Source organism: Lissotriton helveticus, chromosome 6 (assembly GCF_964261635.1).
Source record: "Lissotriton helveticus chromosome 6, aLisHel1.1, whole genome shotgun sequence".
NCBI classification, from domain to species: domain Eukaryota; kingdom Metazoa; phylum Chordata; class Amphibia; order Caudata; family Salamandridae; genus Lissotriton; species Lissotriton helveticus.
The window spans coordinates 1,963,610,970-1,963,755,148 of record NC_136067.1 but is presented as its reverse complement, the minus strand read 5'-3'; the positions used below and the strand labels follow the sequence as shown (position 1 = coordinate 1,963,755,148).

General features: G+C 46.0%; 1 protein-coding gene and 1 long non-coding RNA gene across 2 annotated transcripts; both read left to right on the top strand.

Annotated features, from left to right (window-relative positions):
* The first annotated feature begins 41,650 nt into the window (after positions 1–41,650).
* On the top strand, positions 41,651–137,340 carry LOC144763938 (fucolectin-1-like). The gene is made up of 4 exons (XM_078649983.1): positions 41,651–41,758; positions 51,801–51,868; positions 125,212–125,515; positions 136,914–137,340. The coding sequence occupies exons 1-4, from the start codon at positions 41,688–41,690 to the stop codon at positions 137,059–137,061; spliced, it is 591 nt and encodes a 196-aa protein (XP_078506109.1). The 5' UTR covers positions 41,651–41,687; the 3' UTR covers positions 137,062–137,340.
* On the top strand, positions 97,152–97,868 carry LOC144761989 (uncharacterized). Its single transcript, XR_013595994.1, has 4 exons — positions 97,152–97,216; positions 97,300–97,349; positions 97,462–97,494; positions 97,585–97,868. It is a non-coding gene; the product is annotated as an uncharacterized LOC144761989 (long non-coding RNA).
* Positions 137,341–144,179: the final 6,839 nt, after the last annotated feature.

Sequence of the window (144,179 nt, the reverse complement as noted above, 5' to 3'; positions counted from 1 at the left end):
TCAACATTTCATCGCTGCAGGATTCAGCATATCATTAAATGGGGGTAAAACATTTCCTAGCTGCAAAGATAAGCAGTTCAACAGCAGAAGTAGAACATTTCATAGGGCTGGAATAAAGCAATTCATTAATTAGAAGTAAACCCTTCAGTAGGTAAGGACAACCCTTTCAGCAGCTACCTGTCGGAGTTCATAACCATTTCATGGCTCAGCAGTAACCATCTCATTAGGTAGAAAATACATCAGTTCATTAGATAGGCATCAGGCACTAGTAAACCATGCCTCCCAGTAAAATGAGCATTTCCTTAGGCCAGGATAACCACCATTCATGGGGCATAAATAACTAACTGTTCCTTAATCAGGGCCCTTCCCCTAACGAGGGGTTAACTGTTATCAGCTGAGGCCCCCACGGTGTCTCTTGGGGGCCCTGTCCCGGTTCCAGTGCTTGAAAGGGGCCAATTGGGGCCAACGGGGCCCAGCAACAATCTTTCCCAGGGGAGGGGCGAACTCAGGCCTTCGGCCCTCCTCCCCGGGGGTTACCATGACTCTTCGGCTCCTCCTGAGCCCTTGCAGAGATCTCCGGCTGGTCGGGTGGCTCGTGCTCGTTCCAGAGCCCTCCGGCAGGGCTGGCGCTGTGGGGGCAGGTTGCGGGGCTCAGCCGGGCTTCCCGGGCCCCAGCACCAATGAAATAGCCAGCCTCAGGGGTGCAGCACGACGGAGGGGACTCTTGCTCCTCTGAGCCCCCTCCGTGTGGATTCTCGGGCCGACAGAGCTTCTCCCGACATCCGGCCAATCAGCGGCCTCACCTGACGCGGCTCAGCAGTGCGGACCAATTGGTGCGCGGTGGGGGCGGGGCTTGGAGCGCGTCCCCGTCACGTGGGGTGAGTGTCTCAGCCTCTCGGGCCTAACGCGGCCTGACTAGAATTCCGCGGCGGCCTTCTCACAGCCTCAGGGGCCGCCGCAGGTGCTCCTCATGGTCGGGCTGGGCTGCGACGGTGACAGGGCCCCACCGGGCGCACCGGAGGGCAGCGCCTTTCCCCCTAATTCCTCCTGGGCCGGGCGCAGCCCACAGCAGTGGGGCGGCGGCCCTCTCCTGGCGTCGGGGGCCGCCGGGGCAGATGACAGCCTGAGGGGGGCGCTCCACAAGGCACCCAGCCCCCGCTCCTCGCAGCGTCTCGCGGGGAATAGGAACGCTTGGAAGTCCCTCTCAGGGTCGCCAATACCAGCGCTTCACAGGACCCAGCAGGTGGGCGCTTGAGGCAGAACTACAGCACTTCACAGGTGGCACAGCGCTCAGGGGGAATGCAGCGCTTACAGGTTTCTCACTAGCGCTTCAGAGCACAGCAGGGGAGCGCTGGGCAGGTAGGGCAGGCAGCACCACAGTGGAGATGATGTAGGACAGCAAAGGGAGTTAGGCAGGACAGCGCAGGCCCAGTACCTGATTGATCCCCAGTAGTCCTGGCAGTTAGGTGTGTCCTTGGCGCTTGGTGGTTCCTGCGCCCTTGATAGGTTACAGTCTCTTGGTTTCTTGAGGTGGGGGGGTTGAGTTGAAGGCTTTCCTCAGCAGGTCACTTCAGATGGTCCCTGGGTTCCCCTCCCGCCGGGCCAGATCAGTGGGCTAGTTCAGTGTTCCTCACTCAGCTTGGTGGGCAGCGCCTAAACCCTGTCACCCCCAGTGATATAGGTTCCTGACTAGGCCCTACCGCCTAAGTCTCCTGTGTAGGTTCCCCCAGGTCAGTGATGCCCCACTTGACTGGAAAGTTTCCCTCCCTTTTCTTTTATTGTGGCAGTTGGCAGTTGGTGACCACTCCCCTATTCCTTAAGGTTCCAGGAGCTTTCTCATTCTAGCTATGGGCAGGGCAGGCAGGCTGGAGTCGCAACATTGTTTAGGGGTTCCAGCCAGCTCCTGGCTACTAGAGTGTGTCTAAAAAGACCACGCTGCAGTATCAGGGGTCAGTGGCAGCCATGTTGGGGTAAGAAGCACCTGCATTTTAGCATTGATTAGCAATGGGAAGGTGCCCAGAGACCTAAGGCCAACAAAAAGAAGGTGGGAAAAATGAGGCAAAGGCGAAAAAAAATAGGGAAAGACCACCTTAAGGCTGACAGGTCTAACACCCCCCAATATAAGACTACCCACGGGGTCACACCGGTCGATTGCAAGACAAGGTATGTGTAAGGTTTATAACCCCCACTGCAACAAACGGAATGACGATGCTTTTAAATATTTTCTGTTAATACATGGCACTTTTCCCCTATTTATGTCCTATATACAGTGTCCAACATATCTGTAGGGTAGCACACCATTAGTTTACACAATTTATTCTGTTTACTTAAGTCATGGCTCGCTTTGTATGTTGCGTGCTCACTGGAAACGTGCAAAAACAACAAGTGATGGACTGAATGTGGATCAATGTCACACACTCCCCCAGTCAAAAGATCTGGGCCCAAATCCATCGTTTTTTTGCACTCCACACCACCCTGGGTTAGACAATGGCGATATGCAAATCAGCTCTGACCCTGTTGCCCCATGGGAACAGTCCAGTCCGAACTACAAAAGCCATGTCCTTCCCAGAACGGAATCAAGCATCCGAGGACCGGACCGGTTTCGAGGTAACACCTCTCTTCAGCCCGGCTAGCTTGACTCCAAGTGGTGTGGAGTGCCTGGGACCCACGTCTGGGCATCCCCAGCGCACTTAGGGCGGCAATTGCAAAAACAACAAGTGATGGACTGAATGTGGATCAATGTCACACACTCCCCCAGTCAAAAGATCTGGGCCCAAATCCATCGTTTTTTTGCACTCCACACCACCCTGGGTTAGACAATGGCGATATGCAAATCAGCTCTGACCCTGTTGCCCCATGGGAACAGTCCAGTCCGAACTACAAAAGCCATGTCCTTCCCAGAACGGAATCAAGCATCCGAGGACCGGACCGGTTTCGAGGTAACACCTCTCTTCAGCCCGGCTAGCTTGACTCCAAGTGGTGTGGAGTGCCTGGGACCCACGTCTGGGCATCCCCAGCGCACTTAGGGCGGCAATTGCAAAAACAACAAGTGATGGACTGAATGTGGATCAATGTCACACACTCCCCCAGTCAAAAGATCTGGGCCCAAATCCATCGTTTTTTTGCACTCCACACCACCCTGGGTTAGACAATGGCGATATGCAAATCAGCTCTGACCCTGTTGCCCCATGGGAACAGTCCAGTCCGAACTACAAAAGCCATGTCCTTCCCAGAACGGAATCAAGCATCCGAGGACCGGACCGGTTTCGAGGTAACACCTCTCTTCAACCCGGCTAGCTTGACTCCAAGTGGTGTGGAGTGCCTGGGACCCACGTCTGGGCATCCCCAGCGCACTTAGGGCGGCAATTGCAAAAACAACAAGTGATGGACTGAATGTGGATCAATGTCACACACTCCCCCAGTCAAAAGATCTGGGCCCAAATCCATCGTTTTTTTTGCACTCCACACCACCCTGGGTTAGACAATGGCGATATGCAAATCAGCTCTGACCCTGTTGCCCCATGGGAACAGTCCAGTCCGAACTACAAAAGCCATGTTCTTCCCAGAACGGAATCAAGCATCCGAGGACCGGACCGGTTATGAGGTAACACCTCTCTTCAGCCCGGCTAGCTTGACTCCAAGTGGTGTGGAGTGCCTGGGACCCACGTCTGGGCATCCCCAGCGCACTTAGGGCGGCAATTGCAAAAACAACAAGTGATGGACTGAATGTGGATCAATGTCACACACTCCCCCAGTCAAAAGATCTGGGCCCAAATCCATCGTTTTTTTGCACTCCACACCACCCTGGGTTAGACAATGGCGATATGCAAATCAGCTCTGACCCTGTTGCCCCATGGGAACAGTCCAGTCCGAACTACAAAAGCCATGTCCTTCCCAGAACGGAATCAAGAATCCGAGGACCGGACCGGTTTCGAGGTAACACCTCTCTTCAGCCCGGCTAGCTTGACTCCAAGTGGTGTGGAGTGCCTGGGACCCACGTCTGGGCATCCCCAGCGCACTTAGGGCGGCAATTGCAAAAACAACAAGTGATGGACTGAATGTGGATCAATGTCACACACTCCCCCAGTCAAAAGATCTGGGCCCAAATCCATCGTTGGAAACGTGCGCAGCCCATAAAGCACGAAATCAAGTATACAACATCTGAAAATGGGGCACATTTTGGCCCCAACCTGTGGCACAGCGTTTTCAAATGCATTTGCATCCGAATTGCATTCTTTGTCATTTCAATCTTTTTTTCATCCTATTTTCATACGTTTCATCAATCCACTTTTTCATTAGTCCCATTTCTATATCCTCATGCTAGGAAAAAGCCATTTTCAAGATTTCTTATGTTCCTGCGGGGCCATCCGAACCTTTCCCAAGAACACGACAAATGCTGAATCCATTTAAAAGCAGTTTATTAAATCCCAATGCATTTCAGACCTCCAAGGGTCTTTCGTCAGGGGAAACTGAAAGCAAACAATTAAATATGCATTACTTTAACGCACTAAGTATTACAACAAAATCTTGTTCATTACACTGGTGTTTTTATCAACCCCAATTGCATTATTCAAGTTTCATCTAACCACGTTTTTCCCATAAAAAGGTCAAACATCCTCCGCCCTCTTCCTCCCAAAGGTTCTCAAAGCTCTCTTCGTGCATACATTGCTCGACATTCATTGTCATAATAAGGCTACCTAGTTTGACATTTCCTTACCCGCTGGTATCTTCCTCTCTCAAACTCAATGCCGAAAAAGAATCACCTTCCCTTTACGACAACTTGATTTTATACTTGACCTTCGCCCCTCTTCCCCTCCTTGATTAGTACAATGTATTCACAGCTGGTCCGTGATTCACTTCCAAATTTTGCCTCAGAAAACTCACACTCCCATAATGCAACCGTTCGTTACATCGTGTAATACAGTTACTCTCATTGCCAAACATGATACTGAGTTGAGCTCTTATGTGCGCATACTTATTTCATAAAAATCCAATCTTAAAATTTCAGTTTAGTTGTGACTTCCTAAAATATACTTGCTTCAAGGACCGTGATGTTACGCCGAGCATGAGGGTGACGATGCATTTTCTTCAAAAGTTCTTTTAACTACAATTCTTTGAGGGTGCTTACCCGGGGGGGCTACACTTTAATAACAACATATCTGTAGGGTAGCACACCATTAGTTTACACAATTTATTCTGTTTACTTAAGTCATGGCTCGCTTTGTATGTTGCGTGCTCACTGGAAACGTGCGCAGCCCATAAAGCACGAAATCAAGTATACAACATCCGAAAATGGGGCACATTTTGGCCCCAACCTGTGGCACAGCGTTTTCAAATGCATTTGCATCCGAATTGCATTCTTTGTCATTTCAATCTTTTTTTCATCCTATTTTCATACGTTTCATCAATCCACTTTTTCATTAGTCCCATTTCTATATCCTCATGCTAGGAAAAAGCCATTTTCAAGATTTCTTATGTTCCTGCGGGGCCATCCGAACCTCTCCCAAGAACACGACAAATGCTGAATCCATTTAAAAGCAGTTTATTAAATCCCAATGCATTTCAGACTGAAATTTTAAGATTGGATTTTTATGAAATAAGTATGCGCACATAAGAGCTCAACTCAGTATCATGTTTGGCAATGAGAGTAACTGTATTACACGATGTAACGAACGGTTGCATTATGGGAGTGTGAGTTTTCTGAGGCAAAATTTGGAAGTGAATCACGGACCAGCTGTGAATACATTGTACTAATCAAGGAGGCTAATGGGAAGAGGGGCGAAGGTCAAGTATAAAATCAAGTTGTCGTAAAGGGAAGGTGATTCTTTTTCGGCATTGAGTTTGAGAGAGGAAGATACCAGCGGGTAAGGAAATGTTAAACTAGGTAGCCTTATTATGACAATGAATGTCGAGCAATGTATGCACAAAGAGAGCTTTGAGAACCTTTGGGTGGAAGAGGGCGGAGGATGTTTGACCTTTTTATGGGAAAAACGTGGTTAGATGAAACTTGAATAATGCAATTGGGGTTGATAAAAAAACACCAGTGTAATGAACAAGATTTTGTTGTAATACTTAGTGCGGTAAAGTAATGCATATTTAATTGTTTGCTTTCAGTTTCCCCTGACGAAAGACCCTTGGAGGTCTGAAATGCATTGGGATTTAATAAACTGCTTTTAAATGGATTCAGCATTTGTCGTGTTCTTGGGAGAGGTTCGGATGGCCCCGCAGGAACATAAGAAATCTTGAAAATGGCTTTTTCCTAGCATGAGGATATAGAAATGGGACTAATGAAAAAGTGGATTGATGAAACGTATGAAAATAGGATGAAAAAAAGATTGAAATGACAAAGAATGCAATTCGGATGCAAATGCATTTGAAAACGCTGTGCCACAGGTTGGGGCCAAAATGTGCCCCATTTTCGGATGTTGTATACTTGATTTCGTGCTTTATGGGCTGCGCACGTTTCCAGTGAGCACGCAACATACAAAGCGAGCCATGAATTAAGTAAACAGAATAAATTGTGTAAACTAATGGTGTGCTACCCTACAGATATGTTGTTATTAAAGTGTAGCCCCCCCGGGTAAGCACCCTCAAAGAATTGTAGTTAAAAGAACTTTTGAAGAAAATGCATCGTCACCCTCATGCTCGGCGTAACATCACGGTCCTTGAAGCAAGTATATTTTAGGAAGTCACAACTAAACTGAAATTTTAAGATTGGATTTTTATGAAATAAGTATGCGCACATAAGAGCTCAACTCAGTATCATGTTTGGCAATGAGAGTAACTGTATTACACGATGTAACGAACGGTTGCATTATGGGAGTGTGAGTTTTCTGAGGCAAAATTTGGAAGTGAATCACGGACCAGCTGTGAATACATTGTACTAATCAAGGAGGCTAATGGGAAGAGGGGCGAAGGTCAAGTATAAAATCAAGTTGTCGTAAAGGGAAGGTGATTCTTTTTCGGCATTGAGTTTGAGAGAGGAAGATACCAGCGGGTAAGGAAATGTTAAACTAGGTAGCCTTATTATGACAATGAATGTCGAGCAATGTATGCACGAAGAGAGCTTTGAGAACCTTTGGGAGGAAGAGGGCGGAGGATGTTTGACCTTTTTATGGGAAAAACGTGGTTAGATGAAACTTGAATAATGCAATTGGGGTTGATAAAAACACCAGTGTAATGAACAAGATTTTGTTGTAATACTTAGTGCGTTAAAGTAATGCATATTTAATTGTTTGCTTTCAGTTTCCCCTGACGAAAGACCCTTGGAGGTCTGAAATGCATTGGGATTTAATAAACTGCTTTTAAATGGATTCAGCATTTGTCGTGTTCTTGGGAGAGGTTCGGATGGCCCCGCAGGAACATAAGAAATCTTGAAAATGGCTTTTTCCTAGCATGAGGATATAGAAATGGGACTAATGAAAAAGTGGATTGATGAAACGTATGAAAATAGGATGAAAAAAAGATTGAAATGACAAAGAATGCAATTCGGATGCAAATGCATTTGAAAACGCTGTGCCACAGGTTGGGGCCAAAATGTGCCCCATTTTCGGATGTTGTATACTTGATTTCGTGCTTTATGGGCTGCGCACATTTCCAGTGAGCACGCAACATACAAAGCGAGCCATGACTTAAGTAAACAGAATAAATTGTGTAAACTAATGGTGTGCTACCCTACAGATATGTTGTTATTAAAGTGTAGCCCCCCCCCGGGTAAGCACCCTCAAAGAATTGTAGTTAAAAGAACTTTTGAAGAAAATGCATCGTCACCCTCATGCTCGGCGTAACATCACGGTCCTTGAAGCAAGTATATTTTAGGAAGTCACAACTAAACTGAAATTTTAAGATTGGATTTTTATGAAATAAGTATGCGCACATAAGAGCTCAACTCAGTATCATGTTTGGCAATGAGAGTAACTGTATTACACGATGTAACGAACGGTTGCATTATGGGAGTGTGAGTTTTCTGAGGCAAAATTTGGAAGTGAATCACGGACCAGCTGTGAATACATTGTACTAATCAAGGAGGCTAATGGGAAGAGGGGCGAAGGTCAAGTATAAAATCAAGTTGTCGTAAAGGGAAGGTGATTCTTTTTCGGCATTGAGTTTGAGAGAGGAAGATACCAGCGGGTAAGGAAATGTTAAACTAGGTAGCCTTATTATGACAATGAATGTCGAGCAATGTATGCACGAAGAGAGCTTTGAGAACCTTTGGGAGGAAGAGGGCGGAGGATGTTTGACCTTTTTATGGGAAAAACGTGGTTAGATGAAACTTGAATAATGCAATTGGGGTTGATAAAAACACCAGTGTAATGAACAAGATTTTGTTGTAATACTTAGTGCGTTAAAGTAATGCATATTTAATTGTTTGCTTTCAGTTTCCCCTGACGAAAGACCCTTGGAGGTCTGAAATGCATTGGGATTTAATAAACTGCTTTTAAATGGATTCAGCATTTGTCGTGTTCTTGGGAGAGGTTCGGATGGCCCCGCAGGAACATAAGAAATCTTGAAAATGGCTTTTTCCTAGCATGAGGATATAGAAATGGGACTAATGAAAAAGTGGATTGATGAAACGTATGAAAATAGGATGAAAAAAAGATTGAAATGACAAAGAATGCAATTCGGATGCAAATGCATTTGAAAACGCTGTGCCACAGGTTGGGGCCAAAATGTGCCCCATTTTCGGATGTTGTATACTTGATTTCGTGCTTTATGGGCTGCGCATGTTTCCAGTGAGCACGCAACATACAAAGCGAGCCATGACTTAAGTAAACAGAATAAATTGTGTAAACTAATGGTGTGCTACCCTACAGATATGTTGTTATTAAAGTGTAGCCCCCCCGGGTAAGCACCCTCAAAGAATTGTAGTTAAAAGAACTTTTGAAGAAAATGCATCGTCACCCTCATGCTCGGCGTAACATCACGGTCCTTGAAGCAAGTATATTTTAGGAAGTCACAACTAAACTGAAATTTTAAGATTGGATTTTTATGAAATAAGTATGCGCACATAAGAGCTCAACTCAGTATCATGTTTGGCAATGAGAGTAACTGTATTACACGATGTAACAAACGGTTGCATTATGGGAGTGTGAGTTTTCTGAGGCAAAATTTGGAAGTGAATCACGGACCAGCTGTGAATACATTGTACTAATCAAGGAGGCTAATGGGAAGAGGGGCGAAGGTCAAGTATAAAATCAAGTTGTCGTAAAGGGAAGGTGATTCTTTTTCGGCATTGAGTTTGAGAGAGGAAGATACCAGCGGGTAAGGAAATGTTAAACTAGGTAGCCTTATTATGACAATGAATGTCGAGCAATGTATGCACGAAGAGAGCTTTGAGAACCTTTGGGAGGAAGAGGGCGGAGGATGTTTGACCTTTTTATGGGAAAAACGTGGTTAGATGAAACTTGAATAATGCAATTGGGGTTTCTAAAAACACCAGTGTAATGAACAAGATTTTGTTGTAATACTTAGTGCGTTAAAGTAATGCATATTTAATTGTTTGCTTTCAGTTTCCCCTGACGAAAGACCCTTGGAGGTCTGAAATGCATTGGGATTTAATAAACTGCTTTTAAATGGATTCAGCATTTGTCGTGTTCTTGGGAGAGGTTCGGATGGCCCCGCAGGAACATAAGAAATCTTGAAAATGGCTTTTTCCTAGCATGAGGATATAGAAATGGGACTAATGAAAAAGTGGATTGATGAAACGTATGAAAATAGGATGAAAAAAAGATTGAAATGACAAAGAATGCAATTCGGATGCAAATGCATTTGAAAATGCTGTGCCACAGGTTGGGGCCAAAATGTGCCCCATTTTCGGATGCTATATACAGTGTCCAACACCTGAAAAAATATAGAGCCCTGAGGAAGAACTTCATTAAATCAGTAGGCCCACAGAGAAGGTCGAAACGCGTCAGCCTAGTCAAGCGTGGTCTGAGGGCAAACATGCCTACACACGGAGAAAGCCAGTCTTGAAGAGCATTCACACCTCCCAAATCCCCGAATAAACTGAAAAGTCAAAGTTCCCTGCCACATAGGGGCTCATGGTATCTATAGGACCACACACGTAGAAGAAAACTTTTTACCTCCAATGAGACATCTTTCTTGTAACCGTATTATGTGATTCATGTATTGTAAAGTAATGTCAATTGGTTGAATGTTCAATCTTCATTTTGGCTTAAAGTGTAATTTATGTGATTTTTATGTATATTGTCTGATGAATACACAGTGTGGACTGAATAAAAAAGATCCACAATAATGAGACTCAGTCTTGTAGAACATTTATTATTAATTCATACTGTTTTGTGTCTGTCACATGTATGCCAGTATGTCTTGATATACATGTACGCAGATGCAGAACATCCATTGGGCTGAATGGGTTTTATCCCCCCGTCATGTGTCTCAGCCGGGGCTGCTGCAGCTGTGGGCACGGCTGGGGACTGGGCAGTGTCTGGTTGTTTATCTCCGGCTTGCCCGTGTCGAAAGGTCTTTAAAGACCATTTACTTGTTAACAAGGCTTTGTCATTTTTTCACCCCTTCTTAGAGACCCTGCATCTCCTCTCTGCCTATTGCTAAAAGAATTAGCCCCTCCCCTGAAATTTTTGTAACCCCCTGAAATTTTGATCTAGTTGCACCATTGCATGCATGTCATGTAAGCATCAAAAGTATAGAAGTGTGAAGAGTTAAACAAGCAAAACTCCACCCCATCCAGTAGGCCATTAATCATTATGTAGTGAATTTCCATGTCTGCTGCAGATTGTTTATGCTCGAAGGGAACCCCAGGCGCTACCCATATAGCTCTGGAATAGGAAGAATTTGTGGAGGAGAACACAATCTTTTCCCTAGTTTCTGCACCACTTCCTCTGATAGCTGTGTCTCCTGCCAATGGCTGTCCCTACCTTATGATGTCAGTGGTAAGCATGTGTCCGATATCGTTTCTGATATCATTAAGGCTGCGCACATTCCATGTGGCTATATATAGTGAGGCTCTATGTGTGACAGCCATGTTGCTGGTCTGATCTTAGAGAAAGTCTGTGGTGTACCCTTCCCCATCAGTCCATTCCCACCTAGGTCTGTGGCGTAGTACTAACGTACTACAAAATGATATTCACAAACCCAAGTGTGGAGGTTTTAGCCTTTTTAGTTGCAAAGCTGTCCTAACTGAGGAGCCTCCCCACATGTAAGTATACCTTTTAGTAGTTAATGTGGGAGAGACATAAGGGAGTGGCTGAAATATGGGGAATACTTACTCCAAAATGGCAGGGGGTTTGGATAGGTATGAAGAAAGTATGAGTTAGAGTAAATCGAGGGCCACATATGGTCAGCTACGGGGCATGTAACACCATCCCATTGAAAATAATGGAAGGGCAAGATGGCTCAACTTTAGTGCTGCTCTGCCGACCGGATCTCGCAATCCGCCATGGATCCGTGTTATGGGCAAACATCAGAGGCCATAGGGCACAGAGTGGAAAAGAGGCGCAGAGTGACAAAGAACGCAGCACTAACAGCGGCAAGTGACAGAGAACTGCTGAGTCGCATGATGCAGTGCGTCCATGAACAGAGAAGCAAGATGACGGCTAGGAACAGCAACAGTAAAACAGGAGGCACCACTGCTTAACTATCTGATAGTTGGGTGTCAGCCTCCTTGATGTAAAAACCTACAGCATGCTGGTGAGTCTGTGCTGCAAAGGGCCTGACCTCTAAATAATCTGGGATAATCGAGACAGCCTTCCGCAGCGATCTGGTGGGTAGCGGCCTCCACTCGGGCTGTTCAGGATGATCGGAGGAGATCGGATGAGTGGCTGCACGGATACCCGTGAATGCCCCGATACCTGGTGACACAACTGCAAGGTACGAAACAAGCGGAGAAGCGTGGGCGGCTGCCTCTCTCCTCCTCCCAGGCCTCCTAGCGCAACAAACGTACGATCGGCTGGGCAAGATGGGCTCCCTTAATCTGAACCTGGAAGAGGCTGGGCTGGAACACTCCCCTTTGGACTCACCACGGACTGGCAGGTCCTTTCTCAGTTATATTATTATCATGGAGAAGAGGAAGGCCCTAGTGGCAAAAAAGAAGGGGTCAAATGAATAGCTTCAGTGACCTCAATACCCTCATATCTAACTACTGCAATGTGTACTGCAATGGGTATTTTACTCTCTGATATCGAAAGGGTTGAAGATCAGCTTTCTTTAGTGCATAGAGGGCTAAATGAGAGTTTAGCAAACGGCATTGAGCAAGGAACTAGGGGCCCGATGTACAACCATGTCATTTAGCGACTTGCAAATTGCGCTCAATTGCGAGTCGCAATTTGTGAGTCTCTAAATGACATGTACAATTGTGTCTGAGACACTCTTAGCGATTCCTAATTGGATCGCAACTTGCATGCCACATGCATATTAATGAGGCACTCGCAATTTGCGACCCCATTAGGAATTACTGCCCCCCCCCCAGGTGTAGTGGCCTGTTGGGCTCAGCAGACCTCCATGTCTGGAACTGCTTTTAAATAAAGCATTTTTTTAATGAGGCCTGTTTTCCTTAAAGGAAAGTGGGGTGCATTTAAAAAAAGAAAAATTAAACTATTTTGTTTCATTTTTTAAGGGCAAGTAGGGGTCTCCGGGACCAATGCCTGCCCCTAAAAAATATTTTCCCCTGCATTCGTAAAGGGGAAGGGGTTCCCTGGGGACTCCTTCCTATTTGCAAGTGCTTTACCACCCTTTTGAAGGGGGCGGTAAATTAGGCAATTACGCAATTACGGTCGCAAAACATTCTTACATAGGCCTCTGACTCGCTATTAGAACGTCCATTCCTAATAGTGACTCGCAATTCCTATTTAACGAGTTGCAAAAATATTGCGACTCGTTAAATAGGAATTTGTACATGGCCCTATTAGAATTTGCATGCGCAGACAGGTCGCAATCTTGTTTATGCATGCAAAATAGGGTCGTACACCTGGCCCTAACTCTGTAAAGAAACGCTTTCTAAATGATTCACTCCCATTGCTAGTTCCAATAGATGCGGATCACGACAGGAGAAAAGACGAAAATCCATGTGTTGTGAGAGAGTCACAAATATGTGTTGAAGAGATCAAGACCTCAATGTCCATGGCTCTAAAATCCACTCCACTAAAGAGGAAAAGGAAAGAGGGAGCGAATTTTCAGCAGAAAAGTACTTACAAACATCTGGAGGTAGTGGGAAATCCAGATATTTAACCCATTTACCGCGGCGGTTATTTCGCCGCAGTGCGGGCGTTCCATGGAGTGGGCGGGGCTGCGTCGGACATTGGCCATTCGCAGCACCAGCGAGGTAGTGCTTGCGACGGATGACGGGAGCACGGAAGGGGTTAAAGAATCTCCCTGGTGCTTGCGTCGGCCTCACTTGTGTGGGTGGGCTAAGGGCCTGGGACCGGAAAGGGCCAAAAACGTAGGGTTAAATGGCAGACTCACTGGCAGCGTATTTTTCTGCTCCACATTTACAAGGACAGGAAAAGCCACCCTGCCTGGCTTTTCCTGTCCTTGTAAACATGGCTCCTTTACATGCAGCACTTTTCGTGAAAGGGGCGTTCCAAGGGTGTTGCTGTGGGTGTTCCCATGCAACACCCATGCATTTCCAGATTTATGAGGAATCTTAAATCTTAAAATGCATCTGAATGCTACACCACCCTAGGGGTGGCGTAGCAAGGCGCAATGCGGAGAAATGTTTTAATTTATCCTTGTTTTTCCCTCTTTCAATGCGGGCTGCACGCATTGAAAAGGAAAATGCCTGTAGTGATTGTTTTTGAGCAGGAAGGTGCCCCTTCCAGCACAAAACAATCTCCTCATGACGCAGGCATCCTTGCACCATGGTGCAAAGGTGCCTGCTCCGGTGCATGGCAGCTGTTTGTACGCCAGCGCAGGGGAGAGCACAGGAATGTGATATATCATTGTAGATATGTCGCATTCCAGTGATCTGAAAGTGCTTCAGCGTGGCGCAGTCAATGGGCTTGCGGTGCCGCGCTGCTGCACTTTCTTGAAGATCTACCCCTAAGGTCATAGTGCTACATTTAAAAATAAATACGTTTCTAGCCGATTCTGCATTAGACAGCTACAAAAGTGAGGTATCATTTTACTCGGGAGACAAAGGGGAACGCTGGGTGGTAGGACTTTTGTGCTGGCACGGTGACCACACACTAAAATGTGTGGAAAAAGTGATTTCTTCAGCTAAATTTGAGGTTTGCCGGGAATTCTGGGTAAGAAAACGTTGGACGATCCGCACAAGCCAAACCTCCCTGGAATCCCCAGGCTGTCTAGTTTTTAGAAATGTGTGGGTTTGGTAGATTTCCCCTAATGGCCACCAAGCATGGGGCCAAAAACCCAGGTGACCTCCTTTGCAAAACCAGGCCGCTTTGTGATAGGCAATTTTGATGTCTCCTCAATATGTTTTGGGATCTTGCCTGTTGCGGGTAATTGGGCCACCCACACGAGTGAGGTACCATTTTTATCTGGAGACCTGGGGGAACACTGGGTGGTAGAAAATTTGTGTCAGCCCGGTGAGCCCACTGAAAAAAGTAATTTTTACAGCTAAATTTGAGGTTTGTAGGGGATTCGGGGTAAGAAAACCATGGGGTGATCACCACAAGCCATACCTCCCTGGAATTCCCTGGGTGTCTTGTTTTCAGAAATGTGTGGATTTGGTAGGTTTCCTGTTAGACCTGGCATCATTGGCATGAGTCTCCCTTCCATTTTTACTGATTGCCGCCTCTGTTATTGATGTTTTTGCTGGTTATATGCTTTTGGGCACGTGCCCCTGCTATTCAGTGCCACAGTGCAAGTGTTCCCTATGTTAAATTGATGTACTGATTAGTGACTCCATGATTGGGTTATTTGATTTACTTGTCAGACCCTAGTACAGTGCACCATGTGTGCCCAGGGCTTGTAAATCAAAAGCTGCTGGTGGGCTTGCAGCACTGGTTAGGCCACCCACAAAAGCAGCTTGTAAAGTGTGTCTCAGGCCTGCCATTGCAAGGCCAGTGTGCAGTCTGGGACTGCCATGTCGACTTGGCAAGTGCACCCACTTGCCAGTTCCTAAACCTTCCCTGTGCTTCATATCAGACAACCCTATGGTAGGCCCAATGGCAGGGTGCATTGTAAGTATATGGTAGGACATGCCCTGGTGTGTGTAGCATGTCCTTATAGTGAATTACAGCCATTTTCGTTTTTCACTATTGCAAGGCTACCTATTCTCCATAGGCCAGAAAGGGCAGTTAGATTATTACATTTTATAATCCTAACTGACTCAGGGAACATGGTAGAAATTCAAAATTAATATGCCTGAACTCAGAATGATAAAATACATCGTTTAGTAAAGTTGGTTTTAACATTCTGTGTTTGAAAATACCACTTTTAGAAAGTAGGTACTTTCTTGTCTAACTGTCCAGGCCTGCCTCTGCTCGGTTGGGTATTCCTTGTCTGGATTTTTGAGTGACAGGGCTGGGGGATTCCAGGAGACAGGCTGGGGCAGCCCAGTGGTGAATAGAGAGATCTGCATCTAGATGGGCGGGAGGAGTTGCACCTAGGACCTGAATAGGGCTGGGCCTTCCATCCACAATGCTGGCTCCACCTCCAGTGGTGTGTCTGATGTCTCCGCCCTGCACTGTGAAAGAAGAGAAGGAATCATGTCAACAAACTGCTCCAGGGCTGTGCTTTCCCTCCACAATACTGGCTCCACCTCCTGTGGGGCGTCTAATGTTTCTGCCCTGCACTGTGAAAGGAAAGAAGGAGTCCTGTAAACAGAGGGGCAGATTTACAATTACTGGCGCATCCCTGCAAATTAGCAGGGATGCACCAATAATTGTGCGCCGCAGCTCCGCCACCCATGATGCGCCGCATTTACAATGCGATACAAAAGGGGAGGATGGACGGAGCGTTTGAGCAAATCAAACATTCACCCCCAGTCAACTGATCTGGGTTTAATCCATCACCATTCTTTAGCCCACTCAGCCAACCCAGTTCAGACATGGCCATATGCAAAGCAGTCTGACCCTGTGCCTCATGGGAACAGTCCAGCCCGAACTGCCAAGCCACGTCTTCCCTGGATGGAAACAAGCATCCTGGGACCGGTTTCAGATTCATAATCCTCATCAGCCAGGCTATCTTGAATCCAGTGGCCAAGTGAGCAAGGGACTCACATCTGAGCATACCCTGCCACTCTTAGGGCGAACAAAGCAATACAAAAGGGGATGATGGACGGAGCGTTTGAGCAAATCAAACACTCACCCCCAGTCAACTGATCTGGGTTTAATCCATCACCATTCTTTAGCCCACTCAGCCACCCCAGTTCAGACATGGCCATATGCAAAGCAGTCTGACCCTGTGCCTCATGGGAACAGTCCAGCCCGAACTGCCAAGCCATGTCTTCCCTGGACCGGAAACAAGCATCCTGGGACCGCTTTCGGATTCATAATCCTCATCAGCCAGGCTATCTTGAATCCAATGGCCAAGTGAGCAAGGGACTCACGTCTGAGCATACCCCGCCACACTTAGGGCAAACAAAGCGATACAAAAGGGGGTGATGGACGGAGCGTTTGAGCAAATCAAACACTCACCCCCAGTAAACTGATCTGGGTTTAATCCATCACCATTCTTTAGCCCACTCAGCCACCCCACCGCTTTGTTCGGCCTAAGTGTGGCAGGGTATGCTCAGACGTGAGTCCCTTGCTCACTTGGCCACTGGATTCAAGATAGCCTGGCTGATGAGGATTATGAATCCGAAACCGGTCCCAGGATGCTTGTTTCCGGTCCAGGGAAGACATGGCTTGGCAGTTCGGGCTGGACTGTTCCCAAGAGGCACAGGGTCAGATTGATTTGCATATGGCCATGTCTGAACTGGGGTGGCTGAGTGGGCTAAAGAATGGTGATGGATTAAACCCAGATCAGTTGACTGGGGTTGAGTGTTTGATTTGCTCAAACGCTCCGTCCATCATCCCCTTTTGTATCGCATTTACAATGCGGCACACCATGGGGCAGAAACGGCACAGATGAATCACGCATCTGTGCCGTAATGGTGGCGCATTGCTGGAGTTGCGTCGCAAGCGCGACGCAGCTCCAGCAATGCTCTGGGTGGGCCTATTCTTCCAATGCTGCTTCAAGCCTTACTCCTGCTTCAAGCAGGCACAGGGTTTTGACACAGCATTGGCCTAAAAGTGACTGAGTGAAATCTTGTAGATTTCACTCAGCCACTTTTAGGAGGCGTTCCTGCGCCGGAACGCCCTCCCCTGTGCAGGAACGCCTATACGTGGTGCAGGGCTTTACAACGTGACGCATCTCCCAGATGCATCACATTGTAAGTACCCGCACCATGGCGCAGGATTTGCGCCGCCACTGCATCACAAACGTGACGCAACAGCGGCGTAAAATCGGCGCAAGGGGCTTGTAAATCTGCCCCAGAGTGCTCAGGAACAGGTTTGGACTGGGCAAAGGCCCCTCTGCTTTCAGAGACCAAGGAGAAAAGTAGTATAAATATTGGGACTCAGACCCAAGAACTTTAGATCACTTCTGGGAACAAGAAACCTTTTGCCAAGGAGAAGAACCAAGGGAGCTGCAGGAGTTTGGACTGCCCCTCTGCCAGTGTGCTCTTTGCTGGGTTGGCCTGCAGTGGTTTCTTCATTGCCAAGGAAAGGAGAAGGAACTTTTTAAGGACTGTCATCATCTTACAGAATATTCTCCAAGGGCTTGAACTTGTGCTTGCCTACTGCTGAAGTCTCAGGGACAAAAGATTTCATCTCCAGCTCCCCTCAGAGTTTCCTTGCAGGGAATTCTGTTTTCCAAATCCTGCGTGATGCTGGGAGATAGAAGCGCGACGCATCGAGAAGAAGCGTGAGCCCGCCGCAGCTGAGATCGTGGCATCGCCGGAGAAGCTTGCCGCCGCCGCATCTCCCAGGTAGCGTGTCTTCATCGAAGCTGCCTGCTATCGCATCACCGGAGAAGCGTGATGCCATCGAAAGAGTCACCATCGCATCACCAGAGAAGCATGTCGCAGGGCCTGTAGCGGCTCCAAAGTACAGAACCGTCGCAAGGCTGCCAGGGCATCTACGCATCGTCATCGCATCGCCGCATCAAGGGTGTCATCTTCTCGCACCGCACCAGGATTATCGTATCGCATCAAGGTGCCATCTTGCGCATCGCAACTGGACCGCAAGCCGAGAACCCAGGCATCCTCCCCGCACCGGTAAGGATCACGACGCATCCCCTACTCTGCGCAAGCGTTGAGGCGCAACGCATCATCTCCCCCGGATCACGGAACCGACGAATCTCCCCTTTTGCGAGCCTTTTGTTCATTTTGCGTTACACATCCAGGTATTTTGTTGAGAACTTTGTCGCATTTATCATCAACTTGAACTAAGCTACTTTTATCATCTTTAAGTCAATCTTAAGTACAGTATTGTGGACTTTTGTCGTTTGTGGTCTTGTGTTAAGTCTATATAAAGAATACTTATTTATATAAAACCTGGGTTGTGACCATCTGTAGTGTTTTCACTGTATTACTGTGTATATTAACAAATGCTTAACACACTGCCTCTGAGATAAGCCTGTCTGCTTGTGCCAAGCTACCAAGGCGGTGAGCAGGGGTTATTTAGGAGTTTAATCCCCTTATTCTGACTTAGAAGTAAGTGTCCCTATTTGGACAAAGGTGAATACCATTGCCAACTAGAGCCCCCCAGATCTAACATTTCCCTAGATGGCCGCTGAGCACCGGGCCAAAAACCCAGCTGACCCCCCTTGAAAAACCAGGTTGTTTTCTGATCAGCAATTTTGATGTATCATCAATATGTTTTGGACCCTTGCCTGTCACCGGTACTTGGGCCACACACATGAGTGAGGTACCATTTTTATTGGGAGACCTGGGGGAACGCTGGATGGTAGGAAATTTGTGTCAGCCCGATGATCCCACAACTTTCCAACACAAAAATGTGTGGAAAAGGGATTTTTTCAGCTAAATCTGCGGTTTGCAGTGGATTCTGGGTAAGAAAAAGTTGGGGGATCCAGGCAAGCCATACCTCTCTGGAATTCCTTGGGTGTCTAGTTTTCAAAAACGTACAGGCTTGCTAGGTCTCCATAGGTGCCAGCAGAGCTAGGGTTCAAAATCTACAGCTAAGCACTTTGCCAAAAAAGGGCCAGTTTTCACTGAGGAAATGTGGTGTGTCCACGTTACGTTTTGGGCCGTTTCCTGTCGCGGGCACTAGGCCTACCCACACAAGTGAGGTACCATTTTTATCGGAAGACTTTGTGGAATGCGGGGTGGGTAGAATTCTATGGATCCACGCAGATTCCAGAACTTTCCACCACAGAAATGTGTGAAAAATGTGTTTTTTTTTTACACATTTTGAGGTTTGCAAGGGATTCTGGGTAACAGAACCTGGTGAGAGCCAGACAAGTCACCCCATCCTGGATTACCCTTGGTGTCTAGTTTTGAAAAATGTATAGGTGTGCTAGGTTTCCCTAGGTGCCGGCAGAGCTAGAGTTCAAAATCTACAGCTAAGCACTTTGTAAAGAAATGGTCAGTTTTTACTGTGAAAATGTGGTGTTTCCACGTTGTGTTTTGGGCCATTTCCTGTCGCAGGCACAAGACCTACCCACACAAGTGAGGTACCATTTTTCTCTGAAGACATTGGGGAATTCCAGGTGGTTGGAATTTTGTGGATCCCCGCAGATTCCAGAACTTTCCACCACAGAAATGTGTGAAAATGTGGTCTTTTTTTTACAAATGTTGAGGTTTGCAAGAGATTCTGGGTATCAGAACCTGGTGAGAGCCAGAAATGTCACCCCATCCTGGTTTCCCCTGGGTGTCTAGTTTTTAAAAATGGATAGTTTTGCTAGGTTTCGCTAGGTCTAGGTTTCCCACTATGCCTCATGACGAGCTGAGTTCGTCATGAGCGTCGAATGCGAGGGGGTACATGCATTTTGGCAACAGGTTTTTACTGCTTTATCACAAATGATTGACACTGTAATCGAACCCTCCCCACTGCTGGCACTCTTGGGATATGTAGAGCCACTGCGGGCAACACGCCGCCTATTTGTCGCGATATAACTTCTCATGGCCAAAAGGAGAGTAGCATGTCGATGGGGCAGAGGGAGAGCACCCAAATTCAAGGACTGGTTGAATGATCTCATATACTGTCAGGAACAACTAGCGATATATGCTGAGCTATTGCCAGTGGTCTCTAGACCTAATGATATATGGGCCCCACTGAAATGCTATTTACTGACGCAGTCTCACACTGACCCTTCAGACGAGACATGATCCCAATCCATGAGCTAACAATGAATAGTCTAAATCTGCACTCATATATAGAATTGGAAGGCTATATTGGATGCAAGAGAAGAGCATAGAGGGGGAATTCTGATGGCTTATTGACGAAACCAAGGCAGGCCTTACTGGAAATGTGCGGGACAACTGGGGGGGTTCTCTTGATGTCTGGTGATTATACAATTGATCCAACCAAGTGCTAATCATGTATCAAGGTGTGCAATGTGTAAATGTCACAATTTTGGGTGTATTTAAAATATAATTGAAGTGTGATAGATGAGTCCTGATGAGCCTGACAGCAAACCCAATGATAGGTATCAATATACAGTGTATCCACCAACTGCTACCACAAATTGTAAAAAGTATTGAACATTATGTTATTGTTGTAATGTAGGAGTACAGGTGTGCCATCTAAATTTGTACCAACTGGAAACCTTTACAAATAAAATTTATAATAATAAAAAAAAAAGGTCTTAGGAGCCTTTCTGAATGGGAGCAGATGAGGAATAGACCTAAGGGCAAGGGGAAGGGAGTTACAAAGTTTGCTCGCTGCCATCGAGAATGCTCTGTCCCCGCACTTCCTCTTTTTGGTTATTGGTACCACCAGTTGCACTTGGAGCGAAGAACGTAGGGGTCTACTGGAGGAGTGCCAAGTGAACATTGTCTTTCGTCTTGATGGTTAGGGTAGATGCAGTGACTTGTGAACCATAAAGAGTGATTTAAAACGAATGTGTTTTTTCGATAGGGAGCCAGTGCAGGAAATCTAGTCCCTTCCTGGTGGATTGTTTCCTGGGAATGTCCAGAACTAGTCTTGCCAGTGCATTCTGTAGCACCTGGAGTTTATACTGCGTAGTCTTATTGCGACCAGGTATAATGAGTTGCAGTTGTCGACTCTGGACATTACCAAGGCAGGTGCTACCTGTATTCAAGCTGGTCTTTGGATAAGCGGGAAGATTTTTTATAACATCCTTATGAGCCAGGAGCACGTTGAGATAGTACGGTTCATTTGGATATTAAAGTTTAGTTCAATACCCATCAGGACTCCAAGGTTCACCAATGACCACTAGAAAGGGGATGATGGGCAAAGACAAGTCCTATGTGGTAATGACTCCAAGAAGGATTGATCACTACACCAAACCCGCTAAGACACTGGACGCAGGAGAGACATTCGACCATATGGCCTCCCCTGCAGACTCAGGGGAAGTTGATAAGTCTGCCCTGATATTGAGGGCCATCCAAGATTTAAAAATGGCATTAGAGGACAGGTTCGGAGGGCTGGGGATTGAGGTGTTGCTCCTCTGCCAGGACTTCTGAAATCCATCGGAACGTATAATGAAGGTAGAAGCACATGCCTGCACTGAGGAAGACAAAGTAACCACCTTCCAGAAAGAGATGAGACAGCTCCAACATATGGTGGCAGGATTAGAAAAGAGGGATGAGGATGCAGACGGCCGATCCCTAAGAAACAACCTTCACCTAGTCGGAATCCAGGACAGCACTGAGGGCACAAAACCAGAACAATTCTTTACTGCCTGGCTGAGAGCTCTATCACCATGCTTTGTGCTGGAGGGGGCCCGCCACTCCCTGGTGCGCCGCGGTGCCCTATCATTATGGGGTTCCTTAATGATGCTGATAGAGGCTGAAATAGAGCTGACTTGTGACTCGGCAAAGGTGTTGCCTTCCCAAAAGTATAGAAATAGCGCAGGTGCTTTGTTGAGGTCAAGCCGAAATTGAAGGCCATGCAAATCCCCTACATGCTACTGTGCCCTGCCAAATTGAAGGTGATCTTGGAAGGGAAATCCCCTTTTTAGATACCCTGGATGAGGCTTTGGAGTGGGTGGAAGAGCGGAGACCTCTCCAGCACCGGACAGACTCCTTGGATCAACATAAAGGCAAAAATCAGGGGGGCTCCCCCATTCATCAAGACTGAGCCTGAGGAGGAGACTCAGGTGGCTCAGAGAGAAATCCCGCCGGCTGTGTGTGGTGAGAGAGGCCTCTTCGGAGGCAAGCAATGGGGCTAGCCCCACCGGACTGACAACTTGATTTTGAGCTTGGCGACATACTGAATGCACTCCTAGTACTGTCACTGATGCCGCCGACTAACTTTCAAAATTACAGCATGACAACAGAAATCACAAAAGCTCCTCCTCAGTTAATTCACTTTTAATTTTTTTTCAAAGGACAACAGAGCTTCCTTTTGAGAGGTATGGGGTGGGGGTTGTTGGAGTACTTCAGGGTATTGTTTTTGGGTATGGCTTTAATCTTTTTTTCAAGCAGCTCAATGGGGTTGATACGGAGATGTATGGCTCCGCCGCTCTTGTTTCAATATCATCATGGCAAACAACACAAATTGAGTCCTTTATAGGGTGACTTGCTGAAATGTGCACAGGATCAATAACAAGATTAAGAGCAGGCGGTTCTCCTCCTGTTCCAGGAAACACACCTACTGAGTACAACTTGCACCTTACTCGGCAGGTATGGTTACTCCAGAGTCTTTCATTCTGGATACATCAGGTACTCCACGGGGACAGTGATTCTTCTCTACCACACCTTCCCCTTTGAACTGATAGACTTCTTTCATGAGCCCCTGAGGTGATGGGTACAAATCACAGGAAAGCTGCAGGGTAGACCATGGTCCATTGCCAGTGTATACCGACACCACCCACCCTGGTCGATGGGCCGCTTCAGGACCTGCTCGTGCTTCTAAATAAACTACTGGCAGGCACTGTGATGATAGATGGGGACTTTAACTCAGTTGTGGACAGTGAACTGGACTATGCCACCCCCTTGCACGCCTCCAGCAGGGCACCCCTAAAAACTTAAATGCAGGCAGATATGCTTTGTGATTTCTGGTGCCTTATGAAACCACAGTCTCACCTATCTAGATACTACTGCTATAGACACCACACACAGTCCTGATTTTCACAAGATGTCTATAGGCTCACTCGTCATTCTAGCTGCTCATTCTACTTTTGTAAGGAAGGGGGTGTTGAGCGGGATGGTGCATACCCGCTTGGCTCCTATTGGAGGCCACATTTAAAGATGCAATTAGGGAGGCCATTGAATGCTTCCTGGCCCTTAATAAAGGGCTCAGTTATATCTAATGTCACAATATGGGAAGCTCTTTGGTTGTGGGCAGAGAGTACATTATCTCCTACACCTCAAATCACAAAAAAAAACAGAAAGTACTGAAATTGCTATACTTAACCGGGCAATTGAATCTTTAGAGGGAGAAGCTGCTCGCCTTCACCCCGTAGGCTGGACGTGGCCACGGAGCAACTGAAAACCATACAATGAACTTAGGGACAAAGCCAGTAAATTGATATATTAGTTAGCCAACAGAGTGTCAGAAAGACGATTTATGCAACGCATGGAGGATCCGGAATATGGCATGGTCACCGACCTCCAGGATGTAGTGGAAGCTTCTGCTGACTACTATAGGGAACTATATGTGGAAAGGAGGCAGAGGCAACCCAGACATGGAGAAACTCTATTATCAAAGATTTGCCCCTTCCCAAGCTCCTACCAGAGAAATGAGAGGAATTGAACCTCCCGATCTCAGAGGACGAAATTATGAAAGCAATTGGTGATGCGCCCACGGGCAAAACCCCAAGCTCCAATGGTTTCCCAGTAGAATTTTTTTAAAGATATACAGCATGTCTGATCCACCGCAGCACTTCCAAACTAAAGCATCCCTGAGACAGAGAATCCTGCCATATGATCTTAGGAGGGCTAACATGAAGCCAATTCACAAACAGGGCAAATCTCCGACAGATTGCACCTCTTATAAACAAATCTCCCTGATCAATACTGAAGCCATAATCCTAGCTAAGGTGCTGGAGATCATCTTGAGGAGGTGATCGGAACCCTGGACCATTGGGATCAAAATGGATTCATGCCTCACTGGGGAACCAAAATAAAAGACAAGTAGTTCTGTGGGACACAATCAGAACGTCTAATGAAGTTAGACTACTTGTCAATCTTGATTATATACTAAACCCACAAATGTTCTATTCTTTCACAAGGTGCTTGAGAATAAAAAAATGACGTGCAGATGGCGCATTGCTCATGAGTGATATAGTAAAACAATTAAGCTGTGATACATTTATGGGTCTCATGATGTTAATATTGCAACTTTACAGAAACAAAGCAAGTGTGGACCTTCTGTGGTAACCTGGAATATGATTAACTGCTGCCACTGCGCACTGAGAGACATTATGCAGCATGGGAGACTGACAAGGCAATCACCTCTCTGGCACAGAACAAGGCTACCAGAGGTCTCCAATGGAGTGTCATTACAGGATGGGACATCATCTGGATATCTAAGATAGGCAACCTATGTGATTTGGCCTATGGCTAGGGCAGTTGGCCTCGAATCTGCGAAACTGGGTTCGAGTCTCGGAAATGACGCTGAACATCCTGTGATTCTAGGTAAATTACTTAATCTCTCCCATGCCTGGCAACAATTAAGGTGTGTCCTCATGTAATGTAACTGGTGCTATGTAAAGCGCTCTGATACCCGATTCGGGTCAAGTTTGCGTTATATAAAACTCTGCAAATAAAATAAAAAGTTAAGTCCTTTGATAAGCTGCAAAAGGACTTTGAGCTCCATAAACCACAATTTTTCCATTAAGTCCAAATCCAGCACGAAATCATCCGAGCATCTCCATGAGGTCCCAGAATTTAGCCCCTTGGAAACCTGCCTATCTATGGAATGAGAGAGGAAAAAAGAGATTTCATACGTGTATAGAACACTAATGGTGAACATGCTATTACAATAAGAAGATCCTGGGCCACTTGAGGCAGACTGGGTGGAAGCCGAAGTGGCGGCCGGGGAACTGATGATAACGGTGACTCTTCATCTCATTCAATTCAACTACTTTCATTGGGTCCACCTTACACCGGCATGGCTACACAAAATGGGGAGGAGTCCTGTGCCAGACTGCAGGAGATGCACAGGGGCACTGTTATGTGCATGGTCTGGGACTGCCCTGTCATGGATCACTGGCATAATATCGACTACAAAAATATAGGCTTTTAAAATATCGACTACGAAATATCGACTACAAAAATATCGACGTCCTACCTACAAACAGGTAAGTACAAAAATTATCGAATCAAAAATATTGTATAAAAATATGTACTTTGAAAAAATATCGAATTTATTAAAATTAATGTAAAATTAAAAACAATATTAAAAATAAATAACTAAAATATACTTAAAATGCTTAAATAACCTTAAAATTATTAAATAATTAATTTAAGTTATAAAAAAAGAATACAATTTTATTTGTTAAAACATATATATATTAACATAATATTATTAAAAAATATACAATATTATTACCGTAGCATAGCAAGAGTGTTAAATTACTATTCCCACTCCAATGAGTGCAACAGTAGGGAAAGCGTTGGATAGCGTAGCGGAAAAAATTACTATTCCTACTCCAAAGAGTGCAACAGTAGGGAAAGCGTTGGATAGCGTAGGGGTAAAAATTACTATTCCCACTCCAGTGAGTGCAACAGTAGGGAAAGCGTTGGATAGCGTAGGGGTAAAAATTACTATTCCCACTCCAGTGAGTGCAACAGTAGGGAAAGCGTTGGATAGCGTAGGGGTAAAAATTACTATTCCCACTCCAAAGAGTGCAACAGTAGGGAAAGCGTTGGATAGCGTAGGGGTAAAAATTACTATTCACACTCCAGTGAGTGCAACAGTAGGGAAAGTGTTGGATAGCGTAGGGGTAAAAATTACTATTCCCAGTCCAAAGAGTGCAACAGTAGGGAAAGCGTTGGATAGCGTAGGGGTAACAATTCCTATTCCCACTCCAGTGAGTGCAACAGTAGGGAAAGCGTTGGATAGCGTAGGGGTAAAAATTACTATTCCCACTCCAGTGGGTGCAACAGTAGGGAAAGCGTTGGATAGCATAGGGGTAGAAATTACTATTCCAACTCCAAAGAGTGCAACAGTAGGGAAAGCGTTGGATAGCGTAGGGGTAAAAATTACTATTCCCACTCCAAAGAGTGCAACCGTAGGAAAAGCGTTGGATAGCGTATGGGTTAAAATTACTATTCCCACTCCAAAGAGGGCAACAGTAGGGTAAGCGTTGGATAGCGTAGGTGTAAAAATTACTATTCCCACTCCAGTGGGTGCAACAGTAGGGAAAGCGTTGGATAGCGTAGGGGTAAAAATTACTATTCCCACTCCAGTGAGTGCAACAGTAGGGAAATTGTGGATAGCGTAGAGGTAAAAATTACTATTCCCACTCCAATGGGTGCAACAGTAGGGAAAGCGTTGGATAGCGTAGGGGTAAAAATTACTATTCCCACTCCAGTGAGTGCAACAGTAGGGAAAGCATTGGATAGCGTAGGGGTAAAAATTACTATTCCCACTCCAAAGAGTGCAACAGTAGGGAAAGCGTTGGATAGCGTAGGGGTTAAAATTACTATTCCCACTCCAAAGAGTGCAACAGTAGGGAAAGCATTGGATAGCGTAGGGGTTAAAATTACTATTCCCACTCCAAAGAGTGCAACAGTAGGGAAAGCGTTGGATAGCGTAGGGGTAAAAATTACTATTCCAACTCCAAAGAGTGCAACAGTAGGGAAAGCGTTGGATAGCGTAGGGGTAAGCACATCAGTGAACACCCTCAAGATTCAAGACTCGGGTAGAAGCGCACCCGCTGATATCTACTATATCGACCATCATGCTCCAGGGTCACACGCTGATGGGACGAGCAGTGTGCGCCCTCATTTGGAAATACTATTTATACAGGCTCCCTTGAGCCGGTGGAGGTGAAGACATCGAGATTCCGCACCTGCGCGCCATGAGAGGTATCTGGACCTACGAATATTTTCGGCAGCCCATGCAGCAACCCCGTGCACACGCCTAATCCATGCTGACGAGCGGTAATGACCGTGAAACACGTGTCCAGGGATGGCAAGCACATCAATGAACACCCTCAAGATTCAAGACTCGGGTAGAAGCGCACCCGCTGATACCTACTACATCGACCATCATGCTCCGGGGTCACACGCTGATGGGACGAGCAGTGTGCTACCTCATTTGGAAATACTATTTATACAGGCTCCCTTGAGCCGGTGGAGGTGACGACCTCGAGATTCCGCACCTGCGCGCCATAAGAGGTATCCTGACCTACGACTATTTTCGGCAGCCCATGCAGCACCCCGTGCACACGCCTAATCCCTGCTGACGAGCGGTAATGACCGCGAAACACGTGTCCAGGGATGGCAAGCACATCAGTGAACACCCTCAAGATTCAAGACTCGGGTAGAAGCGCACCCGCTGATACCTACTACATCGACCATCATGCTCCGGGTCACAAGCTGATGGGACGAGCAGTGTGCGACCACATTTGAAAATACTATTTATATAGGTTCCCTTGAGCCGGTGGAGGTGACGACCTCGAGATTCCGCACCTGCGCGCCATAAGAGGTATCTGGACCTACGACTATTTTCGGCAGCCCATGCAGCAACCCTGTGCACACGCCTAATCCCTGCTGACGAACAGTAATGACTGCGAAACACGTGTCCAGGGATGGCAAGCACATCAGTGAACACCCTCAAGATTCAAGACTCGGGTCGAAGCGCACCCGCTGATACCTACTACATCGACCATCATGATCTGGGGTCACACGCTGATGGGACGAGCAGTGTGCGACCTCATTTGGAAATACTATTTATACAGGCTCCCTTGAGCCGGTGGAGGTGATGACCTCGAGATTCCGCACCTGCGCATCATAAGAGGTATATGGACCTACGACTATTTTCGGCAGCCCATGCAGCAACCCTGTGCACACGCCTAATCCCTGCTGATGAGCGGTAATGACTGCGAAACACTTGTCCAGGGATGGCAAGCATATCAGTGAACACCCTCAAGATTCAAGACTCGGGTAGAAGTGCACCCGCTGATACCTACTACATCGACCATCATGCTCCGGGGTCACACGCTGATGAGACGAGCAGTGTGCGACCTCATTTGGAAATACTATTTATACAGGCTCCCTTGAGCCGGTGGAGGTGACGACCTCGAGATTCCGCACCTGCGCGCCATAAGAGGTATCTGGACCTACGACTATTTTCGGCAGCCCATACAGCAACCCCGTGCACACGCCTAATACCTTCTGACGAGCGGTAATGACCGCGAAACACATGTCCAGGGATGGCAAGCACATCAGTGTACACCCTCAAGATTTAAGACTCGGGTAGAAGCGCACCCGCTGATACCTACTACATCGACCATCATATGCTCCGGGGTCACACGCTGATGGGACGAGCAGTGTACGACCTCATTTGGAAATACTATTTATACAGGCTCCCTTGAGCCGGTGGAGGTGACGACCTCGAGATTCCGCACCTGCGCGCCATAAGAGGTATCTGGACCTACGACTATTTTCGGCAGCCCATGCAGCAACCCCGTGCACACGCCTGATCCCTGCTGACGAGCGGTAATGACCGCGAAACACGTGTCCAGGGATGGCAAGCACATCAGTGAACACCCTCAAGATTCAAGGCTCGGGCAGAAGCGCACCCGCTGATACCTACTACATCGACCATCATGCTCCGGGGTCACACGCTGATGGGACGAGCAGTGTGCGACCTCATTTGGAAATACTATTTATACAGGCTCCCTTGAGCCGGTGGAGGTAACGACCTCGAGATTCCGCACCTGCGCGCCATTAAAGGTATCTGGACCTACGACTATTTTCGGCAGCCCATGCATCAACCCCGTGCACACGCCTAATCCCTGCTGACGAGTGGTAATGACCGCGAAACACGTGTCCAGGGATGGCAAGCACATCAGTGAACGCCCTCAAGATTCAAGACTCGGGTAGAAGCGCACCCGCTGATACCTACTACATCGACCATCATGCTCCGGGGTCACACGCTGATGGGACGAGCAGTGTGTGACCTCATTTGGAAATAGCGTAGGGGTAAAAATTACTATTTCCACACCAGAGAGTGCAACAGTAGGGAAAGTAAATACTTCATATATTATTGAAACAAATATAAATTAATATCTATCAAAAATTAATTAAAAGTAATTACCAATTTAATATAATATAATTATTAATCAACTAAAATTACAAATTAAAATTAATTACTACAATTAGAGACCTATTAATATAAATTAATTACAAATTAACAATTATTTAATTAACTATTAAAAATTAATTAACAATTAATTCAAATTAAATACAACTAAATACATTGAATTATTTAATTAATTATAAATAATTACTTCCCACCCTATTCCCCTATAAACCCACAACCCGCTACAGAAAATAAATTAGTAAAATTAACATAATTAGCAATTAATTAATTAAATAAAATTAATTAGCAATTAAAATGTAATTAATTACCCATAAACAATTAATGAACAATTAATTCTAAAAAAATACCAATAAATAATTTTACTTATTTAATTAATTATAAATAAATTACTTCCCACCCAATTCCCCTATAAACCCACAACCCGCTACAGAAAATAAATTAGTAACATTTTCATAATTAGCAATTAATCAAATAAATAAAATTATTGGCAATTAAAATGTAATTAATTACCCATAAAAAAATAATTAACATTTAATTCTAAAAAAATACCAATAAATAATTTTACATATTTAATTAATTATAAATAAATTACTTCCCACCCAATTCCCCTATAAACCCACAACCCGCTACAGAAAATAAATTAGTAAAATTTTCATAATTAGCAATTAATCAATTAAATAAAATTAATTGGCAATTAAAATGTAATTAATTACCCATAAAAAAATAATTAACAATTAATTCTAAAAAAATACCAATAAATAATTTTACATATTTAATTAATTATAAATAAATTACTCCCCACCCAATTCCCCTATCAACCCACAACCCGCTACAGAAAATAAATTAGTAAAATTAACATAATTAGCAATTAATCAATTATTTCAAATTAATTGCCAATTAAAATTTAATTAATTACCAAATATAAATTAATTAACAATTAATTAAAAATGAATAACAATAAGTAAATTTACATATTTAATTAATTATAATTAAATTACTTTCCACCCTACTCCCCTATAAACCCACAACAAGCTACAGAATTAAATTACGCAAAAATGAAAAAAACAACATTCATTATTTAAAATAAATTATAACATAAATACACACTTTTCACACATATAATAACATAAAAAAACACTATAAAAAATTCGATATTATTACAAATTCGATAATTTTAATAACCTATATTATATACTTCGATATTTTAACTTTATATATTTTTAACATTCGATATTACATTACTTACCTTAAAAACGATATTTTTGATGTCTATATTCTGTCCATTCGATATTTTGTCCATTCTATATTTTAAACTCAATATTATGTCCATTCGATATTTTTTACTCGATATTTTGACTGTTTACCCCCAGTCATATCCAAATAGTGGAGCAGAGTGCAGGGTGGGATGGAAACTAGGCCGGGAAATGATTGGTGGCACTGTGCATGATCATTGCCAAAAGGGAGATCACCCTGGAGATGTTCAACTACCCCAACGATGGCTCCATGGACTGGAGCGATGGGCGTCTCTGCTGCAGCTGAGGAACAGGTTTGCCTCTGTAGGGGGGGTTCCAGCAAATTGCAAAAAAGATCTTGTCCACGTGGTGGGAGTTGATGTAAAATGGGAGGAGAGGGCCGGGGAGGACCAGGAGCTGCAGTCAATCTATTCATGTGTAAAGAAGATCAGGTATGAAGAAGTACAATCTCTAAAACTGAGCCACAATGTTTATATTTTGCATTATGTTTCTTGATGAAAAGTCAATAAAAAGAGTTTAAAAACAAGTATTGGTCATATAGAGACAGCTGCTCCTTCTGAGAAAAGTTTGCAAATCTCATTATCAAAATGCACCTTTGCTCCATGCAGAATTTATTCCTATTACATTTTAATATGAATGTAATATCTAATGTTATGGCGCGAATTAGGGTTTGGGAGTCAAGGCGGGGAAAGATTATATGTTTTCCACCCTGAGAAATGAATGCCGGCCATCTCGAGTTAACCACTGCCCATGGGGTGATCTCTGTGTTCCTCTGAAAATAGCAGAAGTTTGGTAAACCACCGTTGTCTGTTTTGTTGGCTGTTCAGTGGATGTCGTGGGTCATTATTTAATTCTTTTTGTTTGTCACTGCAAGGCTTTCCCTGGCAGGGACAGAGAGAAAAAAGGACATCTGTTTTAAATAAGGCAGATGGTATCATGCCCTTACTCCAATGCCAAAAAAGCAGCGGTGAAAGGGACAGCCGTGTCTTGTTCCACTGTACACCATTCAGGAACCCAATATAGTTTTGCCAGTGTACCCATGTGCTGTAGGGGTCACCATACAGCAGTTGGATTGAAACCATCAGAGTGCCCATCATCTCTTTAGAACTGATGTTAAATAGTTTTGATAAGGAGAATATAATGCATTCCCTATATGTACATAGATTATTAATTGAAGGACATAGAATAAGCATCTAAAGTTGGCTGAGCAGTTCCTTCCTGGGATAAACCCTTTCTAGTCTGGGTGCACCATATGTAGAGTGCTGGTAGTAGTCTCTTGGCAGTAATCTAGTTAAGTATCTTATAACGTGATTTAGAGAATGGATAAAGGTATACAAGATTTCTAGTCGGTAAGTATTTGCCTTGTAATAAAGAGCGACAAAACTATCAGTTCCTTAGTCATCTCCAGCAGTTTTCAAATCAGAAATATGTCCTCAGACAGTGCAGCCATCTGTGGAGATAGTGAAAACTCTGTTGGACGTCCATCTATAAATAAATAAATAAATACAATCTGAACCTGAGCTCTAGAGTTACTTTGTTTGTTAATCCAACGACTTTTCATCCCGATGGCCTCTTATTAAGGAATTTCGGAGGTATCTATAGGTTTTGAATTTTGCAGCATGTTTTCTTCTTTGTTTCTTCATATATATCCCTAGGTGTACCGTCATTTCCAGTATTGGTGGCGGTGAGACTAAGACATACCAGTGCCATGGAATGCTCGGCCGATACCTGAACATTGTAACACCAGGAAAAAAGACATCTGTCATGCTCTGTGAAGTTCAGGTTTTTGGAGACCCTGTATATGACCATGCTGGCTGAGGAACACAACTAATGCTATCGAATTTTGAACGTTCGGGTTGTTAATGTCAAATTAAAAGATGCATCATTGCTCTCCAGTGAGGCATTGTAATTCTAACTCAGATAATCAATGTGTGATCCAGAAGTACGTTAAGTGTCTCTCATTTAATTACAATTTGCTAACATGTTATTCTTCAATGAATGTGCTAAACATATTCATAAACGTAATTTTTGTAAAAAATAAGTATATGTTTGTAATCCATTTGCATGTAACGCAGGTATATGGCGAGAAGAGAAATTGATTGTGAGGAGACTGGCTGAAAAAAGTAGAACATGCTTGTCAATTGCACACATAATCGGGTTTTTAAGCACTGTAACGTCACTATTTGTTTTCTTGGCTCATCGTAGAATCACAAAAAACACAGATGCTGGACAGAATGTAGAACAATGTCATACATTCACCCCAGTACAAGGATCTGGGCCTAAATCCATCGGTTTTTTGCACTCCACACCACCCTGGGTTAGACCCTGGCTATATGCAAATCAGCTCTGACCCTGTGCCTCATGGGAACAGTCCAGTCCGAACTACCAAGCGATGTCTTTCCCAGACCGGAATCAAGCATCCAAGGACCGGTTTCTGGCTATCAGCCTTCATCAGCCTGGATAGCTTGACTCCAGTGGTGTGGAGAGCCTGGTACTCACGTCTGAGCATCCCCAGCCCACTCGGGGTGAAATTGCAAAAAACACAGATGATGGACAGAATGTAGAACAATGTCATACATTCACCCCAGTACAAGGATCTGGGCCTAAATCCATCGTTTTTTTGCACTCCACACCACCCTGGGTTAGACACTGGCTATATGCAAATCAGCTCTGACCCTGTGCCTCCTGGGAACAGTCCAGTCCGAACTACCAAGCCATGTCTTTCCCAGACCGGAATCAAGCATCCAAGGACCGGTTTCTGGCTATCAGCCTTCATCAGCCTGGATAGCTTGACTCCAGTGGTGTGGAGAGCCTGGGACTCACGTCTGAGCATCCCCAGCCCACTCGGGGTGAATTTGCAAAAAACACAGATGATGGACAGAATGTAGAACAATGTCATACATTCACCCCAGTACAAGGATCTGGGCCTAAATCCATCGTCTTTTTGCACTCCACACCACCCTGGGTTAGACACTGGCTATATGCAAATCAGCTCTGACCCTGTGCCTCATGGGAACAGTCCAGTCCGAACTACCAAGCCATGTCTTTCCCAGACCGGAATCAAGCATCCAAGGACCGGTTTCTGGCTATCAGCCTTCATCAGCCTGGATAGCTTGACTTCAGTGGTGTGGAGAGCCTGGGACTCACATCTGAGCATCCCCAGCCCACTCGGGGTGAAATTGCAAAAAACACAGATGATGACAGAATGTAGAACAATGTCATACATTCACCCCAGTACAAGGATCTGGGCCTAAATCTATCGTTTTTTTGCACTCCACACCACCCTGGGTTAGACACTGGCTATATGCAAATCAGCTCTGACCCTGTGCCTCATGGGAACAGTCCAGTCCGAACTACCAAGTCATGTCTTTCCCAGACCGGAATCAAGCATCCAAGGACCGGTTTCTGGCTATCAGCCTTCATCAGCCTGGATAGCTTGACTCCAGTGGTGTGGAGAGCCTGGGACTCACGTCTGAGCATCCCCAGCCCACTCGGGGTGAAATTGCAAAAAACACAGATGATGGACAGAATGTAAAACAATGTCATACATTCACCCCAGTACAAGGATCTGGGCCTAAATCCATCGTTTTTTTGCACTCCACACCACCCTGGGTTAGACACTGGCTATATGCATATCAGCTCTGACCCTGTGCCTCATGGGAACAGTCCAGTCCGAACTACCAAGCCATGTCTTAACCAGACTGGAATCAAGCATCCAAGGACAGGTTTCTGGCTATCAGCCTTCATCAGCCTGGATAGCTTGACTCCAGTGGTGTGGAGGGCCTGGGACTCACGTCTGAGCATCCCCAGCCCACTCAGGGTGAAATTGCAAAAAACACAGATGATGGACAGAATGTAGAACCATGTCATACATTCACCCCAGTACAAGGATCTGGGCCTAAATCCATCGTTTTTTTGCACTCCACACCACCCTGGGTTAGACACTGGCTATATGCAAATCAGCTCTGACCCTGTGCCTCATGGGAACAGTCCAGTCCGAACTACCAAGCCATGTCTTTCCCAGACCAAAATCAAGCATCCAAGGAACGGTTTCTGGCTATCAGCCTTCATCAGCCTGGATAGCTTGACTCCAGTGGTGTGGAGAGCCTGGGACTCACGTCTGAGCATCCCCAGCCCACTCGGGGTGAAATTGCAAAAAAAACAGATGATGGACAGAATGTAGAACAATGTCATACATTCACCCCAGTACAAGGATCTGGGCCTAAATCCATCGTTTTTTTGCACTCCACACCACCCAGGGTTAGACACTGGCTATATGCATATCAGCTCTGACCCTGTGCCTCATGGGAACAGTCCAGTCCGAACTACCAAGCCATGTCTTTCCCAGACCGGAATCAAGCATCCAAGGACCGGTTTCTGGCTATCAGCCTTCATCAGCCTGGATAGCTTGACTCCAGTGGTGTGGAGAGCCTGGTACTCACGTCTGAGCATCCCCAGCCCACTCGGGGTGAAATTGCAAAAAACACAGATGATGGACAGAATGTAGAACAATGTCATACATTCACCCCAGTACAAGGATCTGGGCCTAAATCCATCGTTTTTTTGCACTCCACACCACCCTGGGTTAGACACTGGCTATATGCAAATCAGCTTTGACCCTGTGCCTCATGGGAACAGTCCAGTCCGAACTACCAAGCCATGTCTTTCCCAGACTGGAATCAAGCATCCAAGGACCGGTTTCTGGCTATCAGCCTTCATCAGCCTGGATAGCTTGACTCCAGTGGTGTGGAGAGCCTGGGACTCACGTCTGAGCATTCCCAGCACACTCGGGGTGAAATTGCAAAAAACACAGATGATGGACAGAATGTAGAACAATGTCATACATTCACCCCAGTGCAAGGATCTGGGCCTAAAACCATCGTTTTTTTGCACTCCACACCACCCTGGGTTAGACACTGGCTATATGCAAATCAGCTCTGACCCTGTGCCTCATGGGAACAGTCCAGTCCGAACTACCAAGCCATGTCTTAACCAGACTGGAATCAAGCATCCAAGGACAGGTTTCTGGCTATCAGCCTTCATCAGCCTGGATAGCTTGACTCCAGTGGTGTGGAGAGCCTGGGACTCACGTCTGAGCATCCCCAGCCCACTCGGGGTGAAATTGCAAAAAACACAGATGATGGACAGAATGTAGAACCATGTCATACATTCACCCCAGTACAAGGATCTGGGCCTAAATCCATCGTTTTTTCGAACTCCACACCACCCTGGGTTAGACACTGGCTATATGCAAATCAGCTCTGACCCTGTGCCTCATGGGAACAGTCCAGTCCGAACTACCAAGCCATGTCTTTCCCAGACCAAAATCAAGCATCCAAGGAACGGTTTCTGGCTATCAGCCTTCATCAGCCTGGATAGCTTGACTCCAGTGGTGTGGAGAGCCTGGGACTCACGTCTGAGCATCCCCAGCCCACTCGGGGTGAAATTGCAAAAAACACAGATGATGGACAGAATGTCGAACAATGTCATACATTCACCCCAGTACAAGGATCTGTGCCTAAATCCATCGTTTTTTTGCACTCCACACCACCCTGGGTTAGACACTGGCTATATGCAAATCAGCTCTGACCCTGTTCCTCATGGGAACAGTCCAGTCCGAACTACCAAGCCATGTCTTTCCCAGACCGGAATCAAGCATCCAAGGACCGGTTTCTGGCTATCAGCCTTCATCAGCCTGGATAGCTTGACTCCAGTGGTGTGGAGAGCCTGGTACTCATGTCTGAGCATCCCCAGCCCACTCGGGGTGAAATTGCAAAAAACACAGATGATGGACAGAATGTAGAACAATGTCATACATTCACCCCAGTACAAGGATCTGGGCCTAAATCCATCGTTTTTTTGCACTCCACACCACCCTGGGTTAGACACTGGCTATATGCAAATCAGCTTTGACCCTGTGCCTCATGGGAACAGTCCAGTCCGAACTACCAAGCCATGTCTTTCCCAGACCGGAATCAAGCATCCAAGGACCGGTTTCTGGCTATCAGCCTTCATCAGCCTGGATAGCTTGACTCCAGTGGTGTGGAGAGCCTGGGACTCACGTCTGAGCATCCCCAGCCCACTCGGGGTGAAATTGCAAAAAACACAGATGATGGACAGAATGTAGAACAATGTCATACATTCACCCCAGTACAAGGATCTGGGCCTAAATCCATCGTTTTTGTTGCACTCCACACCACCACTCTGGGTTAGACACAGGCTATATGCAAATCAGCTCTGACCCTGTGCCTCATGGGAACAGTCCAGTCCGAACTACCAAGCCATGTCTTTCCCAGACCGGAATCAAGCATCCAAGGACCGGTTTCTGGCTATCAGCCTTCATCAGCCTGGATAGCTTGACTCCAGTGGTGTGGAGAGCCTGGGACTCACGTCTGAGCATCCCCAGCCCACTCGGGGTGTAATTGCAAAAAACACAGATGATGGACAGAATGTAGAACAATGTCATACATTCACCCCAGTACAAGGATCTGGGCCTAAATCCATCGTTTTTTTGCACTCCACACCACCCTGGGTTAGACACTGGCTATATGCAAATCAGCTCTGACCCTGTGCCAGGATGCTTGTTTCCGGTCCAGGGAAGACATGGCTTGGCAGTTCGGGCTGGACTGTTCCCACAAGGCACAGGGTCAGACTGATTTGCATATGGCCATGTCTGAACTGGGGTGGCTGAGTGAACTAAAGAATGGTGATGGATTAAACCCAGATCAGTTGACTGGGGGTGAGTGTTTGATTTGTTCAAACGCTCCGTCCATCATCCCCTTTTGTATCGCTTTGTTCACCCTAAGTGTGGCAGGGTATGCTCAAACGTGAGTCCCTTGTTCACTTGGCCACTGGATTCAAGATAGCCTGGCTGATGAGGATTATGAATCCGAAACCGGTCCCAGGATGCTTGTTTCCGGTCCAGGGAAGACATGGCTTGGCAGTTCGGGCTGGACTGTTCCCACAAGGCACAGGGTCAGACTGATTTGCATATAGCCATGTCTGAACTGGGGTGGCTGAGTGAACTAAAGAATGGTGATGGATTAAACCCAGATCAGTTGACTGGGGGTGAGTGTTTGATTTATTCAAACGCTCCGTCCATCATCCCCTTTTGTATCAGCAAGTAGTGGGCAGCTGCAATGTTTAGGCCACAGTTCTTTGGGGGGCATTATGAGAGAGAGGAGTGAGATGCACTCCTTGGCCCTAGCGCAATGGCGCACTTTGGATCCCGCTGCCCAGGCAGCAGCCCTGACATTGAGATGGCCAGTTGGCCAGGGGGGTCCGTGATTTATGAAATAGTAGGAAATATGATGTTCGACAATGATTCATGCCTCTAAATGCGTTTGAGGATGAGATTATGTGCGTAATATGTTTATGTTTATGCTAGTGAGATTATTTCCTACTGGGAGTATACCCCTAATGTGAGTGATGCTTAGGAGGTTAGGGTCTAATCTGTTAGACTGATGAGGTTAGCGCACAAGGGATTTGGCGCATAATGTGATAATGTGCATAATGTGGTTTATGTGCCAGGATGATGCTGAGTACAGTGGTTACCAGTGATTACTGGTTGCTGTATCTGTAGGGGAGTCCCAGTCGGGCTCCCTCCGCCAGGCACAGTGGTGCCAGTCCCCATTATGCCCCACAGCGGTGCCGCCGTTGTGGGCCGCTGACACATTCGGGCAGGAGTTATTCGTAGGGCCCCAGGGGGGTCCAGCAGCACAGTAGTGCCTGTGTTCCCTGGGCTGATCCCAGCTGTTCTGCGAGAGCTCAACCAGCTGCAACGTTTTGGGCAATTTGGTGAGAGAAGCCCAGTGGGGCTGAAGAGGCAGAGATGTGCCATGGTCCCTTCATCGTGTTTATTCTCAGCTGCATGGAAAGTAGCGTCAGCTTCATTGTTTAGGCTGACATTTCCTTTGGGGGCATCTTCATGAGAAATAGGAGTGAGATGCCCTACCCTGCCTCAGTCCTTTCACAGCTGCGCAGCACTTGGTACCAGCTGCAAAATTTAGGTCTGCGCAATTGCGCACATCGATTCTGCTGCCTTGGCAGCCACCCTGACTTTTGGGACATAGGGCATTTGATCCCCTTTGGAAGGCCAGTTGGCAAGGGGGACTGTTAGGTTTATAGGGCGCCAGACCCTAACGTGATTTAAGTGGTGCTAGGAAATGTGATGAATGTGTTATGATTTACGCACCCTGTTTTATGCCTCTCTGTGTTTAGGCTTATGTACTTTACGCCTAGTGTAATGATGACTGCATAATATGATTTAGGATGGCCTAATGTGTTTTATACTTGCAAGGCCTATTGCCTCAGGTGATGATTGGATAAGCTAATATGCTTGCGATGCCCATTGCATCTTGTGATTTATTCCCTATTGTGGTTTATGTTGTTTATCATGCTGCTGAAACTTAACAGCTAATGTGAGTTATGCTTAGGAGGGTGTCTAACGCTAATGTAGGTTTTGCCTTATCCCATTTTATGACCTTTTAGGTTGGGGTCTCCTGCTAAGGTGTTTTCTGCTTGCAAGGCCTATGGCCTCATGCAAGGATTACATAATGAAGTTATGCTGGCAATGCCAATCACATCTTGTGGTTGATCCCTTATGGTGGTTCATGGTGGTGATTATGCAGTTGATATTTATCCGCTAATGGAATATATGCCTAAGGTGGTATGCCAACAAGATTCATGCCTGATTGGATTTAGGTGCCCTATGTTTTATGTTACAAGATCTAATTCTCTGTACAGTATTATGCCAGCAGTTATTGGTGGTGTATTATGTATGTGTTACTTGTACATTTCTGAAGGTTCTGACCGTGGCCCGATTGGCCTGGCCACTTGTAAATATTGCCTAGTTCCAAGGGGCACAGTGTATATTGTGTGATGACTACTCTAATGGGTTTATGATGTCAAGCTTAATATGAAGGTCAACGTGAAAATTATTGCAGGATCATGTTATCATAATCTGCGTTTACTACGCAAAATCCTCCCTTACCTACCGTTGGAACACTGCAGAACCATAGTACAGGCAAAGGTAGTGAGCAGGTTAGATTATGGAAACGCCTTGTTGGCTGAAGTAGGGGTTACCACTCTGGCAAAATAGCAGGTGATACAGAATACCGCTGCCAGAATGGTCTTAAACTGTCCCCCTGGAACCCCATCCCTTCCCTTGCTCAGACACCTACACTGGCTGCCGATGCAAAAACGTTCCCTGTTTAAGATATGTTGCCTTTCCATTAAAGCTCTTAGAGGGGAGGGACCATCTTACCTTCAAAACAAACTCTTCAAACATTTAAACGAACGCAATTTAAGATCAAATGCCTTAGCCCTCCTGAAGATCCCCTGCGTTCGGCTAACCCGCACAGGAGGCAGAGCGTTTTCGTTTATAGCCCCCAAATACTGGAATTCCCTACCAATGGCTCTGCGAAAATCCAGCACCTATTTGTCCTTTAGAAAACAATTAAAAACATGGCTGTTTTGAAGCCGCTGTAAATAGGGCCCCCCCGTTATCTTTTTGGTTTGTAATTCCCTTTGGTAAGCGATGAGATGCCCCCGGGTGAGTCACGCGCTATATAAAAATCCGTAACATAACATAATTCCAAGGCTATTTTTGATATACCCTTGTGTGGAGTTTCTTTTGTAGAGTGCCTAGTGGGTTGCTGCTGTGTGTGTATTGCGCAAACGCTTTACACATGGCCACCGGGATAAGCCTGACTGCTCGTGCCAAGCTACCAGGGGGGTGAGCAGGGGTTATCTTTGGCGTGTAACTCCCTTGCCCTGACTAGAGTGGTGGTCTCTGCCTGGCTTTGGCGCAAGCCTTCGCCACCGAGACCCCATTTCTAACATGCCCTCACCTTCGGGCCTATTCGGGCCTATTGCATTAGATCCAAGATTGCCACTAAAGCATTGGTGAGAGGTATTCCAGTGTGGACATCTGTCTGGCTGACAGGTTGCTACATGAGCATCTGGTTGAATTAGTTTGCAGGCTTTACCAGAGCGCAGAGCTCTACCCGGGATGTACTTCCTCAAGCGCTCTTTGATATAATCAGGAGCCTTTCCAAAAATGGTCTTCATGGGCCATACAAAGACATTTGAACTGCACTCGTAAGTTTAATGGGCAGCCAGTGCAGCTTCAGAAGAAGGGGGGTCGCATGAGAGCTCCTTGGCAGAGAAAAGATCAACCTGGCTGCATCGTTCTGCGCAACATGCAGTTTCCTCAGGAGTTTCTGCGGGAGGCCCAGGTACAGAGCGTTATCATAGTCCAGCCGAGAGATGACAGTGGCGGACACTATGGATTGCAGTGTAGAGGTGGACAAAATGGGTACCAGCTTCCGGAGTTGCCTGTGCACTCCCACACAGGAACCTACCACCGCGAGACTTGGGGGGGCCATAGATAGATTAGCGTCAATCTTCAGGCCTAGACTTTTTACCACTGTTCCGGGAGTTGGCATAGTTGCTAATTCTGGAGGCCAGAACAGCTCACACCAAGGATTTTCTTGATTGGTAATAACCAGCACCTCCGTTTTCTCTTTATACTTATACTTTATACTTATGATCTGTATTCTTTGCTGCTAGTCATACTGATATTATATTTCATGTATTTTGCCCAAATAATTCGTTCTCATATGAAGCCTTAAACCCCCGGCCCGTGTCTATCATTCCTATTGAGACTTTTACAGTCGCCTTTCTCTACTGGGTCTTACAAGAGATAGAGGCAGGTCCAATCAAGTGGAGCAGCTTTGGCGCTGACACAAGCAAACGGAAAACTTGACAGCTGTGAAACCCTTGTTTAATCTTCTGCCTCGGCATCCTCTATGCGTGCAGGACACATTTTCGGCTCATCAGCGTTTAAAGGATGCCTCTTTCACCGGCAACAATAAATGTGCCAAGAGTCCAACTGATGACGTTAGAAAGCCGAAGAAGGTTGGGGTCATATCACAGGGTTTCCTGGATTAGAGGTTTTTGGACATTTACTGCAAGGAAGTGATTTTCATTATTTACTTGTGAAGCAACTCTTTATAATGCCAGGTCAGCATAGGATTTGATCGCTCATTGGCTGACTGGGGGTACTTATATCCCCGCTCTCGGTCGGATGAGAGCTCAGTGCGAACCAAGACATCTCCTCATCTGGATACCGCAAGAGACAGACGCTTCAAAGAACAGGTAAGAATTGTGACATAACAACAATGGTTGAAATGAGGAGAAAAGGGGTGCATTCAACGGAACATCAGTCGTACCGCAATAAAGGTTTGCACCCCCAAGTGCACATTTGGTGGGTCTTAAATGACATGCTTGTTCTGTATTGTTGTACATTTACTTTTTAACACTAACTTAGCACTTTATTTTGAAGCACTTTCAAAAAACGTCGTAAGAGAGTTCAATAAATATGGGTAAGGACTAGAAACGTACATGACAAGAATGAAAACAAGCACTTGCAATGCCAATAGATGTCGCTCACAAAATGTATAATTACCAGCATTTTGCCAGTGCGGGCAGTACAGCAATGGTGGATTTCTTTGGTTTTCTTATTAATACTACAGTGCTTGTTTGCTTTATTAGATTGTTTTCGTTAATATATGAATTTATTCTGCGCTACTACCTCAAAGGTTTATTTATCACCCTAAAACCTGCCTACTCACTCATGCAAAATATATAAAATACGTTGTAATGTATAAGCACATCTCTCGTTTCTGTTAAGGGCACAGTTTCTGAGTGTGTGCCTGATCCCCACATGCTTTGGTATGACAGTTCAGCTGTCCCCAAAACACTGTATTCGCTCCAAAGCAGCGCATACCACAACCGCAGCACGTGCCCCCGCTCACAGGTCCCCGTAGCAGCCTGAGCTAGAAAGAAGGGACACCCTATGTATGCATCTGCCGGGTGCTCCCCATCCCTCCAACATCACTCTGATTTTAATTACATCATTTAAAACCTTTTCTGCAATAAGAGCTACTTATGTTCAATGAACATCATAGCGAGCTACTAATAACTGTAGTGTGGTAATAGTGATCAAATCAGCCAAGATTACATTAGTGGCGACCCAGGCAAGATTACCAGCAGTGATCACCTCAGTGCACCAGGCAGGGTTACCAGCAGGAATGGGAAAAAGGCTTTTAGGATTTACAATGAGTCTATATAGTTAATAAATGACAGCCATAGCTGTAATTCCCCTGGCACCAAGGTAATAATATTAGTAATAAGTATCCCAATGTATCCCTGTGATATCAGCTTTTAATATATTAAATATCGTTTGTAAATCCAACAATTGTTTTCCTAACATCAGGTTATGTGTTGTGAAAATACACACATGTTTGTCTCGGGTACACGTTTTTCAATTTTGGGAAAGGAATTAATTCAACCTAGCAAAAACGTTTAATTTAGTAGACTGGACTGCAAACAAGAGAGCTACCTAGAAGCAGCTGGAAGCTACTCATTGGAGATGCCTGGTTCGCAGCGTCAAAGGGCTGCTGGTATGCAACCAGTTTGTCTCAGCAGAACAGTGTCCCCCTCACTGCCATTAATTCGGTGTTCCCTGCCAACCCCTGGCTGCGCCTCACCGAACTCTCCATCATGCAACCATTCTAGCTGCAAAATGTACCTCTCTCAGTAGCACATTGGTAAACTATGGCTCCCTCCCTGTGGTAGTATCTCTCCTATGAGATCAGGTTGTACATGATAACCAGCGTCCACAGGATGTCCTGAAGGTTCACACTACAGGCGCAGGAAGTAGAGGTGCAATGCCCAAAAGAAGCATGCTGGAGGGCAGAAGGTGAATGAGCAATAAAGAAACCTTTAAATGTTGTGTATGTCTTTGAGCACAGCAAATTTGACAAGATAAAGGTAAAATCTTAGGGGATGTCTCCTGACAAACGAAGCTGATGTTTACTTTTCTTTCTCTGACTGCAAAAAGAGAAGATGTAAAAGTGAAATATGTGCATTTTTGCTTTGGTGCAGGGAGTGAAAGGAAAGGCTGTAGGATGTCAATTTGGTTTCCAACACATAACAACATTTACACACATGTAAATGAACTATGCAATTTAAAAAATATATCTGCAATTAGGAAAGCACACATGAAGAAAAATGTTTGCAGTTCTGAAGTAGAATGTAAATAAAGATTCTATTAGGATCAAAAGAAATCAAGAAACTTTGGTTGGTGATGCACATATGATAAATATTCACTGAAATCCAATTTCCACACATTATCCTTTGTGCATTTTACTGTTTGATTATTAACACCGTATGACTGTTACATGTTCAGTAGGCATTTCAACGTAAAATGTGCTGTCTGTCCGTGACAGTGTATACCTCACCAGTGATACAAAATGCACCACTGGCTACATACCATGGGGCAGATTTACAAGAAACTGACCCATCTGTAGATGAGTCGGTTTCCCTGCGCCAGCCTGCAAAACCCTTGCGCCACCATGGATGCGCTATATTTACAATACGGCGCACCATGGTGCCAGGATTGACAGATGCATCAGAAATTTTGACACATCTGTTGGCGCAAAAGTCACGCATTGCTGTAGTCGTGTCACAAGCATGATGCAACTCCAGGAATCATGGGACGGCCTATTCCTCATACACTGCGTCACTCCTTACGCCTGCTCCAAGCAGGCGTAGGGTTTTGACATAGCGGCGTACTAGAAGTGGCGCAATGCAATCTTGTAGATTTCACTGTGTCACTTCTACGAGGCTTTCCTTCCTGGGAACGCCCACCCTGCACACATTATACCTGACGCAGGAATAATGTGACGCAGGGCTTTACAACGTGATGCATCTCCTTAGATGCATCACGTTGTAAATGGGGCGCATTGTTTACGTCGCCGCTGCTTCACAAAAAGTGACATAATGGCGGTGCAAATGTGTTGCCAGAGGCTTGTAAATCTGCCTCCACATCTTTACCAAGATCCTGCTCAATAGCGTTTGTTCATTTGCTACACTTGTTCTTTGTGTGACGCTTGGATTTTTAAAATCCCTATGACTTGAGTGGTGTAACATTGATGGCAGCACCCCCACTGAAAAGTGTTTTAGTACCATTGGTTCACACACAGACATGCACGATCCAAGCTTTTCTGTGTCTCTGGGACTGCTACTTGAGCCTCCGAGTCATGTGCTAAACAGGGACGTCGCTACCAATGGTGCAGACGGTGCAATGAACCGGGGCCCAGAGGTGTAAGGGGACCAACTACAGCAGCCCCTGAGCCCTCGGAGAGCAGCTAAATAACCATGCTGGAGTGCCAAAGGTGCAACTGCATTAAAGGAGACTTTAAACTTTGCTTTTACCCTGTCACATCTGCTACACTTTCAAAGACAAAGGTGAAATGTCTGTTTAGTCTTCTGACAAATTGCTGCTTATTCCTTTAACACGGAGACTGGTGTTACTTTTCTTTCACTCATGACAAAGTTTGCTGATTTTGTAAAGCGAACTATGTAATGATCTTGCTGGTATGAAAGGGAAGGGAAGGTAATACAAATGTTTCAAAATAAATAAACATTTAGGAAAGCACAAATGAAGCACTCTTTTTAATTTCTGAAGTGCAATGGAAACAAAGATTGTATTTGAATCAAAACAAATCAAGACATTTGACTTGGCGATGCACAGATGGTGATGCACAAATGACAAATATTTGCTGAAACCAAATTTATGCACATTATTCTTTGTGCGCATATAGTTTTATCAGTAAAACTGTATGTTTGTAAAAATGTAGTGGTCATATCAAAGGAAAATGGGTGTCTGTTAACAACAGTGGCTACAACACCAAACCTTAGTAATATATATGTGACAGTGTGCTCCTAAATGTAACACCAGCTACATACTACACAGTTACCACTCCCCTACTAAATGGACATGGGACATTAGTGACACCTGCCCTTTGTGTGATGCTTGGATTTTTCAGACTCCATTTAAGTTCACAGCCTACTAAGGCCACATGATTTCTTACAGCACAGGGAACTTGCTGTTAGCTCAGTCTGATTACCTCAGCAGCAGGATTCAGACTCCAAGTACAAAATCTACTGAAGCACCTGTCGAGGCACTACAAAGGCTTCATTCTGCGTGCACTCAATGGCCGAGCAGTGCTCATGCTCACTTTTGTAAATGCAGAGAGCGCCATTGGGCCATGGCTACCTGATGCCAGCAGAGGTCAGAGACGTTATGTCCATGCTGCTGGGTTTCTTCTAAAGACGAGACAGTCACAGTAATCACTGCTTTCGGCCTGACAGGTGGAGGACAAACTATGGCAGTTAGTAAAAGAGACTGGGCCGATGAATGATTGGGGCGTTGTTTGTTTCAAGTTATGCTAAAAATGCACAGGGAACTTTAAAACAGCTTCCTGGTGCCAGCAGTGAACAATCCTGCCTTATTAAAAACAAAAGTAGGAATAGTTATCCATTTGACACCCATTGAAACCATCCACAGTCACAGAAAACAGGATGTTGCTCCCGAGAGCGAGACACTAAGAGAAGGGGAACTAGAGTAACTGTTATGCAGTGCACTGTGGTAGAAATCGGTGAGCCAACAAATTAACAGGGAGAGGAAAGGGTCTGTCTTGGTACTAAAAGCCCAGGAACGAGCTGTACGAAGGGAACATGGAAATCAAGCAAAGGATATTATACAGAAATATGATAGAGTGTCTTAAAAATTCAAAAAAGTATATTTCTTTGACAAAACTTTGATCAGATTATATCACTGTATTGAGAGGCTTTTACTAAAAACGATAGTTTGTAAACATGAACATAGAAACATTCATGCCCCCACTCCAACAACAATACCATTATTATCTGAGTGGCAAGTTAGTTGTCTTGTGCACCCTTCCTTTGAGCTATATTCTTATTTTACATGGAGCAACAATATAGTCCATTAAGTCAAACGCAAGAGAGATTATTGTGCACCACATATCCTTAGGAATGTCATGGTTTTATCAAAAGCAGAAAGGAAAACAATAGGAGGCATAATAAACTAAAATAGTTGCCTAGAATGACACAATTTGATACAGGATTGATCCCAGTTTTTCTGGTTTTACACTGTGTAATTCAGTCACTAGATGGGGATCCCTCCCTCACTCCTGTTTGACATCAAAGTTTAATGGTTTGTTTTGAATTCTTGGTGCATAAGGGTAGAGTTTAGCAGCAGCAGAAGCACAATAAAGCAATGGTGTAATGAAACTTGAGGGGGCCCGCCCTAAGAGATATGCTGATGGGAGTCTAACCACATGCCTCCACACTCCTAAAAATCCAGTAAATATATCTATATATATATTTGTGGGATGAAATATAGTTAAGATATAGGATTGTCAACAGTGAAACCAGCAGACCTAACTTCTATTTATTATGCATGTATTTTGTTCTTGGGTACACAAACAGGAAAATAAATATTTTACTGAAAAACAATTTTAAAAAGTCCAATTTAAAATCCATTACATCTTTAACAGCAACATACCATTTGAATATAAATGAATTCTTTATCTAACTTAGAACCATTAAATGTTGGATTTCCGTCCCTGCGATACACAAAGTCATAGGGTTTGCAACCACAACAGCCAAATGGCTTTATAATAGGCACTAAACCCATTTTGCAATTCAGTAAAACCTTATAGACTCACCTTTGAGCAATAATACTCTTAAAGCCGCCTAGCATTATCACATCTGCCCAATAAAATCATGAATTTGGTCCTGTTCCTCACAGGCCCATAGACAATGCTTTGGTGTCACAAACTCTCTTTTTATACATTCGAGAAGGATTTTATTTAGGAAACTAAAATTGCAATGCTGCTGAACATTCCTGTTATTCCAGTATGAACACACAACGTACTTTGTGGAAAAATGAAGGAAAAGACTTTCATGCTGTACAAGAAATCATCCATTAGACCCAATACAGTGACGTCACATTTTTCTATTTCAGGTGTGAGCAGATAATGCATTGTATTCTGGTACTTTTAGTCCTGTCTATAATGGGAACATCAAAACAACAAGAACCAGGTTGCAAAAAAAGATACATCTAACAAAAGAGAGGTTGTGATCTCTGCTTTACAGTACTGCAACGTAAAATGGTTATTTAAATATTGAATTCACTGAATCTTTTTACGTAACGCAAAGGCAATCTGCTTTGTAGACTACTTTGGTCTAAAAATAAAATACACAAAGCGCTTGGAAATTTTTAAGTTAAGCTTGTTGCTTTCGTTTTTCAATGTTGTGCCTTTATTGGTATATATTTGTCAATTATTTTTAAAATATATGTATTGAATGTTGCTTTTAACTTTTGCCTGACTCCATATTCGAAGCATGCCCAACTGAAACAAGAACTCTTGGGTTGCATCTAGATCCTTTAATTGAAGCATTCAGAAATAACATGCATTGACTGGCATTTAATATCCTGGCTAGTATTTTATCCCTTATCAATTCATGCCTTTAACAGTTAATGTAGGATGAAAACACTTTAAAATATGTTTTAGCTGCCCTAATGGCCCCTGACTCTTAACTTAAGTAAACAAAGATGGAAAGACAATGTTAAATGAATACATATTATTTCATATGAAGTTCTATTTAAAAATCATCGCAGGCCTTGAAACATGAAGAGAGAGCTGGCATTTTCATATGGAAAAGGTAGCAACCCTACCTCTGTTACAGTCATTTCTGTGGTGCCTCCTCCCCTCTAAGAGGGGCATTGCTCTGTCGAGAATACTCTCCTTCAATGGGCCACACCCACTCATGTAAGGTGCCTGGCAGGCTAGGACTGAAGAGAAACGAATCAGTTATTCTGTTTCTTTTCAGTCCTGGGTCTGCGTGGTGTCAGCTCAGCGTATGCTAGACACTGCTGCTGCTTTAAAGCGACACGCTGCACAGACATGCTGAGGGGGCCCCAACCGCATCCCAGGGGATGTGTGGGTGTCTGTTACGCCCCTGCAAGAAAGTGCAGTGTATTTTGGGCTGGAGGACTCAATAGGAACTTGAGCTGAACCAGAGGTTAGCATCTGGCTCGAACCTTCATTGGGCCACCCACCTCTGTTCTTTATTATGAGTAGTCTGTGTCTGAAACAAGCTTAGATGCTGCTGCCAGTATGATACCTGTTTTGAATGTGTGGCTGTCTTAGCCTGTTGACCATCTTGTTCCTGTGCTGCATGTGAGGGGAGCTTGCACTGTTCCCAAATGCTTCATGCTCAACATTGTGTGTGTGTGTGTGTGTGTGTCTTGGATAGCTGCTGCAGATGCTGTCCATATTCTGTGTACCTAAGGGAAGCTTACATTGTTTCTGACCAGATAGAGATGTGTTCTATGGGTGTGAGGGAAGCGTGCATTCCTGCCCGGCACCGTACCTGTTTTGCTTGTTGGAAATCTTGCAATACGTGCAGGTCAAGTTTGCACTCATACACCCAGTGCTGTTCCTTACACTTGTACCAAATCTGAAATCCTGTTTGTTCAATGTATTAAGGGAGGTATTAAATGGTGCTTCATAGTGCCACACTTGTGCCATGCCTTCAAAGGACACTTACAGTGGCCTTCCAATCCCACATTTGTTCCATGTCTTTGATTGAAGCTTCTACTGTCCTTGAGTACCATACTGTTCCATGCCCTTGAAGGAAGCTTGCAATGGCCCTGCAGTTCCACATTTGTTCCATGTCTTTAAATGAAGCTTGCACTGGCTAGCCATGCGGTACCACACTTGTTCCATGTCTTAGAAGCAAGGTTGCACTGGCCTTGAGTACCACACGTGTTCCATGCCTTTAAAGAACGCTTGTACTGACCCTGCAGTACTACATGTGTTCCATGTTTTTGAATGAACCTTGCACTTGTCCTGCAATACCACACTTTCTCAGTGTCTTCCAGAGAACATTGTGATTCTCTTGACCAGTGCTGTGTGTCTTATGCATGTGAACCAAGCAGCCCGTGTACTCCTGCTCCCTGTGCTCTATTTTTCTGTGTTTTGCTCTAACAAAAAGACTGTTTTAGCTGTCTCATCAGCCTCATATTTTTGTACAAATAATGCATAATCTTGCTTCGAGAAAATGGGCTTTGGGCATGCCCCCTTTCAGTTGTCCATTAGAAAGAATGTCATTAACATATTAGCTCAGCTCTTCAGAACAGCATACATACAATTTGGTAGGGGATCAACTCTCTTCTGCCATTTGCTTGGTTGTCAATGTTTGGCTCTGCCTCGTAGACAATCGCTGATTTGTAGGATGACAGGTAGTCTGAGTATACGTTATTTGCTTACTTATTCAGTGTTACTCTGCATCCAGAGGAGTCTGTCGTCCGGAGGAATTTCCTTCAGCTCATCCCCTAGCAGCCCATGCAAATGCAGATTAGTGCTAATTGAGTAATGAGAGCACCAGCAGGGGTTCTGCTATTGCTACTGGACCACTGCTTTCTTATGCAGGGCAACAGGCATCACTGCTGTAAGCTTCACAACCATGCCACCATTTTGAAGCGGTATTCTGTATATTCTGAAGACATTTTCCCTGTTCAAAGAAGACAGACCAGAGTGAAGCTTGACGTTTAAATGTTATATTGAAGCACATGCTCGCCACCTTTAGTTGCCAGTTTTTTGTATTTCTTCATTTATTTTAGTAGGTGGTTGTACTGCAAAAACAACAACCACCTTGCTTATTAGAAGGTAAGTGGGAACATTTTTGAGCCAAGTCTCTTCCCCTCTAAAAATAGGTGATTAGATAACCTCAGTGGACATGCAGGCTTCAATGTAGCTTACCTCAACAGCTTTTAATTGTACCAGTTGCCCGATGTAGCAGATACTCAACCTGTGCCTCCTATGTCACCATCTATCCAAATGCTGCTCCTTCTTAGTGAGCAGTGTACCTATGTGTGAGCAGTGTGCTTGTGTGCATGCAGTATAGCCACCATGTTTAGTGAGTGCATTATGAAAGGTGAGCCAGTGAGGCTTCGGGATTAACATTGTCTTTTGTGAGTGTAGGGTAAGTGGCCTACAGTTGAAAGTTGTGCCTTTGTAAGTGCTGAGTGAGGAATATGCCAGTGTGAGTGCATCATGAGGGATCTGCCTATGTGAGGGCAGCAGTGAATTTGGGGTCCCTGCATGGTGTGTCTTTGTGCTCATGCACTTTACAAGGCTTAAACCTATTGGCTTTGTTAATGTGTTTTAGGGATATGGTGTTGACTTGCAGAAATACAGTGAAGAGTACAATAATATGAGAATGGTAGTGAGTTTTGATACAGCAGATGCTGTCAAAGGAGGTGTTAGGGGCAGCTGACAAACTGAGATGGCACCCTAGTAAGGGGCCCTAGTTACTTTTCTTGCACTATGACTGGGCTGCCTGGATTGTACATTGCCACCCATATCTGTGCGGTCTGGTGTGCATTACTGCCAGTAGCGTAGCTACGCAGCCAGGAACATGTGAGGCACTGCATTGTGGGCAACCCATAAAAACTAAGACACCACTTACAGATGTGTGCTATACAAATACTGGTTAAAAGGCATTGCATAACCATTGGCCTATAACTAGCCTACGCCAGCATTTCAAGATCCTGGACAGGACATGAAAAACTTTGTGGAGGAACTAGACCATTGTCAAATATAGCTTGCCCCAGTCATCCCGGCTGGACTGGCTACCTAGATCAGCTTTTACAAAAATGTTTACACAAGTCCACTGTGGAAAAGGACGCAGCAAGAAAGGATACAAGTGGCCATGGTTCTGTTATTGTAGCCCATAGTGCTCTGAAAGCAGCCCATTGGGAAAACCCAGAGCGGCAGAACCGCCACTCTGCCTGCCGGCCATGCCATAGGCACCTCTATGATCAGGAAAGGTGGAAGGGCTGTCAGCACCCCAGGGACAAATGGTCCATGCTGAAATACTGTGCTCTTTACTGCCCCCTGCTGGTGGTGCATTACCTTGCCATATGGATGCACCAGCGCTGGCGGGGTTGAAAGATGAACTGATGACCCCAGATGAAGGACGGTTGCCTCTGCTAATCCTCCTAGAATTGTCTGTGTCCTTTAACACAGTGTTTTAAAATAATGTGTATAACGGAACTGAACTTTAATAGACTAGTGATATTTTCTTCTATGGGCATTGTTCAACCAAGACAAACATGCTATATTTTTATTTTATTTTGGGGGTACGGGTGGTTTGTGTCTTATCAGTATGTCACAGATTCCCCGAACAGAGGATGCTGTTCTGTTTCTGACTTTTTCATGTTTTAGAGGTTATCAGCATTTTGTATTTCTGTTGACAGGATGAAAGCTTTACTCCAGGTCATCTTCGCCTGCTTGATGCTGGTTGTCAGTGCCTCTGACTGCAAAGGTAATATGAAAATCATTTAGTAGATCATACGTGTGTTTTCAAGATAAAGATTTTTTTTTCTTTTCCCAGTTCTATCTGGAATTCAACTTTTACTTTACCATTTCGCGAAGCAGCTGAGTCAGACTTTCTTAACCTCTAGCCAATTCAGTACAAACATGTTCTTCCGGGTTAGAATCCCAGGCAAGGAAAGAGATGTGTATGGACTTTCTCAATTGGGGACATTCTGTAGAGACACAAAGAGGCCTGACCTGAAGATGCGTCCTCACTTACTGTCGCAGAACAGACCCAAACAATTCACAGACAGTAAAATGAGGTGAATCTTAGAGGTTGAAAATATAAAGTGTAATTCCAGATAGTGGCATCTACTCCTCCCACATGCAGGAAACCCCCGCGTAAATAGGGAGTGGGTCACGCAGCTCCCCTCTCTGGGCTGATTTCTGGCCCCTGGGAGCCCTTCTCCTGGGATCCTGCCACATTAAGAAGGGGGAAAGGTGCACACAGTCCCCTCCCTGGGATAATATTAGCCCCAGGACCTCAGCCTCAGGCGCCTATTTACTTCCTGGGCCGATTTTGTCTCCAGGGATCCCATCTCCTGGGACCTTATTCTGAAAGTTTAGGGAAACATGCAGCCTCCCTCCATGGGCCAATATTGACCCTGGTGCCCCATTCCCCGGACTGTATCCACTCAATAATTGGGACGGGGGCCACGCAGCTCCCCTCCCAATGGCAATTTCGGCTCCAGGGACCCTGCCCGGGGCCCATGCAAAAGCGGGTGTGTGCCTTGGAGCCTACCAAGGGTACAAATGCCATCATTGTTGGAGGCTGCGGGGGTGCTTCATTGCTTCCACATGTCCAGTCGGCTACCCACCTCCAGGGGAAGCCAGCATTGCTCCCTCCCACAGGGAGCAGCTAAAGATGCTGCTCCCTGCCAGCGGGAATCATTTTTTCATCTGATCCCCTGCCCGCCTCACAACAGATAGGGATACCAATGAAAAGTCTGCTTCCACACACAGAAAGAGCAAAAACAAGGAAAAGTAAAGGTATTTCTCCTTGTTGCGCCACTCTTACCTCTCCCCAGGGGAGGCGTTAGTTTTCGGGGCTGCCTCAGATTTACAGATCTTTGTAAATCTGGAGCAGTGTTAAAAATCCATGGGTGTTGCGTGGGAACAGCCACTGCAACACCCATTGCACACCCCTTTAATGCAGAAAACTGCTTTGGGGAGGACCATATTTACAAGCTGGCATTAGGCCACGCAAAGTGGCTAGCGCCACCTTGTTAATATGGAGCACGGCATAGCGCTACCAGAGCGTTGCAAAACGTGATGATTAGTGTCCTTGTAAATCTGCCGCTTAGTGTTTGCTTTTGCTTGGAAGGATGTTTGAAATTGCTCCCGCCAAGTAACAGTGACCACAGGTGGGCACCACAGGCATAGCTGTAGCCGGCCTGGGAGGATGGGGCTCCAAGGGCCATTATTGGCTCTGTGAAGGGTCCAGGTGGCCCCCACACCATTTAATGCATGGCCTGGCGTTGAGGAAGGGGAGTTGCATCACACTGCAGCCACCCCTGGGGCTGGTTAAATTTTTGTTTTGGGGGGGGCTCTAACGCCGCCCCAAGCCCCGAGGACCGCAACCCCACAGAGCTCAAATTAATTTTGATTGCGTGGGTGGCACACTCCCCCCCCCGCAGCCCCGGGGACCACCACCCCGGGGCTTTTAAAAAAAAAAATACCCTGTGAGGGGGGGGCTAAAGTCCCCCCACATGCCCGGGGACCGCCACCTCCACGGGGCTCTAAATATTTAGTTTTGGGGTTCGTGATGGACCTCCCCAGCCCTGGGGACCACAACCCCCCGGAGCTTTGAAAATGTGGAAGGGGGGCCGCGCGGCCCCCCTCCTGGATCCAATGATGGCCCTGGGGACCGCCACCCCCCAGGGCCGGCTCCTGCAGTGTCCCGGGGTGCCTACCCCCCGGGACACTGTAATTTGCAGAGTGTTGTAAAAATGGGCATGGCCTCTCAGCACCTCTCTGCAACGCAGCACCCTGGCGCATACTGGAGTTACCTGGTGGGCTAGTTGGCCCCCAGGGACCCACGGGATTGAGGAGGAATTGATTCTGTAATTTAAAATGCGCCACAGGGCGTGTTTGCAGACATGTCACCCCAGGCCACGCCCCCTTATTTCACCACTGTGCAAACGCGCCCCGGTGCATGTTTTAAGTTGGGGAATTCATTCTCTTTCAATACTGAGGGTCCCTGAGGGCCAACTAGCCCAACAGGTATCTCCAGTATGCGCCAAGGAGCTGTGTTGCAGACAGGTGTTCAGAGGCCACGCCCCTTTTTACACCTCTCTGGAACGCAGCTCTGTGGCACTTACTGGAGGTACCTAGTGGGCTAGTTTGGCCCAAGGGACCTAATCTCCCAACCTAAAATAGCCACAGGGCGTGTTTGCACGCGTCAGCTCAGCCACCCCCTCCCTTCACCAGTGTGCAAACGGGCCCTGTGGTGCGTTTTAAGAGGTAGTTTTAATCCCCCGCCCTATTATATACTAGGGGCTTACAGAGGAGGTCATGCTAATTAACCCCTTCCATGCTCATGACGGAACGGTTCCGTCATCAGCGTCGGTGCTCCGGTGCTGATGACGGAACATTTCCGTCATGAGTCAATGTGATTTATGACCCTTCAGCACTGCAGCGAAATTCGCGCAGCACCGAAGGGGTTAATAGGGGTACCCCAACGCATAGTGTTCCCTAGTGTATATAGGTGTTTAAACTGTATTCTAAGTGTGTTTTAGCATAGAACTGGCTCTAGGACTAGTAAGTCAGAGTCAGTTACCACCAGTACCCATCTGAAAATGTTGAGGGTACAGGATGATTTTACAACAAGGCCTCTTTCTGCTCCTCTGTTTGTTATTTCTGCATGTCTTCCTTCTTCCTGCACTTTTCTTCGTCTTTGAGGACTTCTGTTGCTTCTTTCTGCATTTCTTTTTCTTCTTTCTGTGTGTTTTTTCTTCTTTCTTCACATGTCCTACCTCTGTAGGCATGGTTAGAAACTAGCATTTACAAAAGATTTGAAATTCACCTAAAAAAACATAGGTTTCAATTACGTTAAAGTTAGAAATTAGCATTTAAAAAAACTTCGAAATTCACTGAAATAATCATAGGTTTCAAGCACGTTATAGTTAGGAATTAGCATTTAAAAAACCTTAGAAATTCACAGAAAAAACCATATGTTTCAGGGGCGCTATAGTTATCTGGACTTTTCACTCGTTCAGCTGACTATAACTTGCGCGCCCGCAATGCACTGCTGATGATGTCACATATTACATCACTCATGACATGGTCAGTGACATCACTCATGGCATCACTCATGACATCTCAAATGACATCACGATGACAGCACTGATGACATCATCCTTGTGATAGAGTGGCAGACTTCCTCTCACCCTGATATAACCTTTGATACACACATTCAAAAATAGAAACTACAATTTTCAAAAAAATTGACATACCAATACCAGTTACAACGACCTATTCAGTAATTCCAAGATCTACATACACATCCACTCATTCACCAACAGTCCTATATAGTCACTCATACATGTACTCACTCATCATATGTACTCATACACCTATACATCCTGTTACACACCACCACTCATTCATAGAGTTACTTACACACATGGTCACTCATGCTAATAAAGAATATAAAATCCATTTACTTGCATATACAGTTATACACACACCACTACACTTACTTCTACAGAAACGTACACATATTTACTCTCTTAAACAATCACTTATAGAAACACATGCTTATTTATACAGGAAGTCTTCCAATCTCTCACTCTCACATATACTTACTTATATACACCAATACTCACATATACTAGTTTTAAACATATGTAGTTACTCATAAAGACACTATTGAGACAGTCATTCACTCACTAACACAACCATACACACACTCATCCACCCATGGAGTCCTGCACACATGCTGTCTTCAAAAGACATGAAAACAGTGAGTCACTCATTCATGCATCTATGCTCTAAGTAATACCCCCCACCGAACAATACAGACACTCATACTGATACTGAAAAAAACAACTAATAACCTATATAGACACTCATGTAGCTACTCAACAACCCATGCAGCCACTTATACACAAAGTAAGAGACTGATACAGATATTTATATATTTAAACATTACTCGCTAACCCATGTATTCACTAAGATACACTCAGTCAGTTATATAATCAATTTTTCACAAAAAAAATCATCCATTTTGGCACTTCATACCCATTTATTCTTCCATCGACCTTGAGATATACATATATAAAACATATTTAATTTTTAGAAAAACACACATTCACTGGATGATGTCATCAGTGATGTCATGAGTGATGTCACTGACCATGTCATGAATGATGTCATGAGTGAAGTAATATGTGACGTCATCAGCAGTGCATTGCGAGCGCTCAAGTTATAGTTAGCTGAACTAACTATAACGGGGGAATTTCAATGGTTTTGTAGAACTGAAATGTCCACTCTGAAACCTATGGTTTTTTCTGTGAATATATCTATACTACTATTATAAAGAGAGAGCTGAAACCTTTGAGGCGGGTAAACCCAAGAAGTACAGCACCAATCACAACACCCAATACACCATTGTAAAGGGTAGTTGCAGCAGATGGACATAGTCTATACAGCTGGCCACCATATACTATAGAAAGGTCAAAGAACTTAAGGGGTAAAGTAGTCCCTTGTGGGCGTTGGCGTGGGCGTGTCAATCTACACTTGGGCGTTGGCGTGGGCGTGTTGTGGGTGTGTCAAACTACACTTCACATAGTTGGTGGGTGTGCACTGTTCTCAGAGGGGCGTGGCAGAACAGCGTTGTCAGAGGGGCGTGCCACAAATAAAAAAAAATGGCCGCGTACTTCACTAGCGTGCATTTCAGAAGCAATGTGCAAGCCCATTCACGCTCCAACTTCAAAAGCCGCATCAGGCGCCGTTAATCATATATAGTGCGAACCAACCTTTGTGGGCATAAGCGTTAGCGTTGTCACACGGGGAAAAAACAAAATTATAATAAAATGGGGCGTGGCTTGTGCCAGCAATGTGCGCGCACATTCACGCTCTACCTTGCCGTTCTCATGACGCGACATTACTGATATATAGTGCGCCGCTAACTTTTTAGGCGTCAGCGTTGTCATAGGGGGTTGCACTACAATTAAGTTAAAAAAAGGGGCGTGGCTTGCGGAAACATTCACGCTCCGCCTTGCCGTTCTGATCACTTCTCACACGTACCTCTCCAAACAACAAGCTGCGACGCATTCACGGATCCTTAACATACTGCCTACAATTTACACTAACAAAATAAACCGTCACTCTTTTTGTTACGTTACATTTCTCACAAGTGGGTGCAGGAAGAAAAATAATAAAGGCCCGCACAAGCGCAACATTCACTGACCGCGACTTTCATGCTCCAACGGCTCTAGCGGACACTGAAGGCAGGCAGCGTACAATACGATCAAAGACACTTCACAATTTACTTGGACTCCGGGGCTCAGACGGGGCCCCAAAACAGACCTCACAAGCACAGGATCATGCAGGGCACTCTCAGCGTACACACGTTAACGTGATAGACAACGCGCGGGGCCTCAAACCAGCTCTCGCAAGCACGGAATTACGCCAGACACTGCTTAAAGCTCAAGACGCACACACAACGAAGGAGCTGCAAATACGGGCCACCTAACAAGCCACATATAAACAATGCACTTACTAACACTGCATGCAGAACCAGACAAACACCTTCCAAAAACATTACAAAGTGAAGGGGCACGGTCACATTAACATCAAACACAACGCACTACAAACATTACACACATAACATTTCATCCCCGGACAACGTCGGGATGGTCTGCTAGTATATATATATATATATATACACACTAAAAAAAACAAAGGTTACAGGGAATTTATAGTTAAGTTCAGATTTTACATTCAACTGTTGGAGTTATTTCAAGTAATGATAACTCGTGCCCTAAGGAAACTGTAACTCATGCTCTCGCCATGCACAGTTTTGTCATCAATGTTAATGCAAATGTGGCAGTGATATTTTCAATGATGTCATAGAAGGTGTCATGAGTGATGTAATATCTGGGATAATTAGCAGGCGAGGGCAAAAGTTATAGTTACCATAGGACAGAAGTTATAGTTACTAGGAACAACTTTAACTGCTGAATTTATATGGTTTGTGCATGTAAAATCTGAACAATAATGTCCATATAACTTTTGTTTTTTAAGTGAATTTCAAAGGTTTTTAATTATGTTTTTATTCTATTTCCTAACTACAATATCCTTGTAGCCATTGGTTTTACCAGTGAATTTATAGTTTTTTTTAACATTAAGTAACATGCCCATTGCATTGCACAGTGGGGTTGGGGGGGCTGGATGCAGAGCTTGGCCTGGCATTGTGTTGTCCTTACCCAAGCTTGCTGCTACTGCCCCCCTCCTCCTTGCCATCCATTGTCTAAGTCCATGCCCCTACTCCCTTCTTACTGCCCTTGTGTGGCTGTTGCTTAGCCATTGCTCTTCCAGCCTGCCCTGAACAGTTAGCTTGCAGCCCCATCCACCTCCTCCCTACCCTCTGTTGTCCGAGTCCATACAGAAGCCCCCACCCTCCTGCCCTTCGCGGTTCGATGTGCTGTGACAGCCCTCCAATTATCTTGATGTCCCTGCCATCAGTGATGTCATTTGAGATGTCGTCAGTGATCTTATCAGTGATGTCACTGACCATGTCATGAATGATGTAATGGGTGACTTCATCAGCAGTACATTGCGGGCGCGAGTTATAGTTAGCTGAACTAACTATAATGGCCACATTTCTCTGGTTTTGTACAAGGGAAATGTCCAACTAACTATAACGTCCTTGAAACCTGTGTTTTTATCAATGAATTTCTAAGGTTTTTTAAATGCTAATTTCAGACTATAACATCCCTGAAACCTATGGTTTTTCCAGTGAATTTCAAAGGTTTTTTAAATGCTAATTTCTAACAATAACGTCCCTGAAACCTATTGTTGTTTCAGTGAATGTCAAAGGTTTTTTAAATGCTAATTTCTAACTATGCCTACAAAGGTAGGGCATGTGAAGAAAGAGAAAGAAAAGCGTAGAAAGAAGCAAGAAAAATGCAGAAAGAGGCAACAGAAGTCCAGAAAGATGAAGAAAAGTGCAGGAAGAAGCAAGAGATGTGCAGAAAGAACCAACAGAGGAGCAGAAACTCCTCCTGTGCCCCCAATGTTTTGCTGACAGGTACTGGTGGTAACTGACTCTGGCTAACCAGGCCTACAGCAAGTGCTATGCTAAAAGACACTTAAAATACAGTGAAACATCTACATACACTAGGTAACACTATGAGTTGGGTTACCCCTGTAATTATCATGACTTCCTCTGTATTTGCCATGAGTTAATGCCTGGGCCATTGCATGAGTACATGCATAGTGATTGGATGATTAGAGTGCTGCAAGGAGACTGCTTGCTGAATTAATAAGTGCTTGGGTATTGGCACAGTGATTGGATAAGTATACGGTGCTGACAGGGTGATTAGAAGAGTGCTCACGGAGTGACAAGGGGAATGCTGGACTGCATAGGTACTGCTCTGGGGATTGTAGCAATGAATGTATTAGTGCCTAGGCCATTGCATGAAGAGTGCACAGGGAGTGAAGGGGATTGCTGGACTGCATGGGTAGTGTTCTTGGGATTGTAGCACTGCATGAGTTAGTGCCTGGGCCAGTGCATGAGTACATGGGTAGTAACTGGATGATTACAGTGCTGCAAGGAGAGTTCATGGGGAATTTGTAAGTACACATGTACTCATGTAATGTCCCAGGCACTAATACATTCACTGCTACAAACGCCAGAGCAGTACCTATGTACTCCAGCATTTCCCCTATCACTCCGTGAGCACTCTTCCAATCACCTTGTCAGCACCGTGTACTTATCCAATCACTGCTCCAATACCCTAACACTTATAAATTCACCATGTACCCTCTTTGCAGTACTCTAGTCATCCAGTCACTAACCATGTACTTCTGGAATTACCCAGGCACTAACAGATGTAGTGCTACAATCCCCTGAAGACTACCTAAACCCTCCAGCAATCCCCATGTCAGTCTTTGACCACTATAGGTGTTATAGTGGTTTGGATTAGTGCATGGTAGTGGCTGGGTGACTGGAGGAGTGCACGGGAGTGACAGTTGCGGGACTGCATGGGTACTACCTGGGGAATTGAAGGGGGAAATAAGAAGTATGTAAGTGGTTAGAAGACTGTATGGGTAGTACATAGGGGATTGTAGCAGTGATCAGTTAGTGCCTGGATCATTGCATGAGTACATAGCTACTAGTGTTTGGATTAGTACATAGTAGTGGCTGAGTGACTGGAGGCATGCACAGGGAGCGGCAGGGTGATTGCCGGACTGCATTGGTACTACCAGGGGAATTTAAGGAGCGAATGAGAAGTGTGAGGAAGTTAGAGGACTGCTTGGGAAGTACACAGGGATTGTAGCAGTGCATGAGTTAGTGACTGGATGATTGCATGACTACATAGGTAGTGCCTAGATGATTAGAGTACTGTGAGAAGAGTGCATGATGAATTTATAAGTGTTTGGGTTTTGGCTGTGTGATTGAATAAGGGTGTAGGACTGGCTGGGTGATTGGAGGACTGCATAGGTAGTACCAGGGAGATTACTGGACTCCATAGGTAGTCCTCAAAGGATTGCAGCAGTGCATGTGTCCCGCAACTTAAAATGAGCCACGGGGTGCGTTTGCACAGTGGTGCAGGGAGGGGACGGGGTCTGATGTGACATATGTGCAAACGCACCCCATATCGCATTTTACGTTGGGGGATTAAGTCCCCTTGAACCCTGAGGGTCCCAGGGGTCCAACTAGCCCATCAGGTACCTCCAGTAAGCGCCACAGAGCTGCGTTGCAGAGTGATGTAAAAAGGAGAGTGGCCTCGGACCACCTCCCTGCAACGCAGCCCTGTGGTGCTTACTGGAAGTACCTGGTGGGCTAGTTGGCCCCAAGGGACCCTCCCTTTTTTTTAGAAGGGGGCTGTGTGGCCCCTCTTCCTTTCCTACTTTTTGGGCCCTGGGGACCCCATGCTCCAGGGCCTGACCCCTATTTAATAATTTATTTGTTTTAAACGGAAGGGGGCCGCGTGGCCCCCTTCCCGTGGCCATTTCCGGCCCCAGGGGCCCCAGGGACCCCATCCCCCTGGGCATGGCCAACATTCTTTTTTTTATATGTATTTGGAGTGGGGCCTATTTTGATCCCAGGGCCGGCCTTCTTATTTTCTTTATTTTTTAAATATAGGGAAGGGAGGCCACGTGGCTCCCCTTCCCTGGGCCACTATTGGCCCCGGGGACCCCATCCCTCGTGGCTTGGCCATCCTTTTTTTGGGGGGAGTGGAGCCATGTTGCCCCCCTCCTCAGGCCAATTATGGCCCCAGGGACCGCATCCCCCGGGATTATATTTACTTCTTATTTTTTTGTATTTTTCGGGGTGGGGGCCGCGTGGCCCCCCTCCCAGGCCATCCCCCAGTCCCTGGCCTTTCTGTTGAGGACCCCAATTCCCCCACAGTCCCGCCCGCTCCCCGCCTCCTGCAGGAGCCGGCATTGCTTTTCCACACAAGGAGCTGCTGACATGCAGCTCCCCGTGTGGAAAAGCAATCTGCTTTGGATTTTGGAAGCGAGAGCAGGAAACCTGCTCTCGCTTCCAAAGTCCAAAGCAAGTTTGCTATGACAGTGCAGCGCCCGCCCTGCTATAGCAAATAGCAGTGACCCGGGATTGGGCACCCCAGGATACTGCAGGAGTGGGCCATGGGGTGTGGCGGTCCCGAGGGCCATCAAGGGCTCCAGGCCACCCCCCTCCCTTTGTGAAAATGTCCCCGGAGAAGTGGTGGTCCCCGGGGTTCGGGGTCCGAAACTGACCCCCAACCAACATTTTTAGTGCCCCGGGGAGGTGGCGGTCCCTGGGGTGTGTATGGGGGCTCAAGCCCCCCACACAGGTTAAAGTCTTTAAAAAAATACAAGCCCCTGGGGCTGGCTGTACCCTGGGCTGGGGGGGCCATGTGCCCCCGTGATTTTTTCTAGAATTTTAGAAAAGTCCCTGGGGGCAGTCCCCAGGGCTTGCCCCCCTCACATTAAAAAGGAAGGCCCCAGGGCTTGAGGGGGCTTTGGTGGCCCCTTCACACATTTAAAAGGAAGCCCCGGGGGTGGAGGGTCTGTGGGAGGGCCCAGGGCTGCGGGGGCTCTAGCGGGCCCCCGCTACATAAATAAATACCCCTGAGACTTGGTCCACCTGGGGGCTTTGAAAACGAAGCGCGGGAGACAGTGCTTCATTTTTTTAAATTTTTGGGCGGATTTACGCACTGGCACCATCCTGCCCAAAAATAAAAATATGCTTTTTTTGGGCCTTGCGGTCCCTACGGGACCCTATGAGCAGGCCTGGGGGGTCAGAGTGTTTCTACCCTGCCCCCTTTTCTTGTATTTTTTATCTTTTTCGTCACCTTTTCTTTCTCCCTCGGTCCGAGCACAAGATGGCTGCCAACTCTTCCTAGTTTGAAGTGTTGGCAGCCAATTAGAGCCAAGCTCGTGCTGGGAAGGTTAGGCTCCGCCCAGATATCAAAACGTTTTATTTTTTTAATATCTTAGAAACTACTGAACGGATTTACACCATTTAACAAAAAGGTCTCTTTCCGAACCAAGGGCTACCTTTTTGCCAAATATGGTGTAATTCCGTTCATCAGTTTGTGTTGTAGCAGCAGGTCTTCTGCCCAGAGCTGCCAGCGCTCTCGTATGTTTTGGGGCTCTACTGTTGTATTTAATTAAAAAGTTTTTTGTTTATTTCATCACTGAGATTTTTTTTCTTGGACTCCAACCAAAAGCACACCAATTTCTGACTGTTTTAATGATTAACTCTTTCAGTATTCCCGAAGTTCGTATATACCTTGTTTTTATTAAGTTCCGTTACATCATCAAGTCTGGCATTTCATTTAGAGGTGGGCGAGCTTAAAAAGGAACGAGGAGAGCCCAGTCTGGGGTCTGGCTCGGATCTTAGAGAACATGCACAAGCCGAGCCCTGAAAATATTTGTTATTTAAATCATACAACAAACATCACGTAAAATAAGTCTCTTCAATTTTTTTTAAAAAGCATGTTCCTTTCACATGTAGAAACGTTGACATTAATACAGCGCATTATAGCACTGCACTAAGAAGTACTTATTAAAATTGATTGTTTTGTATAACTGGCAGTTCGAACTCACCTCTTTGGAAGTGCTTTCATGCTAGACAATAAAAAAAATGGGTGAAATGAAATATTTGCCCAAGATCACACACTTTAAGCAGGGAAGACATGATTTATCCTTTGTATAAATTAGCCAGTCAGGGGTTATCTATTAGTCTTCCCTTATGTTAAGGCTTTATTTGTACCTTTCAGTGCATTTTCTGCAGTTCTACAAATATATGGTGTCCTCGATCCCAAGGTAGTGGAGCCCTATACGGGAGTGCCAGTTACATTACACAGCGTCACATGCATTGTTTATAGGCCTGGGGAGGTTGAGTGAGTTGCCCAGAATTACAGGATGTTGAGCCGACACCGAGACTCGAACCTGTTTTCCCAATTCTAAAGTCAACTGGCTGTCCGTAATGCCACATGTAGGTAGAGGGAGGCACGCAGAAGCCTCATGAAAGCTTGTCTAGTTTTGGGCTCGAAGTTCCTTAGAACCTTGGGCTGAGCTAGGGTCAGGCTTCAGGGTCAAGCGTTTAGTGCCTCGCCCACCTCTAATTTCATTTAAATAATGTTGCATTGCTGAAAGCATGTTTGTATATGTACATGAATCTTAGCCATGTCTAAAATGGGGTGGCTGAGTGGGCTAAAGAATGGTGATGGATTAAACCCAGATCGGCTGACTGGGGGTGAGTGTTTGATTTGCTCAAACGCTCCGTCCATCATCCCCTTTTGTATCGCTTTGTTCGCCCTAAGTGTGGCAGGGTATGCTCAGATGTGAGTCCCTTGCTCACTTGGCCACTGGATTCAAGATAGCCTGGCTGATGAGGATTATGAATCCGAAACCGGTCCCAGGATGCTTGTTTCCGGTCCATGGAAGACATGGCTTGGCAGTTCGGGCTGTACTGTTCCCATGAGGCACAGGGTCAGACTGGTTTGCATATAGCCATGTCTGAAATGGGGTGGCTGAGTGGGCTAAAGAATGGTGATGGATTAAACCCAGATCGGCTGACTGGGGGTGAGTGTTTGATTTGCTCAAACGCTCCGTCCATCACCCCTTTTGTATCGCTTTGTTCGCCCAAAGTGTGGCAGGGTATGCTCAGACGTGAGTCCCTTGCTCACTTGGCCACTGGATTCAAGATAGCCTGGCTGATGAGGATTATGAATCCGAAACCGGTCCCAGGATGCTTGTTTCCGGTCCATGGAAGACATGGCTTGGCAGTTCGGGCTGTACTGTTCCCATGAGGCACAGGGTCAGACTGATTTGCATATAGCCATGTCTGAAATGGGGTGGCTGAGTGGGCTAAAGAATGGTGATGGATTAAACCCAGATCGGCTGACTGGGGGTGAGTGTTTGATTTGCTCAAACGCTCCGTCCATCATCCCCTTTTGTATCGCTTTGTTCGCCCTAAGTGTGGCAGGGTATGCTCAGACATGAGTCCCTTGCTCACTTGGCCACTGGATTCAAGATAGCCTGGCTGATGAGGATTATGAATCCGAAACCGGTCCCAGGATGCTTGTTTCCGGTCCATGGAAGACATGTTATGTTATGTTATGTTATGTTATTTATGCTTTTGTATAGCGCAACGGATACTCAAAAAGAGTGTCCCGGCGCTTTGGGTAAGGGGAACTAATTCAGAATAACATAACACAGTTAAAAAGAAAACACAACACACACAGAGACAAAGAGGGACTGCTAGGGAGGCCTACTGAGTAAACAACCAAGTTTTAAGACCTCTCCTAAAATCCAGAAGAGTGGTAGCTCCCCGAAGTAGAAGTGGAAGCGAATTCCACATCTGTGGGGCCAGCAGACTGAAAGAGCGGCCGCCCAAGCGAGCTCTCTTGATACGAGGGACAGCCGCCAGAAGCAAAGATTCAGACCGCAGAGAGCGGCCTGGCTGGTAAAAGACCAACCTCTTTTGGAGATGCTTTGCTCCCACTGCGTGGAGTGCCTTATAGGCCAATATCATGGCCTTAAAAGCGATCCGTTTACGGATCGGTAACCAGTGCAAAGTCGGCATTAGCCCGGAGGCGCTGGTGCGTCTGTTCAGACCAAAAATGGCCCTGGCCGCCGCGTTCTGCGCCACTTGAAGCCGCTGCAGCAGGTACTCTGGTAGGCCCAGGTAGAGAATGTTGGCGTAATCCAACCTGGAGCCTATCAGGGCCTGCACTGTCAGCCTCCTATGCTCCTCCGACAAAAGAGGCAGGAACCTCCGCAGCATTTTTAGAAGACCGAAGCAGGTGCCGGTCACCCCAAAGATCTGGGCTTTCATCGACAGTCCCCTGTCCATCTTAACCCCCAAGTTCTTAGCCATAGGGGAAGAGCCGGACGGAGGGAACATATCGATGGGCCACCAGGCCTGCCAGCTAGGCTCCGTATCGCACCCGAAGAAGAGTACCTCGGACTTATCGGAATTGCACTTGAGGCTGTTCAGTTGGAACCATGAGAACACCGCCCCAAGGCAATTCCGGATACTCTCCCCGTCAAAGTCAGCCCCTCTCTCGCAAGAGAAGAGGAGCTGGGTGTCGTCGGCATACGACACGATCCGGACACCGAAAGACTCCGCGACCGCCGCCAAGGGGGTCATAAAGATGTTAAAGAGGGTCGGGCTCAAAATCGAGCCCTGAGGGACCCCGACTCCCAATGGCGGCATCACAGCGGTGTCAGGCGGAGTCCAGATCGTTTGCCGGCGGCCGGCAAGAAAAGATGAAAACCATTTGAGCACCGTCCCCCGCAGGCCAATCTCATAGAGTCTTGCGAGGAGGCCATCATGGGGGACGGTGTCAAAAGCCGCCGACAAGTCCAACAACACCAGCATGACTTTACCCCCGGTATCCAACACTCCTTTGATGGTTTCAGAAACCTCAAGGAGCGCTGTTTCGGTGCTACGATTTGTACGGAAGCCAGACTGGGAGTCGTGTAAGATCTCATGAGACTCCAGGAAATTGGAGAGCACCGACTGAACGTGCTTCTCCAGGATTTTAACGAGGGCCGGCAACAGCGAAATCGGTCTATGATTGGCTGGGACCTTCGGGTCAAGCCCCGGTTTTTTAAGCAGCGGGATAACCATTGCCTGCTTCCACACTGGCGGAACCACTCCCTGACTCAACGAAAGATTGAGAAGAGGGTTCGCCAGTGGGTTGACCACCTCCGCCAACATGGCTTGGCAGTTCCGGCTGTACTGTTCCCATGAGGCACAGGTTCAGACTGATTTGCATATAGCCATGTCTGAAATGGGGTGGCTGAGTGGGCTAAAGAATGGAGATGGATTAAACCCAGATCGGCTGACTGGGGGTGAGTGTTTGATTTGCTCAAACGCTCCGTCCATCATCCCCTTTTGTATCGCTTTGTTCGCCCTAAGTGTGGCAGGGTATGCTCAGACGTGAGTCCCTTGCTCACTTGGCCACTGGATTCAAGATAGCCTGGCTGATGAGGATTATGAATCCGAAACCGGTCCCAGGATGCTTGTTTCCGGTCCATGGAAGACATGGCTTGGTAGTTCGGGCTGTACTGTTCCCATGAGGCACATGGTCAGACTGATTTGCATATAGCCATGTCTGAAATGGGGTGGCTGAGTGGGCTAAAGAATGGTGATGAATTAAACCCAGATCGGCTGACTGGGGGTGAGTGTTTGATTTGCTCAAACGCTCCGTCCATCATCCCCTTTTGTATCGCTTTGTTCGCCCTAAGTGTGGCAAGGTATGCTCAGACGTGAGTCCCTTGCTCACTTGGCCACTGGATTCAAGATAGCCTGGCTGATGAGGATTATGAATCCGAAACCGGTCCCAGGATGCTTGTTTCCGGTCCATGGAAGACATGGCTTGGCAGTTCGGGCTGTACTGTTCCCATGAGGCACAGGGTCAGACTGATTTGCATATAGCCATGTCTGAAATGGGGTGGCTGAGTGGGCTAAAGAATGGTGATGGATTAAACCCAGATCAGCTGACTGGGGGTGAGTGTTTGATTTGCTCAAACGCTCCGTCCATCATCCCCTTTTGTATCGCTTTGTTCGCCCTAAGTGTGGCAGGGTATGCTCAGACGTGAGTCCCTTGCTCACTTGGCCACTGGATTCAAGATAGCCTGGCTGATGAGGATTATGAATCCGAAACCGGTCCCAGGATGCTTGTTTCCGGTCCTTGGAAGACATGGCTTGGCAGTTCGGGCTGTACTGTTCCCATGAGGCACAGGGTCAGACTGATTTGCATATAGCCATGTCTGAAATGGGGTGGCTGAGTGGGCTAAAGAATGGTGATGGATTAAACCCAGATCGGCTGACTGGGGGTGAGTGTTTGATTTGCTAAAACGCTCCGTCCATCATCCCCTTTTGTATCGCTTTGTTCGCCCTAAGTGTGGCAGGGTATGCTCAGACGTGAGTCCCTTGCTCACTTGGCCACTGGATTCAAGATAGCCTGGCTGATGAGGATTATGAATCCGAAACCGGTCCCAGGATGCTTGTTTCCGGTCCATGGAAGACATGGCTTGGCAGTTCGGGCTGTACTGTTCCCATGAGGCACAGGGTCAGACTGATTTGCATATAGCCATGTCTGAAATGGGGTGGCTGAGTGGGCTAAAAAATGGTGATGGATTAAATCCAGATCGGCTGACTGGGGGTGAGTGTTTGATTTGCTCAAACGCTCCGTCCATCATCCCCTTTTGTATCGCTTTGTTCGCCCTAAGTGTGGCAGGGTATGCTCAGACGTGAGTCCCTTGCTCACTTGGCCACTGGATTCAAGATAGCCTGGCTGATGAGGATTATGAATCCAAAACCGGTCCCAGGATGCTTGTTTCCGGTCCATGGAAGACATGGCTTGGCAGTTCGGGCTGTACTGTTCCCATGAGGCACAGGGTCAGACTGATTTGCATATAGCCATGTCTGAAATGGGGTGGCTGAGTGGGATAAAGAATGGTGATGGATTAAACCCAGATCGGCTGACTGGGGGTGATTGTTTAATTTGCTCAAACGCTCCGTCCATCATCCCCTTTTGTATCGCTTTGTTCGCCCTAAGTGTGGCAGGGTATGCTCAGACGTGAGTCCCTTGCTCACTTGGCCACTGGATTCAAGATAGCCTGGCTGATGAGGATTATGAATCCGAAACCGGTCCCAGGATGCTTGTTTCCGGTCCATGGAAGACATGGCTTGGCAGTTCGGGCTGTACTGTTCCCATGAGGCACAGGGTCAGACTGATTTGCATATAGCCATGTCTGAAATGGGGTGGCTGAGTGGGCTAAAGAATGGTGATGGATTAAACCCAGATCGGTTGACTGGGGGTGAGTGTTTGATTTGCTCAAACGCTCCGTCCATCATCCCCTTTTGTATCGCTTTGTTCGCTCTAAGTGTGGCAGGGTATGCTCAGACGTGAGTCCCTTGCTCACTTGGCCACTGGATTCAAGATAGCCTGGCTGATGAGGATTATGAATCCGAAACCGGTCCCAGGATGCTTGTTTCCTGTCCATGGAAGACATGGCTTGGCAGTTCGGGCTGTACTGTTCCCATGAGGCACAGGGTCAGACTGATTTGCATATAGCCATGTCTGAAATGGGGTGGCTGAGTGGGCTAAAGAATGGTGATGGATTAAACCCAGATCGGCTGACTGGGGGTGAGTGTTTGATTTGCTCAAACGCTCCGTCCATCATCCCCTTTTGTATCGCTTTGTTCGCCCTAAGTGTGGCAGGGTATGCTCAGACGTGAGTCCCTTGCTCACTTGGCCACTGGATTCAAGATAGCCTGGCTGATGAGGATTATGAATCCGAAACCGGTCCCAGGATGCTTGTTTCCGGTCCATGGAAGACATGGCTTGGCAGTTCGGGCTGTACTGTTCCCATGAGGCACAGGGTCAGACTGATTTGCATATAGCCATGTCTGAAATGGGGTGGCTGAGTGGGCTAAAGAATGGTGATGGATTAAACCCAGATCGGCTGACTGGGGGTGAGTGTTTGATTTGCTCAAACGCTCCGTCCATCATCCCCTTTTGTATCGCTTTGTTCGCCCTAAGTGTGGCAGGGTATGCTCAGACGTGAGTCCCTTGCTCACTTGGCCACTGGATTCAAGATAGCCTGGCTGATGAGGATTATGAATCCGAAACCGGTCCCAGGATGCTTGTTTCCGGTCCATGGAAGACATGGCTTGGCAGTTCGGGCTGTACTGTTACCCTGAGGCACAGGGTCAGACTGATTTGCACATAGCCATGTCTGAAATGGGGTGGCTGAGTGGGCTAAAGAATGGTGATGGATTAAACCCAGATCGGCTGACTGGGGGTGAGTGTTTGATTTGCTCAAACGCTCCGTCCATCATCCCCTTTTGTATCGCTTTGTTCGCCCTAAGTGTGGCAGGGTATGCTCAGACGTGAGTCCCTTGCTCACTTGGCCACTGGATTCAAGATAGCCTGGCTGATGAGGATTATGAATCCGAAACCGGTCCCAGGATGCTTGTTTCCGGTCCATGGAAGACATGGCTTGGCAGTTCGGGCTGTACTGTTCCCATGAGGCACATGGTCAGACTGATTTGCATATAGCCATGTCTGAAATGGGGTGGCTGAGTGGGCTAAAGAATGGTGATGAATTAAACCCAGATCGGCTGACTGGGGGTGAGTGTTTGATTTGCTCAAACGCTCCGTCCATCATCCCCTTTTGTATCGCTTTGTTCGCCCTAAGTGTGGCAAGGTATGCTCAGACGTGAGTCCCTTGCTCACTTGGCCACTGGATTCAAGATAGCCTGGCTGATGAGGATTATGAATCCGAAACCGGTCCCAGGATGCTTGTTTCCGGTCCATGGAAGACATGGCTTGGCAGTTCGGGCTGTACTGTTCCCATGAGGCACAGGGTCAGACTGATTTGCATATAGCCATGTCTGAAATGGGGTGGCTGAGTGGGCTAAAGAATGGTGATGGATTAAACCCAGATCGGCTGACTGGGGGTGAGTGTTTGATTTGCTCAAACGCTCCGTCCATCATCCCCTTTTGTATCGCTTTGTTCGCCCTAAGTGTGGCAGGGTATGCTCAGACGTGAGTCCCTTGCTCACTTGGCCACTGGATTCAAGATAGCCTGGCTGATGAGGATTATGAATCCGAAACCGGTCCCAGGATGCTTGTTTCCGGTCCTTGGAAGACATGGCTTGGCAGTTCGGGCTGTACTGTTCCCATGAGGCACAGGGTCAGACTGATTTGCATATAGCCATGTCTGAAATGGGGTGGCTGAGTGGGCTAAAGAATGGTGATGGATTAAACCCAGATCGGCTGACTGGGGGTGAGTGTTTGATTTGCTAAAACGCTCCGTCCATCATCCCCTTTTGTATCGCTTTGTTCGCCCTAAGTGTGGCAGGGTATGCTCAGACGTGAGTCCCTTGCTCACTTGGCCACTGGATTCAAGATAGCCTGGCTGATGAGGATTATGAATCCGAAACCGGTCCCAGGATGCTTGTTTCCGGTCCATGGAAGACATGGCTTGGCAGTTCGGGCTGTACTGTTCCCATGAGGCACAGGGTCAGACTGATTTGCATATAGCCATGTCTGAAATGGGGTGGCTGAGTGGGCTAAAAAATGGTGATGGATTAAATCCAGATCGGCTGACTGGGGGTGAGTGTTTGATTTGCTCAAACGCTCCGTCCATCATCCCCTTTTGTATCGCTTTGTTCGCCCTAAGTGTGGCAGGGTATGCTCAGACGTGAGTCCCTTGCTCACTTGGCCACTGGATTCAAGATAGCCTGGCTGATGAGGATTATGAATCCGAAACCGGTCCCAGGATGCTTGTTTCCGGTCCATGGAAGACATGGCTTGGCAGTTGGGGCTGTACTGTTCCCATGAGGCACAGGGTCAGACTGATTTGCATATAGCCATGTCTGAAATGGGGTGGCTGAGTGGGCTAAAGAATGGTGATGGATTAAACCCAGATCGGTTGACTGGGGGTGAGTGTTTGATTTGCTCAAACGCTCCGTCCATCATCCCCTTTTGTATCGCTTTGTTCGCTCTAAGTGTGGCAGGGTATGCTCAGACGTGAGTCCCTTGCTCACTTGGCCACTGGATTCAAGATAGCCTGGCTGATGAGGATTATGAATCCGAAACCGGTCCCAGGATGCTTGTTTCCGGTCCATGGAAGACATGGCTTGGCAGTTCGGGCTGTACTGTTCCCATGAGGCACAGGGTCAGACTGATTTGCATATAGCCATGTCTGAAATGGGGTGGCTGAGTGGGCTAAAGAATGGTGATGGATTAAACCCAGATCGGCTGACTGGGGGTGAGTGTTTGATTTGCTCAAACGCTCCGTCCATCATCCCCTTTTGTATCGCTTTGTTCGCCCTAAGTGTGGCAGGGTATGCTCAGACGTGAGTCCCTAGCTCACTTGGCAACTGGATTCAAGATAGCCTGGCTGATGAGGATTATGAATCCGAAACCGGTCCCAGGATGCTTGTTTCCGGTCCATGGAAGACATGGCTTGGCAGTTCGGGCTGTACTGTTACCCTGAGGCACAGGGTCAGACTGATTTGCACATAGCCATGTCTGAAATGGGGTGGCTGAGTGGGCTAAAGAATGGTGATGAATTAAACCCAGATCGGCTGACTGGGGGTGAGTGTTTGATTTGCTCAAACGCTCCGTCCATCATCCCCTTTTGTATCGCTTTGTTCGCCCTAAGTGTGGCAAGGTATGCTCAGACGTGAGTCCCTTGCTCACTTGGCCACTGGATTCAAGATAGCCTGGCTGATGAGGATTATGAATCCGAAACCGGTCCCAGGATGCTTGTTTCCGGTCCATGGAAGACATGGCTTGGCAGTTCGGGCTGTACTGTTCCCATGAGGCACAGGGTCAGACTGATTTGCATATAGCCATGTCTGAAATGGGGTGGCTGAGTGGGCTAAAGAATGGTGATGGATTAAACCCAGATCGGCTGACTGGGGGTGAGTGTTTGATTTGCTCAAACGCTCCGTCCATCATCCCCTTTTGTATCGCTTTGTTCGCCCTAAGTGTGGCAGGGTATGCTCAGACGTGAGTCCCTTGCTCACTTGGCCACTGGATTCAAGATAGCCTGGCTGATGAGGATTATGAATCCGAAACCGGTCCCAGGATGCTTGTTTCCGGTCCTTGGAAGACATGGCTTGGCAGTTCGGGCTGTACTGTTCCCATGAGGCACAGGGTCAGACTGATTTGCATATAGCCATGTCTGAAATGGGGTGGCTGAGTGGGCTAAAGAATGGTGATGGATTAAACCCAGATCGGCTGACTGGGGGTGAGTGTTTGATTTGCTAAAACGCTCCGTCCATCATCCCCTTTTGTATCGCTTTGTTCGCCCTAAGTGTGGCAGGGTATGCTCAGACGTGAGTCCCTTGCTCACTTGGCCACTGGATTCAAGATAGCCTGGCTGATGAGGATTATGAATCCGAAACCGGTCCCAGGATGCTTGTTTCCGGTCCATGGAAGACATGGCTTGGCAGTTCGGGCTGTACTGTTCCCATGAGGCACAGGGTCAGACTGATTTGCATATAGCCATGTCTGAAATGGGGTGGCTGAGTGGGCTAAAAAATGGTGATGGATTAAATCCAGATCGGCTGACTGGGGGTGAGTGTTTGATTTGCTCAAACGCTCCGTCCATCATCCCCTTTTGTATCGCTTTGTTCGCCCTAAGTGTGGCAGGGTATGCTCAGACGTGAGTCCCTTGCTCACTTGGCCACTGGATTCAAGATAGCCTGGCTGATGAGGATTATGAATCCGAAACCGGTCCCAGGATGCTTGTTTCCGGTCCATGGAAGACATGGCTTGGCAGTTCGGGCTGTACTGTTCCCATGAGGCACAGGGTCAGACTGATTTGCATATAGCCATGTCTGAAATGGGGTGGCTGAGTGGGATAAAGAATGGTGATGGATTAAACCCAGATCGGCTGACTGGGGGTGATTGTTTAATTTGCTCAAACGCTCCGTCCATCATCCCCTTTTGTATCGCTTTGTTCGCCCTAAGTGTGGCAGGGTATGCTCAGACGTGAGTCCCTTGCTCACTTGGCCACTGGATTCAAGATAGCCTGGCTGATGAGGATTATGAATCCGAAACCGGTCCCAGGATGCTTGTTTCCGGTCCATGGAAGACATGGCTTGGCAGTTGGGGCTGTACTGTTCCCATGAGGCACAGGGTCAGACTGATTTGCATATAGCCATGTCTGAAATGGGGTGGCTGAGTGGGCTAAAGAATGGTGATGGATTAAACCCAGATCGGTTGACTGGGGGTGAGTGTTTGATTTGCTCAAACGCTCCGTCCATCATCCCCTTTTGTATCGCTTTGTTCGCTCTAAGTGTGGCAGGGTATGCTCAGACGTGAGTCCCTTGCTCACTTGGCCACTGGATTCAAGATAGCCTGGCTGATGAGGATTATGAATCCGAAACCGGTCCCAGGATGCTTGTTTCCGGTCCATGGAAGACATGGCTTGGCAGTTCGGGCTGTACTGTTCCCATGAGGCACAGGGTCAGACTGATTTGCATATAGCCATGTCTGAAATGGGGTGGCTGAGTGGGCTAAAGAATGGTGATGGATTAAACCCAGATCGGCTGACTGGGGGTGAGTGTTTGATTTGCTCAAACGCTCCGTCCATCATCCCCTTTTGTATCGCTTTGTTCGCCCTAAGTGTGGCAGGGTATGCTCAGACGTGAGTCCCTTGCTCACTTGGCCACTGGATTCAAGATAGCCTGGCTGATGAGGATTATGAATCCGAAACCGGTCCCAGGATGCTTGTTTCCGGTCCATGGAAGACATGGCTTGGCAGTTCGGGCTGTACTGTTCCCATGAGGCACAGGGTCAGACTGATTTGCATATAGCCATGTCTGAAATGGGGTGGCTGAGTGGGCTAAAGAATGGTGATGGATTAAACCCAGATCGGCTGACTGGGGGTGAGTGTTTGATTTGCTCAAACGCTCCGTCCATCATCCCCTTTTGTATCGCTTTGTTCGCCCTAAGTGTGGCAGGGTATGCTCAGACGTGAGTCCCTTGCTCACTTGGCAACTGGATTCAAGATAGCCTGGCTGATGAGGATTATGAATCCGAAACCGGTCCCAGGATGCTTGTTTCCGGTCCATGGAAGACATGGCTTGGCAGTTCGGGCTGTACTGTTACCCTGAGGCACAGGGTCAGACTGATTTGCACATAGCCATGTCTGAAATGGGGTGGCTGAGTGGGCTAAAGAATGGTGATGGATTAAACCCAGATCGGCTGACTGGGGGTGAGTGTTTGATTTGCTCAAACGCTCCGTCCATCATCCCCTTTTGTATCGCTTTGTTCGCCCTAAGTGTGGCAGGGTATGCTCAGATGTGAGTCCCTTGCTCACTTGGCCACTGGATTCAAGATAGCCTGGCTGATGAGGATTATGAATCCGAAACCGGTCCCAGGATGCTTGTTTCTGGTCCATGGAAGACATGGCTTGGCAGTTCGGGCTGTACTGTTCCCATGAGGCACAGGGTCAGACTGATTTGCATATAGCCATGTCTGAAATGGGGTGGCTGAGTGGGCTAAAGAATGGTGATGGATTAAACCCAGATCGGCTGACTGGGGGTGAGTGTTTGATTTGCTCAAACGCTCCGTCCATCATCCCCTTTGTATCGCTTTGTTCGCCCTAAGTGTGGCAGGGTATGCTCAGACGTGAGTCCCTTGCTCACTTGGCTACTGGATTCAAAATAGCCAGGCTGATGAGGATTATGAATCCGAAACCGGTCCCAGGATGCTTGTTTCCGGTCCATGGAAGACATGGCTTGGCAGTTCGGGCTGTACTGTTCCCATGAGGCACAGGGTCAGACTGATTTGCATATAGCCATGTCTGAAATGGGGTGGCTGAGTGGGCTAAAGAATGGTGATGGATTAAACCCAGATCGGCTGACTGGGGGTGAGTGTTTGATTTGCTCAAACGCTCCGTCCATCATCCCCTTTTGTATTGCTTTGTTCGCTCTAAGTGTGGCAGGGTATGCTCAGACGTGAGTCCCTTGCTCACTTGGCCACTGGATTCAAGATAGCCTGGCTAATGAGGATTATGAATCCGAAACCGGTCCCAGGATGCTTGTTTCCGGTCCATGGAAGACATGGCTTGGTAGTCCGGGCTGTACTGTTCCCATGAGGCACAGGGTCAGACTGATTTGCATATAGCCATGTCTGAAATGGGGTGGCTGAGTGGGCTAAAGAATGGTGATGGATTAAACCCAGATCGGCTGACTGGGGGTGAGTGTTTGATTTGCTCAAACGCTCCGTCCATCATCCCCTTTTGTATCGCTTTGTTCGCCCTAAGTGTGGCAGGGTATGCTCAGACGTGAGTCCCTTGCTCACTTGGCCACTGGATTCAAGATAGCCTGGCTGATGAGGATTATGAATCCGAAACCGGTCCCAGGATGCTTGTTTCCGGTCCATGGAAGACATGGCTTGGCAGTTCGGGCTGTACTGTTCCCATGAGGCACAGGGTCAGACTGATTTGCATATAGCCATGTCTGAAATGGGGTGGCTGAGTGGGCTAAAGAATGGTGATGGATTAAACCCAGATCGGCTGACTGGGGGTGAGTGTTTGATTTGCTCAAACGCTCCGTCCATCATCCCCTTTTGTATCGCTTTGTTCGCCCTAAGTGTGGCAGGGTATGCTCAGACGTGAGTCCCTTGCTCACTTGGCCACTGGATTCAAGATAGCCTGGCTGATGAGGATTATGAATCCAAAACCGGTCCCAGGATGCTTGTTTCCGGTCCATGGAAGACATGGCTTGGCAGTTCGGGCTGTACTGTTCCCATGAGGCACAGGGTCAGACTGATTTGCATATAGTTATGTCTGAAATGGGGTGGCTGAGTGGTCTAAAGAATGGTGATGGATTAAACCCAGATCGGCTGACTGGGGGTGAGTGTTTGATTTGCTCAAACGCTCCGTCCATCATCCCCTTTTGTATCGCTTTGTTCGCCCTAAGTGTGGCAGGGTATGCTCAGACGTGAGTCCCTTGCTCACTTGGCCACTGGATTCAAGATAGCCTGGCTGATGAGGAATATGAATCCGAAACCGGTCCCAGGATGCTTGTTTCCGGTCCATGGAAGACATGGCTTGGCAGTTCGGGCTGTACTGTTCCCATGAGGCACAGGGTCAGACTGATTTGCATATAGCCATGTCTGAAATGGGGTGGCTGAGTGGGCTAAAGAATGGTGATGGATTAAACCCAGATCGGCTGACTGGGGGTGAGTGTTTGATTTGCTAAAACGCTCCGTCCATCATCCCCTTTGTATCGCTTTGTTCGCCCTAAGTGTGGCAGGGTATGCTCAGATGTAAGTCCCTTGCTCACTTGGCCACTGGATTCAAGATAGCCTGGCTGATGAGGATTATGAATCCGAAACCGGTCCCAGGATGCTTGTTTCCGGTCCATGGAAGACATGGCTTGGCAGTTCGGGCTGTACTGTTCCCATGAGGCACAGGGTCAGACTGATTTGCATATAGCCATGTCTGAAATGGGGTGGCTGAGTGGGCTAAAGAATGGTGATGGATTAAACCCAGATCGGCTGACTGGGGGTGAGTGTTTGATTTGCTCAAACGCTTCGTCCATCATCCCCTTTGTATCGCTTTGTTCGCCCTAAGTGTGGCAGGGTATGCTCAGACGTGAGTCCCTTGCTCACTTGGCCACTGGATTCAAAATAGGCAGGCTGATGAGGATTATGAATCCGAAACCGGTCCCAGGATGCTTGTTTCCGGTCCATGGAAGACATGGCTTGGCAGTTCGGGCTGTACTGTTCCCATGAGGCACAGGGTCAGACTGATTTGCATATAGCCATGTCTGAAATGGGGTGGCTGAGTGGGCTAAAGAATGGTGATGGATTAAACCCAGATCGGCTGACTGGGGGTGAGTGTTTGATTTGCTCAAACGCTCCGTCCATCATCCCCTTTTGTATCGCTTTGTTCGCCCTAAGTGTGGCAGGGTATGCTCAGACGTGAGTCCCTTGCTCACTTGGCCACTGGATTCAAGATAGCCTGGCTGATGAGGATTATGAATCCGAAACCGGTCCCAGGATGCTTGTTTCCGGTCCATGGAAGACATGGCTTGGCAGTTCGGGCTGTACTGTTCCCATGAGGCACAGGGTCAGACTGATTTGCATATAGCCATGTCTGAAATGGGGTGGCTGAGTGGGCTAAAGAATGGTGATGGATTAAACCCAGATCGGCTGACTGGGGGTGTGTGTTTGATTTGCTCAAACGCTCCGTCCATCGTCCCCTTTTGTATCGCTTTGTTCGCCCTAAGTGTGGCAGGGTATGCTCAGACGTGAGTCCCTTGCTCACTTGGCCACTGGATTCAAGATAGCCTGGCTGATGAGGATTATGAATCCAAAACCGGTCCCAGGATGCTTGTTTCCGGTCCATGGAAGACATGGCTTGGCAGTTCGGGCTGTACTGTTCCCATGAGGCACAGGGTCAGACTGATTTGCATATAGTCATGTCTGAAATGGGGTGGCTGAGTGGTCTAAAGAATGGTGATGGATTAAACCCAGATCGGCTGACTGGGGGTGAGTGTTTGATTTGCTCAAACGCTCCGTCCATCATCCCCTTTTGTATCGCTTTGTTCGCCCTAATTGTGGCAGGGTATGCTCAGACGTGAGTCCCTTGCTCACTTGGCCACTGGATTCAAGATAGCCTGGCTGATGAGGATTATGAATCCGAAACCGGTCCCAGGATGCTTGTTTCCGGTCCATGGAAGACATGGCTTGGCAGTTCGGGCTGTACTGTTCCCATGAGGCACAGGGTCAGACTGATTTGCATATAGCCATGTCTGAAATGGGGTGGCTGAGTGGGCTAAAGAATGGTGATGGATTAAACCCAGATCGGCTGACTGGGGGTGAGTGTTTGATTTGCTAAAACGCTCCGTCCATCATCCCCTTTGTATCGCTTTGTTCGCCCTAAGTGTGGCAGGGTATGCTCAGACGTGAGTCCCTTGCTCACTTGGCCACTGGATTTAAAATAGCCTGGCTGATGAGGATTATGAATCTGAAACCGGTCCCTGGATGCTTGTTTCCGGTCCATGGAAGACAAGGCTTGGCAGTTCGGGCTGTACTGTTCCCATGAGGCACAGGGTCAGACTAATTTGCATATAGCCATGTCTGAAATGGGGTGGCTGAGTGGGCTAAAGAATGGTGATGGATTAAACCCAGATCGGCTGACTGGGGGTGAGTGTTTGATTTGCTCAAACGCTCCGTCCATCATCCCCTTTTGTATCGCTTTGTTCGCCCTAAGTGTGGCAGGGTATGCTCAGACGTGAGTCCCTTGCTCACTTGGCCACTGGATTCAAGATAGCCTGGCTGATGAGGATTATGAATACGAAACCGGTCCCAGGATGCTTGTTTCCGGTCCATGGAAGACATGGCTTGGCAGTTCGGGCTGTACTGTTCCCATGAGGCACAGGGTCAGACTGATTTGCATATAGCCATGTCTGAAATGGGGTGGCTGAGTGGGCTAAAGAATGGTGATGGATTAAACCCAGATCGGCTGACTGGGGGTGAGTGTTTGATTTGCTAAAACGCTCCGTCCATCATCCCCTTTTGTATCGCTTTGTTCGCCCTAAGTGTGGCAGGGTATGCTCAGACGTGAGTCCCTTGCTCACTTGGCCACTGGATTCAAGATAGCCTGGCTGATGAGGATTATGAATCTGAAACCGGTCCCAGGATGCTTGTTTCCGGTCCATGGAAGACATGGCTTGGCAGTTCGGGCTGTACTGTTCCCATGAGGCACAGGGTCAGACTGATTTGCATATAGCCATGTCTGAAATGGGGTGGCTGAGTGGGCTAAAGAATGGTGATGGATTAAACCCAGATCGGCTGACTGGGGGTGAGTGTTTGATTTGCTCAAACGCTCCGTCCATCATCCCCTTTTGTATCGCTTTGTTCGCCCTAAGTGTGGCAGGGTATGCTCAGACGTGAGTCCCTTGCTCACTTAGCCACTGGATTCAAGATAGCCTGGCTGATGAGGATTATGAATCCGAAACAGGTCCCAGGATGCTTGTTTCCGGTCCATGGAAGACATGGCTTGGCAGTTCGGGCTGTACTGTTCCCATGAGGCACAGGGTCAGACTGATTTGCATATAGCCATGTCTGAAATGGGGTGGCTGAGTGGGCTAAAGAATGGTGATGGATTAAACCCAGATCGGCTGACTGGGGGTGAGTGTTTGATTTGCTCAAACGCTCCGTCCATCATCCCCTTTTGTATCGCATGAATCTTATCCCCCAAACGTGTGTGAAGCTAGTCTACTGTATTCATTTTACAGTGAAAAACAAAACCCGCTTCTTTTGCAAGTGTCAACACTTTGAGCAGCGTTAGTAGCCTAGCAGAGTGCAATGTAAACAAGCATTTGCAATGCAATCGGTCTTGCATTTTTGAAAGTTAGAGCTATTGGTTTTGTAAATGGCAATGTTTTTTACTTATTATGTTTTTTTGCAGTGGAGTATTTATTTAGAAAATAAGTGCACACTATACCAAACAAGCATTTGCAATGCAATACTTCTCTGACTGGGAACTGGGGTTTCAGGAAGGGAAGCCCTGACTAGAACATTCCTCAAGTTTTTATTACGCCTGAAGGCGAAAATAGGTTTGTTTAATTTTTCAACTGTCTCATCCATATTGAGGATATGCCAATGGGAATTAATGATGAATCTTAATTTATCATTAAAATTGGAATGTGTGGTAACAACAACAAGTTTGTGGTCATCATTCTTTTCTTTAGGGCTCAAAAGGGCCTCACGATTAAAATATTTGGCCCTTTTAAAGGAGTCCCTGATCAGTCTATGTGGATAACCCCTCTCGAGGAACTTGGTTTTCAATTGTGAGGCATGAAATTCAAAATTGCCCTTATCCGTACAGTTTCGGCGGAGCCTCAGAAACTGGCTGAATGGTAACCTGTTCCTCTGACTACGAGGATGGAAACTGTCATAGAGAAGCAAAGTATTGCGAGCAGGGGGTTTCGTATAAAGCGAAACCTCAATAGACTGATTATTGACTTGAATCCACACATCCAGAAATTCGAATCTGGAAGAGCTGGTGTTCACACTGAATTTCAAGTGTGGGTCACATAAATTGATCCACATAATGAATTTGTTAAGTTGTTCCTGGGAGCCCCTCCAGATAAAAAAGATATCATCAATAAAGCGGTTGTAATTCGTCATGTTTTCGAAGAAAGGAGCAATTTCGTTATAAATAAACCTCTCTTCAAAGACGCCCATGTATGCATTTGCCACATTCGGGGCACAGGCCGCACCCATGCTAATGCCTAGCACTTTCTGATAAATCACCTTGTCAAACTCAAAGTAATTTTCTTTGAGTACAATAGCAAGGCATTCGAAGATAAATAACTTCTCTGACGGACAGTCAGAACCATCAAGCATCTTTTTAACTGCCTCAAGTGCACCTTCCTGGGGAATGTTCATATACAATGCCTCAATATCCATTGAGACAAGGATATCAGTATCGATGTTAAAATTAAGACCCTTGATTTTGGTAATGAGGTGACCGGTGTCACGAACATAAGCAGGGAGGCGACAGATGATGGGCAGGAGACATACGTCCACAAACTTGGACAGAGGTTCCGTAAGTGACCCAATAGTTGAAACAATGGGTCTATATGGGGGAGTTAGAAGACTCTTATGCATTTTAGGTAACCCATATAAAACCGGAATTTTGAAAAAAGGTTTGTTAAAAAAATTCAAATTCTTGGTCACAAATGGATCCTCGTTGTAGAGCGGCATGTGTAACATCGAGGATCTCGGTCTTAATTCTTCTCGAGGGGTAAGACATCACCCTTCGATAGTGTTCAGGGCAATTAAGCATAGAGCAAATTTGTTCCTTAAAGTCCGAACTGTCGAGAACCACAATACCACCCCCCTTGTCACATGGTTTAACAGTGAGCGTGTGGTCAGAGGACAGCTTTTTCAGTGCTTGGTATTCATCATAGTTCAAATTGTAAGCTGGTTTCGGAACAAATGTAATCATATTTTGAATCTTAGCATAGACACTCTTTTCGAAAATCCCTACTTCGGGACCAACATGATCCAATGTGGGTGTAAAGACCGAAGTGGGTCGAAAACCAGATATATTGTTATTCGGTGCCATTTCTTGGCCGGAGAAAAATTTCCTCAACCTAATTTTCCGAAAGAAGGCTTGAACATCTTTGTTCAATTCAAAGGCATTAAAAGAAGTACTAGGGACAAATGAAAGTCCGCGAGATAATAGGTCAATGGTGATGTTATCTAGAGGTTTTTTAGACAAGTTGAAAATGGGAATAAGGGTGGAGTCATTAGATGCTCTTACTCCCTCCAATATTGGTTCTTCCTTGTTTCCAGAAAACGAGGCTGATTCTCTGTATGTTGATATCGAGGCTGGTTCTCTGTATGTTGATATCGCCCCCTTTCCAGGGGTCTGAATCTGACATGAGTCGTGCCCCGACGATTCCCTAAAAACCGATTCGATCGTTGAGGACCGTCATATTGACACATAACTTCCAGAGGCACCACCACTGGCCCAAGCACTCTATGAAGGACAGAACTCTCTCAGCAGAGTTCAGGGAAGCTGGGGGTGAAGTCCTTTTGTTCCTGGGACTTCAAAAACAGGGAGCCAGTTCTTCTCAGGCCCTTTGAGATTCCTTCAAGACAGGGGACACAGCACAACAGCAAAGTCCTTCCCCTCTCCTTGGCAGCAAAGCAACAGCAGGTCAGTCCAGCAGAGCAACAGCAGGACAGTCTTCCTTCTTCAGATTCAGCTTTCTCCTTGGCAGAGGTTCCTACTTGATTCCAGGATGATCTAATTTTCTGTTGTCAGGGGTCCTGTACTTATACCCCTAAAAGTCTTTGTTCCCTTTGTGCAGGAGGGCTTTGAGCCCGATCTGAACCAGTTCTGGGTGTTCCTTGAGCACTTTATTTTCCTGGCTTCTCCTTTCCTTTCAGAGTGAGGGGCAGGGTCGTCAGTCGCCCAGCAGGAAGTGGAGCCAGCATTGTGGAAGGCAGGCACAGCCCTATTCAGGCCCGGGTGCTATCTCCTCCCACCACTCAAGTTGCAAATGTAGTCATTCAGTCTAGGACTGACTCAACCAGCCTCCTGGGGAATCCCCAAACTGGCCAAGGCACACAGAAAGGTCAGACAAGAGAACAGCAACTTTCTAAAAGTGCTACTCTCAAACACAGGAGTTAAAAACCACATTTCCTAAAAGATGTGTTATTAAATTCTGAGTTCAGGGATACCAGACATTTTCATGTCCTATCTTGCTCCTATGTGAAGATATGCTGGTAGCCACTGTAGCCAGCATCCCCTATGATAGCCTATGGAGCAAGATAGCCTTACAGCAGTGAAAAACGAAAATGGCTGTAATTCACTACCAGAGCATGTCACCTGCACAAGTACATGCCCTACCTTTCACATACACTGCACCCTGCCCAAGGGGGTACCTTGGGCCTTCCATAGGGGTGACCAATGTGCACAGAAAGGGAAGGGTTAGGCCTGGTCAGTGGGGACACTGACCAGGAGGACATGGCAGTTCACAGACTGCACGCAGGCACTGCGGTGGCAGGCCTGAGACACCATTTTAGGGCTACTCATGTGGGCGGCACAATCAGTGCTGCAGGCCCACTAGTAGCACTTGTTATCACCAGCCCTGGCACACTCAGTTCACTTTACTAGGGACTTATTGGTAATACAAATATGCCAATCATGGATAACCAATTACAATAAAAATTTACACAGGGAGCACTTACACTCTGACACTGATCAACAGTGGCAGACTGTCCAAAGCATCTAAACCAGCAAAAACAAAATCCAGCACAGCATCAAAAATACAGGAGGTAGAGGCAAAAAGATAGGGGGAAACCACGCCAAGGATGCCAGGTCTAACAATACTAAACTCTATACAAGAGGTCTTAAATGATCGCCCTCCAAAGTCCTCTCGCAACAGGTCTATCACAACAACACCAAACCCCACATCCAGAATATCTGCCAGTAAGAAGACCTCCCTCCCCCTTATGGCTTCCTTGCAGCCAATACTCACCACTGGCGGCACAGGGAATCAGATCACGATCACAAAAGTGTGCATGACCCGCGATATCCAGAGTTAAGGTTTAAGCATAGAGACTACTTAGACTGTCTCTTGGGCTGCTTCTGGCCTGCGTTACCCTTGCATTGCCCGCTGGGTGACCCCTTACCTCAGGTGATATCTTGTGGCACGTTCTCCTCGCCGCTGTCATTTCGCCCTGGCATCCCAATGTATAAGATGTCATAAAGTCTATGTATCATTTATTAACACATAACCTATACTGTTAGGGCTAGTGTAGAACTCTTAGTAAATACTGTGAGCTGTACGCCCAGCTTGCTTTACAGACAGTAGTTCCAATATAAAAGCAGTTACACAGGTTTCCAAATATCGAACTATTTCTGGTATATTCCACTGAAAAAATATAAAGTGGGCTCCCAGAATCTATTTATTCGTGCAATCACTTTTCACCTTCAGCGCTTTGTTTTTTTTCAACCAGGTGGGCCTATAAACATAGCAATTCCTTCAACAGCATCATTGGAAAATTTCTCATACAAAAATCAGTCAAATAAAAAAAACTCTAGCGTGGACAATGGAGGCAGACAGAGTTAGTTTAATTGAACCTGGAAAAGAAACAGGTAAAATAAGTTTAGCTGGTGGATAAAGCTAAAGACCATGAACTAGTTGTGTGCACGGAACAGTTCCACGATGAGACGTACCCATCTTTCGTCACTTCGATGCAGGCCCTGAGTGAGCTAATACAGTAGCACAAGCCTCGGAGACAGTCCTGGTGTCACCTTTCTTTTACTCATAGTAGAGCAGTAGCTGCAATGCGGGAGGCCCTGCGTGCCATCAACAACAGCCTGCCCTGCTCCTGCCCCGTTATTCAACTTTCGGAGTATTTGAGCCTGGGTGGGTCACATATCTGTGGTCAGTCTGTGGAGATGAGCAACGGTCTATGGGACCCTCTCTGGGCACTAATTCAGAGAAAGTGCTACCATTGCCGGCTCCTGGGGACCTGCCCCCATGTGCTAGGATAGGAAGAGCGTTTTGAAAAAATTTGAGCTTTTGGCGTTCTAAATGGCACTACATATTTGTTAAAGGCAAATGGATTAGCCTGTCTAAATGAGAACCAAAGTCCTTGGAATCGTTTAAGCTCTACTAATTACAGCAATGGTGAAAGACAGCACGTGCAGTGAGGAGAGAGGAGGGGACATCACACTCTCTAACAGAAAGATGCCTTTGAATCGGTGGATGGGCAACAAAATCTTTGGCGTAGTGAAATAACCTGGGGATCAACCAAGCACCAAAGGGTTGGACTTTGGAAAGCAGTCCACCAATAGGGGGTCTGCAATTCACAAAGGCACAGCAGAGAGCAAATGGCGGTGGATACATAAAGTCTCTCAGAGCAGCGCAGGCGCGCTGACTCTAGGCTCGACCTAATAAGAAACTATCTGCAAAAAGCGGTTGCCTAGGTTTCTAACTTATGGTAGTATTGGGTTGGGAGAGGCAATTAAAAGCTGCAATTTGTAACTGGTTTAAATCTGCTTCACAGAAAGGATACAATATTCCTGGAATGAAAGGCGGTAAGCACGGGGATTGGGGCAGGTTACCTACGCTAGATGGGTTTCCCAAATTTTGAACGGGTGGCGCGCTTATGTGCAGCACCCTAGAGAGGAGCACATGCATATACAAAAATAATTGAACATGTGTAATTAACAAGCAACGTCCTTCCCTATAAGAATGCCAGCATGGCTGACACCAACGTCGCTGATACTGTCAGCTGGACTAATGCAATTTTTTTTGAATATGCGAGTGCAGAGTATGAAATTACACCGAAGTGGGCCACCTCACCCAACAAAAAAAACACTTTATCTCCCTGTGCGTTCAAAATAAATGGATGGATGGATGGATGGATGGGTTTTTATATAGCGCAATATCACCGCCAGGTCTCAAAGCGCTTTGCATTGGGAACCCATCCTGGTTTTTCCCTGTGAGATAGCCCCTACTGGGTATCCCCAAGGTGAAAGCCAGGCATCCCGCCGCAGGGGGCCGTTGTGGAGATTAAGCAAGCTATTGCCCAGAGTTGCAGAGTGTGAACCTGTGATTCGAGTAGGCACCGACGCGAGAATTACCGAGTCCGTGGACATTTTGGGCTCAAGACCCTGCCGCGTCGGGAATTGAACCCTGGTCCTGGGCCTGATTTCAGCGTCCGGGTCTGCCTCCTCTAACCAGTGAGCCACACTTCTCCTGACCTTGTGTAATGCAACTGATGTTCATGCAAAGCGCTACGATAACTACTTCGCGCTTTACACATGTACTTTAAAACAAGTAGTGACCTCAGAGAGATAGAGGCGAGCAAGCAGTGTTGTTGGAGAGAATGGGGGATGGTCGGCAAGACGGTTGACGTTGAAGTCGATCGGAAACATGTCAACAGCACTATACCATTCTGCTTGTGGCCATCTTGAAGCTATTGTAAGCACCTTGTCTGCTTTTGTTTTTTGAACAACAACATAGAGGCAGCGAGGGGGCTTTGTTATTTGAAATTCCAGATAGGCCCATAACAAAGGGCGAAGTTAAGGTGCCATCAGGCCTCCTTTTGTTTGAGTATCCTGGCTGGGAGCTGCCTGGAGACTCACACTTACATGCAAATGCAAGGCACACAGCATGTTTTCACTTCACACGTACAAGACATGGTTTAGACTTTGATCAGTCCCTCTATGTAAGAGATATATGTGCACTGTAAGAATGTCAGATGTGTTGGCCTGTCCCAGTATTTACACAAATAATTAAAATTGTATTTTGTTTTATTTCTTCTATACAACTACTAGTCCCACATTGTACATTGACAATAACTTATATGCGTGTGTAAATCAATGTTTAGAATGCGTTACATATGACAGTGAGTATTACAAAGTGTATGAGTCACATCTCCTCCACAGCTCACAGTGCTATATTAGAAGCATGACATTTTATGAACTGCATGTAACAAAAGGATTTCAGGGTCAAAACAGTAACCCACTTACCTTTGCAGGTGACAGGAGACACATTAACAATCTATACTACTTTGACTCAGAACAGGATCTAGACAAAATATATATCCAACTAGCACATGTTTTACCCTCCAGAGTTACCTTACCATTATTTTTCTTAACTGCAGTTTACTTGGCACAAAGATCTCTGCAGCAGATGTCTTAGTCCCAGAGATATTTTAAAATGCAGACTTTGTAACAAATGAAGCAGAACAGATTTCTGCCAGGCTTCTCCTTGTTGCCAATTTCTTTGTGGCAGAGGTTTTTTTTTTCTTTTTGAATAAATGTATAAGTTGAGGCCCAAATTTTGTGTCAGGTTGCATTGTTTGGCATAACCCTGATGCAAAATCGCATTTGTTAAATTTCTTAATGTGGTTAAATATACTAATGAGAGACCTGCTAAACATATGTCTGAGGTGTTGAGATCTGATGTCACTTTTGTGACGTCACTGTGTGTGAGGTCATGGGTTGTGATATCACTTCCTGTGCTGCCGAGTGCAATGTCACGTGGCATGATGTCACTTGCATACTGCGCAACTTAGTTAGTTCTCCCACTTCTTTTTTTTACAACTTGTTCACTGATCAGTATCAGTCCTTCTTTGCTTCCACTGTACCAATTAGACTAAAGGATCTGATAACAATAGCTTTAAGAGAACAGTACAGGACTGAAGACCTGGCAAAATAGGGCTAGAAATGAGCTCTAAATCTGGGCCAGACCATCCGTCCTGTGCTTTAAGCCTCACAAAAGTCAAATAGCACCTTCAATGATCTCTAAATTGCCACTTCCCCTGGGGTCAGGATAAGGAGTATTAATGAAATGGCCAAGCAGGAGCAACCACGGCGATGCAAGGGCTTTCGCCCATTTAAACATCCAAGAGCTGGTACTACCAAACATGCGCACAGGCTTCTAGCTCAAACACCCATACCTTTCCTTCAAGTTCGCTGCCCCCTTCTCCTTTTCCTAGCATCTCTGCATCAGAATCCCTCCTCCCACATACTCACAGGAAGAAGCACAGCACCAGAGGGCTGAGAGGATTCCAGTACTTGTTGTCTAGACTAGGCTCAGTGGTAGGGTGACCAACCGTCAGTACATTTCACGGACAGTCCGTCATTTCGGCTGTGCGCCCGTTGTCCGTGAAGGATTCTTTAACGGACGCCATTTGTCTGTAATTTTAACCGGGCACTGTCGCATTACCATAAAGCTAGCACAGCTTCCACCCACCTCCCTTCTTGACTCCGATGCTGAGGTCGTGTGTAACAGACTCTGATGCAGTTCCAAAGCTCACATACCCAGCAGCATTGGAGAGGCACAGCAGGAGGGCAACCCTCACACCTCCAGCCCTTGATGAGCTGTTAAGAGGTGCTTGAATGTGACTGAGAGGGGGAGCTGCAGCTTCAGGAGCATCTATTCAGATGCAATCAGCCCTGAATGCGCTATGTCTCCGCAATTTAGAGGGGCTTTACACATTCCCTTTTCCGCCCAGGGCCCCCAACATCCTAGCACCAACCCTGATTACACCGAGGCAGCACGTGGTTCTCTTCACAGAGCTAAATTGCGGTCACTAAATTATAAACAAACCTCGGTTCTTCAAATATGCAGTCTATTATGTAATAAAATAACGAAATGACACAATCGCACCCACACGGATTAACAAAGTATGGAGGACAATCAGTTCTCTTGGAGTATCTCCTTTAAGTACTGTACATCACAGTGGGAGATGGCAAAACTAACATTTTGGAAAGAGAGACTGTCTTCGTGTTGTCTTGTCCAGGAGGGGGCCTACCCCACCCTGGAAGAGACCAAGAGGATACTAGAATACTGCATGCCCACCCCTATGCCCACCCAGGTGGATCCTGTTCCCCCTCCTGTGATGGCTCCTGCCCCCCCCCACCCCCAGTGATGGCTCCTGTCCCCCCGCCTCCTGTGATGGTTCCTGTCCCCCCCTGTGGTGGATCCTGTCCCCCTGCCTGTGATGGCTCCTGTCCCCCCCTGTGGTGGATCCTGTCCCCCCGCCTGTGATGGCCCCTGTCCCCCTCCTGTGGTGGATCCTGATTGAGTAAGTGAAGGGATGAATGAAAGATTGAATAGATGGATAATGAGAGAGGATGGATGGATTGATGAGTGAGTGAGTGGAAGGATGGAAGATAGAAAAGTTAAATAGCTGGATGTATGGGTGGAAAGGTAGCTGGATGGGTAAAATGGTGGATGGATGAGTGAAAGGATGGATGAGTGAAAAGGTAGATGATGAGTGAGTGGGTGGATGGATGAGTGAAATGATGGATGGATTGATGAATTGATAAGTGCAAGGGTGAATGGATGGATGGATGAGTGAGTGAAAGGGAGGGTAGATGGACAAAGGGATGAATAGATGAGTGAAGGAGTGAAAGGATAAATGGATGAGAGAAAGGATGGATGAGTGATAGGGTCAATGGATGGATTCATGAGTGGATGAGTAGATGGAAGGGTGTGTGGATGGATGGAAAGAAGGATTGCTAAGGAAAGGGTCGATGGAGAGAGAAAGAGAGGATGATGGATGACTGAAAGGGTGGGTGGGTGGAAGGATGAGTGACTGGGTGGATGGATGAGTAAGGGAAAGGATGGCTGGATGGGCGAAAGGGTAAATGGCTGGATGGATGAGTGAATGGGTAGAAGAGTGGATGGATGAGTGTACAGATGGATAGGGTGAAAGGGTGGATAATGGATGGATGAGTGAAAGGATGGATAAAGGGAAGAATGAGTGAAATGATAGATGGAAGGATACATGATGGATAGGTTTGCAAATGGTTGAATAGGTTTGGCTACGGCTGGGCTTACTTATATACTATTGGGCGACCTCTGATGTGTCTGTAAAACTTATCCAATTGTCCTGAAGTTTTGCCCTGAATTTTGACCTCCTGTCCTGAATTTGTGTCCTGAATTTTGACCCTTAGTCCTGAATTTTTACTCTCACCGTCCTGAATTTGCAACAATGCCAGTTGGTCACCCTACTCAGTGGAGGTGTTGGGGGTCGCAGTACCGCAGTACCAGGGAAAGATGCGGTCCATGCGGCTGTGCTGCTGTTGCTAGAGGAAATGCGAGAGACATAGTGCAAAAGTAACACGGAGAGCAGCAGAAGCGGTTGCCAACCCAGTAGCAAGTACCTGAATGCCCAGAGCCGTTCTGCAGGGGGCACCTGACACCAACAAATAGGGCCACTTCTTTGCATAGCTTGAAATGTAGCCTTCATGGAGCACTACGAAGGGAAGCATTGTTTTTTTTTAATTGAAATTGTATATAACACGTTAGATTACAGCTCGGTGTACATCGCAGTGTTCATATATTATCTGTATTGTACACATGTATCTGTTGCGCAATACAATCTATCATGTTCACATTTAACTGGAACATCAACAAAGAACTAGTCACCTTCTATTCCGAGTACATAGTTAGACTGTCTTCCTTCCACCTAGACCTTAGCATGCATCTTGCACACCTTCCCGTCAGTATTGAGCTCCTCCCCATAACTGGGAGTTTGCATTACGGTTGATCGTTTGTTTCCCTGTTTGCGCTTAATAAATATGATACATAGGGGGCCAAGAAGTCTTTCGGTCTTGATGCTTTGGGCAATTCTTCTGCGTATTTAGCGAGCTGTACCTTACAGTAAGCCAAATCTTGCAAGCATTCTGATTGGTTTGGTACCCTTTTCCCACCCCAACATGTAGATATTCTACGTTTGACCAACAGCAGAGTTACGGCAATGCATTTGTGTTGGCGCTAGGTGTGGATTTAAGGAGGCCCAGCAAACAGATCTCTGGGGACCATTGAATTCTGATACCCACCATCTCGGACATTGCATCGCGTTTTCTGTTTCCAATATGCCGCGATTTGGCACAGATCCATGCGAGGTGGAGAAAATCTGCCTCATCTGCCCCGCATCTTTTACATTTCGAGTCTTGGCCTATCCCATATTTATATGACTGCTGGGGGGTATATTATGCCAGCTGAGGGTATTCAAAGCGAATAATTTTTAGATTGCAGTTGGAAGTGAGTTTATCTAGCAGCCTACAACATGGCTCCCAGACCTCTGGCGTGATGAGTGTATCTATAGGCTGTGTTTCATTTCTCTCTGGCAGTATCAGTTGGAGCTTTGTTTTCCTTCTGGGCTGTTTTATGTAACTTAGTTATAAGGTTTTTCGTGTCGATGCTCACTAACATAGCTCGCAGTGACATCAGTTCGGGCGGCATCCACCGGAAACAGGGGTATAGTGCTTTCAGCGCTGACCTCAATCTGTGATACAAACGTTTCTGCATCAAGGTGCCGCTTCGGCTACTGATAAACTCGTCCAGCAAGATGAACTTGCCTGCTGGGAAAGCATCTCCCAAGGTACGGACCCCAGCTTCTTGTAGTACTGTCAGCACCCCTGTTTCACCGGAGACAGAGATTGAGGGGTGATAAAGCAAGGGTAATTTATCTACATAGTCTGGGATCTTGTTTGCACATGATTCAAGTGTGTGCCATGCTCTAATTGTGCTCTCTAGCGGGCTTGCAGTTTTGAGGTTTCTTATTTTACGCTCATGCACTAGAATTGCATTAAGGGGTGTCAGGTACGCATCATGCTGTAGTAAGTGGAAAGGTTCAGTAATGAAGCAAATACATCCACAATTCTTCTTTTAGTTTCTGGAAGGATATTTATTCCAGTAGGCAGACCCACGACTGTTCAATCCAACAGCAAGGCTTCATCTGACAACACATATACATTCTAGAATCTAACTATGTCAAACCAATTGAAAGAAAAACAATCTTTCCTTAAAGGTTCGGTTCATAAACTTTTATTCGGTTACAAATCATGTAGCCATAAAAGTACACAAATATAATATAACAATACATATAAAAAGTCAATGTATGTTACATTGAAAACAGTAAACATAAGAACCATAATTATAAACAATTCATTTAGATAGTGCAAAATACTTCAAAGATTACAACGAATTTTAAGACATGACTTTAAGAAGCAAGCTATGCATTTAGCAGTATGTTGGGAATCCAGAAACTGCAAAGCTAAATAAGCAGGCCGACAAGTTCTTAATCCCAATTTCCGAAGCAAAGGAATGATCCAGCGCTTGCGAGGTGTATCTTAGTATCTGCAAAACCGAATTACATGGATTGTTGATTGTGATGATATACCATCGCAAGGGCATTTCATAAGGGTATGCGACCAGTCCTTTGCTGTTGGAAAAGTAACTAGGCGAAAAAAGGAGTCAAAACAAACCTAGTCAAAACATACTTTTCATGGTTAGTTAGATAATAAGACAAATATGGCTGAATTCCCAAAACAGTCTGGACAGACAGAATCTGTACATTTCCTTAAAGAGACATTAATAAATAAAATATTAATAAGTGAATCATTACTCACTACACACATCCCCCTTCTAATAAGAGAGAAAAGCATCTAACATATATAAACTTATATATTTTATATAACAGAAAAGACTAAAAACAAAGTACATTAGTGCATAACAAAATCACGGAAACGCAAAGGTACTCATCTAACTCTTCCACTTGAACCTCTATTAATTCCAGAGGTATTATCACCACCCCCTGAACTGGAACAAACCGCTTGTGAACCAACATGATGATTCACAAACTTAGAATCCCCCCCCCTGTTTGTACAGAAGAGTGAGAAGAAACAGTAGCATGAATGGCAGAAGTACTGTTGGACCCATTGATATTATCACAAACTCCAAACCAATCTGAACCAGAATGATCATTTGCCATGACATTACTTTTTTTCTTTATAATGATATCAGCTTGTTCTGCAGTTATTTTAACCACAGCATTAATATTCCACCATCCCCTCTCTTGTAATAAAACAGCCATACGAGAAACGTTGACAACCTGGACAGGAGCAGAACATTTAGATTGACCTTTGGATACTTTAATTGGCTTCCTAATTATAACCCAATCACCAGGAGACAATATTTTTTCTGAAAAATGCATACGTTTGTCATAATTATCCTTGTTCAACTCCTGTTTATGTTTCACATGATCCCTAATTTTCAATAAATTAACAGGAGCTTGACTGAACTTTTCAAGCAACCAATTAGGACTAAGCTTTGAAGAGGGCATGCGACCTCTCAACAAAATAAAAGGAGCAACTCCAGTAGTGCTGTGTGGAGTTATATTGTAATTCCAAACTTTCTGGACTATAAAAGAAAAAACTTTCAAGCCACTAGCAACTGCAGTTTGTACCCCATCTTTAAGTAAACGATTAGCTCTTTCAATCAAACCATTTGAGGCAGGACTATACAGAGGAACCAACAGATGCTTCACATCCAAACTATTCAAAAATACTTCCAACTCATCTGCAACAAAATGTGAACCATTATCTGTTACAATCTCTTCAGGAGTACCTTCAGAACAAAACAAACGTTGTAAAAACAATATAACAGTGCTAGCATCAGCATTCCTAACAAATGCACAGTAAATCCATTTGGAAAAATAGTCCACCGCCACAATTAAATATCTTTTATCAACATCCAGAGTAGAAAATGGTCCAGAAAAATCTAAACCAATCTTTTTCCAAGCACCACTAGGCCACTGAACAGGACATATGTTTTCACTTGGTTATCAATCCCAGGCCACCAATACATTTGTTTAATTTTGTTAACAGTAGCAGTAGTCCCAGGATGCCCCTCATAAGCTAAAGCAATAATAGTGTCTCTTAAACCTCTTGGAGGAACAAATTTGTCTTGTCTCAAAAGTATGTCATAAGAGAAAGACAATTCCGAAGCATTTTGAGCAAAAGTCTTTTCCTCAAAAGAAAGATTTCTGTCATTAGGCCAACCTTTGACCAAATTTTTTTTTACATTCTGCAAACAATCATCCTTCTCAAAGTAGTCAGCCCAATCTTCCTGAGTGATTTTATAATTTTGAACCACATCTTCAAGAGCATAAACACACTCAACCTCATCACTCAAACTACCAGAATCTTGAACATTAGGAAGAGGAATACGGGACAAACAGTCAGCCCTGACATTACTACCCCCAGGAATATATTTGATGTCAAAATTAAACTCCTGAAGTCTGGCCAAAAGTCTGATCAAACAAGAAGATGCCCTATTTGAACAACTGTCCCCAAGCATGTACATTAGAGGTTTATGATCTGTATACAACAAGATTTTAGTACCACAAATATATGTTCTAAATTTCTCTACCGACCAGGTGCAAGCCAACGCTTCACGTTCAATAGTACTATAATTTAATTCAGCTGAACTCAGAGTGCGAGAAGCAAACGCAATGTTGCATTCTTTACCACCAACTAATTGACTCAAAACAGCACCCAGGCCTTTTGCGCTAGCATCCACTGTAATAATGCTCTGGATTCCATAAGTGAAAGGCCTGATGGCAGGAGCATTGACTATTACATTTTTAACAGAAGCAAAAGCATTTTGTACATCAATAGACCACTCAAACTTTGCATGTTTCTTTAACAAAGACCTTAAAGGTTGCACAACTAAAGCATACCCCTGAACAAATCGAGTGTAGTATTCGCTCAAACCAAGAAAAGCCCTTAAAGAATCCTTGTCAGTGGGAGGAGGAGTGTATTTTATAGCATCAAGTAGTGCATTCTTAGGTTTGATGCCCAACTCAGATAAATTGTGTCCCAAACAGTCCACATTTTGAGCAAGAAATTTACACTTTTTTAGATTAACAGTCATACCCTGATCTTGTAGAATATTCAAGATTTTTTGAAGCAAAAGATAATGTTATTCTTAAGTTTCAGAGTGGACAAGAATATCGTCCTGAAAAGCTTGAATACCCGGACAGTTATCAAACATTTTATCCATCAGCCTCTGAAATATACTGGCTGCCGAAGCTAAACCAAAAGGAAGCCTCTTGTACATATAAACTCCAAACGGAGTAACAAATGTGGTAAGAGGTTGAGAAATAGGTGACAAAGGAATCTGATGATATGCTGAGCGCAAATCAATAGTGGAATTTTTTTTACTACAACCGATCTTTGCCAACATATCATGAATTTTCGGAAGGGGATGAGCATCGACAATAATGTTGCGATTAAGAACTCTTAAATTAGCGCATAGACGAATATCTCCTGAATGTTTTCGTGCTACAACGGCAGCCGAAACCCACTCAGAAGATTCGACAGGACAAATAATGTCCTGAGCACAAAGCATATCAAGATGCTTTTTCAAATCATCCCTGACTGAAAGAGGTACCGCCGTACTTTTTGAACCACAGGAGAAACATTGTCCTTAAGTCTAATAGTGTGTTGAAAATTTTTAACTAAACCTATTTCATCACATAGAACATTTTTGTAATTGCTAAGCAGTTTGTTCAAAATAGGATCATCTAAAATAGGATCCATGACAGCACCTACAGGAAAATCACAGAGAACCACAGGTTCAGGATGACCAGGCTTGAGTAAAATACCTAAACTGGCTTGGTCTCGTCAACCTAGAATGTCTCTGCCATTAACAGCAACATAAACTTCAGTGTGAATGATTCTCCCTTTAAAGTTAATAGTGTCATTAAAATAACCACGCATAATGATGTCATAACCACCAAATGCTTTAGGATTAACTTCAGTTGAAAGCAGTTTGGTGTTAGGCCAAAGCTTATAGAATGTTATTTCATCTAAAATGGTAATCCGTGAGCCAGAATCTGCCATGGCAATAAGAGAAATTGGACCAATTAAAACACTACAATTGGGTCCTTCGACAGAGTTACCATCTAAGGAATTAATCTCAATAGATAAAGCAGAAACATTCAAAGCCTGACATAGCTCATCTTCAGAGTACACTAAATTCACTTTACTCTTATTTTTGGGTGCTTTGCAAACATTAAAGAAATGGCCAATTTTCCTACAATTGTTACATCTTTTTCCCATAGCTGGGCAATTTGGGTTATTACCCATGTGGAATCTTGAACCGCACCTGTAACAAGAGATATTAGGTTTCCTTTCAACACACTTTTTATCTTTAACACGAGTATTCACAACATTAACATTGTAGTCATTATTATCATCGGAGGTTAACAACATAACACTAGTTGAAGGAGTGGCAGAAGTACTCTCCGCCAAAATTTTAGAAGAGGTAACAGAACATTCAATGCTCTTAGCAATAACCATTACTTCATCCATTGTTGGGTTCTTGCATGTTAAAATCCTTTCCTGAATCTTTTTATTGAAGCAGTTGAAAACAAGTTGATCCCATAAAGCAGTCTCAAGATATGTGCCATATTCACACTTAGAAGCAAGAACTCTTAAGGTAGCCAAATAATCCTCAATACATTCATCCGAAGATTGTTTACGTTTGACAAAAACGTGACGCTCAACCATAATAGATGGTTCATCCTTATATTGTTTGCCAAAACGAGCCAGAGCCTCAGTAAACACATTCCACGACTCATCAGAGCTTGGATTTTGAACTACAGGTAAACTGTCAAACAGTTGTTGTCCAGCATCCCCCAGGTGATTAAATAAAATAGCCCTCTTTCTTGAAGGTGAGTACTCAAAACCATCAATAGCTTCTAAATAGTTCGTAAAAACCCTCAGCCATTTATGCCAAGGTGTAGGAGGCTTACCTGGAACCTTGAGAAAACAAGGAGGAGCTACAATACTGCTGTTGTTAGATTCAGCCATGTTAATTAAACGTAAATAAACAACAAAGAAAAGTAGAATACAGAGCCAAATAATGAAAATCTATAAATCGCGATAAAACGCGATGCGTCTGGAAATTGTACTTGAAGCGAATGAAAGCGAGTGATTCTGATCCCAATCACTCAAAATGGTCTCTACGTGCTGACGTCATTACGTGAAGCGTAAGCGTCACACGTCATACAGACGCGAAGAGCAACCAAGCAGAGTGAGGATTGACGGGCAAATGAGCATGCGCTGGAAACTGCATGCGCTGGAAGCTGAAACGACGAGCGTTGGAGGGCAATTCAAAGAACAACAACTCAACCAGACTCGATGAGGTGAGATCACTGCTCGGCAAACCACAAAATGTCTGAAAAATACACAAAAATTAGGTGCAGTGTAGAAGAAATACAAAAAACGAGGAAGGCTTTCCAAAAATATATATCCGATTTCTTTTAAAATCCAACAGGTCCGTAATCAGTAAAATTGGTCGGTGGGTCCACAGTCCAAAAATTATTCCCAAGAAAACGTCGCCAAATGTAGTAAGTGGAAAGGTTCAGTAATGAAGCAAATACATCCACAATTCTTCTTTTAGTTTCTGGAAGGATATTTATTCCAGTAGGCAGACCCGCAACTGTTCAATCCAACAGCAAGGCTTCATCTGACAACACATATACATTCTAGAATCTAACTATGTCAAACCAACAATCTTTCCTTAAAGAGACATTAATAAATAAAATAATAATAAGTGAATCATTACTCAGTACACATGCAACTTGTGCAATAAAATTAATATACACCATATCATCTGTATATAGTGGGATCGCAAGAGGTCGCAGCCCAAAACCTAAGGCTGCGAAGAAGTGTTTTTGTCGTATAATGCAGGCCAGGGTTCTAGCGCGAGAGCAAATAGGATCGAGGATAATGGGCAGCCCTGTTGCGTGCCTCTTTATAAGTTCACTGGTTCTGATGTGACGCCATTAACTCAGACCGGGGCAACCGGATTCGTGTATAATAATTGGATTCAGTTCTAGAATGCCTGCAGCATTCCCATCCTGGCAAAGGCCTTGAACATGTACGGCCATTGAATGGAATCAAAGGCCTTTGCGGCGTCTAAGAAAATAGCCGCAGGAGATATTGAGGGGTCTATCTGATGCATAACCACGAATAATGTGCGTAGGTTATGTGTAGTGTACAGTGAGGCTATGAAGCTTGCCTGGTCTGGCAGTACTAGAGCTTGTAGCAGCAGCTGGAGTCTAGAAGCTAAGATCTTTGCCAGGATCTATATGTCTGTATTAATTAGAGACAGCGGGCGGTATGACTACCTGCGAGCTAACACCATTGCTCTTGGTCCCAATAGGCACAAATTTCTTCGCCTGCCTTTCCATACCTGTGGTTGGATCAAGCAACACGCCATTGTCAAGTAAGGCATTTTTCCTTTCTTTTCTCCTAACTTTGCCGCAACCATAGTTCGCTTCTACTGACACACGACTTTTTATCACACAGACTTCATATTCCACACTCCATGAGACATAAGCTGGTTGAAAGCGGCGATTGTGAGTATATCTGACTTATGTTTTCTGAGAGTTCGCTTGTAAATAGATCTGTACATAGAAGAGTTGGTTGATATCTGACAATAAGTTGGGCTGTTCTTGTGTGTTTTTTCAGAGCCCACACTTAAAGAAAACGAGCACCTTTGAGGTAGGACTAGGTTCCCCTTTCTTTTACTTATAAGTGATACAAGAGTGGTCTTCTAACTAGACTGACTCATGCCTGTCTTGTCATTCACAGCTACGTGGTCCTGAAGAGAATTCCCTTGAATTAAGGGTTTTCGAAACGCGTAGACCGTTCTCATACAGCATTAGGAATGTCGTTCTAAAAACAAAACTGTTTGAAAAACTGACATTTATTTCCTATGCTGTTTTTGTGTAATTATGGTTGTAAATTTTTTTTTGTAATAATTGATGTAAATTGATTCTATGTATGTATGATGTGTCTGTATGGTCGAATGATTGAATTGAATGTAAGAATTGTTGTTGTGAGTAAATGTGGAGAGAAGTAAGCAATGTTTTCAATTTTGTGAATTTGTCCTAAATATGTTTTGACAAAATATGAGATTAAAATAATTGATTCATTCTGGACTAATATATTTGTCTCGAGACTTAGTGTTTACATCAGTAGGTTGCGTGGTCAACTCTTGGCCCCTGTAGAAATTAGGTGGCAATATTGGTGCTCGTTTTGTTTTTTGTTCTCAAACGTCCGGAGCAGCTTTTCTAGTTGGGTCATTGGAGCTCTTAGTGACAAAAAGACGCCAGCTCTGAGACCGATGCTTGCACCACTTATGGTGGCTTTAAAGGCTTCCTATAGGACTTTTACTGAGCCCACTGATCCTGCGTTTTCCCCAAAGTATCTTATAATAGCTGTCCTTATCCAACCTCTAAAAACCGCATCGGTGAGGGCTGAGGCCTGCAATCTCCACTGAAATGGTCCTGGGGTGTCAGTGGGTAGTGTTAATGACAATAGTACAGGGGAGTGGTCGGATAATGTTTTGGGTAACCCCAGGCGGAGACCTCCGCTCTGCCCGTGGAGTGTGCAGAGATTTGCCTATTCTGCGTTCTACGGAGAATGCAGAGTAGGCAAACCTCCACACACTCTGCGGCAGAGCGGAGTTGGTCAGCCCCTGCCGCCACCCCCCATGAACAATTGATTAAAACTTACATAAACATACCTTAAAGTAAAGAAAAACCACTTTCTCTGGCTGCGGCATCCCCAGGCAGCTCCTCTTCTCTTCATTGCAGTCTCTGGGTAAACTGTACATGCCGGGGCGCATGTGCATGTTGCTAACTCGACTTTGCCATTCAAACCAATGACAACATCCATACCTCCCTTTCTAATATACATAAGTCACCCCTAAAGTAGGGCTACTGAGTCCTATGGCAGGGTGCTGTATATTATTAGGTAGGACATGTATCTTTGTATGCCCTAACTGTAAAAAACCTAGTTTGTTTTTTCACTGTGGAATGGCTAGTAGCCCCATTGGCAAGTACAGATTTACGCATGGACAACTCAACTGTGCTAACTTCTGAATGGGACTACTAACGTTGGTACTACAAGGTATCAGAAGAATTACTACATCAAATCTGACTTGATGCCCAAGTCATAATTAATATAACATTTCAGCAAACACAACTGTGAAAGAAAGAAAGTTGCCTCTCAGTAGCCCTAGTATTCCAGTGGCCATTTGCAGATGCTGGCCAGCAGACACCCTTCTTCCCTCCTAGGGAAATGAGTGAAAAACTTCCACTAAAAGAAACAATAGATGCCTGCAGTGGAAAGAGGTGTTACCTCTCACTGGCACAAAGCCACACAGACTGTGAGCCCAGAAGGCAAGCTTCAATAGGGAAGCCACCTTTGAAGGGCAAATGGGGAACACCCAAGAGGGGCTACACTTTTGGTCATGTACAAAGGGCTGTCGTCGGGATAGAGAAGGGAAACCAGTTGCTAAATTGGACATGAAGCCCTTGGGTATTCACACCTCTAAGGTGGGCTCCCACGCTCCAGGCACTGAGAGGAGAGAATGATTCAGCCATGTTGGATGTGAGCAGAACAGCACACAATCTGGGATAGCTGGTGGCCACACATTGCAGGAAGTCATGATTAGTGGGAAGGGACCTAGTATCCCATTAGCTAGTAATTATTGCATCCCCAAGGGCACTTTCTGGGCATAAATTAGGCACCCTCACCTGAGATCACATCTGAACTGGATGGATGACCGAAGAAGGACTGCCCTGCTATTCTTATGATCTGCACCAAAGAATGGACTGCAACTGCTGCTCCTTAAACAAGCAAAGAGAAGACTGCCTGGGATGCACGACTTGTGAAAAAGCTCTCCTGAGCCCTAGACAGAAGGAGTGAACTCCAAGAGTCAATTAGCTGGTTTCCTGTTACAGCTCCAGGGCCTCAAAAGCAGAAGATGCTGCCTTGGTCATGTTGGTGGGCACAAGGGCTTGTTCGCCACTGACCCCCAAAGTGCCTCCCCAGGAGACTGAACTCTGACATCCAAAAGTTGTACCTGAGTCTGCTAGACACGGGAGAGGTATTGGAGTGCACTTTGATCACTCACGACGGACACTAGCCTTCACCAAAGAGAACTGCTGGTTTTGCTGTGACCGGAGTCTAGTAGTCAATTGGCAAATGCACTTTTGCGGGACTCAAGAGGACTTCGGGGGACATTGACCCCTGTGATCAAAGTTTCCCCACCACACAGTGTCCTCAACATCCAGTATCCCTTGATTCAAGACCACTCCATTGAAGTCTATGGTGGGTCTCCCACAGAGCTTGGAAATGAAATTGAGACTACTGGTTTAGTGACAACTTAACTGTCCCAGAAATCCTTACTGCACCTGACCTCCTTCATGCTGGAGTCAGTCACTCAAAGAAGACTGCAGTCTGCAGTACCAGAACTCAACTTTATAAAAGTTTTACAAAGTTTCTCAATGAATCAGGATTTTGAAAAGCGTAGCTAATCACCCAACAGGATATCCAGGTTCTTGCAGGTCTCAGAGGCTCATTCAAGCAGCCAGATCCTGAGGGCCCCTCGGAATTCCAGAAAAGAGGTGATGCTCTGGAGTTGTGTGGGGCGACTGCACAAAAAACAAAGAAAGCAGTGAAAAGAAGGTGAAAGCAAAACGAAGCCACACAACAAATCGGGGGGATAATACAAGAAGAAAGCAATTAAAATGATGGAGAAGCAAGGAGAAAGCACACAAAAAAATGGGGAAGAAAGCAAGGAGGAAGCAGGAAAAATGAGGAAAAAGCAAGAAAAAGGCACACAAAAAACGGGGAAAAAAGCAAGCAGAAGGCACATAAAAAAACTGGGGAAAAAGCAAGCAGAACGCACGCAAAAACAGTGGGTAAACCCAAGAGTAAGTAGTGAGAACAAAGGAAAAGCAAGAAGTACTAAAAAACAGGGAAAATGCAAGGAGAAAGCAGTGAGAATGAGGTAAAGGAAAGAAGAAGGCATTCAAAAAATAGAGTCAAAAACAAGAAGTCAGGAGCAAGAGCGATGCAGCAGCACAGGAAATGCTAGGCCTGGGAATTTCCGGTTACAAATGCTTTTATTAAAAACAATGAATTATGGTTTACCTAATAATCTATATCGCCTGAACCCTCTAGTGGATTTTGTTCATTTGGTGTTGGATTTCTTTCATGCTGTGTGACTTTCATATTTTGTTGTTTTGGTACTGAATGCTTTACACTTGTTCCTTTGTTTAAGCCTGACTGCTCGAAGCAACAGCTACCTAGGGTTGGGCTAAAGGTTTTAAAAATGAGCCTGACTGGACCCAAGATGGTATTCTGAGTGTATTACATGGTGAGGTCTCACAACCACACCATTTGATACACCACTTTCCTCACATTAGTGTGTAGAAGTGAAAGGCAGTGTCGAGCTGTACCAGACAACTAATAAGTTGGTAACCGACAATCTGCATGTAGATACCTAAGAAAGAGTTTTCAAAAGTTCTGATTCTCCAAGGCACTTTTTTTCCTGAATTTACCAACTTTTAGAAGAAGTTTTCAAAAGTTTGGTAAACATTTTTGGAAGTCACAAACAAGTTTGGAAAACATGAGGATCGAAATCATGAGAAGCGCCCTGCCCGCCCTAAAATTCAATGAGATGAAGGTACTCTGCAAGGGGAGAAAGATCAAAGTGGAAGCCTCAGCAAAAAGAAAAACCTTCAGAACACTCTTCGGCCTTGAGGGGAAGCTTGCCAAGCACTATAGGACAACACAATCACGCCTTACAGTGCTAAAGAAAAAGAGGATGACCAGGAAGTCATCAAGGAGGGGAAAGAGAGGGACGACAACAGCCTGGCCCCTACAATCTGAAGCAGGCACAACTCCCCAGTTAGTAGGGACGACAACAGCCTGGCCCCTACAATCTGTAGCAGGCACAACTCCCCCGTTGGTAGTGAGAGAGCACTACTTCACAGAGGAGGCCAAGGAACATTTAAGCCAACATTAGCCTTCCGTGGGTAGAGGAGAAGAGGATGCCCTTGGAGGATAGAAGACTAGCCCTTGTGGAGAAAAGCATCAAGATGGGCTTGGTTGCTGCAACAGAAACCCAGAGATAATTGAAGGAGGTACCCATGCTCCCAGTATGCTCAAGGCTTTTGTTTCTAGATATGGTGAGGGGTACAGCATTGACAATTGGCTAGCATCCTATGAGAGGACTGCGGCCACTTCAGACCACTGCCAGTCTCATGCAATCTGCACTATAGCGTCATTTTATTACAAACAAGCAGTCATGGACTGAAAAGTACTCAATCTTTCAGACAAATTGGTCACCTATACATTACCCTGCTACCCTCCATTTTAAGGTTTTTATGTACCACTTAGTGCTAAAGTTTTAATTAACTGTACACTTAATAAAATAAACTTGAAACTTGACTCTTAGGATGAGAAAGGAGGGTGCCCACACTGGGTATCCTTGTTGTGGTAACTGATCCCAACAGTGGGAGGAGTAAATTGTTGAGTCTTATCCATATATGAGGGAGGCACTCATTGACCTCTTTGGTCTTACCCCTGTGTTGTATAGGCAAAAGTTCAGGAACACTCACAAGGGAGAAAGAAAAACATGGATGGACTTTGTAGATGCTTCTGTAAAGGTCCTAGAGGACTGGGGTAAGGGTAACAAGATGAACACATATGAGGGGCTCTACAATTAAATTGTCAAGGAGAACATACTCACTAATTGTTCTTCAGAGGACTTACACCAGGACCTAGTAGATTCCAAGCAAATTAGCTCATAGAGAGCTGGGTAAGATGGCTGATGAATCGGTACGCACTAGGGGGCTTAGGACGTCCCATGGAGGTGATCTTAAGAAAGGTGAACATGCCCCTCTTCAGGGGAAAGACCTGGGCAAAGATAAAAAGAAAGAATCTCCAAAAGACCCCCAAAGAATTACCAAGGGTGGGAGACCACAGCCATATCCCATTCAAAGGGGATTGAGTACCTGGGAAAGAATTATGACCCTTCAAAGCCTGGAGTGTGGTCTGACTTTCAGCAGCCAGGGCACAAGAAGGGAGATGCCATGTGCACCAAAACATCACCCAATAGTGACCATCTCAAAGGCACTGTTAGTGTAGGGATAGGGATGGAAGTTGTCCCTGGGAACTGCAATGGGTACACAGAAGCCACCTTAGTTTCTCTGGGTGGGAAGGACGTTGAAACATTGGTACACTGGCTTCCAAGTATAGAAATGTACATGCAGGGGCCAAAAATCCATGAAGTTGAATTACAGGCTCTGATGGATACAGGTGCCAGCATAACCACGGTCATGGCTAAGCTGGTTCCCCAGACCAAATAATCCCTGATTAGATGCCCCTGATTCTGTGTAATGTTACGAAGCTCCATTCCCTTGCTCTGGTGGACTTTGAGTGGGAAGGGGTTGCCGGCCCAAAGAAGGTAGCTGTGTCCCAGGTGTCACAGTAGAGCATCTGCTAGGAAATAACCTTGAATCTTCTTCCTGGGTAGAGGTAGAGAGAAGAACTATACAGAAATGCTGGGTCTCCCTGAGTGGGTGTGTGTCTCCAGTAGAGCACAAAAGGCCCTGATAGAAAGTCAAGGGAAACTGAGGCCTGGAAGAATGGCCCAGGGCTCTAGAATCAAAAGAAAGAACAGGAAGGCTGAAGAGCCAACTTCCAAATGTCCTAAAGCCCTAACGATGCCAAAACCTAAGGAGGATGTTCTGGTGACGGAATAGGAGGCTGTATCCTTGGTAAACCTGCCAGAGCTGGCTGAGCATCAAAGAGCAGGAGGTCTCTCCAGAGAAGATTTGAGCCAGGGGTAGAAGACATGTCCCATTCTTCAAGGTCTGAGGCAGCCTGGGGAGACAAGAGAGACCAGGTTAGAGGGTTCTCGCACCTCCCACGGCCTGTTCCCACAATCCACTCAAATACAGAAGACCACACCCCTAGACCATTCACCAAGGCAAATGAACACAGAAGGACTCCTAATCAAGAAGGCAACATAACATGAGCGCTCCTGCGCAGAACAGAGTTAATGTAACAGGTGGTTGTTAGGCTTGCACAACCACTCCCTAGTCGTTGCGTGCATAAATCCTAGAACAAACGGTATGCACCCATAGGTAGCGCACCAGCGCTATAGCTGTAGCCACATTCAGGTGTCTTTGCATGAGCCAGCAAAAGTAAAGATAAGAATCGCCCCAGCACTGAGAGCACAGGAAAGTAACCGCGCTCCTGCGCGTTAGTGACAGAGCATAAGGACCTAAAGGCGCTCCTGCGCGGAGAAAAGCTATAACAAAAAAAAAGCGCTCCTGCGCTGAAACGAAAGGTACCTGGTAACGCTGTGGCGCTATGAGAAGCTCCGGCCAGAGCAGAATGGAGGTCGGAAGGCAGCTGCACGTCGGCGCTCGTCAGCGCTTGCAGGTCAAGTGGCGCGATGAGGAGAATGTAGGCTCCAGCAGACGGAACACCAGGGAAAGCCGTCGAAGAAGCGTCCCCTACTCGGCTGCCCCAAGCTTGGAGTGTTCGCAAGACGCGAACCAGGAATGGAAAGAATCCAAAGCGCGGACCCGGCGGGAATCGCTGGACTTAAGTGATTCCCCCGGAAGCGCAGCAGGGCAAGTGGCTAGCGAGCAACTAGACCGGGACTCTGCTTCTTCCCGGAAGTGAGGGTCTCGGTCTCCTGTATTGAGCGGCGGAACCCTCCCGGGATCGGCAATCGCCAAACATGACAGTACCCCCCACTAAAATAGATCCCCCCACCCACAACCCGGAGATCAGAGAGGAGAGGCAGGTCGGGGGCAAAGAGGGTGACTCCGATGGAAAGCACGGACCAGTCTGGGAGCATGGCGCACATGAGACAGGGGTTCCCAGGATCGCTCATAAGGACCATACCCCTTCCAGTCCACCAGGTAGTAGAGCCTCCCCCTGGAACGACAAGCACCCAGGATGGCCCGGACCTCATACTCCAAAATGCCCTCAAACTGCACTGGAGCGGGGGGAACAGCAGAGGTGCAGTCTGGATGGACAGAAAGCAGAAGGGAAATGTGAAAGACCGGATGGATCTTCATGTGAGGAGGCAGAGAGAGTCTCATGGCCACTTGATTGACCACCTTTTCAATGACGAACGGACCCACATAGCGAGGCCGCAGTTTCTTGGAGCCGAAAACGTTAAGGTGTTTCATGGAGAGCCATACCCTGTCGCCTGCGTTATAGTCCGGTTCCTTCTGCCTATGAGCGTCGGCATGCACCTTATAGGCCTCTTTAGCCTTGGCCAACTCGAACCTGGCTTGTTGCCAGAGGGCACAAAGCATTCTATGGTAGGCCCGCACAGTGGGCAAGGGGCTGGGCAGTAGTTCCTCCCAAGCAGTGGTGCGGGGATGTCGTCCCTGGAGGCAGAAGAAAGGAGACATGCCGATGGCGGAATGCCTATTGTTGTTGTATGGATACTCTGCCAACCATAGCACGCCCGCCCATTCCCGTTCAACAGTGAGCAACAAACAGCGGAGGTATTGCTCCATGGTGTAGTTGGTCCTCTCTTCCTGTCCATCCGTTTGGGGGTGGTATGCGGAGGATAGACGCGCATCCATATCCAGAGCCCTGCACACTTCCTTCCAGAAGCGGGACACGAATTGCGACCCTCGGTCCATTATCACTGCCGATGGGATACCGTGGAGGCGGACTACTTCCTGCATGAAGACCAGAGCCAGTTCGGTTGCCGTGGGTAGTTTCTTTAGTGGTACGAAATGAGCCATTTTCGTGAGATGATCCACAATGGTGAGAACAGTGGTGTATCTGTTTTTAGTGACAGGAAGTTCCACTACGAAATCCATAGATATGGTGTGCCACCAGAATGGAGGGACAGGAATGGGACGTAACAGTCCAGTAGGCGGTTCGGATCTGTTTTTGCCTTGGAGGCAGATGGCACAAGAAGCCACATGCTTCTTAGCGTCCATGTCCACCATTGGCCACCAGAAGTGTCTTTGTAGCAGGTCGAGTGTCTTGTGATATCCAGGGTGGACTGAGAGAACGTGATCATGGCACATGTGCAGTGCTTGTTGTCTGGCCACCGTTGGCAAGTAGTATTTGTCGTCTTTATACAGGAAGCCATCGGTATACGTTACCCCTTGCAGTCCCTCGGCTAGAACGGTTGGATAGGTTTGGTGTACGTCCTTTTGTAATTGAGACAGGAACCTGGATGATACAATAGCCCCTTGGAAATGATGTCCGGTAATAACAGGAACGGGTTCAGAGGAAGGGGTTGCATTAACAGTTTCTTCCAATCGTGAAAGGGCATCTGCCTTGGCGTTCTCCTTTCCGGGTCGGAACATAATCGTAAAGTTGTACTCGTTGAAGAACAGGGTCCAACGAAGCTGTCTGGCTGTCAAGGCACGTGCTGAGCGTAAGAACTGCAGGTTCCTATGGTCGGTGTAGAGTGTTTTGCGTCCTTCAAATATTTACGCCATTCCTCGAAGGCCATCTTGATAGCCAAGAGTTCCTTATCGGACATGGTGTAGTTCCGTTCCGCTAGTTGGAGCTTCTTGGAGTAGAAGGCCACGGGATGAAGAAGACCTGTGTTAGTGTCCCTTTGTGATAGCACACCCCCTAAAGCATCCTGGGAGGCATCCGCCTCGACTATGAAGAGCAACTCGGTGTCAGGATATATCAGAACGGGGGGGTGGTGAACCGTCTTTTCAGTTCTCGGAAGGCCTCTTCTGCTTTGGGATCCCAGCAAAAGGGCACTCCTTTTCATAGGAGGCGAGTGATAGGCGTTACCATTCTGGAGAATCCCGTAATAAGACATCCTTCACTGATGTCGGAGTGGGCCATAGTAGAACCACCTCCACCTTTTTGTTGTCCATCTGTATCCCTGCAGGGGTGATGATATGACCCAGGAATTCGACTTCGGTCATGTGAAAGACGCTTTTCTCCACCTTCACGTATATACAATGTTTTCTCAGCTGCTGGAGGACAGCATGTATGTGATGGACGTGCTGTGTGATGCTTCTGGAGTAGATCAGTATGTCATCTATGTAGACGATACAGACATTGATGTACTCCCTTAATACCTCATCTATGAAGTACTGGAATGCTGCGGGGGCATTGCAGAGTCCAAAAGGCATGACTTGGTATTCGAAAAGACTGAATTTAGTCCGAAAGGCGGTCTTCCACTCGTCACCCTTCCGGACTCTGACTAGATGGTAAGCACCCGTAGGTCCAGCTTCGTGTAGAGGGTGGCATTCTTCACCTGGTCTAAGAGGCCGGAGATCAACAGTAACGGGTACCGGTTCTTCACCGGGATGGTGTTCATAGCCCTGAAATCGATGCAGGTCCTCAGATCTCCTTCCTTCTAAGACACAAAGAAAACGGGAGATGACACTGGGGATCCTGAAAGGCGTATGAACCTGTTGTGCAGATATTCATCCAGGTAAGAGCGTAGATGGTCGTTTTCCTTGTTCGTAAGGGAGTAGATGTGGCTGCAAGGGAGCGTTGAACCGGGTATCAAGTCTATCCGGCAGTCAAAGGACCGATGAAGCGGCAGTGTATTGGCTCCCTTTTTATCGAATACATCCGCCAAGTCCAAGTACTCCTCTGGGACATCTGCTTGCGTAACCAATCCCATGCCCAGCAAGGGCAATGAGTGTGCCTGTACAGCACGAACCCCAAAAGAGCCACCATCTCTGTAACAGGTAGCACTCCAACGTCTGAATCCTGGGTGATGACTCGAGTCCTCCAATTGATCAGTGGATTGTGGTCAACCAACCAAGGCAGACCCAGTATGATTTTAAATTGTGGAGCGTCAATCACATCGAACCCTATGGTCTAAGTATGGTGATTCTCGAAGGACATGACCATGTCTTCCGTTAGGTATCGGATGAGACCAGAAGTCAAGTCTGTTCCGTCCACTGCCTTGACTGTTTCGGCTTTCGCTTTGGGCACCGTAGTCATTCCTAGGGCTTGTAGATAATGGGTGTCTATGAAGTTGCCTGTTGCTCCGGAATCCAGCAGAGCTGTTACCAGCCATGTTTCCCTGTCCTGTTTCGCAGGGTTACCTCCACACCCACATGGTGACTGCCATTAAGGACCGCAGGGATCGCTGTATTGCAAGATGACAAACCCAGAGGACGGACCCCTATGTCTACTGGGTTGTTTCGTTTCCCATTTGGTTCCCCTTGGCAACAGGCAATGCAAATGGCCTTCGGGTTCCTGTATGTGTGGGTTTGACGGGGCATTCCCTAACGAAGTGTCCGCTTTTGCCACAATACAGACACTGGTTCTGTTTCCTCCTTTTTTTTCTTTCCTTGTTGGATTGAGGGCCTCGTATCCCACCTATCTGCATTGGTTCCAGGGAGTCGCTAGGAATGGCTGCTTCTTCTCTGCCTTTCTCCGTGGTTTTCTCACCAAACGACAGGAAGCGGGCGTCACTGCCTTTCCCTTTTTCGGTCCGTCTTTCTTGTATCCGGTAATTCAGTTTCACCACCAGATCGATGAAGGGACCTATTTTGTCAGGAGGGTTAGGCATTTGGGATATCAGGTCCTTGAGGTCATCCTGCAAACCCCTATAGAAAACAAAAACTTTCTTTGTCACAGGCCAGTGCGCTTCCATGACAAGCCTGCTGAAAGTAGTAATGTAATGAAGCAGGTTGTTGTTGCCCTGCTTGAGGCTGAGTAGTTCGTTGTCAGCAGCCTGTATGAACGTGTGTCGGGCAAACATCCGCCGCATCATTTCTTTGAACACCGGCAGGTTGTAGAGCATCGGATCGTCATTCTCCACAAGGGCAATGGACCACTGGGCGGCATCGCCACCCATGTACAACAGTATGAACGCAATTTTTGACGCGTCATCAGGAAACGCTGGGGCCCTGGCTATGAAATGCAGATGGCACTGGTGGAAGAAGACGCTGTACTTGGTGCTATCCCCATAGAAGCGTTCAGGAGGTGCCAGTTGCACCGGATGGGACGTGATGACCTGAATAGCAGTGTCTTGGGTAGAGGTGGAGGAGGCACCACCAAAGGTGAAGGTAGGGGGCCGTAACAATCCTTCTTGTCGGACTCTGGGACTCGGGGTGGGTCCCCAAGGGCTGGTAGTCCCTGTCGCTACCTGACCCTGTAAGGCCGTTATGTCATGGCGAAGGCTAAGGTTCTCTGCCTGCATGTTAGCCAACAGGGCTGCTATATCCTGTAGGGAAACCTCTGGGTCACCCATTTCGTCTGGGCGGAATGAGTAACGTGGGCTTTAGATTCTATCAGGTACCCCACAAGACTTACCTTTGCTTGTGAAGCGGTTCCGCAGAGACGACAAGAGCCACCGCCCCTGTTCCCACCTAACCCTGTGAAGAAGTGAAAACCCGGCAGGGAGTAGATGGACCCAGGGAAGGGAGCCAAACAATAAGGGGAAGGATGACTGGAAAGCTTGTGGCTGTAGGCACTTGATGAGGCAGTGGTCAACAGCTGGGGAGACAAGAGAGACCAGGTTAGAGGGTTCCCGCACCTCCCACATCCTGTTCCCACAATCCACTCAAATACAGAAGACCACACCCCTAGATCACTCACCAAGGCAAATGAACACAGAAGGACTCCTAATCAAGAAGGCAACATAACATGAGCGCTCCTGCGCAGAACAGAGTTAATGCAACAGGTGGTTGTTAGGCTTGCACAACCACTCCCTAGTCGTTGCGTGCATAAATCGTAGAACAAACGGTATGCACCCATAGGTAGCGCACCAGCGCTATTGCTGTAGCCACATTCAGGTGTCTTTGCATGAGCCAGCAAAAGTAAAGATAAGAATCGCCCCAGCACTGAGAGCACAGGAAAGTGACCGCGCTCCTGCGCATTAGGGACAGAGCATAAGGACCTAAAGGCGCTCCTGCGCGGAGAAAAGCTATAACAAAAGAAAAGCGCTCCTGCGCTGAAACGAAAGGTACCTGGTAACGCTGTGGCGCTATGAGAAGCGCCGGCTCTGGCCGGAGCAGAATGGAGGTCGGAAGGCAGCTGCACGTCGGCGCTCGTCAGCGCTTGCAGGTCAAGTGGCGCGATGAGGAGAATGTAGGCTCCAGCAGACGGAACACCAGGGAAAGCCGTCGAAGAAGCGTCCCCTACTCGGCTGCCCCCAGCTTGGAGTGTTCGCAAGACGCGAACCAGGAATGGAAAGAATCCAAAGCGCGGACCCGGCGGGAATCGCTGGAATTAAGCGATTCCCCCGGAAGCGCTGCAGGGCAAGTGGCTAGCGAGCAACTAGACCGGGACTCTGCTTCTGCCCGGAAGTGAGGGTCTCGGTCTCCTGTATTGAGCGGCGGAACCCTCCCGGGATCGGCAATCGCCAAACATGACAGTACCCCCCACTAAAATAGATCCCCCCACCCACAACCCGGAGATCAGAGAGGAGAGGCAGGTCGGGGGCAAAGAGGGTGACTCCGATGGAAAGCACGGACCAGTCTGGGAGCATGGCTCACATGAGACCGGGGTTCCCAGGATCGCTCATAAGGACCATACCCCTTCCAGTCCACCAGGTAGTAGAGCCTCCCCCTGGAACAACAAGCACCCAGGATGGCCCGGACCTCATACTGCACATTGCCCTCAAACTGCACTGGAGCAGGGGGAACAGCAGAGGTGCAGTCTGGATGGACAGAAAGCAGAAGGGAAACGTGAAAGACCGGATGGATCTTCATGTGAGGAGGCAGAGAGAGTCTCATGGCCACTTGATTGACCACCTTTTCAATGACGAACGGACCCACATAGCGAGGCCGCAGTTTCTTGGAGCCGAAAACGTTAAGGTGTTTCATGGAGAGCCATACCCTGTCACCTGCGTTATAGTCCGGTTCCTTCTGCTTATGAGCGTCGGCATGCACCTTATAGGCCTCTTTAGCCTTGGCCAACTCGAACCTGGCTTGTTGCCAGAGGGCGCAAAGCATTCTATGGTAGGCCCGCACAGTGGACAAGGGGCTGGGCAGTAGTTCCTCCCAAGCAGTGGTGCGGGGATGTCGTCCCTGGAGGCAGAAGAAAGGAGACATGGCGATGGCGGAATGCCTATTGTTGTTGTATGCATACTCTGCCAACCATAGCATGCCCGCCCATTCCCGTTCGACAGCGAGCAACAAACAGCGGAGGTATTGCTCCATGGTGTAGTTGGTCCTCTCTTCCTGTCCATCCGTTTGGGGGTGGTATGCGGAGGATAGACGCGCATCCATATCCAGAGCCCTGCACACTTCCTTCCAGAAGGGGGACACGAATTGCGACCCTCGGTCCATTATCACTGCTGATGGGATACCGTGGAGGCGGACTACTTCCTGCATGAAGACCAGAGCCAGTTCGGTTGCCGTGGGTAGTTTCTTTAGTGGTACGAAATGAGCCATTTTCGTGAGATGATCCACAATGGTGAGAACAGTGGTGTATCTGTTTTTAGTGACAGGAAGTTCCACTACGAAATCCATAGATATGGTGTGCCACCAGAATGGAGGGACAGGAATGGGACGTAACAGTCCAGTAGGCGGTTCGGATCTGTTTTTGCCTTGGAGGCAGATGGCACAAGAAGCCACATGCTTCTTAGCGTCCATGTCCACCATTGGCCACCAGAAGTGTCTTTGTAGCAGGTCGAGTGTCTTGTGATATCCAGGGTGGACTGAGAGAACGTGATCATGGCACATGTGCAGTGCTTGTTGTTGTCTGGCCACCGTTGGCAAGTAGTATTTGTCGTCTTTATACAGGAAGCCATCGGTATACGTTACCCCTTGCAGTCCCTCGGCTAGAACGGTTGGATAGGTTTGGTGTACGTCCTTTTGTAATTGAGACAGGAACCTGGATGATACAATAGCCCCTTGGAAATGATGTCCGGTAATAACAGGATTGGGTTCAGAGGAAGGGGTTGCATCAACAGTTTCTTCCAATCGTGAAAGGGCATCTGCCTTGGCGTTCTCCTTTCCGGGTCGGAACATAATCGTAAAGTTGTACTCGTTGAAGAACAGGGTCCAACGAAGCTGTCTGGCTGTCAAGGCACGTGCTGAGCGTAAGAACTGCAGGTTCCTATGGTCGGTGTAGAGTGTTTTGCGTCCTTCAAATATTTACGCCATTCCTCGAAGGCCATCTTGATAGCCAAGAGTTCCTTATCGGACATGGTGTAGTTCCGTTCCGCTAGTTGGAGCTTCTTGGAGTAGAAGGCCACGGGATGAAGAAGACCTGTGTTAGTGTCCCTTTGTGATAGCACACCCCCTAAAGCATCCTGGGAGGCATCCGCCTCGACTATGAAGGGCAACTCGGTGTCAGGATGTATCAGAACGGGGGGGTGGTGAACCGTCTTTTCAGTTCTCGGAAGGCCTCTTCTGCTTTGGGATCCCAGCAAAAGGGCACTCCTTTTCATAGGAGGCGAGTGATAGGCGTTACCATTCTGGAGAATCCCGTAATAAGACATCCTTCACTGATGTCGGAGTGGGCCATAGTAGAACCACCTCCACCTTTTTGTTGTCCATCTGTATCCCTGCAGGGGTGATGATATGACCCAGGAATTCGACTTCGGTCATGTGAAAGACGCTTTTCTCCACCTTCACGTATATACAATGTTTTCTCAGCTGCTGGAGGACAGCACGTATGTGATGGACGTGCTCTGTGATGCTTCTGGAGTAGATCAGTATGTCATCTATGTAGACGATACAGACATTGATGTACTCCCTTAATACCTCATCTATGAAGTACTGGAACGCTGCGGGGGTATTGCAGAGTCCGAAAGGCATGACGTGGTATTCGAAAAGACCGAATTTAGTCTGAAAGGCGGTCTTCCACTCGTCACCCTTCCGGACTCTGACTAGATGGTAAGCACCCCGTAGGTTCAGCTTCGTGTAGAGGGTGACATTCTTCACCTGGTCTAAGAGGCCGGAGATCAACAGTAACGGGTACCGGTTCTTCACCGTGATGGTGTTCATAGCCCTGAAATCGATGCAGGTCCTCAGATCTCCTTCCTTCTTAGACACGAAGAAAACGGGAGATGACACTGGGGATCCTGAAAGGCGTATGAACCCATTGTGCAGATATTCATCCAGGTAAGAGCGTAGATGGTCGTTTTCCTTGTTCGTAAGGGAGTAGATGCGGCTGCAAGGGAGCGTTGAACCGGGTATCAAGTCTATCCGGCAGTCAAAGGTCCGATGAGGCGGCAGTGTATTGGCTCCCTTTTTATCGAATACATCCACCAAGTCCAAGTACTCCTCTGGGACATCTGCTTGCGTAACCAATCCCATGCCCAGCAAGGGCAATGAGTGTGCCTGTACAGCACGAACCCCAAAAGAGCCACCATCTCTGTAACAGGTAGCACTCCAACGGTCTGAATCCAGGGTGATGACTCGGGTCCTCCAATTGATCCGGGGATTGTGGTCAACCAACCAAGGCAGACCCAGTATGATTTTAAATTGTGGAGCGTCAATCACATCGAACCCTATGGTCTCAGTATGGTGATTCTCGAAGGACATGACCATGTCTTCCGTTTGGTATCGGATGAGACCAGAAGTCAAGTCCGTTCCGTCCACTGCCTTGACTGTTTCGGCTTTCGCTTTGGGCACCGTAGTCATTCCTAGGGCTTGTAGATACTGGCTGTCTATGAAGTTGCCTGTTGCTCCGGAATCCAGCAGAGCTGTTACCAGCCATGTTTTCCCTGTCCTGTTTCACAGGGTTTACCTCCACACCCACATGGTGACTGCCATTAAGGACCGCAGGGATCGCTGTATTGCAAGATGACAAACCCAGAGGACGGACCCCTATGTCTACTGGGTTGTTTCGTTTCCCAATTGGTTCCCCTTGGCAACAGGCAATGCAAATGGCCTTCGGGTCCCTGTATGTGTGGGTTTGACGGGGCATTCCCTAATGAAGTGTCCGCTATTGCCACAATACAGACACTGGTTCTGTTTCCTCCTTTTTTTTCTTTCCTTGTTGGATAGAGGGCCTCGTACCCGGCCTATCTGCATTGGTTCCAGAGAGTCGCTAGGAACGACTGCTTCTTCTCTGCCTTTCTCCGTGGTTTTCTCAACAAACGACAGGAAGCGGGCGTCACTGCCTTTCCCTTTTTCGGTCCGTCTTTCTTGTATCCGGTAATACAGTTTCACCACCAGATCGATGAAGGGACCTATTTCGTCAGGAGGGTTAGGCATTTGGGATATCAGGTCCTTGAGGTCATCCCGCAAACCCCTATAGAAAACAAAAACTTTCTTTGTCACAGGCCAGTGTGCTTCCATGACAAGCCTGCCGAAAGTAGTAATGTAATGAAGCAGGTCGTTATTGCCCTGCTTGAGGCTGAGTAGTTCGTTGTCAGAAGCCTGTATGAACGTGTGTCAGGCGAACATCCGCCGCATCATTTCTTTGAACACCGGCAGGTTGTAGAGCATCGAATCGTCATTCTCCACAAGGGCAATGGACCACTGGGCGGCATCGCCACCCATGTACAACAGTATGAATGCAATTTTTGACGCGTCATCAGGAAACGCTGGGGCCCTGGCTATGAAATGCAGATAGCACTGGTGGAAGAAGACGCTGTACTTGGTGCTATCCCTATAGAAGCGTTCAGGAGGTGCCAGTTGCACCGGATGGGGCGTGATGACCTGAATAGCAGTGTCTTGGGTAGAGGTGGAGGAGGCACCACCAAAGGTAAGGTAGGGGGCCGTAACAATCCTTCTTGTCGGACTCTGGGACTCGGGGTGGGTCCCCAAGGGCTGGTAGTCCCTGTCGCTACCTGACCCTGTAAGGCCGTTATGTCATGGCGAAGGCTAAGGTTCTCTGCCTGCATATTAGCCAACAGGGCTGCTATATCCTGTAGGGAAACCTCTGGGTCACCCATTTCGTCTGGGCGGAATGAGTAACGTGGGCTTTAGATTCTATCAAGTACCCCACAAGGCTAACCTTTGCTTGTGAAGCGGTTCCGCAGAGACGACAAGAGCCACCGCCCCTGTTCCCACCTAACCCTGTGAAGAAGTGAAAACCCGGCAGGGAGTAGATGGACCCAGGGAATGGAGCCAAACAATAAGGGGAAGGATGACTGGAGGCTTGTGGCTGTAGGCACTTGATGAGGCTGTGGTCAACAGCTGGGGAGACAAGAGAGACCAGGTTAGAGGGTTCCCACACCTCCCACATCCTGTTCCCACTTTCCACTCAAATGCAGAAGACCACACCCCTAGATCACTCACCAAGGCAAATGAACACAGAAGGACTCCTAATCAAGAAGGCAACAAAACATGAGCGCTCCTGCGCAGAACAGAGTTAATGCAACAGGTGGTTGTTAGGCTTGCACAACCACTCCCTAGTTGTTGCATGCATAAATCCTAGAACAAACGGTATGCACCCATAGGTAGCGCACCAGCGCTATTGCTGTAGCCATATTCAGGTGTCTTTGCATGAGCCAGCAAAAGTAATGAGAAGAATTGCCCCAGCACTGAGAGCACAGGAAAGTAACTGCGCTCCTGCGCATTAGTGACAGAGCATAAGGGGAGGACTGTACCCCTGAGTTTGTCCTAAGGACCTAAAGGCGCTCCTGCGCGGAGAAAAGCTATAACAAAAGAAAAGCGCTCCTGCGCTGAAACAAAAGGTACCTGGTAATGCTGTGGCGCTAGGAGAAGCGCCGGCTCCGGCCGGAGCAGAATGGAAGTCGGAAGGCAGCTGCACGTCGCCGCTCGTCAGCGCTTACAGGTCAAGTGGCGCGATGAGGAGAATGCAGGCTCCGGCAGACGGAACACCAGGGAAAGCCGTCGAAGAAGCGTCCCCTACTCGGCAGCCTCCAGCTTGGAGTGGTCGCAAGACGCAAACCAGGAATGGAAAGAATTCAAAGCGCCGACCCGGCGGGAATCGCTGGACTTAAGAAATTCCCCCGGAAGCGCTGCAAGGCAAGTGGCTAGCGAGCATCTAGACCGGGACTCTGCTTCCGCCCGGAAGTGAGGGTCTCGGTCTCCTGTATTGAGCGGCGGAACCCTTCTGGGATCGGCAATCGCCGAACATGACAATTACCCCAAAAGATTGTGCATGGGAAGAGCAGTTTTATGTCCTTAACTCCTTAACTCAAACGAGACGCCGTCCGGGGGTAGGTGCAACGGCCTGAACCGTGGGTCACCGTAGGTACCATACCTTGTCCCATTGGCACATCGGAAAGCAGACTGAGAAGCACTTCAGGGAATATCCTGGGGTCTAGGAACTTGAGTAGGACCAATCGGCCTGCTAATCGGTATTACCGCCCATAGAAGGTTGTATACCACGTCGCAAGTTTCTAATTATTTCATTATAATTTTCATCACTTTTTGATTCATTTTTCACTGTGTGGTACACTAGAATTAGTTCCTGAAGAATTTCCTTCGTGGAAAGAAACATGTCGACCATTCATGAAGGTAGTAGCTAACCTGCTAGGACAGTTCCAGGGCATTTAGCTCCCTTCACACCCCTTTTAACCAAGGAAATCTACCACCAGAATAAAATAGGTTGTGGATTGATTTACCTTTTTTAACTTTATTACTCACTTCACGCCCACACACATAACCCCTCCTGCCCTCACACACGCATGCACCATATGGCCGGGACAAAAGATCTCCGATAAAGAGCCCCGATTTCGGGAGCCCGTCAGACATTGCAGCGCCAGTCTGACGAGGGTTCTAGTCCCAACAAGGGGATTCCTCCCTCATCCTAGCACACACTACACTACTACTTCACTCTTCCCGGGGAACTTTGTACTCTCTTTGTATTACATGCTTAACTCAACTTTGCCACAAAAGCTGAAAAAGCCACCTCGGTCACGTTTGTAGCCACAAGTGCTTGTTCACCACTGAGAGACCGAACTCTGACACCCAAAAGTTGCACCTGAGTTTACTGGACCTGGGAGAGTTGTTGGAGTACAGTTTGATCATCCAAGATGGACACTACCCTTCACCAAAGGGAACCACTGGTTTCACTGTGACCAGAGACCAGTACTCTAGTGGCAACTGGACTCATGCTGGACCCAAGAGGACTTGGCCAAAGTCACCCCACCTTGACAGTGGACCTTGGAGTAACCCCATAAAGCCCCCTGTTGACTGCACAGCGTTCTCAGCGTTCTCAGCATCCTCAGCATCCTGTATCCCTTGGACCAGGACCACTCCATTATTTGTGGTTTGTTCAGGTCCACTGGAATTATTCAGCATAGGAGGGCCAAATTACCCAGTCAGATTGACTAAATTATGCAGCAAGAAAATCCAAATTATTTGGCAGAATGCGGCAAATCTTGTGAAGTCTTAATACATTTTTTCCTCATTTTTACACTTGTTAACACTGTCTGGGCATATGTTGCACCTCATTCATCCCCGTTTAGCACCACAACAAGAGCTGCTGCATTATTTAGTAAAGTTTCAACCGTATGAGCTAGAAACACATTTATTTTTGTTGGAACCTGCAGATTATGTTGCAGATGATGGATTGTGTGGCAAATGCAACAAATCCATAAATATGCCATGGCCAGTCAATTGCATAATTCTAGTGGCCCTGCTGTTTACCCATAGTGCTCGGAAATGGACTTGAGACTGGTTTGGTGACATGGTCCTCGAAATCCTTACTGGCCCCCCTAATCTCCTTCCTGCCAGATTTGGCCACCCAAAATGGGCCAGAGTACCCTAACTGAACTTTATAAAAAGTTGAAAACATTTCTAAACTTTCCAGTTACCAGTGCTTGTTAGAATTTCGAATAAAAAGCTGTGATTTTTGGTGTACTTAAAAATCTCCACCTCAGGAATCCTCTGGTGGATTTTGGTCATTTTGGTGGGTATAAATTCATAAAAATAAGATCTATGTTTGTAAATTGGTGTCAGATTTATTTTGTGTTGGGGGACTTTCCTATTTCTTTGTTTTGGTTTTTCTGAATTCTTTACACTTGTTCCTTGGTTTATGCCTGGCTGCTCGAAGCCAGTCTACTTAGTGTTGAGCTAAAGATTTTACAAACGAGCTTGACTGGACACAAGATGGTATCATGAGTGTATTAAACCGTGAAGTCTCATAACTGCACCATATAGTACACCATTTCCCTCGCAACTATGCTATTAACATTTTTTTTAAAATAATGTGGGGTTTTATATAGGGCAAACAAGACCAAATCGGGTGACAGATGAATTTACAACAACAACAACAAGGAAAGTATGACACAGAAAATGGGAGGCAATATAATAAAACAGTTTATAAGTCAAGGGTTGAAGTATTTATAGGAGCAAGGGAGATAAGAACATATAGTCAATTAACATTAATGGTTTGAGTAGAATTTGATGAGTGTCAAACGGTGCGGGGATATGAGTACAGAGCAGTAAGCATTATATGGAAACAAAATTAAATATAGTAAGACACAAGGCCAATATATACAAGAGTAAAAAGGTATGAAGAGAGATTGGAACACAAGGACAATCAGAGGTTCTGGCATAGGCAATGTCTGATGGGAGTCAGAACTGTTTGAAGATGGCTGGGAAGCACTGGAAGATTTTGTGGTTAACAGGGATATGTGCAAAAGCGTGAGCAGGTAGCAAGGCCAGGCCAGCAGGAAGGAGTCGCACCACAGAGGAGAAAAGTCCTTAGTATGAGGGGGATTTGTTGAGTAGATGAGTTGCATATGACCTTGGGCGGAAGAGACTTCCAGATTTTGGGCACATTTCCAGAGAAGGATCCATTGTAGATTATCTTTTGGTAGATATTTTGTGGTTTAAGAAGTAGACAGCTTGTACTTCTGGATGATCTGTTACCACCTGATAGGGTGAGTTTCTGGGTCAAATATGAAGGCGTATTGTGGTGCAGTGCTTTCTGGTTCATACATGCAATTTTGAGATGGATCCTAACCTCATATTGTAGCCATTTCAGAGCTTGGAGGTCCGGGGTGATGTGATCCTTTTTCTTTGATCCAGTGATACGCCCAGCTGCTGTATTCAGAAAGGCTTTTAACGGAGCAAGTGTGATTTGTGGGAGGCCACAGGAAAGCGCTACCATAGTCTAATTTTAATAAGACAAAATCTTGGACTGCTGTTTTGAGGTCTGCCAAGGGGGAAGATGGTTTTCATTTCATTAGTGCATGTAATTGAAGGTTGGCTCTTCTGGTGGTGGCACTGATGTATTTTTTCACGGAGAGGGCATTGTCCAAGATTATACCTAGGGATTTCGCAGAGTCAGTGATATGTGGAGTACAGCTCAAGGCAGTAAGATTAAGGAAGTCAGTCCTTGATCTAAGGGGCAGTTGCAAGTGGTGAGATCAATAAGAATTCTGTCTTGAGGGAATTGTGTTTGAAGTGGTTGCAAGTTGGCTAATGTTGCATTTTAGTAAGGATGTTGTTGAGGATATGTATTTATTTATTTATTTGATTTGTAGAGCGCGACAGATACCCAAAAAGGGCTTCCCGGCGCTGGGCAGAATAATGTACTCGAGGGTAGGAGTTGGTTGAGAATGGGAGGACGAATGAGGTCACTGGTTAAAGAGCCAGGTCTTGATGGCTTTGCGAAAGTACGAATACCTGCTTTCAAGACGGAGCGGTTGGGGAAGGGAGTTCCAGAGTTTTGGGCCGAGGAGGGAGAAAGATCTACCTCCCATCCTTGCCCGACGTGTCTTAGGGATGCAGAAGAGACCGTGGGTGGCAGATCCCAGGCAACGGGTTGGCATATAGATGTGCACCAGGGTCTGGAGATATTTGGGAGCCTTGCCCCACTTTATCCTGTGCATGAGGCTGAGTGTCTTAAATTTGACCCTGTTTTCGATTTTGAGCCAGTGGAGTGCCCTAAGGTGGCTAGACATACGGTCTCTCCTATTGCATTTGCAGAGCAGCCTAGCTGCCGCATTCTGTACAAGTTGGATGCGTTTAGTAATTGCCTGAGGTGCCCCTAAGTAAAGGACATTCCCGTAGTCCAAGCGGGAGGTAATTAATGCATTTATCACCGTCTTTTGAGTGTCAGCAGGGAGCATCCATATGATCTTTCTGAGCCATATTAGGATTCTGAAACAGGTGGCTGAGAGGATGTTCACCTGGGGCTCCATGGTCAGTTCTCTATCAATGATAAAGCCCAAGTTGCGGACATGGTGTGAAGGTATTGGCAGCGGGCCCATTTCAGATGGCCAATGTCTGGAATTGCAGAGGTACTGGTCGGGGCCTACTATTAGAACCTCAGTTTTGCTGCCGTTGAGTTTGAGCATGTTTTTGTTCATCCAAGATGAGATGTCCCTAAGGCCTGCCTGAAGGCGTGAGGGGGTATCTTGGTTGTCATTTGACAGAGAGAAGACTATTTGGGAGTCGTCAGCATATGTATACATAGTGAGACCTGCGCTTTCAACAATCTGGGCCAACGGGGCTGCGTAGAGGTTAAAAAGCAGGGGGCTTAATATGGATCCTTGAGGAACCCCGTGTGGGGAAGAGTGGACCTTAGATGTCGCATTACTGGAGGAGATTTGGAATGTCCTAAGCGTCAGAAAGGATGCTATCCATTCTAGTGCCTTACCTCTTATGCCTATCTTGGAAAGGGACGCGAGCAGTGTTTGATGGGAGATGGTGTCAAACGCCGCGCTGAGATCTAAAAGGATCAGCGCGGCAGTGTTGCCCGAGTCGACCAGATGTCGGAGGTTTTCTACAACTCCAAGTAGTGTGGTTTCCGTCAAGAATCCTGTACGGAAACCAGATTGGGAGGGGTGCAAGATGTTGTTTGACTCAGTAAACTTGGAGAGATGTTCATGGACATGCTTTTCCAGAATTTTAGAGAGTGCAGGCAGGAGGGATATTGGACGGAAATTAGCCAAGATCTTGGGGTCAGCCGTTGGTTTCTTAAGGAGGGGGGAGACCATGGCGTGTTTCCAAGATGACGGGACTGTGGCCGTGGTGAGGGATAGGTTTAAGGTTTGGCTTAGCACGGCAAGGAGAGGAGTGTCCAAGAGTCTGAGAATGGAGATCGGAAGAGGGTCGACTGGCGACCCGGATTTAACCTTTCCTAAGATGTCCCGTAGGCCATGGACGTCAATCTCGGGCCATGAATTGAGAGGCATGAGAGACAGATGGGGTTGGGTGTGGATAACTTCTGTATTGGGTGTGAGGTTTTGCGTGCTTGTAGACTGGGCTTGCTGTTGTATAGTTATGTCTTGATGAATGGTCTCGATCTTGGAGGTGAAGTATATGGCCAGTTCCTCACATTTCAGGCTGTCAAGGGGAAGAGGTTTGGAAGAAGTGTTAGCGCCTGCAAGCTCTTTTACATGATTAAAAAGAGTTTTTGATTTATTAGTAGCTTCAGTTATGGATTTAGTAACGTAGATGGATCTAGCATTCTTGCAGGCTTTGTGGTAGAGCTTGAGCTCACTTTTATAGAGTAGATTGGCAGCTGGGGAGTACTCCTTCCTCCACAGGCATTCTAAACGTTTGCATTTAGATTTAAAGGTTTTAAGTTGCTCGTTGTATCATGGGGCAGGTGGTTTGTGAGAAGTGGTTTTTTTGTGGGCTAGGGGTAGGCAGGTGTCTAAGGCATCTATGAGCCATTTATTGACGTTGGAGGCTGCCAATTCGATGTCGCCAGTGTTTAAGGCTTCCTCTGGATATTGATTTGGAGAAGTGATTTCTATGTAAAGTAAAGTGTCATCAGCATACATGTGGTAGGAAATGCAGGCGAGTTTAAAGATTTCAGTAAAGGGCTCCATGTATAGGTGAAACAATGTTGCAGAGAGAGTAGAACCTTGAGGTACGCCTAGTAACACTGGCGACTGATCGGAGAGGGCGTGGTAGATTACGATGCACTGACATCTGTTATGAAGGAAGGTGAACCATTTTAGCACGGTATCGAAGAGTTCCATATTCCCCTATTAGGTTCAATAGGGTATTTCAATTGACCATGTCAAACGCCGCCGACAAGTCAAGTAGGGTTACTAGGCAGGATTCATAATGGTCGAGTGCGTGTAGGGCAACATCAACAGTATGAACCGTGACTGTTCTGCTGCTATGAACTGTTTGGGAGCCTGATTGGCATTGGTCGACAAGTTGGAATTGGTCTATGTCATTGCAGAGCTGGGAGTGCCCTCATTTTTTAAAGAGTTTAGCTAAAGTTGGAATGTTGGAGATGGGGCTTAGTTGTTGGGGTCGGACTGGTTGGAGTTGAGTTTTTTAGGATTGGGGTAACCTGGCCACTTTTGAGGCATTCTGGAATGGAGCCTTAGGTGAGTGAGGCATTGATTATCATGATCCATAAAGGGAGTAAGAGGTGGAAGGCCTCATTGAGGAGTTTGGAGGGAAGGGGATCATTAAAGTGATTGGGATATGTGAAAGCGGTCAATAGTTTTAGAACCTCATTTTCATTGAAGGATTTGAAACTGGACCAAGTGGCATTGTTTTTAAGGATGAGGGGATTGTTTCTCAGGCATTGATCATGATCAAAAGGGGTGGGATGTGAGGGGAAGCTCGCCAGGAGGGAGTTTCATATTGTTCCGGATCTTTGTGGTGATAAGCATAGTTTTCTTCACAAAGAAGGAGGTGAAGGTTTTGCAGATAGGTAGTGTTTAGTTTTCTAAGGATGAGGGATCGCATTTGCGCATCATCTGTTTTTTAAGAATTTCTAACAGTTTTTCAGGTTGATTAATTGCTGTGGTGAGTTGAGTTTGGAAGAATGCTGCTTTGGACTTCCTGACATGTTTGTTTTTAGGCCTTTCATCTTTGTTGTAGACGTTTGAGATTGGACAGTGAGGGGGTGTGTCTCCATGCTCTTTCTGCAATTCTGAGGTATTGGCTTTCCTCCTTAAGGTCACTTTGAACTAGAGGTTATACCTTTTAAACAGGATTCTCTGTATCTGTTTTGGGGCCAGGGTGTCCATGATATTTGACATGAAATTGATGTGTTATTGAGTGAGGTCATGAGAACCATGCATGGAGGAAGGTGGCAGTAGGAAGTTGTTACTAAAGGTAGACAAAGTGAGGTGGTCAATGTTGTCGGTGTCTCAGATGCAATGTTTGGCTTTTACTGGTTCATCCTTAGTGATGGTTCCACAGAAATTGGGATAGGTGCCCTACTATTCCAAAAGGAACAGGGTCTTAAAGTTAATCAATTAAAAAATCTATTTTGTTACACAAACATCAATTCACATCATTCATGACAATATCTCTTCATTTTTTTAAAAAAAAGGAAAAAGTGTATTATTTTACCTATTAATGTATATCCACACTTTCTAGACACCGACCTCTGTATTATCTAAAAATGTCACATTTATAACACATTGATATATAAAAATAAAACAACTTTTTTTGTAACCAACGTTACATTAAAAAATGCACATTTTAAAAACACATGCTATTATAAATAAAAATTTATCACAGATCCATCTCCAAATAATTGTCACCTGCAAATGGTTATGGATGACAGTATCACTAAATATATCAAATATACCCACAGTTATCACAAAATCACATAAAACTCAAAACTTTGTCATAGGTTATAGATCTTTTAAACAGGATTTTCTTTAGCTGTTTGGGAGCCAGGGTGTCCATAATAATTGACATGGAATTGATGTATTGTTGAGTGAGGTCATGAACGCCATGCATGGAGGTAGGTGGAAGCAGCCATATTTGGCTTTTACTGGTTGGCCCTTAGTGATGGTTGCCTTTTCAGAAATTAGACAGTTGATACAATAGTAGTCTGTCCAGTCACAAGATAGGATTGAGTCGATTTGTATGGTGTTCTTTCTTTTGATTATTAGATCTAAGGTGGACCCTTTGTAATGGGTTGGCCTGAGGAAGGCTTTGATACGACTAAGGTCCTGGAGGAAGGATTTAAAGCTGGTCATGGGAGGTTCAATGGAGTTCTTCCAATTAATGCTGAAACATCCAAGAAAAATGTGGTTGTTAGGTTCGTCAATGTTAGAGAAGATAATTTCCATGATTTGTTGGATGAAAGTGTGTTTATCTCCGGGAAGGTGGTAGAAGGTGTGAAGAGAGCACATACAGATGTCATTGGTAGTGATGCTAATCTTAAGGTATTCACAGAAAAGTGACAGTGTGGACCTGTGTATGTATGCTAGCCCTTTCCCAGAACATGTTTCTGTGAGTATAAGACTGTCAAGGTTAAGCTTGAGACAATTTTATAGCGCCTTGGAAACATGATCCCATCGCAATGAGTCTGTCCGTCAAGTTTGCTGCTTGGAATGTGTCCCACCTGATTTGTAAGTTCACAGTTCTCTATGTTCGTAATAAAAATACTACAATAATGTATTCAATTTGTTTTGAATGTGCGTACACTGTGTAATCCTTTACAGGTGGTGACCGGGAGAAAAGAGAAAGGAAAATAGTATGTTCCCTTAAAATTCAGGGATATTATATCATTGTCACATCACTTCCTGTGACGTCACTTCCTATGTTGTCTCTCCACATTGCACAAAAGAGCTTTGGCCATCGTAATTAGTCCCCCCTATTTTATGAGAACTTGTTCCCTTCTGGGACACACCAATCGGTGCCCAAAGACAGACAATATTCAAGTCACTACATGCAGGCCTTGCCCCACACCTGACATAGCTGCATGACTTGTGCCTCAAGAACAATAGCGAGCCTCATCAGGCACATGTGTAGTTGCACCCCAGTAAAAAAAAACTATCTCCAGCAACCCTTGTATAGCTTGTTTATTTTTACCAATCTCCTCTCTCCTTCCACCGAATGGTGGGGCACAGCCATGCATACAAACTGCCAAGGCAAGAGTGTTGTACTGCTGTGTGAAGAGAGAATGCCTTTGGAGCATGTCATAGCATGGCTGCCTTTCAAATGTTCCGACACAGAATTTGTCTTCTCACCAAAGAGCATAAATTGTCAAATGTCATAACCATAAGGCACACCTGCATGTCTCCGGGAAACCCTGTGGCACATACCCAGGCACAACATCTTATCACAACATTGACGCCCATTGCACAAATCACCCACTTGGTCAACTTGATACCAGCCCTCAAGACTTATTTTGCAACTTCTTGCACTTGAGGTGCAACTTGCCTCTCAACTTCGCCTTTGATTTCCTGGAAGACAGTGACCTGGAGCATGAGAGGGATCTGGAGTGGGTCTGCTGATTGTAGCACAAAATACCTCACGTTTCTTCACCCAGACCCTAAACACCACAGGAAGACTTCATGTGAATCTGTGAACCAGCTTTAGCCCAGTCACGGTACAGCTTGCAGCCAGCCTAGCACTCTGTGTTTATGGTAAGAAAATGAATACCCATTAAAACTGTTACAATCATGCTATCAAGGTACTTCCCACAGGCAGTTTTAACCAGGTGATTTTATTGCCCTCCTTTGATTGGGGGGCCAGTTTGCCAAATATTTGTGTGTTGAAAAAAGGCTGATAATATTTACACTAGTTTTAATAAATATATTTCTACATTTTATTTAAAAAATGTGTAGCTATCACAGCTGGCTATGTCTTCACTCAATACTTTCTCTTCATGCAGATAAAAATGTGGCTTTGAGAGGCCGGGCCACCCAGTCAAGTGTCTATGGAGCAGGAACGAAAGTTGATGGTTACCTTGCACTGGCGCTCAACGCAATTGACGGAAATCTGGATCCCGAATATTACCATGGCTCCTGCTCCCATACAGACACAGAGGATGGTCCCTGGTGGAGGCTCGATATGTTAGACGAGTACTACATTACTAGAGTTTCAATCACCAATAGAAATATAGGCCCTGAAAGGCTGAATGGAGCAGAAATTCTCATTGGGAACTCCCTGGCAAATAACGGAAATAACAACCCAAGGTAAATTGAAGCTATATTCAGTATTTATTGCTAGAAGTCGATCAAATGAATCACCAGAACAGACACAGCACCTGTGTAGGCTTCCTGGAGGCCATGAAACACTGAACCATCACAGACCTGAGCAGACTGATGTGCAGCTTTGGAGTAACAAAAGTCTTAGGCATTTTCCTTGATCAGTGTTGCACGAGGCTGGCGCGAAAGGGGGCTCGATCTCTCTAAGGGATATCTGTGACATCCCACGCCGAAAGACAAATTCTATGATTAGCCTATTGCAGAAGCTAAAGTGAAAGTGAGCCAATTAGAGGACATCTCACTCAGTAACGTGGTCCATTTACCATGATTCAGGTGTGTTAGCAAGACAGGGGGTGCAGTACTGAAGCCAATGAACAGGTTCGATATTGCTGTGTGTCAACCACTGATAGTGGAGAAGAGGTGGTATTGCTGCTTGATGGTTTTGTTTGAAATCCTCCTGTCCGTGTAAATCCTAACTGATGCTGGCTGTTGGGTGCTGCTCTCCAACCACAAACAGTGATACCCAATGGAGTAGGTTCCATCACATTTTAAATGATGTAGATAAAGTCCAGTTTATCTTCCTCCTCCTTTGCTTTAGTGTGTGCTGTGGTGATGCAGGCACACTGGCCATACTGTGTGTTAACCCTTGAGGTATCCCATGTCTTCAAATACCCCATTTCCACAAACTGAAAAGGGCACACTCTTAGTGCAAAGAGAATCTCAGAAGAAGTGTCTCATAGGAGGGTATCTTTCCCCCTTTAATTTCCAAGAATGTGACATTCCCTGTGGAACATGTGTCCCTTGAATCCATCTGTCAGGGACTGTGGTACTACACCTCCCTATGTGAAGAGATTGGTGGATGTGGAGACTTGGTTTACCGACATTCAGAGATGTCAGTAAGGGCCAGGATCTCATACCTCACCTTAAAGGATGAGATTGGTGCCTTTTTTTTTTACCTCAGCCCCAACTCTGAAGAACATAAAGACCCTCTTTCAGTTCAATCAATCATGTTTACTTCATGATATAACCCCATAAAACACATAAAAGATACAACTGTACATAATTAAAATATACAAAAATAAAATCCCACAGTGCATAGTGATCTAAAACAGAAAGTATCTTGTTTAATCCTCTCAGATATCATCTGTTGTACCATCTCCTTCGATACCAGTCGGGCCCCATTATTCATAACCAATTTATCTGGGTACCCTTCTCAGTTGAAAAGAACCTGTATAATACTACTTTGGTGGTTACAGTTTCAACAAATTTCAGCCCTAGCAATCTTAACTTGCAAGCTACCATTAATATGAAAAATATGGATATTCACCCAAACCTCCATAGGGACATGAAATATCCAAGGCCACCTTGACTCATTTCAGCATAGGTGCCGGCACAGGAGAAAATGACAATAGGGTGTGACACGCTTTTTATCATTCAGCACACACAAGATGCATATTCTGACAAAAAAACAAATGCCTTGTCCACTCCTGGCCCACAAACATCTTCACGAATACCTACCTGATCTTAACGGGCCAGTTTTAAAACTTTTCTTCTCATACCCTCAGGAATTACCAATGATCCCAGGCATCGCACTAATTCACCATTGCATGTCGACTCTTTCGTTACAAAAGGTACTGCATCACCATCCTATTTTCTAGTGACAGATCAACCCTTGTTGATGTGTTTCATTTCATGCCCCAGCACAGTGTCCTCTTCTACACACCTTTTTATTCTTCCTCACATAACACGCCATCCAGACGTGTCCCAACATAACTCATCATGCGAGGTATTTCAATATTGCTGCAATCTTCTTCTTGTTCCTTCTTATGTAGTATAGGCAACCAGGAGAGAAAACCTGCAGCAAAGTTTTTCCCTTCAGAAACATACATTACTGGAACTCCTGCCAATGAAATTGCTGCAAATAAGTCAATGAGTGGTTTGTCATCAGTATGTAAAGTAAAAGTTGATCCCACATAAGCGCCTTAAAGTACTGGGCACTCCAGAGCCAAGTTTATTTCTCTATGGTGGAATACGTAGGCCCCACCCATACAATACTCTGGAGGCAAACATCACAATTTCTTCACCTAATCCATGATTACTCATACCCATTATGGTGCTTACATATCAGATATACTTCAAATTTTTTCAAAAGATTCATTTTTTTCTAGCAAAATGTGGTACAGTTCTCTGAACAATTTGAGTTGGTCCTTGCTAACAGGGGAGGGGTCCTCACATTTTGCCTTAATTTTCTTCAACTCAGCTTCCACTTCCTTCTGAGATACATGGTGTCACCCTTCCTCTGCGAATCTGCATTTGTCTTTTCTCAAAGTCAACCCACTTTCTTTCAACATGTCCAACGCTGTGGCCAATTTTTTGTCATGTTTCCTTTTGATCTCTTTCGTTCACCAGGATGTCAGTCTCAAAATACGCCACCCCATACAGATTCTTGAACAATATTCCTTTAACCCTCTGAAACACGGTGAGTATGCCAGTACCATCATCATCATCAAGCTTTATTCGACAGATTGTCATAAAAGCTGAATCCTGTACATAAAATATCCAGTAAAAACTGGTAAAATTAATAGTAACTCTCAGGTATAAAAACAATCCATTTAAAAAAGATTATAAAAACAACAATGTTAAAATCCATGTACAGCTCATATAAACCCAACTCTTGATACAAATAAAGAAGGTACAGCGAGCAATATAAATTCATTTGGGTACCATAATCATATGTAAGCTTATCTATATACATATCTATGAAAAGGTAGGAGGTACAATACACGATATACATTGATCATGATGCCATAGTCGCTTTAGATCTTATAATCCATGCCCAACCTAAAAATTTGGCTACGGCAATGAGAAGTGGTAACCATATTTCTGTACAAATTAAACTAAGAGCCACATCAAATTTACATGTGCCTAGGGCTCGGCAAATAGGAGTCAACCATATTCACCTTGGCACTATATAGGCGGGCACACAAATAAAAAATGGGCCAAAGACTCCGGCCTTTCATTGCAACTGGGGCACCCACCTTGCAGTAAAAGATTTAACAGGTAAGGTGCCCGCTCTCAATTGAAGCAAAAGCTTCCTATTGTGTGGCTTCTTGATAGCATCCCAATAAGCCTCTTGTTTTTGTGTTAGTTTAGCCATAAGGAATTGACCCGTCAATGACGAGGGATCACTATTCCTAAAAGTATTGGCATCCACCCATCCCCAGCATGCCGTACCAGTCCATGTGGCATCCGGCAATACCAATACAGGCGCTCTAGTGTCACAAAGGATGTGAGATGTAAGGATTTCATTTCAAGGCCGAAGGTTACCATCAAGCATATTAACTTTTAATGCCACCCTGCAGCTCCATTAAGACAATTAAAGACCATTAACAACAAAAATCTAGAGCCAGAACACAACTGTTCATAAATAATCTCCTCTCAGAACTCTCATCCTCTTTTCAGTGCTGTTCTGGACTTTGTAAATTTCCTCTCATTTTATTTGTATAATTGTTCATGGTTGTGTGTATTTGATAGTTTTGTTCAAGGTATAGAGGTTGATGTGTGGACTTAAATTTGGCTTGGCGCGGAACCGGGCCTTTCCAATTTATGGAAGCTTGGTTGTTTATTATTTTGCTTATGAGGTTTTTTACATGTACTGAGGTGAGATGAAGTTAATGGTGGTGATGTCAGAGGAATTTTACTTTTATAAACATTACAATGCCCGGACCGCGTTATGGCTCCAAGTTAAGGTTGGGGCCTTCTGTTATTAGCAAGGCCAGGTTTAACGGGCTGGATTGCGAGCGTGGAATTAAGCACGAGCACAGCATACTTACAAGAGCCGGCTGCCGCTGCCATCGCATGCAGTATCGGGCTTGTGTGGAAATACGTGCAAGAGCACGCGCAGGAACTGGGCGCCATCTTAGATTACGATCATTTGCATTGAGGAGAACAGAGGCGACAGTGCTGCGAGTAGCAGAGCACCACCAATGTATAAAGAAAAAACGGTCTGATGAGATTTAACTATTGTAAGACCGTTTGTCAGCTGTGCGCAGACAGTGTTTTCAAGCTTGAGAAAGGAATCTCTGTGTTGTGGTAGGACTAGGTTTTACATTTATTAAGGATAGTTTAGGATAGTATTGTTTGGTTCAGTATGGAAGCAAAACAGGGTAGCAGTGTACTGATGGATCATCATTTAATGAGGATTTGGTGAGAAAGGTTATTCCCCAAGAAATGAAAAATAAGTTACAGGAATCAGTGAGAAGCATTCTATGAGAAAAGAGAAGGATAAGTGTGGAGTCGGAATACAAGTGTTTTTTCAGTATTAGAGGAAGATGACCAGTTAGTGGGAGTAGGAGGAAAGAGATTAAAGAAAACGAAACATGTAGAGGACATTTGTATGTCTAAAAGAGGAAAAGATGGTCTAAATTCCATCAGGAAGAGAATGCCCTGAGCGGCATGCGTAGAGTGGGTGTCCCAAGCTGCACACAGAGTAAAGGTGTCCATCATGACACAAAAAGAGATGGAAGCAATAGAGCTGCTGAAAGTCCAAGTTCAGATGATGCAAAAGAGTTGGATGAGCATATTTTAGATCTGCAAGAGAATGAGTTTGAAAATAAATTTGACAATTTGGAGGAGGTTGCTTTTGCGGAAGTGCTTAGGAACCCGTTAGGTAAGGAAATGTTTCACAACATAAAATATCCCCGAAGTGGTGATTGGCGGCCCATGGAGCATGTGGCCAAGTTTATTTAGGAATGGATTCGAAAACCTTTAGCCAAATAGTTGAGACAGGTGCTGAGAGTGGAGTACTCTCAACCCATAATTGAAGAGAAAGTTTTCACATTTGGATCCGGAGTTAATACGTTTTTTATTTAAATTAGGAAGGATTCCTAGAAAGAGATTGGAAAAAAATCATTATAGATCTGTCAAGATAAGGTTCCGTATGTGATGCCTCTGATAGCCAGAATTATGGATATGGTGGAAGAGGCGCATGTGAATAAGACAGCTATTGATATATATCTACGGAGAGAATGAAGCTAAAGAGCAGTAGTGTTACAGGGCAATGCTTACAGAGAGAACAAAGGCAATACTGATGAAAATAAGCCCAAAATTGGGGGACCTGGAACAGAGAGAGCCCAGCAAAGATGGTAAGGGGCTACTATTTAGGGAAGAGCTACTGAAGTACTAGGAAGAGGATTTCAGGCCTCTCCTACTTTCTACCTAAGTCATGGAAGAGCAGGAAGGGCATGTAGAGGAGGGTTTTTCAGTGCCCGAGGTCAGAGCTCAGGAAACCAAGGTGAGTAGGAAGATTCATTTTGGTTCTTCCCAAAAAAGAGGAGGGGGACATTTAAGAGACTTCATAGGACAATGGGAGAAGTTAACTCAAGATCCCTGGGTGTTGGAAACTTTTCAAGGATATGTAATAGAATTTGTATATTTGCCAATTCAAAGAAAAGAACCAAGGGAATTGGCAGTAAGCAAGGAATTAAAAGAGGTTGTGGACTTAGAGATAAAGTCTATGTTACAAAAGGGAGCAATTATGTTTGGAGGAAACGGCAAAACAGTTTGTGAGTACAATTTATTTGGTCAAAAAGAAGGTAAAGGGCTGGAGACCAGTGATCAATCTCATGGAATTGAACAGATATTTGATATACAGACACTTTGAGATGGAGGGTGTCCTTTGTCTGAGAGATTTGTTAGAAAATGATTGGTTAGTGAAATTGGATTTTGGTCTGCCCTGTTCCCATGATGCACTGGGCCAGGGACAGACTAATTTGCATGTAGCCAGGTTCTGAACTGGGATGGTGCAGTGAGCTAAAAAACGGTGATGGATCAAGCCCTGATCTGTTGACTGGGTAGGAGTGTTCTGATTAACTCGGATACTCTGTCCATCACCACCCCCTTTTTGAATCGTTTTGGCCACCACAAGTGTGGAAGGGTATGCTCAGATGTGAGTCCCTTGCTCACTGCACCATCAGGATTGAAGCAAGCCGGGCCGAACACGGCTGTAATGCCAGAAACCGGTCCCCGGAAGCTTGTTTCCTTTCCAGTAAAGAATTGGCTTGGTAGTTTGGTCTGCCCTGTTCCCATGATGCACTGGGCCAGGGACAGACTAATTTGCATGTAGCTAGGTTCTGAACTGGGATGGTGCAGTGAGCTAAAAAACGGTGATGGATCAAGCCCTGATCTGTTGACTGGGTAGGAGTGTTCTGATTAACTCAGATACTCTGTCCATCACCACCCCCTTTTTGAAATTATTTTGGCCACCATAAGTGTGGAAGGGTATGCTCAGTTGTGAGTCCCTTGCTCACTGCACCATCAGGATTCAAGCAAGCCGGGCCGAAGACGGCTGTAATGCCAGAAACCGGTCCCCGGAAGCTTGTTTCCTTTCCAGTAAAGAATTGGCTTGGTAGTTTGGTCTGCCCTGTTCCCATGATGCACTGGGCCAGGGACAGACTAATTTGCATATAGCCAGGTTCTGAACTGGGATGGTGCAGTGAGCTAAAAAACGGTGATGGATCAAGCCCTGATCTGTTGACTGGGTAGGAGTGTTCTGATTAACTCAGATACTCTGTCCATCACCACCCCCTTTTTGAAATTATTTTGGCCACCATAAGTGTGGAAGGGTATGCTCAGATGTGAGTCCCTTGCTCACTGCACCATCAGGATTCAAGCAAGCCGGGCCGAAGACGGCTGTAATGCCAGAAACCGGTCCCCGGAAGCTTGTTTCCTTTCCAGTAAAGAATTGGCTTGGTAGTTTGGTCTGCCCTGTTCCCATGATGCACTGGGCCAGGGACAGACTAATTTGCATATAGCCAGGTTCTGAACTGGGATGGTGCAGTGAGCTAAAAAAACGGTGATGGATCAAGCCCTGATCTGTTGACTGGGTAGGAGTGTTCTGATTAACTCAGATACTCTGTCCATCACCACCCCCTTTTTGAAATTATTTTGGCCACCATAAGTGTGGAAGGGTATGCTCAGCTGTGAGTCGCTTGCTCACTGCACCATCAGGATTCAAGCCAGCCGGGCCGAAGACGGCTGTAATGCCAGAAACCGGTCCCCGGAAGCTTGTTTCCTTTCCAGTAAAGAATTGGCTTGGCAGTTTGGTCTGCCCTGTTCCCGTGATGCACTGGGCCAGGGACAGACTAATTTGCATATAGCCAGGTTCTGAACTGGCATGGTGCAGTGAGCTAAAAAACGGTGATGGATCAAGCCCTGATCTGTTGACTGGGTAGGAGTGTTCTGATTAACTCAGATACTCTGTCCATCACCACCCCCTTTTTGAAATTAGTAGAAGGCGTGGCGTAGGTGGCAGCAAGGCTGGGGGTTGTAGTCCTCCTCTACTCTCCTCTTCAATGTGCGTTAATGGAAAGACGGGAGGCGGCAGGCAGGTAGCAAAAACAGAGAAACGGGCGTACTGGCCCACTGGTATAGAGTGTCTTGCTGTCACATCAAACACCGATTGAGGCTGTCCGTCTCCAGGACCCCACTGATCCTACTGCTACTGCTCCTGCTGGACCTGGTCCTGCCAGTGCAGATGCCAAGGACAAAACGAGGGCAAGAGTGGGCGGGGGCCAGCACCTCACAGCATGCACCCGCATCTCAGGAACCTGTGGAGAGAGCGAGCTCCCGCTGTGAGCTCCGTGACCAGCCCTCAGGGAGAAATGCACCGTCTAAAAACCCGCCGGGGTCAGAGTGCCACGGGGGGTCCACAGTTCAACTCTGTGGCACAGTACTGGCAAGCGGTGAAGCGGCACGGCGCGGTGCGTCCTCCCATCCCTCTGCAGGCTGACTGGTGAACTGGCGGGAAGCAGGAAGGTGTGAAAGCACGGGCTGGATTCTGGTGAGTGTCCTCCTGTGGTTTGAAGTGTCTATACTCGGCACTGTTGGTCTGACAGACAATGTTCTTTAGCCCCCGGTTTGAATCATTCAGCATTCCATCCATCATTTGTTGCAGTTATGCTTATAAAATACAGGAGTTTTTTTTTTTAATGCAGCCTGTTTTCCTTAAAGGAAAACGGTGCATGGCAGCTGTTTGTGCGCCAGAGCAGGGGAGAGCACAGGAGTACGACACATCATTTTAAATATGTCGCATTTTTATGGTCTGAAAGTGACTCAGTGCGGCGCAGCCAAATGGCTTGCGGAATGCACCAAGTCACTTTCTCGTAACTCTACCCCCCTTTTATTACAATAAAAAAGAAATAATTGGTCCTCCATTAGCATAATTTATTATGGTAATCTGAAGCAATTCTGCATTCTAATAGGAGTAATAGGTTTGGAAACCACAATGCTAATCAGCAAACCTAAATAATTTACACAACGCTGTAATAAATATTTAATTATATCAGCCCCACCAATATTTCAAGATGACTTTGGGTAAATTCACGCAAATACGTGTAAAGAATGTTTTAGAACAGTTATGCAGATGGGGTGGGGGAGATTATATTGTACCTCATGAATACTGCTTTGGTCAGGAAACACCACACTTTTTGCTCTCAGGGAGCACTGAGTGCGGGTCAAGCTTTCCTTGCTACTCTGAGTGATTGTACAAGGGGCTGTGTTGGGGCTGTGTATGGGTAGCAGCAGATGGGCAAGCATTTGCAACTGAGTGGGCCAACAACTGGAAGTCCTGTGCAGTCTGCAGCGAGGCCTCCTTCAGTGAGGAAGGCAGCTGAGGAGCTCTGACAAGGTGGGTTGTCTGACCTTCTTAAGGGAGGGGCATCTCTCCCCAATAATTAAAGCAAAATGTTTCACTGAGAGAGAAAACATCTTGCAGGGTAGGAGGGAGATACTTCCTTTTAACTGTTCCACTAGACGACAAGTTTGGGGGCCTCCTCATGTTATGTTATGTTATGTTATGTTATGTTATGTTATGTTATTGGCGATTTATATAGCGCACAGCTACTCGGGCAGAGTGTCCCGGCGCTGTACAGATCTGTAGAGAGAGACAGAGCAGAGACCCAGCGCACTAAAGGCTGAAAAGTCAGGTCTTAAGGCTTTTCCTGAAACACAGGAGATTATCAGCTTTTCTCAGTGAGAGGGGGAGCTTATTCCAAAGCTGCGGGGCACAGGCTCTGTAAGAACGACCTCCAATGCGCGAGTGCTTTACAGATGGAACGACAGCTAGGGCTTGAGTGGCTGAACGTAACGATCTAGCAGGATGGTAGAACTGAACATGTTTCCTGAGATAGACTGCACCAGTACCGTGCAAGGATTTAAAGGTCAAGGTCAAAGTCTTGAAGATGATACGTTTCCTCACCGGGAGCCAGTGCAGTGCATCAAGGAGGGACGAGGTGTGGGATCTGCGGCTTAGGCCAAAAATGGCCCTTGCGGCAGAATTTTGAACAGTCTGTAAGCGAGATAGGACGTACTCTGAGAGACCTAAATAGAGCACGTTGGCGTAGTCGAGCCTGGATCCAATCATAGCTTGTACAGTGATTCTCCTATGAGCCTGTGACAGTAGAGGGAGGAATTTCCTGAGTATACGTAGTACGCCAAAACATTGGCCTACTAGGGCAAGAATCTGGGGTTTAAAGGTAAGACCATTGTCAAATTTGACACCCAGATTCTTAGCGATCGCAGTGGGGGAAGAAGGAGGGTGCATATCTGCCGGCCACCAAGATTTCCATTGGATGTCAGGGGAGCAGCCAAAAAATAGAATTTCAGACTTGTCTGAATTGCATTTGAGCTGGTTCAGCTGAAACCAGGAGAAGACCGCCTCTAAAGAGTTTTTGATAGAGTCACCTGCGAAATCAGAGTTCTTATCGCAGGTGAAGAGCAGCTGCGTATCATCCGCGTAGGACACAATACGCGCGCCAAAGGTCTCCACTAGTTCAGCCAGAGGGGAGAGGTAAACGTTATCCTCTGGTCCTCATGTGCACTCAATTAAACGAAGTCGCCATCTCCTCTGTGTCGCATCTCCCATCCCCCTCAGAGAAGCTGCACCATGTTATTGGGCGAACATTCAATAAAATACAGGGTGCTGTAAAACACAGCCCCAGAGGCTGTCCACTTGTCTTTAAATCTTTTGATGATACAACACAAGTACACTAAAGTGCCATTAAGTCACATTTAGTGAGGAGGGGGAGGGGAGATGGAATAGTGTTTAGAGCAGGGGTGGCTACATGTTACTATTGTGACCTCATTAGTTTTTACCCACTGCGTTATTAACTAACGGTAATGCACAGACTGTCTCACAATTTAGTCCTGGTAAAATCCAAAACGCACATGAAGCTCTGTTAATGATAACACCTGTATTCATCGATTCATAGTGCTTTATGCACTGATTCGCAGACACCTTCACGAGTACCACAGAGTGACTGGACCTGGACAGAATTTCAATTACTCTGGAGTAATTCCATGTTACTCTTAGGCGCATTGGGGGAAGCATTTGTAATGCAATAAGTCTCGCATTTCCGAGAGTTTAAGCTATTAGTATTCTAAATGACAATGTCTTTTATTTATGTATGTTTTAAAACCCTCAATATAAATAAAAGGCATTGTCATTTACAATGTCAATAGCTCAATAAATGCAAGACCTATTGTATTGCAAATGCTTGTTTAAGAGCAGGCAGTGGGCCGGGGCACCACTGCCTGCTCTTAACCCCTTCTTTGCAGGGGTTATTTTCCCGCTGTTCTGGGGTGAAGGGGGGCGCGCACGGCGTCCAAATGCTCATGACGAGCTGAGCTCGTCATGAGGCACGGCGCTCCTGTGCTCATGAGGAGCTCAGCTCGTCACAGGTGCATTACCTGCAGTGGAACGCTCAGCACAGCAGGGGAATTATCCCCGCATGCGAGCGTTCCACGGCTCATGACGAGCTGAGCTCGTCATGCGCACCGGAGCGCCGTTGCTCATGACGAGCTCAGCTTGTCATGAGCATGGAAGAGGTTAAAAAATATTCTTGCATCCTTTAATAAAGGGGTAGTGGTCCCCTGGGGACCCCTTCCCGTTTGTGAGTTATTTACCACCAACTTGAAGTAGGGTGTATACTGTGAGTGTTTTGAAACAGCAATTGCGTTCGCAAAACAATGGTACATACCGTTGGGGTTTTTTATTAGGAAAAGACGCCCTTGGCACACCCCTTCCTAATAGCAAGTCAGTAGTAGGGTTTGTACATAGGGCAGACTGATTTTGCGTTCACAAACCAGCCAATTTCCCGTTTGCGACTGCAAACAAACGGTTGTACCTCTGGTCCTTAGTCAATTGACCAATATATGTCAAATTAAAGTCTGTTGGATGTCTATCCGAGCCTGTGTTCTAGAGTTACTGTGTATGTTAAACTAAGGACGTTTGAACCTGATGGCCTCTTATTAAAGAATAATGGGGAAATCTATAGAATTTGAATTTTCCAGCATGTGTTCAACTTTGTTTCTTCATATTTATTCCTAGATGTGCCGTCATTACCAATATTGGTGCGAGTGAAACTATGACATTCGAGTGCCACGGAATGCTTGGGCGATATCTTAACGTGGTAATTCCTGGAAAAACGACAGTGCTCACACTCTGTGAAGTTCAAGTTTTTGGAGTCTTTGCATAAGACCAAGCTGGCTGAGAAACGCAACTAATGAATTCTCAATTGTTAATGTTAAACTAATAATTTGCTTCTCGGCTCTCCAGTGATTTATTGAAATTGTCAATCAGCTATTCAATGTTAGATACAGAAGTAGGTGTTTAGGTGCTCTTATCTAATTAAACAATTGTTAAACATATAATTCTTCAGTGAATGTGTTCAGAGTATTTACTTAAGTGCATTTTGCAAAAAAATATACGGTATATTGCTCAAAGACTAGCTAATAAAGATGTAAGTATACAAATATATATGTTTTCAATCCATTTGCATATAATGCATTCAATTGATTGTAAGAAGACTGCCTGAAAAAGTAGAACATGCCTCACAATTGTACACATAACTGGGTGTTTAAACACAGCAAAGTGGCTCTTTGTTTAGTTTGTTCATTATAGGAGGGACCCTGTGGGTAGCCACTCACGACAAGTGTTGGTGGAGATACGGAGAGCTGCATGGAAAGGGCACAGTCGGGCCTGCAGAGATGACGATCAGCGGCCTTGGGGGCCAGGCTGGCGCTGGGCCATGGAGTCCGGGGGATAGGCACCTGATGTGAGCTGTACTCAGGTTAAGAAGGCAGCGGAAGACTGCTGGGGAGAGCCTGTCAGCCTGTGACGGCCCGGCGGTGATTCCCGCCGAGCAGGGCAAGGCAATTCTCTCGATTGACCTATAGAAGGCCTTCGACACTGTGGGGTGGGATTACCTGCTGGCTGTTATGAGGTGCCTGGAAATGGGCGACGATTGGATAGCATGGGGGCAACTACTCTACACTTGCCCTACAGCGAGGATCAAGACCGGCAGAAACATCTCCCTGCAATATTCGGTTGCACAAGGCACCCAACAGGGTTGCCCCCTATCGCCACTCCTCTTTGCATTGGCCATAGAACCGTTGTCCGAGTTCTTTCGACAGGGAGGGGGAGGCATGGGGTTGATCATAGAAGGACGAACGCATACTATATCTCGCTATGCTGATGATCTACTAGTCTACCCATGTGACACTGCTAAGGAGTGGAAACGGCCTTGCAACGTTTTGGATACATTTGGGGTAATGTCAGGTTTACAACTCAACATGCGCAAACACACTTGTTCCCGCTGGCTAGTCCGCTGGCGCGCCCCTTGGATGCCCTACCCTTGGAAACTTGGGCAGGGCACTGCGGTCATTTCGGTCTAACGTAACATTTTGGGGACACTATGCCTCCTTACAATGGCCAGAATATCATTGATGAAAATGGTTATGCTCCCCGAGTAATATTATTTTGCTAATATGCAAGTGCTGATGCCCACGGCTTGGTTTTGCAACTTGGACTCCTTGGTGAGAGACTTATTCCGGGCAGAGGGTAGGCGCAGAGTTTCACTCCAGATATTGAGACGCCCTATAGATGCAGGATGCTTAGGCGCTCCTGATTTTGAACTGTACCAACTCGCTGCTCAACTGCAATGGCTGGAGAGGGCGCACACTGATGGGACCTTCCTAATGGAATCAGACCAAAGCCCCAATTTGTTGATGGCAAAGATTCTGGTGCCTGCAACTAAAGTTCCTTACACCTCAGTAATACAGACCACAGCCTTTCACTGTTGGTGGCGTAGCCTCAGAAGAATACCTGACACTCCCAAATACTCACCAGAATTACCACTGGTGGGATTGCCACATGGCGACCCTCAACAGATCACTACTGCGGAAAAACTGGCACCTGGGAAGGCGGTGGGCTTTGAAAACGTGGGGGATTGCTACCATGAGAAACATCTGCTCCCTTTCTCGGAATTGGCATGAAATAAAAACCTTGTAAGGAGTTCACTGATACACCTGGTCCTTTAAACCAGCAAAGAAGCTGTAATATAAAAACAATGCATTTATTACCTCAGATGAGGGAGACTGTGTCATACGGTACCATCAGGCCATTGTAGGAGCCAGTCTGATTAGTACAGAGAACAGGGGCCTTATATATGCATGGGTTACATAGTCAGCATAAAACCAAGGGGAGGTCCTGGCACATACAAGCATGGTTTTTCACTAATATGGGTATACAAAATTTGCTTGCTCAACAAAGTGGGAGTGGAGACTAAACTGAACACATCACTAAGAATAGCCTGACAGTTCTATACTAGGAGCAGGTGCATTCTACTAGCTAGGCCATTCTGAGCATGTGCAAGGCTCTGGAAGAGGGAGAAAGCACATGGCAAGCACATGACTAACTAAGATGGCTGCCAAGTACAAAATGGCTTTCAGCTCATGTTAACAGCGATTCCTGCAATCTTTAACGGATAGTCCTTTTACCATGAGCTAAAGACATCCATATGATCTAGTAGGAACATGGAAAATATTTTGCAAATTTATTCTCATAAATTCATCAATATCCTAATCCATAGCTTGGTGGGCATTTTTCATTCTAAACATTCCATTAAGCGAATATATATAAGGTATAAGCAGGAGTACAAAGGGAACAGAGCATTGGGTCATAATTAACATACAGATAGCAGGAGAGAGTAATGACTATTATCACAAACAGAACTATCAATATTTTTCAACTCCAAGCAGAAAGCAAATCCTAGAACCTTCTAGGCTAATTCCATGTAAAAAACATTTTCAATAGACTTTCCCAGTGTTCCTTTTATGAGGGCTAGAGTATCAATTAATATAGTCAAGGAAAGGGCAAAGTCACATTTTTTAACTGCTCAGAAGAATGTTTCCCGCGTAGAAAAAACATTATTCCTAATGCAAATATTAAAGCAGTCAGACCTATTATTACAATCAATCAATCAATCAATCGGAAATGTGGAAAGCGTGGTACTCACCCGTGAGGGTCTCAAGGCGCTGAGGGGGAGGGGGGGTACTGCTACTGCTCGAAGGGCCAGGTCTTGAGGAGCCTTCTGAAGGTGAGCAGGTCTTGGGTCTGCCGTAGATGGGTAGGAAGGGTGTTCCAAGTCTTGGTGGCGAGGAAGGGGATGGACCTGCCGCCGGAGGTCGTTCGTTGGATGCCTGGAACAGCTACGAGGGCGAGGCTGGTGGAGCAGAGCTGGTAGGCGGGGGTGTGCAAGTTGAGTCTGTTGTTCAGGTAGGCTGGTCCGGTGTTGTGGAGTGCTTTGTGTGCGTGGGTGAGGAGTTTGAAGGTGATCCTTTTGTTGATGGGGAGCCAATGGAGGTCTCTTAGGTGGGAGGGGATGTGGCTGCGGCGGGGGATATTGAGGATCAGTCGGGCTGAGGCGTTCTGGATGCGTTGCAGGTGTTTGGCTGGGATGCCTGCATAGAGTGTGCTGCTGTAGTCCAGCCTGCTGCTGACGAGGGCCTGGGTGACTGTTCTTCTTGTCTCGATCGGGATCCACTTGTAGATCCTGCGGAGCATGCGGAGGGTGTTGTAGCAGGAGGAGGAGATGGTGTTTACTTGCTTCGACATGGAGAGGGAGGAGTCGAGGCTGAATCCCAGGTTGCGTGCGTGGTCCACAGGTGTCGGAGCTGCTCCAAGTGCGGTCCGCCACCAGGAGTCGTCCCAGGCAGCGGGGGCTGGGCCTAGGATGAGGACATCCGTCTTGTCCGAGTTCAGTTTCAGACGGCTCCTTCTCATCCACTCCACGACGGCCTTCATTCCAGGCTCCAGGGGACCAGGAGACCCACACGGGGTCATAGGAATTAGGACGAGGAGCCGCAAAGTGCTGCTCCTCCTCAAAAAAGGGACGAATAAAAGGGTACATTATTAACAAAAAGAAGTCCTTGGGTAATTAAAGCTGCTGTACAACCAGCCAGAGGGTTGTCTTCTCCCTGTGTCCGTTTGAGCCTCACAGCCAGGCTCTTGTTGTTCCCACGGTGAAGCTGCACAACTCGCAACTCAATCACAGCCCAGTTTAAGAAGGAAAAGTCTTTCAACGATCCTGTCCAGTGTCTCAGGCAGTGCACCAGTTTTCTTCACTTCAATCTAACAGGCACCAAGGGCACAGCACCTGTACCCACAACTCAAGTCCTTCCCTAACTCCTGTATTGCTCTGCTGGTGCACTGCTCTTTTGTTGGGGCCACAAATTGTACCTAGTATGCCCAGGTATCTCTTGATCAACAAACAAAGGTGCAAACTTGCATTCAGTTTGGGACCTAGGATCTCTGAAGCAACCCTCGTTTCAAAAGAGGTCACATCAAGCAAAAGCCTCTTTGCCGTTCTGGTCGGTCTGTGACTCTCAGCTGGGCATCAAAAATTGATCCACTACTTCTCCTTTCTGATTTCTGACCCCGTCTTTCGTCCAAGACAGTGGCAGGGGTACACACTTCACATCCCAGTGCTTCCGCCTTCACTTAGGTCTTAGTTGCCAGCAACGCCTGTGCTGGTTACCTTCACCTTGCTTTCAAGCTGGACTGGTGCTGACTTCCCAGGCTGGATCTGGTGTCCCGGCCCGTCTGGCAATGGTTGTAAGGTAGCAAATATCTATTGGTGGACAGAACAAAAGGTCTTTAGACAAGGCATACAAATAATCTATCAACAGAGAGGATCGTTTCAAAATACTTCCTAGTCTTGGGGCACCCCATATATAAGCAAGGCACCCAAGAACCACTTCATCTATCTGAGAATAAAAACCCTGGACCTATTACACTATTTGGAGCAGCTAGGGAAGTCCGTGTTGATTTACTAAATTCTGAGGAAAAGAGAAAAGCAATACAGACATACTCTAAATCCTTACATTTGTATATTCCTATATTATTCATCTGAAGAACCCAAGAAAAAGGGGAATGTTCTACACTTTTACTCATAGACTTTAGATTACTTGTACAGGACTACAGACACTTCTAAAGTGATTTTTATGTCATAAAAGCACATAGATTGTACGCTTAGGACCATGCTCTCATATTTTAGGTGCGACAGGAAAAAGCTAAAACTGCTAAATTAACAGGGATTCTTATTAAATAAAGTAAAAACTTCAACATAGTGGGTACATACATTTCTCCAGCAGAACATATTGTAACAAACAAACTCCTATAAAACAATATTTTCCTTTCAAAAATGTTTGCTGAGGATCACATGGGCGTCTTTCCTGCATTCTATTTTTCACAATCCAGACTAAGCAACATCAGCTCTAATAAGGACTGTCAGTTTATTTACACAGACTAGCTAACAATATTGGTGTTATCACCTGAGAATATTAGAACAAAAAATAACCACATCTAGTTCCCTTTAAAGGTCAAATAAGGGAACAGCAATCTAGACTACTCATCCTCTCATAATTTCATCAGACCGGATGGGCAGTAACATAGCATATATATTTTTTCCTTCATTTTATTAAATGTTAACAATTTTTAAAACAGTATTACTGAATAGCCAATTAAATGTCTCATGGCTATTTCCTAGACAATTTAGACAGGTTCAAAAGAGAGTGAGAAAAAAAGAGAGAAAACATAAATTTTCCTACCGTTAATTTGTAGAGGAGCTAACCTTCTTCCCCCATTTAGACAGTAGGAAACCTGAAACAGGTTTCACTTCTGTCGACACTATCAACCCCTATTTGTGGCAACTGGGCACAAAACAAACTTGTAGGAGGTAAATAGCACATTGAGCTAGCTAGAAAACATTAATAACCAACCACCAATTACTTTAGCAATTGTACTAGTTGTAACATGAGGGCGCATGAATTCAAACTAAATCCTATTGCCTCCTTATCTCAGCCCTTGCACAGTGATCTTTAAGCTAAAACCATTATTTGTATATACATGGCTGAGCTATGCTGTAATCAGGGCCCACATATACCACTATATTTCCTTCTGTTCATATGAGTGCATACAAACTTTCTTTTGCCAAGAATAGTAAGCAAAACTTCTCTTTCTCTCCCTGCGCTGTCATCTCGTCTTTCAAAAAGTTTCAGAGGTCAACGTGTCAAAGCAAACCTTCCATTTAGCCCTGCTAGGCTGCTAAATGCAGAACTCGACCTTTAACCCTTACCAGCTGTCCTATTTTTTGTGATTTCCATGCAGCTTTTCCAATTCAAAGCAACTTATGGACTCACTGCTGTAAAGCAGTCCTATTCCGTTCCTGTTTGCCAGTAATTTAGAGGTAGGATAATAACTTCTGCTGGTTTTTTTATACTTATTTTCATTTTTGTGCAGTGTGAGGTGTGCAGTCTAGCAGTAGAGGTTAGCTGTTTGTTTTATACTTACATGTGTACATTACTGAAGCCTGAGATTAGTTTGAAAACGCTCTGAGTGGCAGAACTGCTTTTAAAAGGTAAATTTTGCCCAAATTGGACTTTGGTGTTAGGGGCACTTACAAATTAATAACATTCAATGTTTTGGCATATTAGGAATCCCCAGGGTCTCCCCAAGATATCCCAGGAATAGGGAAGCAGAAATGTGTAAGGTACACCCTTGAAAAATGAGTTTTGTATGCCTGGGTGAGGTGACATTTTACATTTTAGTTCCACCATTGCGGTACAGCACTGCTTAAATTCAACTTTGATACTAGGAGTTCACAGTATGATAATTAGGCAGTATAGAGATCAAAAAACGTTTTTAGTGCACTTATTTTTAATGAACATTTTATTTTCATATCGTCAAAATTCCCCTTTTTTGAAAATGTTTTAATAACACCAACCCTTTTGATGGTTCCGCATATGAAAAGCAAGCCTCATTCCTTTTTTCCTTTAAAAAGTATTCATTTAAACCCTACGCACAGAACACTTACTGAAACATGAAAAGTCTGCGCCACTTTTTAAAGGACAGTTATTATTTAACATCAAAACCACGGATGAGCTTATGTAAAAAGCCATTAACCCCTTCCATGCTGATGACGGCCGAGAGCCATCATGGCACACAGTGCTCGTGTGCTGATGACAGCTCCCGGCCGTCATGACCGCACCCGTGATCGGAATGTGCCGCACAGAATTGTGGCCGCGCCCAAGGGGTTAAGAAAGGAAATCCCTACTTTCAATCATTTGTCTGTTATCCAAAATAATGAAACTGTCTTTTGTAACTTTTAAAATCAACAGTCTGTAATGCAGGCCTTTATACCAGGTTTACACTTACTTCAAATCTAGTTGACTCAGCATTTTCCCTCTGTGGCCTGCGGTCAGAAATAGCCATGTGCTATTTCCGCAGCTGTTGCCCTGACCAGCAGGTGCCAAC

What these genes read in the sequence shown, in the direction of transcription:
- LOC144763938 (XM_078649983.1), top strand. Translation starts at nt 41,688, where the DNA reads ATGAGAGCTCAGTGCGAACCAAGACATCTCCTCATCTGGATACCGCAA. An exon ending in ACAGACGCTTCAAAGAACAG is followed by an intron (nt 41,759 to 51,800) that starts GTAAGAATTGTG and finishes TTCTGTTGACAG; the next exon opens with GATGAAAGCTTTACTCCAGG. An exon ending in AACGGAAATAACAACCCAAG is followed by an intron (nt 125,516 to 136,913) that starts GTAAATTGAAGC and finishes ATTTATTCCTAG; the next exon opens with ATGTGCCGTCATTACCAATA.